The sequence below is a fragment of the Zingiber officinale genome, chromosome 2A (genome assembly GCF_018446385.1).
Source record: "Zingiber officinale cultivar Zhangliang chromosome 2A, Zo_v1.1, whole genome shotgun sequence".
In the NCBI taxonomy this organism is placed as follows: Eukaryota; Viridiplantae; Streptophyta; class Magnoliopsida; order Zingiberales; family Zingiberaceae; genus Zingiber; species Zingiber officinale.
This window is the reverse complement of record NC_055988.1, coordinates 159,388,758-159,532,936: the sequence shown is the minus strand read 5'-3', so window position 1 is coordinate 159,532,936 and position 144,179 is coordinate 159,388,758. Positions and strand designations below refer to the sequence as shown.

The 144,179-nt window shown below is 36.5% G+C and overlaps 2 protein-coding genes across 4 annotated transcripts; both read left to right on the top strand.

The window, feature by feature from the left end:
- The first annotated feature begins 9,855 nt into the window (after nucleotides 1–9,855).
- Nucleotides 9,856–28,588, top strand: LOC122042903 (2-methoxy-6-polyprenyl-1,4-benzoquinol methylase, mitochondrial-like). Of its 2 annotated transcripts, XM_042603294.1 has the most exons (10): nucleotides 9,856–9,950; nucleotides 12,530–13,050; nucleotides 13,850–13,973; nucleotides 16,006–16,132; nucleotides 16,226–16,287; nucleotides 16,680–16,835; nucleotides 16,923–17,067; nucleotides 17,328–17,399; nucleotides 27,666–27,774; nucleotides 28,383–28,588. In XM_042603294.1, exons 3-10 carry the CDS (start codon nucleotides 13,877–13,879, stop codon nucleotides 28,482–28,484), a joined length of 870 nt encoding a protein of 289 aa, XP_042459228.1. In that variant the 5' UTR covers nucleotides 9,856–9,950; nucleotides 12,530–13,050; nucleotides 13,850–13,876; the 3' UTR covers nucleotides 28,485–28,588. The 2 variants fall into 2 exon arrangements, with proteins under 2 accessions (XP_042459228.1, XP_042459229.1); XM_042603295.1 differs by lacking the exon at nucleotides 17,328–17,399.
- Nucleotides 28,589–85,184: 56,596 nt separating this feature from the next.
- Nucleotides 85,185–134,039, top strand: LOC122042902 (poly [ADP-ribose] polymerase 1-like). 2 transcript variants are annotated; one of them, XM_042603292.1, is made up of 20 exons: nucleotides 85,185–85,413; nucleotides 87,407–87,456; nucleotides 87,640–87,844; nucleotides 105,819–106,005; nucleotides 106,119–106,419; nucleotides 112,966–113,161; nucleotides 113,234–113,392; nucleotides 113,576–113,636; nucleotides 113,736–113,799; nucleotides 113,903–114,160; nucleotides 114,451–114,688; nucleotides 114,787–114,896; nucleotides 114,969–115,045; nucleotides 115,146–115,306; nucleotides 130,737–130,928; nucleotides 131,027–131,132; nucleotides 132,240–132,322; nucleotides 133,157–133,294; nucleotides 133,444–133,626; nucleotides 133,740–134,039. In XM_042603292.1, the coding sequence occupies exons 1-20, from the start codon at nucleotides 85,270–85,272 to the stop codon at nucleotides 133,785–133,787; spliced, it is 2,961 nt and encodes a 986-aa protein (XP_042459226.1). In that variant the 5' UTR covers nucleotides 85,185–85,269; the 3' UTR covers nucleotides 133,788–134,039. The 2 variants fall into 2 exon arrangements, with proteins under 2 accessions (XP_042459226.1, XP_042459225.1); XM_042603291.1 differs by having other exon boundaries at nucleotides 85,186–85,413; nucleotides 105,819–106,008.
- Nucleotides 134,040–144,179: the final 10,140 nt, after the last annotated feature.

Genomic DNA, 144,179 nt, shown 5'->3' with positions numbered 1-144,179 from the left:
GTAGTGTCGAGGGAGTTATAATGAATAAATTGACCTTTCTCGAGGTTTATGCTCACTAAATGGCAATGGTCATCTTGATTATTAAGAGGACAAAAGATATATCTAATGGTTTTATATTCGTCAATTTTCAGAATTTGTTGAAATTAGATGTGTAAACGAATCGAATCGAGCTGAATATGCAGAAAAATGTAAGGCTTGAATTCATCTCGAAATAGGTATATTCGAGTTCGAGCTCGATTCAAAGCTCGAAAAATTCAAAATGTTTGGTTTGAGTTCGGTTCGAATTAGGGCTCGGATTCGAGTTCGGCTCGAAATATTCAAACATGTTCGCAAACTATTCGAATTATTGCTCGAAAATAATTTCGAAAGACTCGAAATTTATTTATTTAATATATATATTTAACTTATATTAATAAATATTAAGGCTCGCGAGCGGCTCAAACAATATAATTTGGGCTCGAGTTCGACTCGAAAATAAGTTCTAACATGTTCGAGTTCGGCTCGAATTCGATAAATTCGAATACGAATCAAATATTTTTCAAGACGACTTGAAAAGCTCGCGAGCCGACCCTAGTTGAAATGCTTGAGCATGTATTATTGGAAACATATTCTATGTAAAAAAGAACCATTATTAATGGAATATATGCAAGAAAAATTAACATTAGTTCAATTAATCAAATACTTACAGTAACTTAACCCCACAAAATATAGATGGGCATGTGTCCTAGGTTTTGACTTCATTTGTTATAATTATAAAATATACATTTATACAATCGATGCTATCATGAAGGATCGCATATCTAATGCAAAAGAAGAGTTGGACCATACTCAAAGCACCATAACCCTACATAAACAAACAAAAATATTATGACAAATTATAAAATAAAGAAGAAAACTATTACTATTATTATTGAATAATATTCACAAGTGTTACACTTGTAGCCATTATGAAAAGTATGTGTGATATAACAAGTTCTAAACATGTAGATGGTTTCATTATTGCTAATCTAACTTTACAAATGAACCCTATGTGTTAACCTTGAGGAAATTGATTTTTTTCAAACAAAAAGTAAACTTTAAACTCAGTTTTTACACAAAACTATGTTTATGTATATTGTGCTCTCGATATTAAGTATAGGATTGAAACTTAATACCAAATTAAAATTTCATTGAAAAATAAGTTAGACTTTTTTTATAGAGGATGTTTCATTCAGGCATTTATTAGGAAAAGAGTTTTTCCAAGGGCAGTTTCTCTTCGCTTAATATCAAATTTTCAGCATGTCATTTAATGATATCGACTGTCATTTCCTTATAGTATTTGCTTTATTATTGTGTCTACTTAGCATTTTCTTATAACATATTTAGTTGTCATCATGTAAAGAGGGACAAGAAAAATAAAAGATGACATTATGATAGTATTAAAATAGCAACTTGAATCATTATGAGAAAAAGAAAAGTAATGGTTTGATAGAGATGAAACGCCATTTCATTAGGCATTATATGACAAAGGGAGATATAATGCTTAACTATGTTATATCCAAGTTAAACTTTTCTAAGCCTCTTCATGAACCTGAAGTTAGTACACTTCAAAGAGAGCTTTACATGTGCATTATAGATTAGTAAATTTCTATCGTGATACTAGATGTGTACCTTCACATAGATAGAGTTATACCTAAATCGTGGAACATAGAAATCAATTGAGATGTTAGAATGATAAATTCGGTTCAAGATATTGGTTATGATACATCTAGTTAAGCCAAATGATATCAAGATATGTGAATCATGAAAATAACCAATCTTAGAGAAGGCTTTAATTACAAGTCATGCATGTGCATATAATCCAATAATCACGATTGAAATTTTCACGTAAATCTTGTTAGAATGTTTTTAAAAAGACTAGGAATACATATTTTTTTTTGATGAAAACATAGTTGATACAAAGTTGGTTTAGAACACTAAGGTTTTCAATCCATTCCAACTTTGTGTTAATTTTTGAAAATATGATGGATTTCTATGAAAACTTTTTTATATAGATATTATTATTAAAAGTGTGTTTGTGTGTTTGTCAATGTTTTGATTTTCAAACACTTATAAAATTATTAGGGAATTTTTAAATTTGAGTTGATACACACTCACAAGACACACACCAACTGTTAGATACTAATCACCGAATCATCATGGAGTCTACTAATTTGGAATCATCATGATTTGTTTCATGTTGGATATTAATAAACAAATCATTATGAATAATTGTGACGGTGCAATTTTTTGAAAACTGGTTGAAACTCTAATGCATGAGTTTCAATCGACGGGCTCACTAGACTAATGTGCTTGAACCGTGCATAGTAGGTTTTCCAGTCGACTAATGCACACGACTGATGTGCACGAACCATGCACAGTAGATTTTCCAATCAATTGACGCACTCAATTGATGTGCACAAACCGTGGATAGGTTTACCAATCGACTGACCCGCTCAACCAATGTGCACAAACTGTGCATGATAGGTTTTTTTTGTCAAATGATTCACTCGCCTATTGTGGAGGAACTACGCACAGTAGGTTCAACAATCGACTGCTGATCAAGGTGCAGTCAAGTGTCCACATATCAATCAACTATGAATAATTTGGTTAATTGAAGAAAATTCTGATATAATTTTAAATTTGAATATTGGTGTGTTTATATATATTTTAAGATAACTTAATTGAAGCAACATAATACCAAAGTGGTCCCTATGTGGGAATTAATTTATTTTAAATTATAAAAAGTTGTGGACTTACAACTTATGTGAGTATTTAATCAGCCTAAAGAAAGGTTAATACTTAATAAAATTGAAAATACACTTGTGGTGATAAATATGTGACAATTATTCGGTTTTACATGTGAGCAATAAATCAGTACAAAGGAAGATTTATTGTTTGATATGTTCTTATTATTAATATTTGATTGCTACACTAAGATATCACTTAGTAGTTAATATTTTATCCAAAGATGAAATATTAATGGGCTATTCAGTATCCTGAGATGGGTTATATTTGAATTTACTATTATTATTCTTATTTAAAGACTTATGAGAATATGTTTACTTGTTTGTTGTTCTTTTTTAACTAGCAATAATCCTGTTAATATAACTGTCAACATCAATTCCATTCCTATGTTAAATGACACTAACTTCAAATCAAAGTAAGAGAACCTCTTAATAGTTTTTGTCATGGATCTTGACCTTGCATTAATGACTGATTCTCCTCCACCTCTTTCAGATGAGGGTACCTCTGATGAAAAGAGAGATGGAAAAGTGGGAGAGATCAAATTGTATGTGCCTGAAAATCATGAAGAAAGTCATTTTAGGGGCATTCAAGAGCACAATAACTGATAGGATAACTAAGCCTAAGGAGTTCCTTGTTGAAATTGAAAAGAGGTTTGTCATGAATAAAAAGCCTAAAACAAGTACACTTTTGACAAACCTAATTTCAATGAAGTATAAGGGTAAGGGTAATATTAGGAAATACATCATGGATGATATGTCTCATCTTGCTCCTAAGTTAAAAAATACTTAAGCTAGAACTCACAGAGGACTGGCTAGTGCATCCAATTTTGATATATCTTTCCGCACACTTAGTCAATTTAAGGCGAGCTATAATTATCAGAAAGAGACTTGGTCTCTAAATGAGCTCATCTCACACTATGTCTAGTAAGAGAAAAGGTTAACGTAAGATACGATTGAAACTGCTCCCCTAACCTTAACCCTTAAGAATAGGAAAAAAATAAAAAGGATATAAAAGTCATAGATACAATGCCTTAGAAGAAACAAGCAAAGAGGTCGAATGCACCGAAAGGTAAGGGTTGTCATTTCCGTTGAGCTGAGGGGCATTTTAAAAGCAATGCTCCAACTATCATTCTTGGCATGCCAACAAAGGTGTGCCTCTTAATTTAGTTTGTTCTAAGGTTAATTTAACTTTGGTGTCTACACACACTTGGTGGATAAATTCTAGAACAACAACTCATATTAATATGTCTATGCAGGGTTGTCTCCATTGTCGTAAGCTAAGTGTTGGTGAAATTAAAGATAGATATATATGAACAATGACAAGATAGTTCATGTTGAAGCAATTGGTTTGTCATCATGAGGTATGGGGTTCGAATCTCGATAAAGTCGAGGTAAATGTCTCCCTTATGTGATAGTCACTATTTCAAAAGATAGTAGCTGCCCGTGATTTACCTCCTCCATGTTGGCCCTCTGACGGGTTGGCGGGGGCGCTGAGGGTGAGCATATTCACCTTTTGCCACCATGTTGAAGCAATTGATTGCCTTCATTTCCTTTCCATTTGCACAAAATTAACTTTGCCCCTATGGCATAGTCGAGTTGGTTATCACATGGTAGTTGTGTAGAATTGAGCAAATGTCAATTATTATGTGGGGCAGTTGTGAGGGACCACTAGGGTGACAGATTTCATTTTTTTTTTTTTTTTTTTTTTGCAGACTTGTAAAAGTTGAAGCAATTGGGAAATTTAGATTATTATTGAAGATTATTTTTTTATTTGGATCTTGATGAAACTTTTATTGTATCATTTCTCATATAGAATTTGATTTATTTTTCTAGTTTGAACAAATTTAGTTATTCTTATTCATTTGGGAAAGAAAATTTAGTTTATTTCAAGATTCAAAATTGTTTGAAATTGATTCTTATTTGTTTATAATAATATTTACTTGTTTGATGCCATTGTGATATTTAATGAATCATTGCAATTAAGTACATGAGGTATAAAGAGAAAATTAACTAATGAAAATTCGACTACATTATGACATGAGATTATGTCATATCTCCATATGAAAAATAGAGATATTTGTTTTGGATAAATTTAGACCTCTTGGATTTTGTAGATTTAGATGATTGTGTTAACTATATAAAGAGAAAATAAACAAATAAAAAGAGATTTAAAGTTATATTGACGATAGATGTCTTAGAACTTATACATATAGATATTTGTAGGTCATTCTCTATAACTATTTAGAATGGTCAATACTATTTTATAACTTTCATAGATGATTTTTCACGATATGACCATCTATATGTCATTCACGATAAGTCGAAATCATTGGACATGTTCAAAAATTAATGACTGAAGTTGAGAATCAACTCAACAAAAGGATAAAAAGAATATCAGATGAGATTATGGTGGAGAATACTATGATAGATATGATGATTCTAGTGAATAACATCTAGAACCTTTTGCTAATTTCTTAAGGAATATGGTATCATCTCACACTAGGTTCACCCACTATGAATGATGTTATTGAAAGACAAAATAGAAGGTTTAAAGACATGATGAGGAATATAATTTATTACTCTACCTTATGAAAATTACTATGGGAAGAAGCACTTAAGACTACAACATATATCCTTAATAGAGTTCCATCAAAGCAACTAGCAAAACTCCTTATGAACTTTGGATGGGTAAGAAGCCTAGTTTAAAGCACTTACACATTTGGGGATGCCTAACTAAAGCACGAGCTTATCGGTACCTTTTTAACCATAGAAATTCTTTATGGAGCAGTATAATGTAGGTAGGTAACTTGTACCAATTACATCAAATGTAACTCTTGTATAATTAGGTGAACAAGACTATTTGTTAATTTGCCCATCTCATGAAATCCATATTATAACTCATCTTGAATTAGCTTTGGTTAATCACCCAAGACTAGTATAATTTAAATTACATATGTCTCTCTAAGTTCTCAATCCAATTGAGAAAACTTAGTTAACTCACACCCAAAGTCCAATAGTCAGACAATACCTGTCGCACTATAGCAAGATAAATCGAGTCACTTTCCTTTGGCAAAACCTGACTACAATTGAACGAGCTAGTAGTGAGTATCGAACTTTGATAGGCATATTAAAAGGGCCTAATTATGATTAAACTACACATGCGTCGCATACAATCATGGCATATATCAATATATATGCTAAATAAAACGCGACATGGTTATAGCCCCATCAACTATAATCTTCTCAAGCCAATGAGAAGATTGGAAGGTCAACCTAGGTAAAAGCATTTTCTTCAAGTGCTTCCTTAGTTGTCGTGTGTTGTTGTCCTTCTCCCTTTTTCACCATCGTCCAGTAGATTAGTTTTTTTTTTATAATTTGTACATTACAAAATCTAAAGAAATCTTGAGTTACATTCGAGGGGAGTCTAAATTGACAATAAGAATGAAAAAGAAGAAAGACATGACACGCGGACCGTATTATGAATTATAACATACACACACATCCAATCACATCGAGGTTAAGGTCATAACCATGCACCATGTCATATAACATTCACAATATCTTTATGACATAAAATCTACTATGATTTCAACAAAGAATTATTAGCCACAACGCCACGGCGGTTCGAGACCCTACTGCCCACAAAAACTAAGACCTTACTGTTCACAACAGTTTTGGCTGAGACCTTGGGAGTATATTTCTATCAAACAAAATCGGATATAGCACACGTTCATAACATGCATGAAGATGCTATATCCTTTAGATTGTTTAACACAAACTATTTCATTCCCAATAGAAACAAAGACTCATAATCATGCAAATCATAGTAAACATCTCATGCAATTTCTATATCACATATAAAAATTTAACTATAACTTAGTATACACCTTCACAAGTGGTTCTGATACCACTGTAAGAATCTAGAGCACTAAACACGCAGAAAGCACAACATAAAAATTAACTAGATCCTTTCAAAAGATTCATGCGAAGAAGAAAACCATATACTAAGTTTGTTAAAAGGGAGTTATACCTTTGTTGCATAAACACGAACTCCCGACAGCAACTTTCTCCTCATTGGATCTCAGAACAATCAAGTGTTCGCACCTCTTTTGGTATCCACATAAACACATTCCGTCAGTCTCATGAACTCACAAATTTGGAGAATAAAAACCACCTAAGATTGTGTTGGACCGTGATGCACGTGAGAGGGGGGATGAATCACGTGGTTTTCAAAACACTTCTTTTTCAGTTTTAAAAACTTGAGTACACAACGGAAAGTAAAAGAAAAGTAACAAGAAGAACACAAATAATTTTTTACTTGGTTCGGAGCCTTCGGCGACTCCTACTCCAAGACTCAGGTCCCGCGGACCTATCGATGGGTAATCCACTAAAAATTTCTTCTGATACCTCCAGAAGACATAATCGAGTACAAAAGGTTAGGTCAAGTGCAACCCACTACACTTGCCCTTTTATAGAAATTAAGTACAGAAAACAAATGTTACCAACACTCTTTAGGTATCAAAATGAGGCACTTCGTGTTGATGTCTGTCTATCGAGCGCGATCAGAACTCCTCGGAGTAGTCATCGGGCTCAACAGCTTTGTAGTAGAGTAGCAGCAGGAACCGGGAGTAGTCGGAGGCTCAAATGTGCGCAGTAGCTCGTATGTGGTTGTTGTTCCAATACCTCCTCGAAACTGCCTTATATAAGGTTTGGAAGGCCCCTTACATAAGCATGGAAGACACCTCCAATGAGGCAAAATCAATCCATCGCTGCGCCTTATCTGCGAACTGGTCAAATTTTATCCATGGAAGGCGCCTTCCATAGCCATGGAAAGCGCCTTCCATGAATAGTATTGAGGTACCTTCCACAGCCATGGAAGGCGCCTTCGGGTACTGTTCACCCCGTAGGCATCTTTGCTTCTTGCTTGTTTTAATGCCCTGCAACAAATGTGTTAGTCCAAAATACCCTGCAAGACAAGTGTTATCACAATATAAAAAATATAGTAATTAGTTATGGTCCTCTCAGGACCAGGAACTAATCAATGTCTCAGCTTAAGAATCTCAAATGAACCTAAATTGGATCGACGTCTATTATCCCTCAACTGGAACGCGTCCTTACAGTCACTCTCCTCTAGTGACTTACCTTTACTTATCTTTTGTCAGACATCTAGTCAGCTCGTCGACTAGTCTGGACTTCGTGTAAGCTATCTGGTCGGTCCATTGACCTAACTGAACTTTCTTGCAACACTGAGTTAGCACAATAGATAAAATGGTAAGGTAAAATAGTGTTAACAGAATTCAAGATTCGCTAGTCTGGTCGCCCGTGTCGATTACATATAACCTAGGGTTATCTCCCCCTAGGGTTACCTAGCTTCACTCACTAGGACTTCCATTGTCTGGTTTCACTCACCAGGACTTCCTCTACCTAGTTTCACTTACTAGAGCTCGACTTCACTCACTAGGACTTCCACCATCTAGCTTCATTCACTAGGGCCTGACTTCACTCACCAGGACCTCCACCACCTAGCTTCACTCACTAGGGCCCGACTTCACTCACCAGGACTTCCACCACCTAGCTTCACTCACTAGGGCCCGACTTCACTCACCAGGACTTCCACTACCTAGCTTCACTCACTAGAGCCTGACTTCACTCACTAGGACTTCCATCCATTACCTAGCTTCACTCACTAGGGCCTAGCTTCACTCACCAGGACTTCCACTTTGCCTAATGTCCAATTAGGACTTCTTTTTGCTAGTCATCTAGTCTTGACTAGACTACTCTCTTCCAAATATCAAGTCTTGTTTGGATTAACCCTTAGTCAAACTGACCAGACTTGGGTACATTGTCAAATATCGAAATCCTAGAGGTTAATTGCACCAACAATCTCCCCCTTTTTGATGTTTGACAATTTTCTTAAGTTAGGTTTGGGTCTTTAAGGGTGAATATAATTCTCAAAATTAAAGAGATTAGTTACTTTCCCCCTTCTAACTTAGGATTACTCTCCCCCTATGACACATATCAAAAAAATATGAACTTAAGATCACTCTTGATTAGATTTTGCACCAAAAATAACATTTGAAAGTCATAATTAAGTATTTCAAATATATATATATATATATATATAAAAGTGGTGTTGCAGATTATATATATATATATATATATATATATATATATATATATATATATATATATATATATATATATATACATATATATAAAAGTGGTGTTGCAGATTGATTTTGCAAAGTTGGTTGTCAAGGTAACTTTTGAATGTTTAAATAATTTTTTGATAGTGAATTTTCAAAATAATTTTCAAGGTATTTTCATAAAAATTTGTAAAGCAAAGTGTATTTCATAAAAAAATTAATAAAATAATTTTTCAAACTCAATTTTAAAGATTTACAAAACTAATTTTTAAATAAATTTTTTAAAAAGTACTTTTAATCTTTCAATCAAGACTCCCCTTAACTTGACACATTCTTAGAAGTTCTTGTTAACCATAAGTAAAACTTCCTATGTGTCTAAAGGGTTGAACCAAATTAAAAAACCCCAAAATTTGAATGTAAATTTTTAAAATATTTTCCAATACACCAAAAAAAAAAAACATATATATTTGGTAAGAAGCAGAAATAACTTTTTTTACTAAGGGTAAAAGTTTTATTTATGGTAGGAGATTTTAGGGCAATTTTCCAATTTTTTAATTTAGATCATTATTTTATTCTTGGTTGTTGTTGTATTCTATTCTGTTGAATTTATTCATATTATTTCTCTTCAAAATTTAAATATCTAATGATAATATTTTTAAAGTATAACCATTTTAAATACACTTGTCAATATTTTTCTTTTGTCGAATGAAATGATTATGTGAATATTAAGAGTGTAATTATAAAAGTTTTGAAAAGATTAGTGATTGTTTGGTGGGTGTGAAACTGAGAGCATTTTAAATAATGTAAACTTCAGGGGCCAAAGTGAGACGCAGGGACTCATCTTGACCGTTGGATTACGTCCACACACTGTGTACGTCTGTTGTGTCCGTTCGCGTGTTGCCCTTATTTAGCCGTCATCTCCATCCTCTCGCCTTACCTATTAACACACTTCGCTCCGTCCTCCACACACTTCGCTCAAGAGCAGAAACCAACCTGCAGTTTCGGCGGCGCAAAAATCTTCGGCTTCGAGATTACCGTGGTAATGCTATTCTCTACTCTTATTCTCGTCTTATTTCTTCGCGTCGATGGTGTTTCATGGAGGACGTGATGCGGTTTTATGAGATTATTATTTTACAGTATGTCGATGCGTGATCGGTATGTTCTTCTGAAAGAGATGATAGCTTGGTGTGTTGATCTGATTCCAGGCAATTTTTTTTTTCTTCTGTTTTTGATGCTAGGATACTTAGGTTTATTTGATTTTTTTTTTTTTTTGTTTATGATCTTTTATGTAAGATTACTTTAATGGAATAGAATTAAGTTAAGGGAAAATACGAATGCGCTTACGGACGGTCAGATGCTGATCCGACCTTGCACATCCGCACATAACACAATCATAAGCTAAAGAAACCATTTGCCACTCGCAATCTCTCCTTGAAAGCAATCAATTTCAAGGAGATTACACTTGGTGACATTCATTTTAACTTCATTCTATGGCTCTTGTTTTTAAACTGTTTTTTGTAATGTGAGTATAATTTAGCTGATCCTGGTTCGTTAATTTTTCTAATTTTTTGGTAGATGTTTATGTAACCTTTTATTAAAAAAAAAAATTGATGTACTCACTAAAAGATTTTGGGAAATCTAAAACAAGCACATCAAAAATGTAACAATACCATTAACTAAAGAAATCATTTGCCACTCAAAATCCTTTTTGAAACAAATCAATTTCTAAGGGTCCACCCGAAATCATGGTTATTGGGAAATATTACTTAACTTAGGTTTTATCTCTGCCATTATTTTCCTCTCAAAGATACTTAAGTTCATATTTAATGTTTTATTTTTTAATCATTATGTTCATGTTAATGTTCTATGTATTTTTTGGGGGATATTCCAGATACTTATTCTTTGGGAAGTAAGGGAGTGTGCTTATGGAAGGTCAAGTGTTGATCTGAAACAGGCACATCAGCACACCACAATATCATAAGCTAAAGAAACCATCTGCCACTTCTAATTCCTCCTTGAAAGCAATCATTTCATGTGGCAAAAGGCGATTCGCTCGCCCCCAGCGCCCCCGCCAACCCGTCCCTAGGCCAACACGGAGGAGGTAAATCACGGGTGACTACTAGCCATTAGTGCAAATGGCCAAGACATGGGGGAGGTTATGCTCGGTCAAGCCGAGTTTCGACCCCAAGACCTCATGTGGCAACACCCCATGTCTTAACCATCGCACCGCCCAATCATTTCAAGAAGATACACTTGGTGGTGCCCTTTTACCTTATTATTGTGACATTTTCTCGCCAAATTTTGTGACAAAATAATGTATATTTGTTGTAAAATTTGCGACAAATTTATTTTTCGTCGTAAAATTCATTGCAAATTTGTGATGAAAAATAATTCGTTGCAAAATTTCAAAATCTTAGATACACAGAGAATTTACGATATATTTGCGATAAAATTTTTTGTCACAAAATTCGTCACAAAAGGCTTATTTTTTCACCAGCACTTGCCCTATTTTTTTTACATTTTATTGCGTATACAAATCATATGAAACCTATTTTTGTATAAACACAACAATAAACATTCCAACATATCCTACACAACAATTAAACTTTCAAACACATCCTATACAATAATTAAACAATCAATACATGCTACACAATAATTAAATAATCAAACACATCCTACAAAACAATCAAACAATCCAACACATCTTATACAACAAATAGAGAGACCAACACATCCTACACAATTAATTCAAATAAGTCATATTCATACAAGTACAAATATCCAAAATAAAATTATACAAAAACAAATAAAACAAACATATTCATACAAGTCATATGCATAAAACAACCCACCATACACAAAAATCATAGTTCAAAGAGTTCATATTAGGTAACAAAAGGACGGAAAGTTACAAACATAAATCATCGTCCTCTTCTGCCTCGACAGACACTTTATTTCTCCGTCTTCCAATCTTCTTCTTTTCCTGTGTTTTAAAACAAACAAATTAAAATTAACATTTATGTCTAAGTTATCAATTATATCGATCTATGTGTCAACAAATAAAATTTAATTCATTATATTTTTGGGTATCATGTATATATTTTTGGACAACATCACACACACACACACAAATTTCATGTTTTCTTCTCTTTTGTCTTATGGTTATTATTTTTGGACCGTATGTATATATTTACAAGTAAAGCAGACGAGACCCAACATGCTAATCCTACTAATATACTCAAATGAAATAATGTACGTTAAACTTTCCTACCTAGAGAAGGAAAATCCATAAAATTGTCTATCACATAGCATAACTAAATTAGTTGTCGTACAATTTTTACATAAGTACTATATCTGTAAATAATTGAGAAGTTCAGACTATTAAATTTATGATCATTCAATCAAGTAAATATCAACTTGCGATAGGAGTCAGACGCGTAATTTTTTGGTCTACACGACTTACCTAACACGAATGACAGATAATTGTCATGAAAACGAAGTAAGGGCATTGAAAATTGGTTATTCAATCAACACATGCGTGTTATAAAAAATAGTGGCAAAATCAGATGTCATTCGAAATTATTCTTTTAATATCAGTCTTTTGAGTGATTGAAGGAATATGGAGAGAAAGAAGAGCATTTAACAGAAAGAGAATCAAGAGAAGACACATCAAATGATCGAGAAGAAAAATACTGGATGAAGAATACGAAAACAAGAAAGAGTGCCCTACCTGGGCTGCAGGCGCGAACTTGCTCGATACAGTATTCGATCGACGACAGAGGTACAAGATCGACTTAGGTAAAGGAAAGAATAGAATATTTTTATAAAAATGCACCTAATATTAATTTATTTTTTGAAAAAAATCATAATTTTTACTTTTCTACTTAGAACACCTTACACAGATTTATCGAAAAGTAAGGGTGTTACAGAATTATATATAAGGGTGTTCTAAGTAGAAAAATAAAAATTAGAATTTTTTCAAAAAGTAAAATAATATTGGGTGTCTTTTTATAAACATACTATATTCTTTCCTTACCTAGGTCAATCCTGTAATCCCATCAGCTATCTCTCCAAGATCACGGTCGCCATCGTCGTCGATAGGATACTATATCGAGGAAGTTCACGTCATAGCCCAGGTGGGGCTCTCTTTGTTGTTTTTGTTTTCTTCTCGGTCATTTGATGCGCCTTCTCCTGATTCTCCTTTTGTTAAAAGCTCTTCTTTCTCTCCATGTTCCTTCAGCACTCAAATGACTGATATTAAAAGAATATTTTTGAATGACATTTGATTTTGTCACCATTTTTTACAACGCATGTGTGTGTTGCGTGAATAACCGATTTTCAATGCTCTTACTTTATTTTTATGACAATTATCTATCATTTGTGTTAGGTAAGTCGTGTAGACTTAAAAAATACATCGTCTAACTCTTATCGCAAGTTGATATTTACTTGGTTGAATGATCATAAATTTAATATTGTCTGACAACTTCTCAATTATTTACAGATTCTGTGCTTAAATTGTATGACAACTAATTGAGGATGTTGTGTGATAGACAATTTTATGGATTTCCTTCTCTAGGTAGGAAAGTTTAACATACATTAGTTCATTTGAGTATATTGGCAAGATTGACATGCTGAGTCTCGTACGCTTTACTTGTAAATATATACATGTTCAAAAATTGTAACCCTGAGACAAACGAGAACAAAACATCAACACACCCCATGCGTTATGTGTGAGTATGAGAGAGGAGATTGCTGTCTTAGAATTGAGTTGTTTTAACCTTGTCCGAAGCAAAGAAAATATATTGTTGTTTTGGTAGTTTTATCTTTTCCATACAATAGAGCACATTCCTATCGTTTATGTACTTCTTTCTTTACATATCTATTGTTTTTGGAGAGAATAATTATCTCATTGTTTTCTTGTTTCATCATTTGAAGAGGGATAATAGCGTGGAAAATCATATCATGGCATTGCAAAGGTCCATCAGAAAATTAATCAATGGTCAAAATCACCTCCTTCCTCGAGGGGCTGCATTTCTCCATTCACATGCAACCAGCTTTGGTATCATGCAAACATGCTTTTATTATTCTTCTCTATTTCCATGCCTAATTTCAATTTATGTGCTTAAATTTTATGTTCAATTCTGCAATTTCAATTAGCATGAAATATAAAATTTTACAAAGATATCTCGGTATTTTTGATTTGTTATTTTTTTTGAGGCACATTTTTCTTAATTTTTACCGCATGACATCTTTTCTTTGGGTATTGTCTGATAGGATTGTGGCTAAGTTAATGTGTGACCATATAGTTCTGAACCCTAGACTCTGCACAACTATAGGATATGTAATCTTCACTCACGTTGTACGTTAAAAGAGATTAATTTGAGAATAGTGTTTATGGAAAATGATGGTTGTGGGTATAACAACCAAAGTCTAAAACTTTAGATGCTTGTCATCCAGTTGCTGAATGCTTGATGTGCTTGAGAGTTTAGTATTTTCTCGCGTTCATTAAAAATTCTCTCCACTCAACTTTGTTGAGGACCTTGAGGTTATGGTGAGTAGGTTGCCTCTTTGTAATTAGCTCATAATTTTAGTAAAAAGTACCAATGTTTAGTATGGAGATAGCTTAGCCAATGTTGCTAATAAAAACAATAAGAAAGGTTCTCATTACCGAAAAGCCAAATCTGTAAGAGCTAACTAAATAAGGGTCAAAATCAAATGACAAAGCATTGGGAAGATTTTTTTGAAGCAAATTGTTCTAATTTATCAATTAGAAGTAGCATGTTCACTCAAAAGAGATTGTCTATGAAACACCTTTATGGATAATTTTGGGACACTAACAATTTAAAAAGACACTTGTCTTGATCTTACTTTCACACATGCCTTCTGAGGCCGATGAATTTTACAATGTCCATTGTGACTCTTTGCTGGACAAACATGTGAAATTTTCTTATGAGATTGCTCTCCTTCCATGGTAATTAAAAAGTAAGTTGGAATTATGAAACACTTGAATTATTCTGTTCTTATTTGCTTCGTGCTGATCTACACTCTTATGATGCTTGGTGTGATACAGACACAGTAAATCAATGAGATGTGTTACTTTACATGCTATAAATTTAAAAAAGATCAAGTTTGTGAAGATTTTAACAAATCATGTCTTGGTCAATTAGAACTTGTAGATCTTCTGAAACATATTCGATATGCTGTGTATTTCGGAAGAATGATACAAGACACTGTAGAATGTGTATTGTTAATCCAACGATCTGACGTTATATTGCTGGAATGGTATAACTTATAATACAGTCAAACTGAATTGATTTTTCAGTACACTTATGTCTTCCCTATTGACTAAGCCTGATGCATCACAGTTTGTCTAGAATTATGCATATATATTTTGGGAGATGAATTGATTTTATCTGCTTTTCCACTTGTCTTCATGATTGATTAAACATGATCTGCTGTAATGTTAATCAGTTGAGAGACCAATGTTTTCATGACATGTAATGAAGTATGTTTATATTGGCAGCAACTATTTCCTTATGACCCTTATCCATATTCTGATTTTAGTACTGTGTCATAACTGCAAAAGAAATGCATCACTATCTTATCAAACTAACACAATCAAGTTCATGTGATTTTTAAGGTGACATTTTATCTACAATTATAGGAAACAAACTGAAAGAATGCATCTTAGTATTAATATCTACATTGATGGTAGTGAGCATTTTCCATCATTTACTTCATTTTTCAGACTTGAAGGCATTAAAACTTCCTCTAATATCCACCTCTTCATGTATAGGATTTGATTGAGATTTTAGCCTCACAAAGTCTGAATTCATCCAACTTGCATGAATTTATTCTTTCAAGATGGAAGGAATAAATGAATAGTTCATGCATTCTCTTTGTTTCTTGAAAAGCTCAAAAATTACCAAGGTACAATTCCATGGAAACATGAAGAAATCATTTCAAAAGTATCATATTTCAAAGATGCATAAATTTGTAATTTCCCCATTAACACAAATAACTCTTTTTTCCTATGAATCCGACCATATGAATTTTTTGTTCTTTTGTTAATAATGTGGTATCTAATGCAGGATTTACAAAAGTCAGCGAAGAAGAAAAAAGAAAATTGGTCGGCAATGTCTTTAGTAGCGTGGCTTCTAAGTATGATTTGATGAATGATTTGATGAGTGTGGGATTGCACAGATTGTGGAAAGATAGGTTGGGGTCCTTTTTACAACTTTTCATTTGATTTATGATCCTGCAATTAGATTCTTCTTAATTGAGCAATGCATTCTTTTGAGGAAAATTAAGATTGATTTCAAAGCTAGGTCCTTTTCCTGGGATGAAGCATCTTGATGTAGCTGGTGGCACAGGTAATTGTTGATGTTATCAACATAAATGCATTCAACTAGAGCAGAGATTAAGGAACTATTCTTTATGACTAACAAACACTACCACCATGAGCTCCTCAGCCTTTCCCACCACTGAGGCAATGACAGTACTAAAGCAAAGATTGTTCTCGAACAATGACTGTAATTGTTTATATGGATTTATATAATATATATTGTATTTTACATTACTAGCATTTGTCTTCATTTTAGAATATGCATAATTAGGTTTTTTTTTTCCTTTTCCTTCAGTTATTTCACATTGTCATTTCTTCATCTTAACTAATGTATGTTGATCTAGGAACTCTATATCTCAACTCTTCTTTAGTTGACATGAAGAATTGTAGGCCTTAGTGTGCTTATTGCATCTTACGCAGGGGATATAGCTTTCTGCGTGTTGGAAAGTATTAGAGGTGTTAGTCATAAAGTCATGCATGACAGTTTTGTTGAAACAGAAGGACAAACACAAATCTTTATATGTGACATTAACCCAAATATGTTGAATATTGGCAAGAAGCGTGCTATTGAGAGAGGTATGTATACCATATTATTGGAGCTTAATTTATAAATTGTTTTGTGACTGTCTCTTTTTTTACTACATACTTATTTTCATTATGTAGGATATACAAACAGCAGCTATCTGCATTTTGTGGAAGGAGATGTAGAAGCATTGAGTTTTGAGGGTGGGTCAATGGATGGTTACACGATTGGATTTGGTATTAGAAATGTAACACACATTGAGAAAGCTCTTGCAGAAGCCTATAGGTGCGCTTTTTGAAGCAACATGTATTACTCAAAATTAGCATTTCTTTTAAATCATCCAAGTTTTTTGGTGGAGACAGACATTTGTTGAGAAATGGATATGTTCTGTAGTTATTAAAAGTCAATATTTAGTGGAATAATGAAATGATCGTTTATATGAAAATATTGTATCTATGATGATATTCAAAATGGATTGTTTGCTCGCGATAGAAGTATTCCTCTGATGACATTTTTCTAATAATATCATTTTCTATGCTCTCCAGGGTACTGAAAAAAGGAGGCAGGTTCTTATGCCTAGAATTAAGTCATTTTGAGTTTCCTATCTTCAAAGAGCTGTAAGTAAAAACGGTTGAATTACTTTTTGCAAATTTCCCCATAAGTTGTAGATTTCTTTTTGATCCTGTCCGAACCGGGATCAATGGACGCTGGGGATGTGGCGCTCCTTGCTGTATCCTCGAGTGCTCCGGCGAACCTGCAACAAAACCGAGCCGGGGGGGGTGCCCCGGCGACGGCCCTCCGACGCTCAAGTTAGGCGAAGGAATAAGACAGTGGCTTAGAAAATGTAGACTCGTGTACCTCCGGTTGAAGAAGTGGAGGCCTTATATAGACCTCTCGAAGGAGCCTAGGCACACCAATCGAAGCAATCACCTGCTTTCGACCATACCTAGGTGTGGGCCTGTCAAAAGGGCATCCATAAGACCATACTGCTATTGTATCAACCTTTCTGTGACGTGATGGTGGGGCCTTTAATAGTGTCATCTTGCGTACAGTCTAATCATCATGCCTTTGCTGACATACCATATCCCGAGCCGAGCGAATAGGCCGCTCGGCTAACCACTATTCCCTCGCCACGATTCCGGCCGAGCGGACACCTCCGCTCGATCACTCTGTCCTCGGCCGAGCGGACACCTCCGCTCGGCCACTCGGCTCCGGTTCTCCTGCTTTGGCGTCAGAAACCCAAACCTTTGGCTGGGTAATCTCTGGTTCTGCTCGGACGGGACCCCATCTGTGGGTCCCCCATTCTTACCGCCGGATCACTTGCCTCCCCTTCAAGTCTAGTCGAAGGAGGCAATGAGTCCGACTGACTGGACTGTGTGTCCGAGCGGGCGGTCGTCGCCTTATCGCTGCTGCTGATATCCCTTGAGTCGTTCGGCCCTAATGCCAAATTTAGCCTCTCGGCTCTTCGCTTTGTATGCCTTGGCACCCAACGTGGATGTTTGCTTGTCTAAATCCTCTTGAAAATCGCGCAAGTCTTTTTCATTTAGCCGAAGCGTGCGCGGTATGGGCGCATTAATTGCGCTCGGTGACAGAGCACCACGTGGCTCGTCTCTAGTGGCGGTGACGCTCCGTACGATGGGACGCCCTTTGTTTTGAAATGAACGGCTAGATGATGACCTCGCCTCTTGTGCCCTGCTTCCGACGGACGAGGCTGAGCGGTCTCGTTTGTATAAGGCCCTCGTTCTGGCCTTCACGCCGCACTCTCTGTTTCATCACGCGTCCTCTGTCGAAGCTGCCTGCTGCTAGCTTACTCCGGCGACTCCCAGTGCTTGCTTTCCGACGGTTTTCGAGTTCCTGGGGATTCTTTCCTTTGATCTTCCCTCAGTAAGCTTCTTCTCTTCTCTCGTCCCCTTGTTTCCGAGTATTGCTAGGCTTCCTTCCCTTCTTTAGTCATGGCGAGCACTTCTGCACCCGCTACCGAGGTTCACGGTCCGTGGTATATGAGTATGGAGAGTAGGTTTGATGAGGAGCGCGCCCGGCGCGTTGTTAGGACCTACGGGATCCCGAACGACCATGAAATAGTTGTAGCCGACCCGACCGACCGGCCCCATAACCCGCCGATCGGTACTATTTGTTTTTTTCTGGACCAATTCCAGGGCGGCCTTAGATTTATTTTGGAAGTTTGTAATTATTTCCGCATCCCGCTCGGCCAACTTGTGCCGAATTCCTTTAGGCTACTGAGCGGGGTGGTCGTCCTCTTTAGGCTGCACAGTATCCCACTTGACCCCAAAATATTCCACTACTTCTTCTACCCCAAACAATCCGAGTTGGGTACTTTTATTTTCCAAAGTAGAATAGGCTTCAAATTTTTTGAGAACATGCCGACCTCCAACAAGCACTGGAGGGAGTTCTTCTTCTATATACAACTTCCCGAGCGGCCAGCATTCCGAACCAAATGGCAGACCGCTGTGCCGACCCAGCCGCAATCCGGCCTACCTTCATGCGGCGAACCGGCTGTCCAGTCAGTGGTACAAAATCGACCAGTTGCTTCTTAAGGGGTGTTGTACATTTTGGATTATCTCCGTTCGGGCCAATCTCCCTACCGCATGGGTAAGGACTCTTTACTCCCTTCGCCTTTTTGTCTAACTGATTTTAATTTCTTCCACCGCAGTGAAGTCATGTGGCGCCAAGGCTACCGTCAATCTTAAGAGGCCGTGGAAATTGAGGCGGCTACCAAAAAGAACTCGCCGAGCGGTCTTATCCCACCGCCCGGCAGATGCAGGAGCGCCCCTGAAACAGAAGTTGCCCAATCCGGCTCAGCGGAGGTTGAGGCGGATCCTGTTTCCTCCGCTCCGAGCCGGAGTCCCCAGTAGGGATTCACTGCTCGAAGTTCGGCGGAAGCGTCGAAGAGACTCCACCTTCCACCGACCCAAGAGGGCGAACCACGGGCGCCGATCGACATCGCCCGATCGCACGCCGTCGCAGATCAGACCCCGTGGCCTCGCCCACCGCACCCTCTGGCTCTCCTCCACGGACTCGTCGTCACTTACGACGGTTACTTCAACCATAGGGAGTCCTCGGGACAGGTGACCGCGGCTGGCTGGCCACCCGACCATCAAGACTACCCTTCGATTCCCATCGGAGGAATATTTATTGTCGCCGATCAGCCATCAAGCCCGTTCATGAAATAACCTTGACGGGTCCGCTCGCCAAACTTTCGAGGACGCCCAGTTGGTTGGCCCTCACGACGCCTCGGCGATAACCACACGCAGCAGCCACCGGTAGGTTCAAATTTCTTCTGCGCCATGCTACCGCTTGGTTCCCGATTTTATTATTTCACTTACGGATTGGTCGAGCAAATTGCCACTAGCCATCTACGGCCGAGGAGGATCTCATGGAAAACTCCAAGTCTCGGGGTCTATCTACGAGGAGAAACAAGCTCATGAGGCCGAGAAGGCCGACCGCTACGTATGGCTCGACTTGAAGGCTTGGTGAAGAAACGCGACGCAGACGTGAAGCGCGCCAGTAGCCGGAAGAAGCGGGCGATCGCTGATCTGGACAAGATGAAAGTTGAAGTCCGAGCTCTAGATCAGCGATCTAAGGAGCTGGAAGCCCAATTAACTGCCGAACGGGATGGGCGCTCAGCTGAACGCACTAAAGCGGAGGTTGACCAGAAAGTTCTCCAAGATTCACTAATTACCTCCCGGGCGGCGCTCAGAAAGTACAAGGAAGAGGAGCCGAGTCGTCTGGCTACTGCACGTCAGGTTCGGCGAAAGGTTTGGCGGCAGCGTCTCTTCAACCTTTGCCGAGGCCGTTAAGGTCACTATGGCCTACTTGAAGAAGGGTGGCCATCTCCCTGCGGGAATGCACATTCCCGCCTCCGATCTGGCGGCCATGATAGACGACATTCCGGACGGTTTCTTCAACTTCGAAGACCCTGAGTGAAGAGTGTTCCTCGTCTCTATCTTGTTTTTGCGTTTCTTACGCCCAGCGCAACCTTTTGTACTTGCCGTTCGGCATGCTTTCCCTTTAATGCAATTATGTCTCTGCTTGCGTCTTCCTGATCATTATCCATAATATTCTTCTGTTTGCTTAACGCTTATGCTTAGAGTCAGTCATGCTCTAAGTGTTCTCCGTCACGCGGCCGATCAGCTTAACCCATTAAACAAAGTCCGAGCGGGAGGGCCTACTCGCTCTGCACGTATCTAACCTGTGTGAAGTCAACAAACGCCAAGTATCGAAGGACCAACGCCCGAGCGGGCCTAAATGTTTTAATACTTAATTCTCTGATATTCGTTCGTCCGCCCGGGGTATTTATAGTCGCCGGACCGACTCGATTTTTAACGATGGTGATCGTCGGTTTTCCGCTCGGTTTTTATAGACGCCGGCTCGTCTCTACGGTTTAACGTCTGGGCTAAACGGTCTTCCGCTCGGAGGGTTTATAGATGCCGGACCGTCTCGATTTTTAACGACGGGGCTCGTCGGCACGGATATTTATAGCCGGTCGGCGAGGCTCTCGATCTTTAACGACGGAGCTCGTCGGTCTTCTGCTCGGGGATTTATAGACGCCGGCTCGTCTCTACGGTTTAACGTCTGGGCTAGATGGTCTTCCGCTCGGAGGGTTTATAGACGCCGGACCGTCTCTCGATCTTTAACGACGGGGCTCGTCGGCGCGGCTCTCGATTTTTAACGACGGAGCTCGTCGACGCGGATATTTGGCCCGGCTCTCGATCTTTAACGACCGAGCTCGTCGGTCTTATAGCCGGCGCGGCTCTCGATCTTTACGGAGCTCGTCGGGCTTTTAAGCCTAATTTGGACAACGCTTCGGCCGAACCACGGTCTTGAATCGAGCCTTTGGCTCGATAATATACCTCCTACCGAGGGCCTTCGTCGAGCGCTGGTCTGAGCACTTACCTCCACGAGCGGCACGGGCCTTCGGATAACCAACCGTTCGGTATGAACAGGATGCCTTGGGAACAATTTGTTTCCTGCGATAAAAGGAGTACAGCTATTTTGAATTTACACAAAATAGAGCAAAAGCGCACCTCTCACCCAGCTCTATATGGCTGAAGGTGATTTGCACTCCATGGCCGATCCAGCATCCGACCTTCCGCATCCTTGAGGTAATAAGCGCCCGAACGGAGCTTCTCGACCACTTCAAAGGGTCCTGCCCAGGGAGCTTCCAACTTGCCGACATCTCCGACCGGCTTGACTTTCTTCCAAACTAGGTCGCCTACTTGAAAGGCTCTGGGGATCACGCACCGGTTGTAGTTCTGTTTCATACGTTGCCGGTACGCCATCAGCCGGACGGACGCTTTAGCTCTTTCCTCTTCGACCAAGTCTAGCTCCATGCTCCTCCGTTCGGCGTTATCTTCATCATAATTTTGTACCCGAACGGACTCCACCCCAACTTCAATCGGGATGACTGCTTCGCCTCCATATACCAAGTGAAATGGAGTGACGCCCGTTCCCTCCTTTGGTGTCGTGCGGAGAGCCCATAGGACGCCCGGCAGCTCGTCTACCCAGCTGCCTCCTTCATGGTCGAGCCGAGCCCGTAAAATTTTGAGAATCTCTCGGTTGGTTACCTCGGCTTGACCGTTACTCTGGGGGTATGCCACCGATGTGAAGTGCTGCTCGATGCCATAACTTTCGCACCACTTCCTGAGCAGCTTCCCAGTGAATTGACGTCCGTTGTCGGAGACGAGTCATCTTGGGATGCCAAAGCGACAAATGATATTTTGCCATATGAACTTTTTAACCATCTGCTCGGATATTTTTGCAAGTGGCTCAGCTTCTACCCATTTTGAGAAGTAGTCGACCGCCACCAATAAGAACTTCCGCTGCCATGGGGAAGGGTCCCATGATGTCCATCCCCGTTGGTCGAACGGCAGCCACGCTGATGCTTTCATCTCATCGCCGGTGGGACATGTGTGATATTTCGACAGATAGACAATTTGCAACGGTCCGAGCAGCATCCTTTCGAAGTGTTGGCCAAAAATACCCGGCTAGCGAATCTTCCTGGTTAACGACCGTCCACCTGGATGTCCACCGCACGAACCTGGTGCACTTCTCAAGGATGTACTCAGATCTTCCGTGACGATTTTAGGAGCGAACGGAGAAGGCCTTCTTAGAGTTGATCTCCTACGAGGGTGAACCGACTAGCCCTTCTCTTCAGTAAATGAGCTCCTTCCCGGTCGGAGGGGGTAGCTCCCGAGCGCAAAAACTCCACAATAGTTGTCCTCCAGTCGCTCGGGTATGTGATGCCCTCCATCTGATCGACATGTGCTACTAAAGATACTTGCTCGATCGGCTTCTGAGAGCCGACCGGGTATAACGCGCTTGCCAGCTTGGCCAATTCATCCGCCACTTGATTCTCCGCCCGGGGGATCTTCTGAATAATCATCTCCCTAAAGTTGAGCTTAAGTTTTTCAATAGCCTCCACGTAGAGCTTGAGCCTTGTACTATTTATCTCGAAAATCCCCGAGATTTGCTGAGTAGCCAACTGGGAATCTGAATAGAGGATGACCCGGACGGCTCCAACGTGCCGAGCGGCCTGCAATCTAGCAATAAGGGCTTCATATTCTGCTTCGTTGTTGGTCGCTCGGTAATCTAGCCGGACGGAGAGCTGCATCCGCTCTCCTTGTGGGGACAGCAAAATTATGCCAATTCCGCTCCCGTGTCTAGTGGACGATCCATCCACGAACACTTTCCACACAGCTTCGGGTTCCGGGTCCTGCACCTCTGTCACAAAATCGGCTAAGGCTTGTGCGTTGATAGTCGAGCGGGGTTGATATTGGATATCAAATTCGCTTAGATCGGTTGTCCATTTGATGAGCCGTCCGGAAGCTTCTGGATTTAAAAGCACTTGTCCCAACGGGCTATTGGTCTTGACGATAATCGTGTGCGCCAGGAAATAAGGACGAAGTCTCCGAGCGGCCAGGATCAGAGCAAAGGCCAACTTCTCGAGTCCGGTGTAGCGGGTTTCAACATCTTTCAAGATATGACTAAGGAAATATACAGGTTGCTCCTCACCTCCCGACCGGACTAACGCTGATCCCACAGTTCGTCGACAGCTGGCTTGGCCAGCACAGGTAGGGAGTTTAAGTACGTCTTCAGTTCTTCAAAGGACCGATCGCAGTTTTCATTCCATTGGAACTTTGTAGCTTTGCGGAGGACTTTGAAGAACGGAAGGCTCCGGTCGGCAGTCTTGGAGATGAAACGTGATAGCACTGTAATCCGACCGGTCAGCCTCTGTACTTCCCTCATGTTTCTGGGCGGTGGCATGTCCTGAAGAGCCTTCACCTTGCTAGGATTAGCTTCAATACCCCGTTCGGTCACAATATAGCCCAAGAAACGTCCTCCTTTGGCGCCGAACAAACACTTGTGAGGATTTAGCTTGACCCCATATTTTCTGAGTGTACGGAAGGTTTCTTCCATATCTTTGCATAAAGTGGCCGCTCGGAAGGATTTGATGAGGATGTCATCTACATAGACCTCCAGGTTGTGTCCGATTTGCTCGTGGAAGACCCTATTCATCAATCTTTGATATGTTGCTCCAAGATTCTTCATCCGGCATCACCGATAGCAATACGTCCGTCCGGTAAGCTAACTTTTTCCGATCCTCCGGGCGAGCGGCATTGATGATAGCCTTGTAGGCGTCCAAAGATACATATAAGCTCGATCCGATCGTAGAATCTACGAGCTGGTCGATTCGGGGTAGAAATCCTTCGGGCAAGCTTTGTTCGGATCTCTGAAGTCGATGCACACCCATTTGTTGCCGGCTTGAGACGAGCACCACATTTGCTAACCACTTGGGAATTGAACCTCCAGATGTGGCCTCTAAGAGCCTTTCTACCTCCGCCGAATGATAATATTCTGCCGACATCAAATCTCTTCTCCTTTGTTTTATTGGCCGAGCGTCCGGCCGGACGTGAAGCTTATGTTGGGCTATGCTAGGGGAGACACCGGGCAGCTCATGCGTCGACCAAGCGTCATGATTCATCCGGAGGCATTTGACCACTTCTTCTTTCTGTTCGTCCTCCGGTCGGTGGCAATAAAGGTTGTAGCCTCCGATTGGCTCGGATGGATCTGAACCTCCTCCTTTTCATCATAAATTAAAGCAGGAGGTTTCTCGGTTATGGCGTGTACCTCGATCCGTGGAGCCTTTCGCGCGTTATGACTCGACCATTTCCACATAGCATTTCCGAGCGGCCAACCGATCTCCTCGTACTTCACCGATTTTGTCCTCGACCGAATTTGATCTTCGATAGAACATCGACACGCACTCGAAATTTAACGCCGGCCGCCCCAAGATCACGTCAGAGGATGAAGGGAGTCGACCACCACAAAGTTTGTTGTCCTCGCTCTCCGAGCGGTTCTTCCCTAAGGATATAGCTACCCACCGTCCGACCGAAGAACCTCATTGCCAGAAACCCGTAGGGGGGTCACATGGGCAGCTCGGCTTGATCGATTGGTAGTTGACCTTCTTCAAGATGATGTTGACCGAGCTGCCAGTGTCAATGAAGATACGGTGGATGGTATAGTTGGCTATCACCGCTTTGATGATAAGGGCATCCTCACGCGCACTTCAACTCCTCAAGATCCTTGGGCCCAAACCGATCTCGGTCCGCCGCTTTTCTTGGCCGCAACCCACCTCATGGATTCTCGAGGCCGGCGATGCCTTCTCGCCTGTGAATCTCTCCCCGTCCCACCCGCATAATATTGATTTCTCCCGGAGGTGTTGTTTCTCCTCTTCCCGAGCGGACCGCCTAGGTCGCTCATTGGACCTTCGAGAGCGATCTTCATGCCTTGGAGGAAGCTGTTGGGAGATCTTCTATATGTTCGCCGACCGGACTCTTGATGCCGCTGCCATCGGCCGGGTGAAGGCGATCGACGAGGGCCACCCCGTCGTACGGGATGGGTGATTGAAGGCAGGCCCCGACAGTCGCGGGTGTTGTGGGAGTCAGTATTATGGAAAGAGCAAAACATTGGGGTCCATACCCTCTTTTTCTTCATCTTTGACCGCTCGGCCGCTACCTCTTGGACCACCGGGGACTTCGCATGATGTGCCCGGGATTTCTCAACTCTTGGTCCCCTTGGTGGCTGATGGGCAGCGGGCTGCTTCCATTCGGCATGGGCCGGACGTTCGGCATGAGTTCCCTTCCGTCGGGCAGCCTCCGCCTCTTCCACATTTATATACTCATTTGCCCGGTGTAGCATGTGGTCGTAGTCTCTGGGCGGTTTGCGAATGAGCGCGCGGAAGAAGTCCCCTTCCGCGAGGCCTTGCGTGAAGGCGTTTACCATTGTCTCCGAGGTGGCTATGGGGATGTCCATCGCTACCTGATTAAATCGCTGTATATACGCCCGGAGAGATTCTCTTGGTTCTTGTTTGATGGTGAACAGGTTGACGCTTGTCCTTTGATAACGTCGGCTGCTCGCAAAGTGATGAAGAAATGCCGTTCGGAACTCCTGGAAACTAGTGATAGAGCCGTCCGGCAACCTCCGAAACCACCTATGTGTAGATTCCGATAGAGTGGTGAGAAATACCCGGCACTTTACGCCATCGGAGTACTGATGCAAGGTGGCGATGCTGTCGAACTTCCCCAAATGATTGTCGGGGTCGGTCGTCCCTTTGTAAGCTCCGATCGGCGGTGGTGTATAGTATTTTGGTAACGGATCCCGATGTATGGCTTCAGAGAACTGTCGGTGAACCTGCTCGGGCGGTGCGTTCGCTCGGGGAGCTTTGCCCTTCCTATGATCCCGAACGGGAGGCTCATCGGATGAAGATCCTTGCTCCCCGTGAGCGGGCGCGATTTCTGGGGGAGTACGGAAGAGTGTCTGAGGGAACCCTCCTGTTGAAACATATTCCGGGCGGTCTGCTTGCGCCGCCCGGCCTGCTGAAGCCGAGGTTGTTTGCTGTTGCGCTCGCTCAGCCTGTGCTTTCTCCTTTTGCTGCGCCACTATCTTGGCTGCCCTCGCCTCGACTATAGCGTCCAACTCTTCTTGTGAGAGTGTCACGGTATGTAGTCTTCCAGCCTCGTCCATTGCCTCTACTCGGATGCAGGTGTGTTCCCACAGACGGCGCCAAATTGATCCTGTCCGAACCGGGATCAATGGACGCTGGGGATGTGGCGCTCCCTGCTGTATCCTCGAGTGCTCCGGCGAACCTGCAACAAAACCGAGCCGGGGGGAGTGGTGTCCCGGCGACGGCCCTCCGACGCTCAAGTTAGGCGAAGGAATAAGAGAGTGGCTTAGAAAATGTAGACTCGTGTACCTCCGGTTGAAGAAGTGGAGGCCTTATATAGACCTCTCGAAGGAGCCTGGGCACACCAATCGAAGCAATCACCTGCTTTCGACCATACCTAGGTGTGAGCCTGTCAAAAGGGCATCCATAAGACCATACTGCTACTGTATCAACCTTTCCGTGACGTGATGGTGGGGCCTTTAATAGTGACATCTTGCGTACAGTCTAATCATCATGCCTTTGCTGACATACCATATCTCGAGCCGAGCGAATAGGCCGCTCGGCTAACCACTGTTCCCTCGCCACGATTCCGGCCGAGCGGACACCTCCGCTCGGTCACTCTGTCCTCGGCCGAGCGGACACCTCCGCTCGGCCACTCGGCTCCGGTTCTCCTGCTTTGGCGTCAGAAACCCAAACCTTTGGCTGGGTAATCTCTGGTTCTGCTCGGACGAGACCCCATCTGTGGGTCCCCCATTCTTACCGCCGGATCACTTTTGAAATGCAATCTACTTTTGTTCATCAAGTTAATGACTACCAAAATGTATGCTGCCTTCTTTGTTAAAGTGAAGATAAAACTTTTTTTTTTTTTTTTTTTCATGTTCTAGTCTATTTGCTTGACTCAAAGAAGCCCTTTTTGCAGATATGATTATCATTCTTTTTCGATAATTCCTGTTATGGGGGGACTTGTAGCTGGAGACAAAGAGTCTTACCAATACTTAGTTGAGAGCATCCGACAGTTTCCGAAACTGGTGATTTTTTTGTTTTTCCTAAGCTGTTCATATTCACAAATGCCTTGTGTATTTGTTGTCTCATTTTACAACACCTCTGAGTAACTAGTTATGTAGTGTTGACTTGAATCCTCGGAACTATATTGAATTTATGTCGAGAATGATTTTAGATCAGTTCTAGGCCCCTCGATTATGTCATCAATCCTTATGAAAGCACTTCTTATTTGGTACAACATTTAATTTTTCCCCCTTGCCTGCTGAACCCTTGAGGTCCATGCTAGGCATACTGAAATTAGGTATGCCATAGTTCTTTTGGTTTATCAACATTAGGTGATGAATAATCTCACCATTTAAACAGCAATCAAAACTAACCTTCCTCAGCAAGAAGGATTGAAAAAGAGTTTGGCACGATAAGTTTTAAGTTCAACTCTAGGCATTGCATGATTAAGAGGCAATCCCCTCAATTCAATAGGCTATCCTATTGTCAGAGTGTGTGCTTGCGTGTGCTTCATAATGCTAAAATAAACGTAGGTTGCGTTTTGAGAGGAAAAGAAGAGTTCAAAAACAAAATGAATAACCAAAGACGTCTTGTTTGATGCATGATATTTACCAAAGTTCTGTTTGTGCAGGATGTATTTGCTCAGATGATCGTCGATGCCGGCTTTCAGTCAGTGGAGTATGAGAATCTAGTTGGTGGTGTGGTGGCCATTCATTCTGGTTTGAAGTTGTAAACCATATATGACAACAACTTGCGCTTGTTAATACCAACATTTTAGTAAGATTTACTGATCCAGTTGAAAACAAGTAAACCATCAAATAATAATACATTCTTCCATATTTGCTTTGATAAAAACATTCTTCCGCTTGTATTAATCTTGTTAATTATTTTTCTGTATTAATCTGTCCTCATTTTGTTTTGCATCAATCAAATTGTGACATTCTTACAAGAATTTTTTTTTATGATATGTATGTTGAGCTATGACTTGAGCACATGAACAGGAAATAAAAGTTGGAGAGATGAGGATGTTAAGGTGGTTGTGTGGACATATGAGGATGAACATAATTAGAAATAAAAATATTGGAAAGCCTAAATTGTATCTATTGAGGAAAATTTCGAGAGACATTTAAGACTATATGTATTTGGATGGTTAATAAATGTTTTAGTTAGGCGATGTGAAATTATAATAAATACACCTCAAATAAAGAAGAAAATAAAAAAACTTAGTTAAGAATTATAAGGTATGTTAAAATTTATTTAAATATAGATGATGATATAATATGAGATAGAGTTCAATAATTTAGAAAGATTTATATAATTAATTTTATTTAGTGAGATAAGACTTGATTGTTATTGTTTATGATGTATGATATGTTGGTGACCATGATGATATTTTTTTTTTACTGTGCTGAAAATGTTTTTAATTATTATTTTCTTTTTTTTTCAAAAAAATCTTGAATTTCTATATGTTTTTGACAAATAAATTTATAAAATCTGAATTTCTGGAGGATTTTTGTTATTTTTTTATTGATTTTGTTTGGTTACTTTTCAGAGACCTTGAAATTGAGAAATTTTCATCCTCCAACCGTGATTTTATTTTTAAAATAATATTTTCAAAGTTTTATAACTGAACATCTTTCAGAAATTGATACATTGAAGTCTTGTACCATTCTGGAGGACGTACTGTTTAATATTAAAATTATATCAAAGTTCTGCAATTTTATTTTGCTATAATTCATACAATTTAAACAACATTCTCTAAAGAAAACGCTTTATCACTCGATTATTACGATTATTGAAGAAAGAAATATATGATCCACCATGTAATTTGATTCCATAGCTATTTCTTGCAGGGTTCTTGTGATTTCAGAAAAATTTCATGCAGTGAGTAAAAGAAACTTTGAACCTAAATCTAAGATTGACAATAATAGTTCAGAAGACTGGGTTGCTGATATCAGTACATCACATTGGAATATTATGCTAAAAGAATGTATATATCAAAAAACGAGTTGCAAAAAGAAAATTAAAAGTTGCATTATCTGAAAAAATCACAAGAAACTAAAAAGCAGCAGCATGTGATAATAAGACTAGCCACTCGCTGGAGAAAATATTCAATGGTCGATTTCAAGACAATTAAATTTGAGAACAAACAACAATTACCAAGACCCCAAAAAATACATGATGTTAGATTGTGGAAGACTGAGAAAAAAATTGTTGTGATCAAATTCAGCATATTAGTATGTAATCATCGATATATGATAATAGAACTTGCATAAAATTATATGATAAACCATCGAACAAGACGAATTGAATTTGTATGATGATTTATACTTCACAATTATATATGAATAATTTTTTTTAATAAAAGATAATTACGTTTATCCTAAACATCTCTAATAATTTATCCCTAAATTATATAAAGGAAGGTAAATCATGATGTCAACTTATAACCGACTGTCAAGTGACTATAGGATGAAAAAGATTTTTTTTCCAATGATATATACCGTCAAGAATTAACTTCTAGCTCAATTAAAGTAAATCGGTCACTTTCTAAGAACTATATGAATAGAACCTTGATACATACAAAATTAAAGAAATATAGTAGGATGTGAGACATATTTAAAAGAGGAAGATGAAGATGGAAATGAATATCATCTACGGTACCCTCCATGAAATTGATTGCTTTCAAAGAGGGACAGTGAGTGACAATGGTTTCTTTAGCTTATGTTATTGTTGTGTGCTGATTCGATCAACACTTGACCGTCCATAAGCACATTCCTTTTTAAATTATCCAAAAAATTAAGAAAAACCATTAAATTGTTTTTTGCACAAAAAATACAACAGAAAAAAACACTACAAAAATACTGTCACTTAGGGATGAATTTTGCAACAAATTTTTTTAAAAAAAAATTCGTTGGAAATTGGAATTGCGACGAAAAAAATTCGTTGCAAATACGCCGTCCCAAAAAATTGTGATGAAAAATTGAAACTTCATTGGAAATTTTGCGACGAAAACAATATTCGCTGCAAAATTCGTTGGAAATTTTGCAACGAAAATAAATATTCGTTGGAAATGTCGGTAGAAAAATCTGCAACGAACCCCAAATTTGTTGCAAATAGCAACAAAAAAACATATTCGTTGCAAACAGATTTGCGACAAATGATTATTTGTTGCAAAAATTATAAAATACAATTTCCACAACGAAAATACATATTCGTTGGGAATTTCCAACGAATCATTTTTTTCGTTGGAAATTTTCAACCAAAAGAAGAATTCGGTGGAAATTTCCAACGAAAATCAAATTTTGTTGGAAATTTTCAACGAAAAAATGATTCATTGGAAATTTTTAACGAATTTATATTTTTATTGAAAATTTCCAACGAATTTTTATTTTTGTTGGAAATTTCCAACGAAAAAATGATTCGTTGGAAATTTCCAATGAATTTATATTTCCATTGGAAATTTCCAACAAAAATATAAATTCGTTGATAAAATATGATATTTCCAACGAATCTAATTTCGTTGCAAAATTAGTCCCAAAAGTAAACAAAAAAAATCCATACTCATTCAATTTCAATATTTTTTTTCTATTACAATTTTTTTCCCAAACAGATTCAATATATATTGAATACACAACTAAACACAATAATACAAATATAAACAAAATATCAACTAACATATTAGTATACAACAAAATTCCAATCTCATACCAAAACATGAAAAAGATAGAGTAGAAGATAATCTCAAGGAGATCCTTCTCAATCCAATTCCTTCTTCTACCTACATCAAAACATAAACAAACAAAAAGGAAATCTTATAAACCAACATAAAAATAAATAGGTAAAGACTTACATATTTTTACATCAATACCACCATCATCTTCACCTACCAACTCGGTTTGAAACAAAAATAACAATACTAATCAAAATACAAAAAATAAAGAATTTATAAAATCAATAAAATAAAAGAATTCAAAAATTCTAATTACAAACACTCATGCATCATCATCAACATCATTGGCGACATCATCATCATCGTTCATATCATCAACAATACCAAGAGGAATATAACTTGGACCCGATCTAAATTGTTGAAATTGTTGCAAAAGAAAGGCTTGTTGTTTGCGCATTTCAATCATATCCAGATCTCTTTGTGAATTTTGTTGTTGAATTTCTAAAATTTGCTGATCCTTTTGAGATATTATGTCTTTCAAATTGTCAACCTCTTCAGTTAAGCTATGAATCTGTGTCGTAACTGCGGGTGGGATAGAAGAAGATAAAGATCTTCACAGAATATTATGGATTCTTCTCATAGAACTCATACCTATTATCCTTCCCCCTTTGACTCCCCCAATGGTCTCCAACCATAAATCTAAATTATTAGTGACAGATGGCTCAGATCCCTCAATATTATCGCCATAAACTAAACTTCTCTGTGATAACGATAACTCATCATATCTCTCCTATGAAAAATTAAAACCTTAATTAGAGAAAATAGATAAGTAATAAAATCTAAGTTAAAAATTAAGATTAAAGATTAAATCAAACCTTAATTATTCTAGCTCTATCTCCGCTCCAAGTCTTGTCTTTTTTGTGAAAAGTGCGGAAATCGAGCTCTTTTCCCAAATCCTTAGACTAAAAATAATATGGTTAGAAATAATATAATAACATGAAATATATTAAAAATCTAATTATAGAGTTGAAAATTTACCAATCTACATGAATGCTCCTCAATATTTATAGATCCTCCTACATATATTGCATGTGAGTCTCCAGGATTATAAGCTTGATTTATTTTATTTTGTAAACTCCACTCATCAGTTTGCCAAAAATTGCATATCTTAACCCAATTATTCGACGTGATAAAGGCAGGTTTTTTTCCACAACTTTTGGCATGGTTTAATACATGTCGAATGTGATCACCACATTTCTTTATGAAAATTCTTTTAATTTCCATCTCATAATAAGGGTCCCAAGTAAATAACCACTGAAATGAAAAAAATAATAGATTATACATTAACTTAATTGTTGTATATATAAAATAAATTAGTTATACCTTAAACTCACACCACCAGAGCTCTTTTGTGGGTGTTGGAGTGCTTGAATATGACATTGAGTCTTCTCTCCAAAATTTATTCACAATTTGATTGATCTCGCGAACAACAGTTACTGAATTTTCAAATCTATCATAAAATTACTGTCACGCCCCGGAAGAGTCCCTGTCCGAAGAAATTTCGACAACATCTCCCCTGTACGGCGGATAATCTGAAACTTTCTACATATCCATATACCTCAGCCACATGCGGCTGGAATAATAACAGTAAATAAACAATCACCCACGCAGTTTATATAATAAGTAAACAGAATAATAATACCCTAACTCGAAATCAACCCACTCAACTACACTCGTAAAGCTCAAATCCGACGATAAGATCAACTTACCTCTTCTGCCGTTTAGGCAGGCATGTAGTAGAACAAATTTAAACTATACGAAAATCCATCGATCATAAGAATCCATACAATATTCAAATCCACAAACAGAAAAAGTCTAACACAGTCTAAATAACAAACTAAAAGATAAAAAACAGCTTGTGGTCTGCAGGGGACTAACAACAGGAACTCTCTCCTGGCAGCATCAACCTGAAAAATATCAACAATGGAGGCAGGGTGAGTCCAACGCTCAGCAGGTACAACTGATATACATAGTAAGGAAATAACACCTAGCACTAATCATGCGTACAGTCTCCTGATATAAGAAAGATAAAAATGCATCTGAAATAAACAGGAGAGAAACTGTACTAACTAGGACCTAGGTATAAGGACAAACAGTTCGAGTGATATGGAAATCCTGTATGCATGTCAAACATAGGTATCCAAACAATATGCAGCATATAAATGCAGCAAACACAAACACAAGTAATAAATGCATCATGTATATGGTGCCAATGTCATGGTCACCCCTGACGCCAGTCAGCCAACTCACAACAAAAGTGGGACCGAGTGGGTAGGGCTGTGACAACCGTGCACTCCGCATCACTACTCCTGATGAGTGACCGAGTGGACGGGATGCTGTCGGAGTACACACATACTCCTACCCCAAATCATAAATGGAGGAGCGCAATGCTCTCATCTCCCGGTACACGATGACGGGGAGGGGTCCCTAACGTGCTACACGCTGCGTCACACTACCCATGAGCGGACCAACGGAGCACCGGAAGAGCAAACTGACGTGCTACCACGCTGCGTCACGCTACCCATGAGCGTCAACAACGGAGCACCGAACAGTGATGAAACTGGCGATGTGCTCGACAATAATGGAGCAATCTATCACACAGCATGCAATCATGCGAATGGTGCATGTCACTAAGCATGGTAATATACTAAACCAATCTATGGACATATAATGATGTGCACCATAGTGAACAAATCATATCAAAGTACACTAATCAAATAAGGTATCAAACCTAGGTCCTGAACATGGTGAAACATGGTTATATCACTACCCCTATGAGCATGTGTAATCAGGTACATAACAACACGAAATGTAAAACAAACAATCAATCAAGCAGGTAACAGGTAATCGGGTAGTGATTAACCGAAACAAATGAGGAACATAATTAATGCAACTTGTTAATTTCATTACTATGCATATCAAAGACAATAAGTCAAAAGTACCCGCCTCCAATAGAAAGGTCCAATCCGAAATAGATCCCTCGTCGAGACACCGTCTCGAATCAAAGTCCAGCAGATAACGTGATATACAATTTAGCTAATTTTATAAACAACAACTAGCTAAATCCAACCCAACTTAATTAGGAAAAAAAAACCTAATCGATCCATCATTAATTAATCCTAATTAATGATTAACTTGAATTAATCTCCTTAATCAAAAATCCTCAATAAACCCAATCATTTCCTTTCGCTGATCTACTTACGATTAGCAATATGATTATCTCTAATAAATCCAAGGATGAACTCTAATCCAACATAAATCAACTGTACTTAATTCATCACAACTACAATAGATTAAGCCTTCCATAATCACATTAGGTTAAGCTAAACATGAATCTATCATAACTTACCTAAATCCACGGCCCAAAAAGGTTGCTGTCGGACAGGAGATGCTGCTGGAAAAATGTGCCGAAGTAAACCAGTGTGCCCGTTGATTCCTAAAATAAATCCAACACTCGATAATTTGCAATAATTAGGATTATTTGCTTTAACCCTAACCATCCCCTTAGATTAATCTAAACAAATAAATTTAAGCGCAATCAACTATATAAAGAAACAAACCTATCTAACTCAATTTAGTATCTTACCTCAATCTCACAGCCTCTAATACTGATCCACAGCCAGGTAGGGTATTGCAGGATAGTGTAACTGCTGCTGGGAAACCAAGAAAACACCTCAGCTGGTGACCAAACAACCGGATACCCCACTAATCCAAAACCACAAGGCACAACCTCACCTGCCGGAAATCACCACACTCTTCCTCTTCAATTACAGGTGCTGATCCCAAATCTAGCGATGTAAAAGTCCAACCCACAGTGTTGTGGTCGCTAAAATCAAACAGCCCTTCTCCAAGACTACTGCTACCATCATCAACCAAAGAGAGAAAAGATGAATCAGCACTAGGGTTAGGCACCAAGTCGAAGAAAATCAAGAGAAGGAGGTTTGGTCGAAGCTAGCTTACCCCCTGAGCCTTAAATGTCCACCCTCGCCGGCGATCGGTTGGTAGCCGCGGAACCAGGTCAACGCTAGGGCCGAGGAAATCATGGTCGGTGAACAGGTGCTTCGGATCTAGGTCTTCCTCGTGGCCGGCAATACTCTGTGTGGGAAGAAGGTGACACCTAGGCACCGACGCTCGGCCTCATAGCCGAAATCACGGCTCGAGCAGGGAGAATGGCGGCGGATCAAGTGAAAACGGAGAAGAATAAAAGAAAAGAGAAAACAAAAGAAAATAAAAACATTTCCTCGCCTAAACAGGGTTGCCTAAACAGGCTTTCCCAGCCCCCGTTTTCATCCCCGTTAACTCGTCCGTACGAGCTCCGAAAATTTCTCAAAAAATTTCCAAAAATTCCAGAAAATTCTCATATTATTATTCTCTATTTTCCGGTATTGTACATTCTCCCCCACTAATAAAAATTTGGTCCCCAAATTTCGTTATCTACCATCAGCAAGTACTAACAACATATATAGAGTATAAATGCTGAACAGTAAATTAAATCACATACCTCAAATGAAAAGATGGAGATATCGAGCTCGGATAATATTCTCGAGCTCCCAAGTAGCCTCCTCATATGAATGATGCTGCCATCCGACTTTAACCAGCCGGATAGTCTTGTTCCGCAACTGACGCTCTTTCCGGTCCAGAATCCGTACCGGAACCTCCTCATAAGTAGCATCAGACTGAACTGGAACTGAGATATCTGTCAGCACATGTGTCGGATCAGGTATGTATCTTCTCAGCATAGATACGTGGAATACATCATGGACGCCTGCCAAGGAAGGTGGTAGTGCTAGCCGGTAAGCTACCACTCCGATCCTCTCCAAGATCTCGAAAGGACTAATGTACCGCGGAGCTAGCTTACCTCTAAGGCCAAATCTCTTCACCCCTTTCGTGGGTGAAACTCGCAGAAATACATGGTCGCTAACAGAGAACTCTAGTGGTCTGCGTCTCCAATCAACATAACTCTTCTAACGGTCCTGCGCCTCTGACATCCTCCGTCTGATAGTACGGACCAACTCTGCATCCTGCTGAGCTCTATGAGGTCCCAACATCTGGGCCTCTCCAACCTCATCCCAGAGGACGGGTGTCCGACAAGGTCTACCATACAACGCCTCAAATCTCGATACATACGGGTCCCGCCTGGATGGATCGCAAATTGAGAGCGGTGAGCCTCCTGAAGTAGCTCCTGTAAGACCGGATGAGACTGAGGTACGCATAATCTGTCTCGGAAGTATATAATACCCTCTTCATCACGTGTAAACTCGGTCTGCTGCCCAGAAGCTATCTGACTGCTAATGAACTGCAAATGCTGATCACCAACCTGGGCCTCTCGGATCCTCGTCCTGATCGACGACTGAGCAACCATAGTAACAAGGATACCCTGCTCTATCGGTCCCTGCTCCTCAAGGTCTAACTCGGAGAAACCCTGAATCAAATCTGTGACTGAAGTCCGGTGGCAAGCCAAAGTCCCTCTGGACTTCCTGCTGAGTGCATCTGCAACCACATTAGCTTTCCCCGGGTGGTAGCTAATGGTACAATCATAATCCTTCAGGAACTCCATCCATCTCCTCTGTCGGAGATTAAGTTCCTTCTAAGTAAACAGATCTTTGAGACTCTTATGGTCAGTGAGAATCTCAAATATAACGCCATATAAATAATGTTGCCAAATCTTCATGGCAAAAATAATGGCGACTTGCCCAGATCATGTACAGGGTAGATCTTCTCATGATCCTTCAACTGACGAGAAGCATAGGAGACTACCATATCGTGTTGTATCAAAACAGCGCTCAAACCCTGAATAGATGCGTCGGTGCAGAGGACATATCCATCCTCTCCAGAAGGTAAAAATTCAAAATTAGAGCGGACACTAGTCTCCGCTTCAGCTCCTAGAAGCTGGTCTTGCAATCCTCAGTCCAAGTAAACTTCACGCCTTTCATGGTCAAGCGTGTAAGTAGCATAGCAATCCGTGAAAAACCCTTAACGTATCTCCGAAAATATCGAGCCAAACAAAGGAAGTTGCAAGCCTCTTCTATAGACTCCGTCTACTCCCAACGGTAACAACCTCGATCTCCTGTGGAACCACGGTATACTTCTACTAGTGACCATGTGTCTCAAACATCTCACAGAAGACAACCAAAATACACACTACTGATCTTCGCATATAGATGTTCCCATCGAAACAATCTTTAGAACTATGCAAAGATGATGTGCGTGACTCACCGCGGATCTGAAATACATCACATCATCGACAACAAATACAATGGAATCCGATCTAAACATCCTGGGAAATACCAAAATCATCAAGTATCTAAAAATATCTAAGGCTCTGTAAGCCCTAATGATAAAACCAAGACACATAATGCTCGTATCACAGACATTCCTAACCATAACATCCCTGACTATAAATCTGAAATATAATCATCAACAATACAAATCATCAAGAATAGATCCACCCGTGTGAGAACAACACTCCATCACAGAAAACACCACATATGTGGGAGCAACGCTCTACCACAAGAAATCCTCAATATGTGAGAGCAACGCTCCACCACAAATAATCCGAAATATGTATCCACAATAAATATGGGAGCAATGCTCCGTTACCATCAATCCGCAATATGTGGGAGAACAAACCTAAGTGCCCAAGGCACCTAACTATCTAACTAGAGACTACATGGGGTCGCTCTACCACAGATCACTGTGGGCAGCCAAAGGTATAATAACCTAGTAAGCAAATCAAATCCATAGTCAACTCTATCATCATTCTAGTGGGTCGGTCACCCACTAATAGGAGAATTAGTTGACAGGGTAATTCAACCAATAATATAATGTACACACTTAACATTCTATATTTGACATAGGTAAAATCATAATGATGTTACCAACCATACCCCTGACACACATGCACACACAACATAGGTATGATCAACATAATCCTCCAATTATTATACACCAACACACACACAAATCAGGTATATTCAGTATGATACCTCCAATAACACATACCGAACACGTGTGCAAAATCAACATAGGTAAAATCAACAATACACCTCAAACAACACTCACATGACATATATACACCTATGCCAAGTGTATAACCAACATATACTTCCAATAGAGCATACTAAACCCAGGTGCACTCAAAATCAAACATAATCAAAAATAGATACCACACCAAACCCATATGTTCATATCACAACACCGATGTAATCGACAAGATACTTCCAATTAAGACACTCAAACACATGCGCACATACTACGACACAGATTAAATCGACAAGATACATCAATAAAAATACCTAAACTCATGTGCACATCCCACAACATAAATTAAATCGACAAGATACTTTCAATAATACAATCAAATACATACACCGAACTATACTACTTGCAAATGGACAGTCTACCACAGGACTCCTACAACACATAGCAATCATAATATGCATGCAACATAGACATGCATAATCAGCATACTAGCTCAATCAAAGAGACCAACCCTATGCTACCAACACTCATGGGTTACGGGTATACCTAAACAAAATCATGCATAGGTATCAAGCAGGAATACATCAATCATAGACACCCTAAAATAATGCAGCCTAATCATCCAGTAACAACCCTGCTCTAGTTCAAAGGAAATCACCAAATTGGCAAATAACTAATTTAGTTCATGGGTCAATTCTACACTAAATACATCAACTCAAACTAGAAAATACCAACCCACATAATATCATATGTATTAATGTGTACGACCCAAAAGAAAAAGTCAGAATTCAAGAACATCAGACACTCTCATTTTTATCCTCAAAAATATCAATCCGCATACTATCAGATGAATAAATCTCTACTCCCCATGAGAGCTAGTTAGCATTCAAAACATCAAATCATTATTTATCCACATAATTCAATATCAGAGGAAGCAAATATTAATTTTTATTATCCTGTTAACTAACCACAACTTACTAGATTTATTAAAATCTCATAGGCATACTCAACCGTAAACTCTCTAGCACCCGATTATAATCTGATCACCGACTATAATCATCCAACCTGTGAATATCATACATAACACTTACTATGTCCCCATCAACGACAACCCAAATAATAGATCATCAAAATAGTTATCCACTAATAGATCATCAAAACAAATATCTAGTAATAGATTATTAGACAACCACATAACATTTACTCTCATAAATCATTAGAAATCAACATATCACAATATCTGATCTCACAATATCCCGCAACCTCAAATCATTCTCAACCATGATCAAACATGATAACTCCCCAAATGATCAATTTTCATTGTATCGGGTACCCTAATATCCAAAAGATATGAGTATAAAAACTCTACTGGCTAAGTCAACAAGAATATGTAGGTATCATCCACTACCCAGCTAACAATAGCAGAGGCTGGTATGTGCCTCCATCTCCTGCTAGTAGTAACAGAAGCTAAAACTACCGATGGTATGATATGAAAAAAAAAAAATCACCCGAGACCTATAATCCTTGATCTCTATTAAGGTCAACCATGCTCAATGGCTAACGCATCACATGTACTATGTGCTACAACAACCAAACAGGTACTACATAAAGAATGCTAATACCTATCATAAACTATAAAATTAAACATCATACCTATATGCCGTCTGGAGATATTCCATCGCTGTCCAATCCCCAACTTCTGACCTCAAAATTCCGAACATGAAAATCACCGGAAATCCATATAAATCCGAAACAGAAGTCCAAAATATATACATAATGGAAAATCCGTGCAATCCAAATAACTACCCAGTTTGCCTCGCAAACTTGGGCTAATCCAAAAATTCAGAATACCAAAAGCAGGTATCATAACCCACTCTGATACCAATAAATTGGTATCAACCAAATCTCGAAAATTTGTAACACGAAAATCAAACAAGTATCGCCAAACTTTGGCGCTCTGATACCAATAAATTGGTATCAGGTTATCCCCAATATCCAAAATATAAAAATAAACGATCGTAAAACTTAAGCTCTGATACCACTAAATTGTCACGCCCCGGAGGAGTCCCTGTCCGAAGAAATTTCGACAGCATCTCTCATGTACGGCGGACAATCTGAAACTTTCTACATATCCATATACCTCAGCCACATGCGGCTGGAATAATAACAGTAAATAAACAATCACCCACGCAGTTTATATAATAAGTAAACAGAATAATAATACCCTGACTCGAAATCAACCCTACTCAACTACACTCGTAAAGCTCAAATCCGACGATAAGATCAACTTACCTCTTCTGCCGTCTAGGTAGGCATGTAGTAGAACAAATTTAAACCATACGAAAATCCATCGATCATAAGAATCCATACAATATTCAAATCCTCAAACAGAATAAGTCTAACACAGTCTAAATAACAAACCAAAAGATAAAAAACAGCTTGTGGTCTGCAGGGGACTAGCAACAGGAACTCTCTCCTGACAGCATCAACCTGAAAAATATCAACAATGGAGGCGGGGTGAGTCCAACGCTCAGCAGGTACAACTGATATACATAGTAAGGAAATAACACCTAGCACTAATCATGCGTACAGTCTCCTGATATAAGAAAGATAAAAATGCATCTGAAATAAACAGGAGAGAAACTATACTAACCAGGACCTAGGTATAAGGACAAACAGTTCGAGTGATATGGAAATCCTGTATGCATGTCAAACATAGGTATCCAAACAATATGCAGCATATAAATGCATCATGCATATGGTGCCAATGTCATGGTCACCCCTGACGCCAGTCAGCCAACTCACAACAAAAGTGGGACCGAATGGGTAGGGCTGTGACAACCGTGCACTCCACATCACTACTCCTGATGAGTGACCGAGTGGACGGGATGCTGTCGGAGTACACACATACTCCTACCCCAAATCATAAATGGGGGAGCGCAATGCTCTCATCTCCCGGTACACGATGACGGGGAGGGGTCCCTAACGTGCTACACGCTACATCACACTACCCATGAGCGGACCAACGGAGCACCGGAAGAGCAAACTGACGTGCTACCACGCTGCGTCACGCTACCCATGAGCGTCAACAACGGAGCACCGAACAGTGATGAAACTGGCGATGTGCTCGACAATAATGGAGCAATCTATCACACAGCATGCAATCATGCGAATGGTGCATGTCACTAAGCATGGTAATATACTAAACCAATCTATGGACATATAACGATGTGCACCATAGTGAACAAATCATATCAAAGTACACTAATCAAATAAGGTATCAAACCTAGGTCCTGAACATGGTGAAACATGGTTATATCACTACCCCTATGAGCATGTGTAATCAGGTACATAACAACACGAAATGCAAAACAAACAATCAATCAAGCAGGTAACAGGTAATCGGGTAGTGATTAACCGAAACAAATGAGGAACATAATTAATGCAACTTGTTAATTTCATTACTATGCATATCAAAGACAATAAGTCAAAAGTACCCGCCTCCAATAGAAAGGTCCAATCCGAAATAGATCCCTCATCGAGACACCGTCTCGAATCAAAGTCCAGCAGATAACGTGATATACAATTTAGCTAATTTTATAAACAACAACTAGCTAAATCCAACCCAACTTAATTAGGAAAAAAAACCTAATCGATCCATCATTAATTAATCCTAATTAATGATTAACTTGAATTAATCTCCTTAATCAAAAATCCTCAATCAACCCAATCATTTCCTTTCGCTGATCTACTTACGATTAGCAATATGATCATCTCTAATAAATTCAAGGATGAACTCTAATCCAACATAAATCAACTGTACTTAATTCATCACAACTACAATAGATTAAGCCTTCCATAATCACATTAGGTTAAGCTAAACATGAATCTATCATAACTTACCTAAATCCACGGCCCAAAAAGGTTGCTACCGGATAGGAGATGCTGCTGGAAAAATGTGCCGAAGTAAACCAGTGTGCCCGTTGATTCCTAAAATAAATAATTTGCAATAATTAGGGTTATTTGCTTTAACCCTAACCATCCCCTTAGATTAATCTAAACAAATAAATTTAAGCGCAATCAACTATATAAAGAATCAAACCTATCTAACTCAATTTAGTATCTTACCTCAATCTCACAGCCTCTAATACTGATCCATAGCCAGGTAGGGTATTACAGGATAGTGTAACTGCTGCTGGGAAACCAAGAAAACACCTCAGCTGGTGATCAAACAACCGGATACCCCACTAATCCAAAACCACAAGGCACAACCTCACCTACCAGAAATCACTACACTCTTCCTCTTCAATTACAGGTGCTGATCCCAAATTTAGCGATGTAAAAGTCCAACCCACAGTGTTGTGGTCGCTGAAATCAAACAGCCCTTCTCCAAGACTACTGCTACCATCATCAACCAAAGAGAGAAAAGATGAATCAGCACTAGGGTTAGGCACCAAGTCGAAGAAAATCAAGAGAAGGAGGTTTGGTCGAAGCTAGCTTACCCCCTGAGCCTTAAATGTCCACCCTCGCCGGCGATCGGTTGGTAGCCGCGGAACCAGGTCAACGCTAGGGCAGAGGAAATCATGGTCGGTGAACAGGTGCTTCGGATCTAGGTCTTCCTCGTGGCCGGCGATACTCTGTGTGGGAAGAAGGTGACACCTAGGCACCGACGCTCGGCCTCGTAGCCGAAATCACGGCTCGAGTAGGGAGAATGGCGGCGGATCAAGTGCTAGGGCACCGCTGGAATGAAGCTCGCGTGCCGGTGCTCCGAAGAGGGGAAGGCCGGCGCTAGGGCACAAACAACGGCGGCACTGGGTCAAACCTGGTGGCTGGCGGAGGTGCGGTGCAGAGGAAGAAGATGAAGAGAAGGTGGAACCGTCGTGTGAGAGGAGAAGGATGGGCAACGATCGGGGAACGGCTTGGCACGCGGGAGAAAAAAGAAAACGGAGAAGAATAAAAGAAAAGAGAAAACAAAAGAAAATAAAAACATTTCCTCGCCTAAACGGGGTTGCCTAAACAGGCTTTCCCGGCCCCCGTTTTCATCCCCGTTAACTCGTCCGTACGAACTCCGAAAATTTTTCAAAAAATTTCTAAAAATTTCAAAAAATTCCCATATTATTATTCTCTATTTTCCGGTATTTTACAATTACAAATAAACAAATATTAAATAATATAGGTAGGTTAAAATGTAATAATTTTAATTCTTACGAGTCTCCAAAAGGGACTATATGCAGTCGAGCGTCGGTAATATCAACGGATGAGTGTCTGGTAGGTATCAGTGACTCAAGTGGGGAAGGTGAATGGGAAAATCCTGCCGGCAACTAGTCATGTGAAGTTCCTGCCGGCAACTGGACACGTGAAGGTCCTGCCGGCGACGGTCTATGTGGAGGTCCTGCCAACGACTGACCATGTGAAGGTCCTACCGGTGATTGGCCACGTGAAGGTCCTGCCGAGGACTAGCCATGTGAAGGTCCTGACTGAGGGGAGGGCGTAGGTACTATCCTGCCAGATGGTGAATCAATTTGTCCAATGCTTGAACGTTGTCATCTATGGCGTGCCCGTTAAAACTGCCAACCAAAAATCAAAATTAGAATAAAAGAAATGAAAACTTGATGCTTGATGAACAAATATGAAAAAACTTACAATATCCATAATAAAAATCTCAGAGAGCGAGAATCTGCAGCGATAATGTCTCACCTCTAATGGCCTATAGAAAAAAAATAACATACACATATAACATATATAAATTTAACAATGAAATAGTAGATAGTCAACTAATGGAGCTACAAATTTTATAAATTAATAGGTTAAAATTAAATAGAAAAAAACTTATCATGCATGTTAAAAATCAAAGTTCTCGTCCTCCTCATCCTCGTCCTCCTCCTCGTCCTCGTCCTCCTCCTCGTCGTCGTCCTCCTCCTCATCATCATCATCCTCATGAAATTCACTGGCATCCACATTTATCACTACTCCGCTGGGATCTCGTAATGTTGGAATAATATATTCCTCGGCCTGAAATGTATTTGCAACCTCCTCTTGTTGATATGCAATGTCTTCCCAATGTTCCTCTATTTTTTTCCGTGCTTTCGTTTTACAAGCATCCCACCAATCAATTTTGTCACGTTTCAAACTAGGATATGAAGCATAGAAAACTTGAATCGCTTGTTGTGCCGAAACAAAAGGTTCATATCTCTTATATAATCTTTTATGATTTATTTCAACCAAATTATAACGTGGATGCACCTTCATTCCTCAGATAGAGTCAAACCAGCGGCACATAAATAAGATAACTCGCATTTCTGGACCAGGGTATTCTATCTCTATAATTTCATCTAGTAAACCATAAAAATCATTGGTTACACCTCCATCATTGGATGACTGAACACATACCCCACTATTCATTGTAGTCTTCCCTTTTTCATATTCTTGAGTATGAAAATTATATCCATTTATGAAATATGCTGACCAAGTGCATACCATTGCTTTAGGACCCCAAGACAGATGAAATAACATTTGATGTTCAAGGTGATCTTGATTATCATACACCTAAACTCAAATGAATATGTTATTCATTTAAAAGTTAAAATATACTATACCAATACGGTAAATCAGAATACAAGGTAAAAATTACTTACATATGATTTGAACCAAGGTGCAAATTCTTGATCGTAGAAACGATCAAACTCTAGTGTTGGCATATCAGAATACAAGTTTTGGAAAATCCTATCATAAAAAATTGAATTATAACACTAAAATTTATGACATAAGAAAAAAATAGGAGATATATACTAACTCAAAATATGATGATACTTCTGGACAATTAAGTAAAACATATGTCTGGGTTGCTCGTCATTCTTGATCAGTTAAATATCTTTGCTTATATTATCCACTTGGTCGACCAAGATAATTAAAAATTGAGAATATGTTCGTATTGGGATCAATAGGACCTTCATCATTTCTTCCCAGTCTCCGTCTTTTGGTCTGAATGTGAGGCTCAAGATAATATGATGCAAAAGTTGTTACTTTCTCCATAATGTATGCATTAACAATAGAGGCTTCAACTTGTGCCTTATTTTTTACTTTTTTTCTTCAAATGATATAAAAATCTGATTGTAATATGACAATTTGTATTAGATTAATATATATAAAAAAGTTATAAATTTACAATGCATTAATAACGAAGTATATAAGATAAAAAAAATATATCTTTCAAATGGATACATCCATCGAAAATGGACTGGTCCTCCAACTTTGGCCTCGTATGACAAGTGAACAAAAGATGTTCCATTGAATCAAAAAATGAAGGTGGAAAGATTCTTTCTAAATTACACAAAATAATTGGAATGTCTCTCTCTAACTTCTCCATTTGTGAATATCTCAAAACTGTTGAGCAAATATCATGAAGGAAAATGCTTAACTCCGTAATTGTACCCCATACAAAATTTGGTAAGAGTTCCTTAAAAGCAATTGGAATAAGTCTTTTCATAAATATATGACAATCGTGACTTTTCAAACCAATCAATTTGGATTTCTTCATATCGACACATCTCCCAAGATTAGAGACATACCCATCAGGAAATCTCAATGATTTCAACCATTCACAAACAACACGTCTCTGTTGTTTATTTAATGTATAAATTGCCTTTGGGTTTGGTCCCCTACTACTTTCATCCACATTAAGAGTGAGTCGTTTACAAATTAGTCGTATATCTTTTCTTGCATTCAAATTATCTTTTGTTTTTCCACCAATATCCATCACTGTATTTATGAGATTATCAAAAACATTTTTCTCAATATGTATTACATCCAGATTATGATGAATTAAATTACTATACCAATACGGTAAATCCCAAAATATACTCTGTTTAGTCCATTTATGTGTGCTTCCATATTCAATGTTGTACCATGTGATTTTTCAATAACAGATGGAAAGTGAAACACTCTATACCAAATATCTTGACCTATCAATCTCAATGGCGAAGGTGTTCTTTCAATTCTATTCCTAGTGAACTCATCTTTATTTCTTCTGAAATTATGATTTAATGGTAAAAATTGTCTATGACAATCAAAATAACTCGGCTTTTTCCCATATTTCGATCTGATCGACTTTGATCTCTCCATACATATTGGACAACCTAAGATTCCCGCAATACTCCAACCAGATAGCATACCATAAGATGGAAAGTCATTAATAGTCCAAAGAAGAGCAACCTTCATTACAAACATCATATTAGTACGAGCGTCATATGTAGGAAACCCTTCATCCCATAGTTGTTTTAGCTCTGCAATCAGTGGTTGCATATAAACATCTATTAACTTCTTTGGGTTTTGCGGGCCAAGCACAACTAATGTTAAAAACATATACGATGTTTTCATGCACCTCCCAGGCTGAAGATTATATGAAGTTAATATAACTGGCCAACAAGAATAATATCTTCCTGATTTACCAAATGGAGCAAATCCGTCAGCACAAAGACCTAACCTAATGTTTCGAGTCTCCTTCGCAAATTCAAGATATGTTCTATTAAAATTTTTCCATGCCTCTGCATCTGATGGATGACACATTAACCCCTCCTCTGTTCGATGATTTGCATGCCAAGTCATGTGTTCAGCAGTGATCTTGATGCATAAAGTCTTTGTAACATAGGAGTTAAAGGCAAATAAAACAACTGACTGTATGATTTACGTCGTTATTGACTCCTTCTATTGCTCTTGTACCTATCTTGATTACAGAATCTACAAACATTTGCATCTGCATCATCTCCCTAATATAGCATACAACCATCTCTGTAAACATCAATTCTTTCCACCGGAAGACCTAATTCTTTGGTAAATTTTTTCATACTGTAAAATCATTAGGCAGTATATTATCACAGGGCAATGCCTCTTCAAAAGCTTGAACAAACTTATTAAAACTATCTTCCGACACATTACACTCTACCTTGATATTCAATAGTCTTGCGGTGAATGATAATTTAGTATGATTGTCACAACCAGCCCATAATGGTTCATCTGCAGCACTCAACACTTCCTGAAATTTAAGATATGCTTCATTATTCACAATTTCATCGACACCTGGTATACCTCTTCTAATGGTGATGCATATGTAGTAAACATTTGCTCAACTGTCGGAGGGAAGCTAGAACTAGCACCATGTGGTTCAGGAATTAAATTCGGACCCGCTGCATCAAATATCATTCTCTGATATGAATTTAATTGATTATAATAACTTTGATCCCTAGAGACTTGTATGTTGTGTCCATAATAAACCTCATCAGATATGAATGGTTCACTATGACATGCCCAATTATAGTAATCCGGAGTAAAACCAAATCTATAAAGATGCTCTGAAACTTTATTAGATGGTAAAAATTTACCATTATAACACTTTCTGCATGGACACCGTATCTGATTACCATCCATAAACTCAACATTACTAAATGCAAAATTTAAAAATTGTCTTAACCCAGTGATAAAATCATCAGTTAAACCCCCGCGGTCAAGTAAATTTTTATTATACATCCAACTTCTTTCATTCTGCATTTTACCTGTTTCAAATAAATTATAGTAATAAAAACTCCTAGAATGTAAATACTAATGGTCAATATTATTTAGTTCAAATACAACTGCAAATGAAATATAATATAGGAAAATAAAAACATGTAATCATTATTAAAATAACATGTGTAAATAAATATACCTAACAAAGGTAAATAAAACGAAATGTCTCTCCCAGCCACGTCAAATCCAAACCTGCACAAACAATAATATCAAGTTTACAATAAAATAAAAAAGTCCACAAATTATCAAATATAGTCTTGGCCCCCGCGATAAGGCACTGACCCCCGGCCAGCCGTGGGGTGGTAAGGCACTGACACCCCACTGCAAACCAAGGTCAACAACGACCAGCCGACCCCAAGCAGTGACCTGCCGATTTACAAATAGAGGTCACCCAATGCTGTCGGCAGTGGCTAGCTTAAGCCACCAGTGGCCAGCGTACGCCGCCAGCGACCAACCTACGCCACCAGTGGGAGCCAATGCTAAACAGCAGCCAGGCGAGGTCGCCAGCAGCCAGCCTGTGCTGACAGTGGCCAGGTGAGTCTACTAGTGGCCAACTTCGGCGCCAATGGCCAGCCGCGACCGTTTGCGGAAGTCATCGCCACCAGCGGCCAAGCACGGGCGTGAGTAGCCAGGCGCGGGCGCGAGTAGGCGTGAGTGGCCAGGTGTGGGAGAGAGGGGCCAAGAGCGGGCGCGAGCTGCTAAGCGCGGCCGCGAGCAGCCAGGCACGGCCGCCCGCGGTAGGGAGCGACCACCTGTGGGATGCCTTGGCTAGGCTTACCAGGGACTTAGATCGTCGGAGATAGGCATCAAGAGAGCTTACCGGTCCGGAGATTGGCAGAAAAATCATCGCAGCTATCGTCGCAAGGAAAAAATTAGGTCAAGACGTGAAGAGGAGAGATTGGGTCGGGTAGAGCAATTATTAGGGTTCTTGCCAATGAATCATTAAATTTGTTGGAAATATTTCCAACGAATCATTGAATTCGTTGGAAATTTCAACGAATTAATTATTTGTTGGAACTTTCCAACGAATTCGAGATTCGTTGGAAAGTTTGCAATTTCCTAAAACCCGGTTGATGGACCTAAACACTTCAGAATTGGATGAAACTAGTTCTTATGTGCTCCTCTATTTATCCGAATTTTATATATGTCCTCAAATATTTTTTGTACCTAATATATTTTTCATAGTAATTTTTCAAATATCAATGTGTCTGAAAAATTTAATTCAGGTTTAAAAATTCAAAAATCAAAATATATTAGTTCTAAAATTATTTTTAATTCATGGATATAATCATGAAAACTTTATGAAGCATACAATCTGACTTCGTCTCATTCTGAGCACTCACACATTATTTTGTAAATCTAAAAACTTAAACTAGATTAATTTGTTTTAAAACCCTAACACTTTCAACGAACATTAAAATTCATCTAATTGACCTAAATGTGAAAAAATCATCCTATGTCAAAAAAAATATTTGAACTCATTTATAGAATCAGGAGACCAAGAGAAGCACATAGGAACTTATTTCATCTGATTCTGAGGTCTCTAGGCCCATCAACCGAGTTTTTAAGAAATTACATATTGTCCAACAAATCACGAATTCATTGGAAATCCCCAAAAAATTCACAGATTCGTTGGAAATATTTCCAACAAATTCGCAGATTCGTTGGAACTTTCCAATGAATTCGAGATTCGTTGGAAAGTTTGCAATTTCCTAAAATCCGGTTGATGGACCTAAAGACTTCGGAATTAGATGAAACCAATTCTTATATGCTCCTCTATTTATCCTGATTTTATATATGTCCTCAAATATTTTTTGTACCTAATATATTTTTATTAGTAATTTTTCAAATACTAATGTGTCCGAAAAATTTAATTCAGGTTTAAAAATTCAAAAATCAAAATATATTAGTTCTAAAATTATTTTTAATTCATGGATATAATTATGAGAACTTTATGAAGCATACAATCTGATTTTGTCTCATTCTGAGCACTCACACATTATTTTGTAAATCTAACAACTTCAACTAGATCAATTTGTTTTAAAACTCTAACACTTTCAACGAACATTAAAATTCCTCTAATTGACCTAGATGTGAAAAAAATCATCATATGTCAAAAGAAATATTTGAACTCATTTATAGAATCAGGAGACCAAGAGGAGTACATAGGAACTTGTTTCATCCGATTCCGAAGTCTCTAGGCCCATCAACCGAGTTTTTAAGAAATTACATACTTTCCAACGAATCACGAATTCGTTGGAAATTCCCATCGAATTCACAGATTCGTTGGAAATATTTCCAACAAATTTGCAGATTCGTTGGAAATTTCCAATGAATTTGTAGATTCGTTGGAAATATCCAACGAATTCGAGATTCGTTGGAAAGTTTACAATTTCCAAAAAACCCAGTTAATGAACTTAAAGACTTCTGAATTGGATTAAATTAGTTCCTATGTGCTCCTCTATTTATCTTGATTTTATGTATACCCTCAAATATTTTTTTGTACCTAATATTGGTTTAAAAATTCAAAAATCAAAATATATTAGTTCTAAAATTATTTTTAATTCATGGATATAATCATGAGAACTTTACGAATGCATATAATCTGATTTTGTCATGTTCTGAGTACTCAAAAATTATTTTGTAAATCTTACAAGTTCAACTAGATCAATTTGATTAACAACTCTAACACTTTCAATGAATATTAAAATTCATCTAATTGACCTAGATGTGAAAAAAAATAATCCTATGTCAAAAAAAATATTTAAGCTCATTTATAGAATCAGGAGATGAAGAGGAGAACACAGGAACTAGTGTCATCCAATTCCGAGATCTATAGGCCCATCAATCGAGTTTTTAAGAAATTACATACTTTCCAACGAATCACGAATTCATTGGAAATTCCCAATGAATTTGTCAATTTGTTAGAAATATTTCCAACGAATTCTCATATTCGTTGGAAATTCCAACGAATTTGAGATTCGTTGGAAAGTTTGCAATTTCCTAAAAACTTGGTTGATGGACTTAGATATCTGAGAATTGGATGAAACCATTTCCTATGTGTTCATCTATTTATCTTGATTTTATATATGTCCTCAAATATTTTTTCTTCCTAATATATTTTTCTCAGTAAATTTTCAAAAACCAATGTGTCTGAAAATTTTAATTTGGGTTTACAAATTCACAAATCAAAATACATTGCCTCTAATATTATTTTTAATTCATGGATATAATCATGAGAACTTTACGAATGAATACAATCTAATTTCGTCTCGTTCTGAGCACTCAAAAATTATTTTGTAAATCTTACAAGTTCAACTAGATCAATTTGATTTAAAACTCTAACACTTTCAACAAACATTAAAATTCATCTAATTGACCTAGATGTGAACAAAATCATCCTATGTCAAAAAAAATATATTTAATTTGAACTCATTTATAGAATCAGGAGATTAAGAGGAGCACATAGGAACTTGTTTCATCCTATTCCGAGGTTTCTAGTCCCATCAATCGAGTTTTTAAGAAATTATATACTTTCTAATGAATCATGAATTCATTGGAAATTCCCAACAAATTGACAGATTCGTTGGAAATATTTCCAACGAATTCACATATTCGTTGGAAAGTTTACAATTTCCTAAAAACCTGGTTGATGGACTTAAAGACTTCAGAATTGGATGAAACCAGTTCCTATGTGCTCCTCTATTTATCTTGAATTTAATATATCCTCAAATATTTTTTGTACCTAATATATATTTTTCAGTAATTTTTCAAATACCAATGTGTCTGAAAAATTTAATTCAGGTTTAAAAATTCTAAAATCAAAATATATTGGCTCTAAAATTATTTTTAATTCATGGATATAATCATGAGAACTTTATGAAGCATACAATCTGATTTCGTATAGTTCTAAGCACTCAAACATTATTTTGTAAATCTAACAAGTTCAACTAGATCAATTTGTTTTAAAACTCTAACACTTTCAACGAACATTAAAATTCATCTAATTGACCAAGATGTGAAAAAATCATCCTATGTCCAAAAAATATTTGAGCTCATTTATAGAATTAAGAGATCAAGAGGAGCACATAGGAACTTGTTTCATCCAATTCCAAGGTCTCTATGTCCATCAATCGAGTTTTTAAGAAATTGAATACTTTCCAACGAATCACAAATTCGTTGGAAATTCGCAACAAATCTGCAAATTCGTTGCAAATTTCCAATGAATTCATGGATTCGTTGCAAATTCTTACATGCAAAAACACTCTGGAACGAATTTATTTTTTGTTGTAAAATTGCGACAAATTATGGATTCATTGGGAAATTCCAACGAATAATATTTTCGTTGCAATATTTGAAACGAAAATATTATTCGTTGCAAAATTTGCGACGAAAATATTATTCGTTGTAAAATTTGCAACAAATTTTATTTCTTGTCGCTAACTTGTAACAAAATTAGCGACAAAAAATGTTTTGTTGCTAATTTGCAACGAATTATTTTCGTTGCTAATTTGTAACAATTTATTATTTTGTCGTAAATTTTGTTGGAAAGTTTAGGACGAAAAATAAATTTGTCACAAACATTCGTCCCTAAAAGACTGTTTTTTTTGTAGTGAAATATAGAAAACGTCAAAAATTAGACACTGAGAGGGAAAAAGAAGAAGCAGGGATCAAAATCAACTTAGCATTGTTGATCAAAATCGCCCCTCAGTTCCCGTTGGGTCCCACTTTAGTGAAAAAGTTGGGGCCCGCTTCCTCGTCCTTTTCTTCTCCCTCCGTCTTTCGAGTTATCCACTTCGATTGCGTTACGGCTGATGCCATTCCGTTCCTTGTTCGCTTGATCGGTTTCTTCCTTCCGTCGACTCTCGTCGGATGGGGCAATGGATTTGGGCTGCCTGCGTGGAGACATGGAGGTGGGGTCATGTCTCAGGTAATAAGAGCAAGTCAACTCACACGTGGTATGGTTCAGAAAAATTAAGGTGTCGTTTAGCTCTCTCCTAGGAATAGAAATTGGAATGAGTATTATAGTATTATGGAATGGAAATGAGTATGAACTTAGGTATCATTCTTAAAAATAATGTTTGGTTAGTTGAATATTTTCAATCAGAATAAATCTAAATTTTCTTTTTTACCCTTAGAGGAAAATAAGAGAAAAAATTAGATAAGAGAAAGTCGAATGTGAGAGAAACATATGATGAGAGAGAGAGAATGATGAGAAAAAATGAAGAGAGAGAAAGTGTGATGAGAGAAAATGAGGAAAGAGAACGTGATAGGAGAGATTGAGAAGAGAAAAAGTATGATAAGAGAGGAAGAGTGATGGGAAAGAAATGAAGAAAGAGAAAGTGTGATGAGAGAAAATGAGAGATTGAGGAGAGAAAGTATGATGAGAAAATGTGATGAGAGAGAAAGTGTGATGAGAAAAAATGAGGAGAGAGAGTGTGATGGAAGAGAATGAAGAGAGAGAAAGTGTGATGAGAGAAAATGCAGAGAGAGTATGGTAAGAGAGATTGAGGAGAGAGAAAGTATGATGAAAAAATAATGAAAGAATTAAGAGAGAGAAAATGATGAGAGAGTGTGTGATGAGTCCATTCTCATCAACCAAACACAAGATTTGGAAATGAATTCATTCCCTCATTCTCAAACCTTTAAACCAAATGTTACCTAAGACATTTTACCAAAAAGCACCATCAGTAATTCGTTTTACCAAAAGGCCTGGCTCATGGATTATTTTTTTTTAGTAAATAATACACCTTTACAATTTTTTTTCAAGGTAAAAATTTTAATTAATACATTTCTCATTAATTAATCAAGAATCTAGAGTTTGAGATTCAACTACGGTATGTTATTGAGAATTTTTCTTATTAATTAATCAGGAGTCTAGAGTTCGAGATTCAACTCCAACGTATTATTAAAAATTTCCTCAATTTTCATAATCGTATCAGCTTTCTCTCTGCTCATCTTTGTTGAGGGCCTTGAGGTTATGGTGAGTAGATGTCCTCGTAATTTTAATAAAAAGTACAACTTTTTAGTCTGGAGATAGCTTAGCCAATGTTGCTAATAAAAACAATAAGAAAGGTTCTCATTACCGAAAAGCCAAAGATGTAAGATCTAACTAAACACTGGTCAAAATCAAATGGCACAACAATGGGAAGATTTTTGAAGCAAATTGTTCTAATTTATCAATTAGAAGTAGCATGTCGACTCTAAAGAGATTGTCTATGGAACACTTTATGGACAATTTTGGGACACCAACAACTTAAAAAGACACTTGTCATGATCGTACTTTCACACATGCTTTCTGAGACTGATGAATTTTACAATCTCCATTGTGATACTTTGCTGGATAGATTTGTGAAATTTTCCTATGAGATTGCTCTCCTTCCATGGTAATTAAAAATAAGTTGGAATTATGAAACGCTTGAATTATTTTGTTCTTATTTGCTTCTTGCTAATCTGCACTCTTATGATGCTCGATGTGTTACTTTATTTTACATGCTATAAATTTTAAAAAAAAAGAGAGATTAAGTTTTTGAAGATTTTAACAAATCATAGTCTTGGTCCATTAGAACTTGTAGACCTTCTGAAAACATAATCGGTATGCTGAGTATTTCGGAAGAATGATATAAGAAACTATAGGATATGCATTGTTAACCCAATGATCTGAAGCGTATATTGTTGGAATGGTGTAACCTATAATATAGTCAAACTGAGTTAATTTTTCAGTACATGTGTGGGCAAATTAATCTCAACCACCTTGGAATATACTAGTTGTTCATAGTTAATTGTTTATTAAATTTATTTTCATTTTTTATTTATGCTACTTGGTATTGTACTAATCGATATTTGTATCTCAAGGTTTGTGAATGAGCTTTAGTCTTAAAAGAAATTAAGATGATTCCATCAACTTTTTCCACCTCTATGTTTCTATGTAATTGTTGATGAATCAATATTACCGTCTTAAACTAGCTTGTGTTTTACAAGAATCCAAATAAACCTGTCATCTAATATCATGAATCTATGTGCTTATTGCCCCCACGAGTTGACATAGCTGGTTCATGTAAGAGTATTATTGCCAATAGGTCCGGGATCGATTTCCAGCAGATTCGGAATACCTCACTGGTTGCTCAACCCTTCCTTGCATGCACTGTTGTTACTGGGCGAAGCTCCACTTAATTTATGCCCCTTTCAAACAGTGGGAGAGCGCCCTAGAGGAGGAGCTGATGTGATAGTTTCGTACCTTTTTGCTGTTGGTCCCTTGGCAGCCAGCTAAAGAGAGGTGAATAACTTGAAATCAAAAAACAACCACCTTTCTCGAAGTTACAACTTTATTAAAACAATCACTTGTATAAAAAAAGACTTAAGTAAAGAAAGAAAGAGACGGATCGTTTGCTTGGTTACAACCGGGAAGGTTATTAATCCAAGACAAGTAAAGCTCACTAACAGTCTCCTTCAGGCAGAGAAATCTCTTACAGTAGTTTAAGCACTCAAACTACAAAGCTAAACAGAAAGAGAATTGATTACAAGTGTTCTATCTAGCTACTAGGATCAAGGCGCTTGGAGGAGGTTCAGGCGTTCGGACGTGGATAGAATTTGATCTTCTTCGCAATAGATCACGCCACGTCAAGTTTTAATAGGTTTTCTGGTTCGAGCGCCTAGACCAGCTCTGGGCGCTCGGATCTGGTTGAATTTCTATCAGCAACGCCGCTGAGTCGGGGAACCCTGGGGGTCCGGGCGCCGGGACCAAGTCCGGGTGCTTGAACCGGAAAGTCAATCTCCCATTGACTTTTTGGCCCGGGTCTTCTGCTCCGATTCCGCTCACATTGGTCCGAGTTCCACTCGCCTGGGTAATTTCGGCCATCCGGAATAGGGCTCACCCGAACTCAACTTCCGGCCTTCTTGAGCAAACTTCCGCTCCGGCTTCTCATCCCTCGGAAACGTTGCACGCCTCCTTCTCATCTGCCTGCGTACTCTTCTGCAGCACGTCGTCCCTCAGACACACCGAGCTTGTCGGCTCTCTCCCGTGTTGTCCTTCTCGCTAGCTGCGTCTTTCGCTCGACTTCCTGTGCTCCTAAGTTCCTGCACACTTAGACACAAGGGTTAAAAACCAATAGGACCTAACCTGACCTGGTTGATCACATCAAAACTATCTTGGGGGTATTTATAATTTTCTCCTTTTTGATGTGAGAAAACCCAAGTTAAGTTATGGTTAACCCAAAACAAGTAACAGTGAAAATAATAAGTATAAATTTTGCAAATATAAAATATGCAAAAATTAATGATACCCCTCCCCTTGGACTTAACCTCAACTTCTCCCCCTTTGATCATATAAAAAAATGGGGTATTTGAAATGACTTAAAAATAAATTTAAAACAAACTTAAGGGAAACTACTCTGTTCTAGAAAATTATGAAAGTTTAAATTTCGAAAAATCTGGATGAATTTAATAATTTATAAATCATTTTTGGAAAAACAAATTTGAAAATTGTTTTAAACATGGGAAAATTCTGAAAATTTTTATAAGGGTTGACTAAACATATATAAAGTAGATAGTAAATTTTCACAGAAATTTAAAATTATTTTAATCGTAAAAAATTTTTTTCTAAAAAAACATATTTTCAAAGGAAAAATACTCAAAAATAGTTATTAACCTCGAATATTTTTGAAATATTTTCTAAGAATATATTAGAGCAAGTAATATTTAAAAAAAAATTCAAAAATTAACCTTCTGATAATTTTTAATATTAAAAATTAATATTTGAATAAATAATTCATATTAAATTCATCAAAGAACAAAATATTTCGAAACAATTCTCTTAGATATATAAAATGATAAAGTTCCAAAAAAAATATATTTTTCAAAAATTATATTGTAAAATATTTTTTAAATTGAAAGATATGATTTTTGTTAAACAATTCATAAGAAATAAGTATGACAGTCGAGAAAAGTTGAAAATATTTTCTGTGATAAATAATATGATGAGTTTTCACATAAAAGTATATTTTGTAAAATTAGTTCTGTAAAATAATTTAGATTAAAAAATATGATTTTTTTTAAAAAATCATAGAAAAATAAAAAAAAAAATCTTGAATAGAGAATTTGATAATCTTTCACAAAAAAAATAATTTAAAAGAAAAACTCTACAAAATAATTTTAAATGGAAAAATATAATTTTTGTTAAAAAAATTCATTAAAAAATAATTTAACGGTAAGAAAATTTTAAAATTATTCGTATAGATAAGTGATGAAATTCTCTTTCTCAAAAAAAAATAATTTCTAATTAATTTCTATTAGAAATTTTGCAAAATAATTTACTCGAAAGCATTAGACAATTTTATGAAATTCTAAAAAAATAGGGCATGCATATAACAATTTAATTTAAACATGATTTTATAACCCAAAATAGATTCCTTCCTACTGAATTAATCAAAAATTTTCTTAGAAGATATTTCAATGATATTCTTCTAATTTGGTCATTATGATATCTAAAGTGTCATTTTAGTTCATTATAATTTTGAACTTGTTGGACATGTGAACATGCACAATTTTTTATTTCTTCTTTCAATTTTTTATTTTTAATTTTTCATTTTTATTTTGTCGAAATCCTCTAGTCGATAAGATATTTGCTAAGATTAATTTTAACTCTTCATTTTCTTTTAATAATTTTTTATTTTATAATTTGCAAGAACTCTTTGACAATATTTTTATAAATTTAAATAATTTGTCAGGAGGTAGGGATAGTACCTGACTTACCTTGTCAATTTCTGATGCTCCCCCCATAGTGCTGCTTTCCTTTGACGATGCTCCCCCTTCATCGATGCTCTCGATGCTCATTGAGGATGAGCTTGCTTCGTCTTCTTCCTCATGGTGACTTGTCATTAGTGCAAGTCCGGCGAGGGCTTCGATCTCAGATTCAGATGACGTCTTATCCCATGTTGCTTTTAGATTTCTACGCTTTATCTAGATTGTCTTCTTGTTCTTTTCCTTATTTTTCAACTTTGGACAATTGTCTTTGGCATGCTCTTCTTCGTCACAATGATAGCATCTCACATTTCTTTTCCTTCTTTTGCCCTACACTTGATTAAATTTATTATTTTTAAATATTTTTTTTTATTTCTTACCGTAAATGTCATCTCGTCGTTATCGAGAGAAGTTTCATATTCTGGTTCATCCACTTTTGTTTTTAAGGCAACGTTGTGCTTAGGCTCCTTCAGATCTACACATCTAGTTTCATGAACTTCAAATGTAGAAAATAACTCTTCTAAAGTACTTACCTCTAGATCCTTAGATATATAATAAGCATCTACTAATGATGCTCATTCAATAGTCCTAGGAAATGCATTAAGTGCGTACCTTAGCGAATCTCGATTACTTACATTTTTTTTCCAAGACTCGTGAATCTGGTGATGAGTTTCTTTATTCTTAAGTGAAGGTGCGCAACGGTTTCGCCTTCTTCTAATTTGAGGTTGTTGATCTGGTTCCTGAGTAGATCCTGTCTCGTAAGTTTTACCTCTGAGGTCTCTTCGTGAAGTTCCAGGAATTTCTCCTAGAGCTCCTTAGCTTGTTGAGACCGAAAAGTAGCTAGAGAGGGGGGGTGAATAGCTCGTCGCGTGCTCGTGTGCTTCGTTGCTTGTTTCTTCAAGGATGCGCAGCGGAAATACAAAGAAACAAAAACATACAACGCTAACAAATGGATTTTACTTGGTATCCACCTCACAAGAGGTGACTAGTCCAAGGATCCACGCACACACACACCCTCCACTATGAATAACACTACTTTATGGTAACTACCAAAGGCGGAGAAGCCCTATAACACTCTCAATACAAGAAGAAGGAAAGGGAAACAAAATACAAGCAAAAGCTTATAAGTTATGCAGTAAAAACCCTAACCCTAACTTCTTGTTGTTGCCCGCCTCTTGATCTTTGATCACTAGCAACCTTGCTCCAAGAACCCTTCAAGAACAGGTGGTGGAGTGGAGAAGAAGTGTGGAGAGCTGCTGGAGAGGATCGGAGATGAATCGTGAAAGTTCTGCCGAAGGAATCGAATGCCTGCGATTTTTATCGACGCTAACGGTCGGATCCTGATCGATTGGATTGCTCCCAATTGATCGAGGAGGCTTTGGATCGATCGGTTGATCGATCCAGAGCGCCTCTGTGCTCTCGGTAAATTGCCTGGATCGATCAGCCGATCGATCCAGGGCTTATCGTGTGAAATCGCAGCTCCCAATCGATCCATTGATCGATTGGGGTATCTGGATCGATCAACCGATCGATCCAGCGCTGTTCTATGTGATCGCGCACTTGTCTCAATCGATCCACTTATCGATTGAGAGGAGGTTGTCGCGAAGACTCGCCCAATCGATCGGTCGATCGATTGGGCAAGAGCCAATCGATCGACTGATCGATCTAGCTCATGATTTCTTCCTAAAATCAAGTCTAAAATCTCCTAAACCAACATCTGGTCAACCATGACCTGTTGGTTCATCGTGCCTAGCATCCGGTCACCCTTAACCTGCTAGAACTCGCTCACCAAGTGTCTGGTCAATCCCTTTGACCCACTTGGACTTTTCTCCTCTTGCCAAGTATCCGGTCAATCCCTTTGATCTACTTGGACTTTTCTCCTCGTGCCAAGTATCCGGTCAATCCCTTGACCTACTTGGACTTTCACCAGATGTCTGGTCAACCTTGACCCATCTGGATTTTCCCCGTGCCTGGCTTCACTCACCAGGACTTCTCATCTACCTGGCTTCACTCACCAGGACTTCCAACTGTCTGACTTCACTCACTAGGACTTTCACCTGGCTTCACTCACCAGGACTTTCCATCTGCCTGGCTTCACTCACCAGGGCTTTCACTTGGCTTCACTCACCAAGATTTTCATACTGCCTAGCTTCACTCACTAGGAATTTCATACTGCCTAGCTTCACTCACTAGGACTTTCACCTGGCTTCACTCACCAGGATTTTCTTTCTGCCTAACATTCCAGTTAGGACTTTCCTAGTCAAGTATCCGGTCAACCTTGACCTACTTGACTCTTCTACAACCAAAACTTATCAAGCCCTGATCAGTGGAGAATTGCACCAACAATCTCCCCACATGAACAACTGCACCTGCATTTCTCCATTTCATCGAAGTCTTATATTGTCAAACATCGAAACCCAAACCAAGACTCAAACTTGGTCAACCAGGTCAACCTTGACCTAAGGGATATTGCACCAATAATCTCCCTCTTTTTGATGTTTGACAATACCTCATTTAAGTTAAGCTAATTTCCATAGCCTCAACTTCCTTCATGCCACTAGGTAATGAAGGCTTGAGTTACAACCTACATTCTCCCTCTAAGAAGGCAAACTCTCTCTTAGATAATGAAGACTTAACTTAAATCCTACATTCTCCTCCTATTGGCACACATCAAACAAATTCACTTGTTGATGCCACTTCTTGTTGAAAACTCTCCCCTTTGAGAGTTGCTCATCGTTGGTCACAACTTTACTCGTTGTGATCAACACTATAATGAAGGTCCCATACCCTTCATTTATCTTTAACCCTACATTCTCCCCCAATATAGACAAATGTCCAACCTTGAGCATGTTCTTAAAAGAAGGTTAATCATCTTCCAAAGTTTATGAAAAAAATTTTCATGTCCTTAAAGAGTACCTTCCCCTAAAGACATGGTCGTACCTTCTGTCATTGCACCAACAATGACTTGGAATCCCTAAACCTTTAGGAAACCCCAAATTTAGAAGTTTAGAGGTTCAAATGTTCAAAATTTGAAGCAAACCTCACTTAAACTTCTACCTAGTCTACCTTAACCAATCCATCCTTGTTTTCAACATGAAAACACTCTTTTTATGTATACTAATGTATTTTGAGGGGTCAGGAATGGTTACCTAGACTAACATTGGTTCAAAATGCTGAAAATAAGCTTTCTCAGCTAAAATCAGCATCTTTGATCGATTGGAGTTGAGTTCCAATCAATTGAACCATCTTGAATCGATCCACTGATCGATTCAGAAGGTCTGGATCGATCGGTGGATCGATCTAGAAGGCTTCTGTTCGCGAGAAGCCTGCTCTCAATCGATCGCCCGATCGATTGAGACCCTTCAATCGATCGGGTGATCGATTGAAGTCTGATAGTTGCTGAAATTTCAGTTCAGTCAACTTCAGAAACCCCTAGAAAATTCTACAAAATTTCAAAAATCATGAAATTCATTGTAGACATTATTTAGGGTATATATTATCATTGAAAAATAGTTTTCTAAGAAAATACATTATATTTTCAAAGATTAACACAAACTTGAAAACTTACAAAAACTTTAGTGTTTTCTTCAAGTTTGTGTCTTACTATTCAATGTTGATTACTATCAAAAGATAGCCTTCACCAAGGTTTTCCAAAATCATTTTAAAAACATTTTCAAAACCAATCTCCCACCATGTTCCTTGGGCTTAATGCACATGACTTGTACATTAGCTTTCCCAATGATGAGAAACACATAACTATGTGTTTTGATGAACTTAAAACTCAAAAGAATGCACTAAATCAACATCTTGAGTTTTGTTCATCATCCTAACATCTCACTTGTATCTAATGTGCACTAAAATACATACAAGTCACCTTATGGGTCTTTATGAGATGTAAAATTTGGTTTTGCCCTAGTCTAGGGATCATGCATATCTGTCTAGGCATTTTGTGGATATTGAACATCCACCTAGGATGTCACTTATTGATAAATGTCATTTTTCCTTAATTTTAAGGGATTAAAAATAATGCATGATATGTTATGGCATACATCAAAATGAAATAGCTTTCAAAAGAAAGATTCCTATAATTACATGATGTATGTATGTCATGACATGGTATTTTTGTGTTTTTCATCATAAGGTATGAATGTAAAAATAATCATGATGTCATGGCATATAATGAGCAAATAATTATGGCAAGGTTTAGCATAAGTAAAATACTTAGATTACCTATCTAAGTGTCCTTAAGCCTTAGCTAAATTAAAAATTAAACCTAGATTGCCCTTTAAACGCTCCAAGAAAATGTCAAAACCTAAATTGACATTTCTAATTCTCTTGATTAACTTATGCCAATTGAAATTAAGCTTATTCCTCAAATGTTGGCATATTTCATTTTTCCTCAAGAGTAGCACTAAGAGAATACCAAAATCCCAACTTGGTATTTCTTATATTTTCCCAAATTTGTGTCATTTTAAAATAAAATCAATACTTCTCAAATTTGGCACATTTTACTCTTTCAAAGAGTAAATCATAAATCCATTTCATTTTCAAAGGTTAATAATAACCTTGAAAATGCTCCTTGAGTGTCAATTTCTTCAAAATTGGGTTAACTATCCTCCTTCTTAGAGTAGACACTCTCTAACTCATCTATGGGGTAGAGAAAATGCTCCTAGGAACCCAAAACCTATTGGTGCTCCTTGGATGCTCTAGGTATTCACTAGGGATAACTTCCCTAGATACCTTTCTAGTGACCTTGTTTGGCTTCTTAGAAGCCTTGGTCATATTTTCTAGGTCAACCCTAGGGATTGCTTCCATTGTGACCTTCTTTGTGACTTTCTTGGACTTCTTAGAAGTCTTAGTCACATTTGTTGCAAAAATACTCTTAGGGATGACCTCCCTAGTATTTTTGGCTTGCCCACCAGACCTAGGGTTTGTTCCATAACTATATGGAACTTTATGGTAAGAAATTACATCCTTCTTGGTTTTAGGTTTGTATCCCAAACCCTTATGACCATTGGATGACTTTGATACTTCTAGACCTAGGTTTTGACTCTTGGATCCTTGTGTCATATATGTGATTTTTCTAAGAGTCCTCTCTAATTTATCAAGTCTTGACCTCAAGACTTGATTTTCCTTCCATAATTCTTCAACCTTAGGTTTTTCACTAAAACCTTGATTCTTCTTCTTCTTAGGCAAATACCTAGAATCCTTAGGGTTCTTGCCTAAATTCCTATCTACCTTTCTAAACCTAGGTTGAGAGGTTTTAGCATGATAAGCTACATGATTTTCCTTAACTTTATCATGCCTCTTATTTTCATGGTAAATAGCATTGAAATGATATAAGTTGGAACTATCATACTTTTTACCATTATTTAAGGGGATAGGCTCAATGAATGATACCTTCCTTTTTACCTTGGAGGCTCCCCCTTGAATTGAGCTTCCTCCTTGAGCCTTGACCACCTTCTTCCCCTTAGGGCATTGACTTCGGTAATGCCCCTTTTGATTGCAAGAGAAGCACACAATGTGCTCCTTGCTCTTCTTTGTTGTGGGGATGGTCTCCTTGGCCTTGGGTGCCACTTGGCCGATCTTTTTGGCCAATTTAGGACACTTGCACTTGTAGTGTCATTCTCCCTACACTCAAAACATATAATATGATTTTTATTTTTAATTGAAATGTTTATACTTTGACATGTAGGGATGACACTTGGTCCTCCATGTGATGTATATGTAGAGGCTTCCTCTTGATCTGATAGTGATGCTCCTCCATTTGATTTAGCTTGACTTGTGGAGGTGGAAGCTTCTTCATCCTCTTCTTCTTTTGACCCGGATGTGGAGGTTTCTTCTTCTCCTTGATCTGGTGTCACCGAAATTTGCTCCCCCTCAATCCTAGAGGTGAAGGCTTCTTCTTCTTCTTCATCCTCTTGCACATTAAACAAGGAATATGCTCCTTCCTTGTTCTTTTGGTTGTACTCTTTTGAATGATGCTTCTTGGACTTCTTCTTCTTCAGAAGTTGAGCATCTCTCAACTTCGGAGTCCTCTTCCTCTTCCTTTTGATTTTGCTCCAATGAGTCACCCTCTTTGGATTCTTCTTGGATTGGTGCAGTGGAGGGGATCTCATGAATTTATGCCAATTTGCTCCATAGCTCCTTGGCATCCTTGAACTCTCCAATTTTGCATAGAATTGTGCTAGACAATAAATTAACAAATAATTTGGTTACCTTATCATTTGCTTCACACCTTTGGACTTGCTCCGGGCTCCATTTGCTCCTCTTGAGAACTTTTCCCTTTGAATTCGTTGGAGCTTCGAAGCCTTCCATAAGAGCAAACCATTGCTCTATCTCCACCATTAAGAAGTTTTTGATCCTTGATTTCCAAAGATCGAAGCTTGTAGATGTGTACGGTGGAGCCACCCTTGTGTCAAATCCAAGTCCATCTTGGAATTGCATCTTGAAGTTGAGCTTCATGAATTCTTTGACTTTGATGAATTTGCTCCAACTTCTTCACCCTCTCGCTTTTCTTGTTTTGTTTGCCCCTTCCGGCGATGATTCCGGTGAAGAGCGACCTCGCTCTGATACCACTTGTTGGGACCAAAAGTAGCTAGAGGGAGGGTGAATAGCTCGTCGCGTACTCGTGTGCTTCGTTGCTTGTTTCTTCAAGGATGTACAGCGGAAATACAAAGAAACAAAAACATACAACGCTAACAAATGGATTTTACTTGGTATCCACCTCACAAGAGGTGACTAGTACAAGGATCCACGTACACACACACCCTCCACTATGAATAACACTCCTTTATGGTAACTACCAAAGGCAGAGAAGTTATACAACACTCTCAATACAAGAAGGAGGAAAGGGAAACAAAATACAAGCAAAAGCTTACAAATTATGCAGTAAAAATCCTAACCCTAACTTCTTGTTGTTGCTCGCCTCTTGATCTTGGATCACTAGCAACCTTGCTCCAAGAACCCTTCAAGAACAGGCGGTGGAGTGGAGAAGAAGTGTGGAGAGTCGCTGGAGAGGATCGGAGATGAATCGTGAAAGTTCTGCCGAAGGAATCGAATGCCTGCGGTTTTTATCGACGCCAACGGTCGGATCCCGATCGATTGGATTGCTCCCAATTGATCGGGGAGGCTTTGGATCGATCGGTTGATCGATCCAGAGCGCCTCTGTGCTCTCGGTAAATTGCCTGGATCGATCAGCCGATCGATCCAGGGCTTATCGTGTGAAATCGCAGCTCCCAATCGATCCATTGATCGATTGGGGTATCTGGATCGATCGACCGATCGATCCAGCGTTGTTCTGTGTGTTCGCGCACTTGTCCCAATCGATCCACTGATCGATTGGGAGGAGGTTGTCGCGAAGACTCGCCCAATCGATCGGTCGATCGATTGGGCAAGAGCCAATCGATCGACTGATCGATCCAGCTCATGATTTCTCCCTAAAATCAAGTCTAAAACCTCCTAAACCAACATCTGGTCAACCATGACCTGTTGGTTCATCGTGCCTAGCATCCGGTCATCCTTAACCTGCTAGAACTCGCTCACCAAGTGTCTGGTCAATCCCTTTGACCCACTTGGACTTTTCTCCTCTTGTCAAGTATCCGGTCAATCCCTTTGACCTACTTTGACTTTTCTCCTCTTGCCAAGTATCCGGTCAATCCCTTGACCTACTTGGACTTTCACCAGATGTCTGGTCAACCTTGACCCATCTGAATTTTCCCAGTACCTGGCTTCACTCACCAGGACTTCCAACTGCCTAGCTTCACTCACTAGGACTTTCGCCTGGCTTCACTCATCAGGACTTTCCATCTACCTGGCTTCACTCACCAGGGCTTTCACTTGGCTTCACTCACCAAGATTTTCATACTGCCTAGCTTCACTCACTAGGACTTTCACCTGACTTCACTCACCAGGATTTTCCTTCTGCCTAACATTCCAGTTAGGACTTTCCCAGTCAAGTATCCAATCAACCTTGACCTACTTGACTCTTCTACAACCAAAACTGATCAAGCCCTCATCAGTGGAGAATTGCACCAACAATCTCCCCACATGAACAACTGCACCTACATTTGTCCATTTCATTAAAGTCTCGTATTGTCAAATATCGAAACTCAAACCAAGACTCAAACTTGGTCAACCAGGTCAACCTTGACCTGAGGGATATTACACCAACATAGCTAACTCCTAGGCTCTGATCTGGTTGACTTCTTGTGGTGGTAAAACACTAAGCAGATGAAATTCTGCTTTGTTGTTTGCCATGAAGTTGGCTTGCTCCTTCTTCGTCCATTGATATTCTTCTTTGCCCTTTGGTGCTACAAAACTAAATGTCATAATTAATAGTAAATCAAAATTTGTTTTAAAGATATCTCCATCTTTTTCTTTCAATTAGCGAATTCCCCCTCGAACTTCAATGGGTAGATGCTTGGTTCGGTCATCGTCTTTGCTTCGATCGACGGTTAGTCCTCCTGAAGCGGTTGGGCTCTAATACCACTTGTTGGTCCCTTAGCGGCCGACTAAAGGGGGATGAATAGCTTGAAATCAAAGAACAAACACCTTTCTCGAACTTACAGCTTTATTAAAACAATCACTTGTATAAAAAGAGACTTAAGTAAAGAAAGGTAAAGGCAGATCGCCTACTTGGTTACAATTAGGGAGATTGTTAATCCAAGGCAAATAAAGTTCACTAACAGTCTCCTTCGGGTGAAGAAGTCTCTTACAGCAGTTGAAGCACTCAAACTATAAAGCTAAACAAAAAGAGAATTGATTACAAGTGTTCTATCTAGCTACTAGGATCAGGACTATATTTATAGCCCTGATCGGGGCACCTAGAAGGGGTCCAGGCGCCTGTATGTGGATAGAATTTAATCCTCTTCGCAATGGATCGCACCACGCCAAGTTTCGATAGGTTTTCTGGTTCGGGTGCCCGGAACAGGTTGAACTTTTATCTGCGACACCGCCGAGCCAGGGTGCCCCCGGGCTATCCCGGGGGTCCGGGCGCCGGGACCAGAAAGCCAACCTCTTGTTGACTTTTTGGTCCCGATCTTCTGCTTCGGTTCTGCTCACATTGGTCCAGGTCTTCCGCTCCGGTTCCACTCGCTTGGGTGATTTCGACCATCCGGAATAGGGCTCAACTGAACCCAACTTCCGGCCTTCTCGAGCAAACTTCCGCTCCGGTTTCTCGTCCCTTAGAAACGTCATGTGCCTCCTTCTCATCCGTCCGCGTACTCTTCCATAGTACCTCATCCCTCAGACACACATATCTCGTCGGCTCTCTCTCATACTGTCTTTTTCGCCAGCTGCATCTTTCTCTTGACTTCCTGTGCTCTTAAGTTCCTGCACACTTAGACACAGGGGTTAAAAACCAACAAGAGCTAATCTGACTTATTTGATCACATCAAAACTACCTTGGGATATTTACATTTGCTACTAATCAATCTATGGGCTTATTCTTATGTGTTCCTTATTTGCTAAGCCTGATGCATCAAAGTTTGTCAAGAAGTATGCAGATTTATTTAGCGAGATGAATTAATTCTATCATCTATTCCACTTATCTTCATGATTGCTTAAACATTGGAGCAAAATGTGAAGTTGTCATCTTTGTGGCCCCTCTAGGGCGACCCCACACTCTCTGGAAAGAAGGAAGGGGGGGGGGGGGGGGGGGGAATTCACAGGGGGCATTTGTCCTAGTGCAGCGACCCTTTGCAAAAGGAAAGTCACATGACTGCTTAAACATTGTGACAAAAGGCGAATACACTCGCCCCCAGCTCCCCCGCCAACCCATCCCAAGACCATCATGGAGGAGGTAAATCACGGGCGACTACTAGCCTTTGGAATAGTGACTAGCACATAAGGTGTTGGTTAGTCCTAGGAAGATCATACCGGTTCCACTGTACAAAAATTTTGTACAAATGTCGAACCTATCCTAATAACCTATTGTGTTCTTTAGAAATTAAATTCGGAGTCGTAAATGGAACTTAACATTATTGATTCCAAATTTAACTTATCTGTGCTTAATGGTTTATACTTGGATCGCAAACGATGCTTAACATTATTGATCCAAATCCACCTATGTTATAAATTCAATTAAATATTAATTTCAGAAATCGACTTCTAGGTTAAACATGGTGAGACACTAGGCCTTCTTGGATATGGGAGCAACCACCGCTTCCTAGACAAAGCCTTTCAATGAAATCTAATATTTAATTTCCTTATATAACCCTAAATTTAACCAAAAGGAACAATCGAATCACAAATTTGAAAACAAAAAAAACACAAACTCGAATCACAAATTCGACGCTTAGAATTATATGCCTCTTGTGTTTGGAATTCATACAAAGAAAAACTAGTATGATGTGAAAAACAATTACTAGTTATACCTTTCTTTGTATGCAATGACCTCTTGATCTTCTACCATATTCCTCTTCTTAACTCGGACGTTGTGTGGGCAACGATCTACCGAGATGAGAACTACCCAAACCCTTCTTCTTCCTCCTTGCAAGTTTCGGGCAAGCACTCCTCCTTGAGATGAAGAGTTTCAGCCACCACCACCAAGCTCTAAGGGATGCTAGAAACAAAGCCTTCTTTCTCTCCTTCTTCTCCAAGCTAGAACCGGCCATCAACAAGAGCTCCAAGAGAGGGATGAAACTGACCACTAAAGAAGAAGAGAAGAGGAGAGGAGCAAGGTCTAGGGCCGACCACCACCAAGGAAGAGAGGGAAGAAAAATAGAATAGAGATGTTACCCATGAAGGCACCCCTACCCCCTCTTTTATAATCCTTGGTCTTGGCAAATAAGGAAAATTTAAATAAAAAATTCCTTATTTTATTTGCCATGAAAAGAAAATTTTAATTGTTTAAAAAATAATTTCCTTTTCTTAAACACCATGGACGACCACCTCCTAGCTCCAAACAAGGAAAGTTTTAATAACACAAGAATTAAAACTTCCTAATTTGCTTCCGAAATTTTAATAAAAATTTCTCTAATAATTTTTCCCTTCATGGTTGGTTATAAATGGAAATTTTATAAATTAAAATCTCTCTATTAAAACATATGGATGATTTCCAAAAAGGAAAGTTTTCTCTAAAATTAAAATCATCCTTTCAATCTATAAATAAGGAAAAATATCAAATCTTTTCTTAATCTTTTGTAGAAACTTATAAAAAGAAATATTTAATTTTAAAACTCTTTTTTTTTAAATCATGAACATGATTACAAAAAATAAAAATTTTATCAAAAATTAAAATATTTCTTTTAACTACAAATAAGGAAAGATATTAAATCTTTCACTTAATTTTTTATAGAAAACTATAAAAGGAAAAAATTTAAATTTTAAATACTCTTTTAAAACCATGCTTCCACATAAGAAAAGATTTTAAAATAAAAATCATTTTAATTTGATTAGGGCCGGCCACACCATGCTTGGGCTCCAAGCATTGACCGGCCACCTACTTGAATCAACCTTTTGGTCTTGGCCGACCTAGCTTGGGCTCTAAGCTAACTTGGTCGGCCACCTAAGGGTGGGTAGGAAGGTGGGTATAGGTGAGTATAATTCTCTATATACAAGAGGCTACGATAGGGACCGAGAGGAGGAATTGGTTTTGGGCTCCCGATGAAATTAAGCTTCCCGTGTTCGTCCCGAACACCCAACTTAATTTCGTCAATTAAAATTCATACCACTAAAGAATTATCATTGAACTACCGCATCAATCTCAAATTATATTTTGGGCTCCTTCTTATTATGAGTGTGTTAGTATCTCTGTGTTTAAGATGTTGAATGTCCACTAATTAATTGAATTACTGACAACTTACTTTAATTAATATCTTAGTCCAAGAGTAGTACCACTCAACCTTATCGTTATGTCGAACTAAGTCCACCTGCAGGGTTTAACATGACAATCCTTATGAGTTCCTCTTGGGGACATTATCAACCTAGATTACTAGGGCACAGTTTCCTTCTATAATCAACAACACACACTATAAGTAATATCATTTCCCAACTTATCGGGCCTTTTGATTTATCGAGCTAAATCTCACTCTTTGATAAATTAAAGAATTAAATACTAAATATATGTGCTTGTTATTATATTAGGATTAAGAGCACACACTTCCATAATAACTAAGGTCTTATTCTTTTATTAAGTCAGTATAAAAAGAACTTACCTTAAATGATCCTGCTCAATACACTTAGAGTGTACTAGTGTAATTTATAAGTCAAGATAAACCAATACCTAATTACACTACGACTATTCCAATGGTTTGTTCCTTTCCATCTTAGTTGTGAGCTACTGTTTATAATTTATAAAGAACTGATAATATTATCTTCTGTGTGTGACATCACACACCATGTTATCTATAATATAAATTAATTAAGCAACTACACTTAGCATATAAATGTAGACATTTGACCAATGTGATTCTTATTTCTAAAATAAATATTTACAAAAGCTAGGTTTTTGGTATACACTGTAACATAAGGGAGGTATTTACCTCGGCTTTGCCGAGATTCGAACCTCAAACCTTATTGTGGCAACACCTCATGCGCTAGCCACTAGACCCATCCGAAGGGACCGTGACTGCTTAAACATGATCCATTGTAATGTTGATCAGTTGAGACATCAATGTTTTCATGTGCATATTAGCAACAACTATTGCCTTATCCATATTTTGTTTATAGTAGTTTTATGTCACAACTACAAATGAAATGCATCACCATCTTATCAAACTAACACAATCAAGTTCATGTGATATTTAAGGAGGCATTCTATCCATAACTATAGGAAACAAACTGAAAGAAATGCATCATAGTACTGATATCTACATTGATGTTAGTAAGCATTTTTCGATAATTTGCTTCATTTTTCATACTTAAAGGCATTAAAGCTTCTTCCAATATCCACCTCTTCGTGTATAGGATTTGTTCGAAATTTTAAGCATCACCAAGTCTAAATTCATCCAACTTGCAAGAATTTATTGCAATGCCTTTAATAGTATGGCTTCTAATTATTATGATATGATAAATGATTTGATGAGGGTGGGATTGTGGAAAGATAGGTTAGGGTCTTTGAATAACTTTTCATTGATTTATGATCCTGCAATTAGATTCTTCTTAACTATGCAATGCATTCTTTTGAGGAAAATTAAGATTGATTTCAAAGTTGGGTCCTTTTCCTCGGATGCATCATCTTGATGTAGCTGGTGGCATAGGTAATTGCTGATGTTACCAACATAAATACATTCAACTAGAGCAGAGAGTAAGGAACTATTATTTATGACTAACAAACATCACAACCTCCTTTTGCTGCAGTGAAACATCACTATCAATGTTTTGCCACGTAAATCTTTTGCTATTGTAATTCTACTTATGATTGTTGAGCAATAACTCAGTGTTCCGCAGAGCAATCATATAGATGATTGTCGAGCAATAACTTAGTGTTTCGCAGAGCAACCTATAGATGATTACCGAGCAATAAATCAGTGTTCTACAGAGCAATATGATTAAGCAAATACTTCATCATTAAGCCTTTGTGTAAAATACAACACCCAAATAAAAATAAAATAATAAAGTTATGTGAGGAGTAACCTTTACGAAATTTTTGGAAATTTTTAGAAATTTTTCGAGAATTAATTAGAACTCATATGATGAGTTTACAGGGATAAATAAGTAGACTTGGGAAAAGTCTGTTTAGAATATCCAATTAAAATAAGAGTTGATAAGGAAATAACTTAGACTTTAATAGAATTCAACTTAAGTTTTCCAATTTGATTAAAGTTTCCTTTTATTTCTTTCCCTTTTTCCCTATTTCTTTACCCATGCCCTACGTTCCCCCTTGCGCCTGATTCTTCTCCCCTCTCGTTGTGACGCCGAGCCATCGCCGAACCCGATTCCTCTCCTCCCTTCTCCTCTCGAGCGACGGCAAGCCACCGCTGTCGACTCATCCCTTCTTCCCCTCTTCACTTTCCCCTCGCGCGCTGCCTCTCGTGATTCCTCATCGAGCTTCAATGTCGATAAGTCCCGATCACCTTTCCTCTACCCTAGCACCGACGGTCCATTTCTTTCCACCTCCGGGCACTACAAGTGCTAGCCAACTGGCGGTGAGCCTTCCGCAACACCTGATTTACCACTGCTGCCCTGACCTCATTGCCCTCGACTGTGCCTTAACGTCGTTGTCCCTCCTCTGTCCCCGTGAGAAACCTGATTAAGGGTATTGATTTGGAGATGGTGAAGAAACAGTGAGCTCCGGCAGAAACAAGCAAGGTACGAGCAGGAGGAATTTGGAATTTGGGTTATTGAGCTTATGGTTAGTTTGGGTACTTGTTTTGGATGTGGGATTGCTAATTTAGGGTTTTTGGTTTGGCAGACAGCGGTTTCCTCTGGTTCCAGTAGCTACTCCTTTTCGACAGCAACACCCTAGTTGTGCAGAGGCTGTGAGTTGAGGTAAGTTACTTAATTTAGGTTGATTTAGGTTTTTGGTAGCTAAGTGAAGGACGACCACGCAAGAGGGCGTTGGAATCTCTGGTGACAGAGTCGCTAGAGAGGTCTGCTAGGATAGAGCCTGTCGGTCAGGGACAGACTCCTCATCGTACTGCGGGGTGCGTCGAGCTCTTGGATGCCGACGGTCCCTTCTCCAAAGTTACCCACCCCTACAGTATTCACTGTACCTCCAGCCGCGTCTACTGTGTACCCGACACCACCGCCACCTGTGCCTGCAGTTCAGAGCTGGAGGCAACACAAGTCATGTAGATCTACACGGGCGTGTGAGATGGACAGTGGCAGAACATGTCATGGTCGTGTGCACCACACGGCCGTGTAAGATGGGCAGTGAAGAGAATGAGCTAGGCTGTGTGAGCTTCACACGGCCGTGTCTCGGGGCCGTGTGGCGCCCAAAGCCCTGCTCTATATAAGGGTCTCTTCCATCATTTGAAGGGGGGCTCTCCCTTTTGGGGGGAGGGGGACAAGATTTGAGCGATTCCTCACCTTCTTGGAGGAATTTTCCAGCGATCTAAGGGCATATCTTCAACGAATCGACTCCGAGATCGAGGATTGGATCCGAAGACCTTTCATCATCGTAGATAAGCTTTTCTTCCCTTTCTCTTCTTGGATTTTGGGATCAAGATGCTTATGATCTTCTTTTCTTTGGGTTTCTTTTCTTGTTCTATGGATTATATCTCCTTATTCTAGGATGGAGGGAGTATTTGTAATATGATTTGATGTAAACTCTTATGGATTTGCCAATTTCATATTTCTATGATTTTATCTTGTTTGTATCTATTTGATCTTGTGTGGATTGTTGTGATTGGACTTAATTACCATACTTGATTGAATGTTTGAGTATCTTGTGGATCTTATAGAGGTAATTCTTCATTCGATTATTCGAGAGGCGTACGTGATAGACAAGTCCGTATAAGGACGATTGAGGGATAATCTTGAAGGTGAAATAAGGTCATTCAAGGGGGCAGGATAGATTGTATGCATTAATATTTTATATCTTGATATGAGTTGAGAAGTAATGAATTTCTATGTTGATTATCCGAAGGGCGCATGTGACAGGCAAGCCCGTGTAAGGACATCATAGGAATCATTCCTAATTGATCACATTTAGATATAGATTTTAGTCCTAAGCTGGTTGTCTATTGCAAGAGAGAATCGACAACCTTCTACAAATGATGGACAATTGAGGAATAAGATTTGATAGATCATTTACATTGAATAACATTACAAAGAAACCAAAACTCCTAGAACATCCTTTTATCATAGCCCTTATTCCTGTTTCTATGCTTTACTTTTCATAGTTGCACTTAGTTTTTATAAATCAATTGATTAGTTGTTTAGCTAATTCGTGTTGAGATATCTTTAGTGGTTATAACCAGTTTCTGTGGATATGATATCTTTCTTTATTACTGACGGCGTATCCGTACACTTGCGGAACGTTAACAGTAACCTTTAATTTGGTATTTTATCTTTTTAAAAGTGCATGCTTTGTTTTTAATTTGTACCAACTTCTAGAAAGTATTTTTATGAACTCGTACAATTTTTTGAGATGTAAGGAACGTACCTCTCTTACCATTTTGTTATTGCAGTCTGGTGCTTACCCTTTTCCGTTGTTTTCTTCTGACGTATGCCCCCCTTCATTGATGCTCATTTCGGACGAGCTTTCAATGTCTTCTTGGTGATCCACCTTCAGTGCTAATCCAACATATTCTTCTAGCTCAGACTCGAATGAGGACTTGTTCCATATTGCTTTTTGATTCTTGTGCTTGGATCTGCTTGGACCTTTGTCCTTTCCTTTGCTTTTCTGCTTCGAGCAGTTATCTTTGACATGTCCTTCTTAGCAGCTATAGCACCGAACCTTCCTTTTACTCCGAAAAGATTTTATTGCGTGTCTCTTGTAAAAATTGTTAGATTTTAAAATTTTTGAAAAGTTTCTTCATTTTCGTCAAGAGAAGCTCCGGAGTCCGGTTCGTCCCTTTTTACTTTTAGAGCAACATTTTAACTCGACTCCTTTCTTAGTCCTACACATCTAGATTCATGAAGTTTTAATGTAGAAAATAAGTTTTCTAAAATACTTACCTTTAGATCCTTAGAGATGTAGTAGGAGTCAATTATCAATGTCCAATCTGGGATCCTCGGGAAAGCATTAAAAGCATACCTTAAGGAGTGTTTGTTCATTTCCATTTCTCTAAGATTTGTGAGTCCGATGCTCAATTTCTTCAATTTGGCATGCAGTTGAGTGATCAATTCTCCTTCTTTTAGAGGAAGGTTCGTCAGCTGATTTTTGAGCAAGTTCCGTCTTGCTAGCTTAGCATTCGAGGTCCCTTCGTGAAGCTCCAAGAATTTCTCCCAGAGCTCTTTGGCGAAGTTGTAAGCATTAATCTGGTTAATTTCTTGCGGTGGTAATATGGTTAGCTAGACCTAACCATGGTTCGAAACTGACAGTTTGACGATTCAGAACCACTAGTTCAATGGTTCCAGGCAGGTCAACCCTTAACCTTAACTGCTCAAGGCGGTTACGGTTCATGGTTCGTTACGGTTCAAGATTATTATATTAAAAAAATTACAAATTACAAATTACAAATTAAAATTATTGGAAAAAGGGCTTGCACTTATTTAAGTTGCCTACGTATCCCCTTAGGAGAATCAAAGCCCACATAGTTCTTTTACATTTGTATTCTTTTACATTGTCACTCACTTCCATTTCCCGTTCCTGTCGTATTTATTCCTTCAGTATCAAAATCTTCAACTTCGTCATCTGAAAGTTGCATTCCTTGAATTCTTTTCTCTGCTCTAGTCCAATCGTCCAATAATGCTTGGGCTTACAATGAGTCGGGAGATAAAGTTTATCGTCATTCATCTAATATGTTACCGCTGACACTATAACAATCCAAATTTCCTCATTTTGAGTCCCAAAAGTAATTTAAAAATATTTAAAAATGTTATAGAAATATTCAAGAGATTTTTAGAAATTTTTAGAATATTTTTATGTAATTTTTGGAGGTCATTTGGTATTTTTACTAAACGAAAGAAGTTTCGACAAAAAAGTATCCAAGCCGAGATTCGAACCCGCGACCTCCGGCCGAGCCAACTCCTAAGCGGATCTGGCTGACCAAGTGTGCAAGCGGTCGATGCTGATCAGATAGGCAGCGACAAATATTTAAGGTATAACATTTAATAAACACCCTAGTTATAAGAAAAGAACTTAGGTATTAACCGAGACCCGAATTCTTTCTCACCTTTCCCCCTCACGTGCGTCGGCGCTTCTCGTCTCGGGCGAAATCGCAGCTAGAGGCTAGGGCTTCTCCGGCGGTCGGCCAAGGGAGATTTCCGGGAGTTTTTCACACCTTCTCGGTCGTCTCATCGAGGGGAGCATGCGGACACAGAGGAATCGCCGAGATTTAGAGCTCACCCGAAACCCTAGAACCTTCCTTTCTTCGGTTGTAAGTCCAAGAACATCTCGGTAAGTTGCTACTCACCTGTAGTAGGATAGCTCCGAATTTCTTTGGTTCCTCACTTTGCTTCCGAAGCACACATGAACCCTAGAATTGTTTCTTCACTGCACAGTAAGTTTTTCTTTCACCGTGAACCCTAGTTTTCAGTTGGTATGCACATTAAGGTGCTTTAGTGCTTAAAACTTAGTATTAGGAAGTTGTGGTGATGAATGTAGTTTTATTGGTTACTGTCATGAACTCAATTCCGAATTTAAAGTGTTGTTTGTGTTTTCCTTGCTGCCATGACTATTATATCAATTCAAAGTTCATAAAAGTTGTCTTACCATCCATGTACATGATCAGTAAATGGCTGAAGCTTGTGGCACATATTCTATTTGGTTATTCTAGTTTGATTCTTGCCTATCTGCATGACCTGAAGTTGTTTTATAGTATTGCAATTAATTTTAGCATTTTAGATTTTAGATCCCTGTTGCATATCAGTTATAGACCTTTTGTTGAATTATTAGAGCATGAAACGCTGTAGATTTATAGCTCTTGCTGTTTTTCTCCTTGCTGCAATGAAAAGATCAGCCTTAAAGTTAGCATATCAAACTTAGATCTCTTTGTTACCTTAATTAGCATCTCAGTTTTAGCATCCCAGTTTTATTTGCATTTCTGCAAGCACAAACAACTCTGTTTAGAGCTTAGAACAACTTTTCTTTAATTGCATATTTGCAAGCAAAAACAATTTCATATAGGACTTAGAACAACCTTTCTTTATTTGCATTTCTGTTTGTGTAGCAATAGATGTACATGAGCAGATTTTCTAGTTGTCATTTGCTATTATTAAGCACGTGCAGCTTTTATTTGCCATGAGTTGAGCATGACCAGTTTTCTTTACTACTAGATATACATGAGCAGATTTATCTTTAGTTTTCATTTGCTATTTTAACAAACATGAGCAACCATGTATTTTAGTGGAATAATTATGTGTTCTATTAAACCTTTTTGAGGATTATGAGTAGCTATAAGTAAGAAAAGACCAAGGTCTTGATAGGATCCCTAAATTTTAAGAATTGGGATCAACAGCACACCAAGTGCTCAAAGAAATGCCAAGGTATTTTATTGTAAGAATATTAAAAGATAACAAGTATTTTATTTTAAAGAGAGGCTAGTACCCGACTTCCAAGGTTGTCGTTAAACAAATCCAGGTGACCAATTCCAAGGTCTTAGCCCTGGTAAGACCAAGGTCTTTACCCTCATAGGACTTGTGACTAGCTATCACAGTCTCTATTAGGGAGAGCGCATTGGTACTAAGTCTGGGCCCAAGAGAAGTTAATTATTATTTTGAAGTATTAAAGTATAAGTTTTGAAACAAATGAAACAAGCTTCACTTATGTTTAGAGTCAGCAAGTTTAGTTTCTTTTAATTTGAAGCATGCAATATTAGTTTTATTTGTTTCCTGATTAGTTTATTGAGCATGATTAGTCTTATCTTCCAGCATGCAGTTTTATCCTTGTACATCATGTGTATGCAGATTTTAAGTGCTTGCTATTGAATATGCATGAGTAGATTTATTCCCTAGTTTCAGTACTTTTAATATGAGCAGCTATATAGGTTTTCTTTTAAAGCATATAGTTTATAGTTCTTCTTGCATACATGCATATTCGAGTTTTTGTGAGTTAGACAGCGCTTACTAAGCATTCGCTTATAGTTTGCATTTCCTCTTACTGCAGATAAAGATAAAGGGAAGCTATAGCCAGAAGGAAGGCGACAAGGAGGTGTGTGGTGGATGTGCGATGCCTTGGACTATGGAGGTCTTGGGGCTAGAAAGAAGTTCTTTTAGTTTTCATTCCTTATTGCTATGTTAGAAGTATTTGGGATCGTGTATGTTATCTTGCTGTTATTAGGACATGGTAGATGGATAGTTCTCTTCTGTTTTTGGATTATTTTTGATGTGGGTGGTGTTTGACACTTATTTAATTGCGTGAGTGTTTGATATATGTTCCAGCCACCTGTGGCTGATGTATACTATGTATGTATCTCAGTTTATAGTCACCGGTACAGGGGAGATGCTGCTGAAATTTTTCGGTAGAGACTCCTCGTGGTTCTGATCATACCGGTTAAGTAGAGTTAGTAGTTAAGTAGCGTTTACCTTTAGTGAGTAGTAGGGAGGTTTGGTCGTTTACTATACTAGTTAAGTAAGAATTTTATAGTAGTTAAGTAATGGTCACCCTTAGAGAGTAGTAGTAAGAAGGTGTGGTCGTTACAGACACTGAACATCTGCTCTACAACAAGAGTTGACACTGGACAAGCTAAAATTTCTTTGGCGATCATAGAGAGGACGGAAAAGTTTTGAGCCTTCTGTGACCACCACTTTAAGATATCAAAATTTTCGCTATCTGCTTTATTAAAATCAATAGAAGTCGTAAAATAATTCTCAAGTTCCTGTGTGAAACTTGAGGATCCTCGTGAACGTTTTGTCTGTTCTTTTAATAAAAGTTATGTTTTTTTAAGTTTTAAATTACTACTAGTAGTTTGTTGTATTTCAGAAATATTAATTTATATTCCATATTTTGCATAATATTGATTATAAATATCATATAAATAAATTCTAACACTATATATAATATTAACTTGATCAGGAGAAGAAGAATTTTTAATTGAAATTAAAGTGTCATAATATAAAGTTAACATTTCTTGTAAAACTTCTAATTTAAATCTAGGATCTAAAGCAAATGCAATGAAATAAATTTCAAAAATAAAATAAAAATATTTTTCTCATTTAGTTTGTATAGCTAAGATGCAAGGAGATAAAAATTTATTATTAATATGTTCATTTAAAATTAATACTATATTAGAATTTTTTTAAACTAATTGAGCAGTGAGATAATAAACACCGGAAAATTGTTCAGTTGCATTATTAAATACTTTTAAAATTTCACAAATACTACTACAAATATTCCGTTATTGTGAAAATAAATATATATTAGTATTAGTATTTTGTGCAAAAAATGAACATAATAATTCTTTATATTCAAATGAATTTTGTAATAATTGGTATGTTGAATTCCAACATGTTAGTACATCATGTGAAAATTTTTTAGGTCTCATTCCATTAGTTTTACAAAACCTACCATATTGTTTCATTATAAATGGATGAGACCATAAATAAGAAATTGTAATTCTAATTGGTTTAATATAACTTTCTAAAATTTTTAATCTATCTTGAACACATAAATTTAAAACATAGCATATATAACGAATATGAAAAAATAAACCGCCAATGATAGGTTGACAAACAAATTTTAGATTATCTATACAAGCGGTATTAGAACTAGCATTATCTAATGATATTGAAAATATTTTATGAATTAAGTCATATTCTTCTTAAATTAAACATAATAATTGTGTGATGTTAAAAGCATTATGTGATTCATCAAAAACTCTATAAGCTAATAATCTTTTTTGGAGGTTCCAAGAGTTATCGATCCAATGGCAAGTCACACCCATATACGAATGTGTTCGTCAATGATTACTCCAAATATCATAACATAATTTATTACTTGATCTTGTATTTTGATTTATTTTAATATCTATACAGTCTTCTTTATTCTTGTGCATGTATTGTTTGAGTTTGTATGATATTACTATACCATAGTATAACTACCGATTGATACTCGTGTATTTACATCACATCCTAGTTATATACTTAGGCTTGTACCTATAAGTTTACTCATGTATACTTATGCGAGCGTATATATGCCAACAAGACTGCACCTGCCCATACATAATAGATATCCTCTTAGCAGAGGGGTAGAGTATTCCATTATATTATCTCCTTTGGACCAACTCCCATGACTACTTGATTTTGAACCTGCTGATTTACAGTATTCATGATGATACAAGGGAGTTAGATGAGATATCATGACTAGATGACTAGTATTCCCTTAATTGAGATTGTTACTATTGTCGTTGTGGTACTTAGACACATGTTATTAGAGTTGTTACTTATTGCATGTCTATGCATTTGAACTGCCCATTAGATCAGATTGTGATATTGAGCTATCGCATATAGACTGCAGTGGTTGTTTGAACTTGTGACTATATGACAGTGAGACCATAACATAGTATAGCTAGTAAAGTTTACTCTTGGAGATGATTGTCACTGCTTACTTATCATTTTTAGTTTGTACACTTATACATCCTAGTTACTTATGAGACCATCTGGGATAGAGTATTTTCCTATAGACAGTGACTGTTTAAATACCTTGACTGCCCAGGGACCATCCGTGGTAGAACGTTCTCTCTATACAATGACTGTTTATATACTCTGACTGCCCACAAGACCATCTATGGCAGATCATTCTTCCACAATCAATGGCAGGAGAGCTAGATAGCTACCTCATCCTGTCCGTTCATGGGACCATTCATGGCAGAGTGTTCTCCTGCGGACAGTGACTAGTTATATATCTTGACTATCCACGAAACCCATTCATGGTAGTATATTGTTGCGCTAGATAGGACTTATGTTTGCTATTTCCTGCAACACTGAGTTAGCACAATAAATATAAAATAGTAAAGTAAAGCAGTGTTAGCAACATTCAAGATTCGCTGGTCCGTTCGACTGTGCGTGGTCGACCGAAAACTATTTGATCACACTTGTTTGAAGTTTACTCCTCAAAGACTTCTCATCTATCTAACTTTTAGTTAAGACTAGTCATTCGATAAACTTCTTACCACTACCAAGTCTTGAGTCATCTTGACCACTTGGACTTGCTAATCACTCAATAGAGCCTTCAGTTACCTTGGCCACTTAGACTTGCTAGTCACTTTGGTAGATTACTCACCACTGTCTATCTCTAGTTAGGACTTCTTCTTGGTTAGGTCAACCTTGACGAAACTTTATTAAACATATTGACAAATAGATATCAAAACTCTAGAGGTCGATTGCACCAACAAAATTGATTGCAGGCTTTGGAGTAGTAGTCACGACGCTACGAATCAAGTAAAACTACCTTGTCTTTTTTCTACTTTGTCCTTGTTTTTTCCGCTGCATGAATTTGTCTTTTTGAATGATTTTTGAATGTGTACGAAGCGTGATATATACCCCTTATAGCACTTTCTTGATACAATAATTGGTATTAGAGCAGGGTGCTCGAAATTGGTGCAACCACCAATTGAGCTTGTTTATTTTTTCTTCATTTGTTTTTAAGTTATCATTCTTAGTCAAAATTAGTGTAAACACCTCTTTTGATAAATTTTTTAATTTTTCATAATTGCTCTAAATTGATGCACCACTACTCGAGCGACTTTTTTTTTTCCTCCGAGTACTTTATTCTTCTCGCACTACAAAATTCAAGACCGAGTCTAGGAACATTTATATTTTTTTATTGTGTGTGAGATTCTAAATCTCACACCAAGAGGATTACAGCACAACTCATCCCTTGCTTTTCATCGGAGATAACTTCGATTATTGGAAGAGTCGTATGAATTCCACCTGAAGACTCAGGTGAGCATGTAGATTTTGATCCAGACCAAGTTCACTCTACCTACCAAATCAAATGGAAGTCAAATGGATTGCGAGGACTAGGATCCAAACCTATAGAAGCAAATAGAAGCCGATGCCAAAGTAACTCGGGCTCTCTTGTGTGGCTTAACCAAGGAGGAGGTTAGTCTCGTCAACCCTTCATCAGTGCAAAAGATCTATAGAACAAGTTAATCAAACTCCATGAAGGAACATTCGACACTAAGGTAAGCAAAAGAGATTTACTTTAAATAATCTGTACAACATAACCATATAGGAAGGAGAGTTCGCTAATCAACTCCACACTCAGACTCCAAAACATTCTCAATGGACTACTCGCAATCAAACAAATAGTGGAGAATTTGAATATCATAAGGTATGCGCTGAGAGCTTTCCTGAGAAACACCTTGTTGGCATCAATCGTCGATGCTTACAAAGTTTCTCGGGATCTCTCAAAAATTAAATTAGATCAACTATTTCTTAAACTTGAACTCCAGGAGCAAACTAATACAAGCCAAGTCTAGAAGGGTATGCCTCTTTTTACAGGATAACTAAAGGAGAACAAGCCAAAAGGCGTAGAGGCATCTAAATCCGATGATAACAAGACCACCACCGAATTAGTCAACCTTGTATGGAGATTGGTAAAGAAGAAAAAAGGGTTCAACACACATAAAATTAAGAAGGTAGTATAGAGTAAGACGGATGGATCAAATTGAATCTCTATTCGAAAATCTGAGTCCACCTACTACGAGTTCAATCAAAAGGGACACTTCAAGACTAATTGCCCCAAGTTGAAAAAGAAGTACCATCGAACGAAGAGGACACTCAAAGCAGTGTGAGATGAGTCTTCATCCTTCGAAGGAGAAGAGCACCACATTCTCCTTGCAATGATGGCTAAAACCAACACTGAAACTGAGATCAAGTATGAATCTGAGTTCGAGAGAAGCCATGTATCCATTTCTGAATGGCTAAATCTGTCACGCCTCAGAGGTGTACTTGTCCAACAAAATAGACAGTATCCCCTTTGACAATGTTTTATACAACATGATATAAGTTCACAAATCATAAATAAATACACTGTAGAAGATATATCCCAACCAACTACACAATAGAGGAATTTACTCAATTTACTCAAAAGCACGGAAAAACATAAGATGATTGCATATCGGTATGACTTAACACAACAAGTGCCATAATCGAATAAAAGTACACCATAAGATTAAAATCTACACTCAAGTTAATTATTACATGAATGAGTTCAGAAAAGAAACAAAAATGCAAGTAAAAACAATAGCAAGAAAAACTCTCAATGCGACATTGGACTAGTGGATAGGGTTTTCAAGTGACTCTATATATCCTCTATTTGTAACTTGGGGAAAGAAAGCATACATGAGATGGTGAGTCCAAATGACTTAATGGAAAATAGATAGTGCATGATCAAATGTGTAAGGAAATCAAAGTATACAATTTCTCAGATAGTATCATTATACATAACCGTAAACAAAATAATAAAATACACATATAAGAATTGTTCTAATAAGTAAGGTATAAGACTATATAGACAATAAATAGATCATCTCCAAAATTAAGCACGTAAGTATCAAATTCAGCCACATGTGAATAAAGTCAAGATATGTAATCTAATTCATCATCTAAACCCATGCACTAAGATCAATAATCTATAGAGGTCAAGGAAAAAAATGAAAAAATACGCATCTTTATCTGTAGATCATTTTAGTCATCTTCTAATCTGAGTCTTGTCTCAAGCTTGAATCTAACAAATATAAGAAACAAGACCAATCTAAGTACCAACATAATCCTAATAATCATAAATAGTCTACATAATTAATAATTTATTTTCCCTTTTGTAATCATCTTAATTTCCATATCATCACTTAATCTTACATGAACTCTCTATGTGTGCATACTTAAACATATATACCAAATCAGAGAAAGTCAAATTTTTTTAATCAAATATTAAATTTTAATATCGCACTAGATTATTTGGAGCGTTATTACATTAAGAGTGCACTTGATAACTTGAAACTAGTCTGACAATCTTTTTTTATTTACTTTTATTTGATTTATCAAGGCTGAGTTAGACATGCCATCCTATGTATCCAATCAATTTTTTTCTTCATAATGTCATGCCACGATGGCTAAGGGGTGTCCCTTCACTTGTATGGGACGACTCACTTTGGTTGACTCTTGCATTTTGGTCTCCCTCTCTCCGTCAATCCTTTGTTTCTCTTTCTCACCCAAATTTTCTCTCTATAAAAGGCTATGTTTGCATTTCTCTTGCAAATTAATACAAGAAGAATTCTGCAAATTAACACCATAAAAGGTAAATTAACAGGTACATGCATTAAAAGGTTCCTGCCATTTAATTAATAAGGATATCAGAAAAGTTCAGTCGACAACAATCTAAAGAAATTTAGATATTACAATTAAGTTATATGAATAGCTGCAAATGGCTTTACTAGCCATGATATAAGTCTCCAAGAAGAGAAGAGCTATGTCATTATGGTGTATAAATAATTATTCGAATTTTATTTTTATAAGAATGAATATTTTTAAAATCAACTTGTATAAATTATGCTCTAAATTTATTCAATAGGCGAATCAAAATACCTCTAAGATTAGTTGGGCGAAAATTATACACCACAAATAATTACAAAAATAAGTAAATCAGCAAAAGAGAAATCACAACGGCCATCCAACTTATCTTCAACTATTCTATTTTAGATTTTCAGGTCACTAAATATGGTTAAATTTATCTTCAACTCAGGTGATGATGATGAACTAAATGGTCTATTAAATTATACAAACAGATAAAGATGATTTAGATGATTATTTTATTCCCTAACTCCTCTTCGTGTAAGAATGCAACACTTTCTACGAGCTCAATGACAATACTACTAATGTGCTTAAATTCCCACCATCAAAACCATTAGCGTAGAAAGAAATGTCGTTCTAGAGAAAAAAAAAATCTTTTAAATACGCTGATGATTCTCAAATCTTTAAGGTTTTGAAAAAATAAGGAAGGAAACTTTTAGGGCTATTGGAATATTTAGTTACCTTTAAAATGAGTTGAAGCAGAGTAAATTACCTTTAATCCTCTGTATCTAGTAGTATTTTGTCTCTTTATATTTAAAAAATAACATTTAATTTCGTTTTACAAAAAGATCTTATAAAGTTAAATGTGCCATTGTCATTTTTTTAATCATTTTTTAATAATAAGTTCAAAAGAGAAAAATATATTGAGTTGATCATTGTATTCTCAGAATTTTTTTTTACAAAATTTAAACATATATCAACATAAATAATAGAAAAATAATAATTCTGAAATAGATAAACCGCTAAAGACTCATTCTATTATCCTCATCAAATCAACAAAGAGTTTAAACTCCAGCATAAATAATAGAAAAATAATAACTCTGAAATAGATAAATAGCTAAAGACTCATTCTATCATCCTCATCAAATCAATAAAAAGTTTAAATTCTAAATTGATGAACTAAAATCAAATTAAGATGAAATAAAATTCATCATTAAAAATTTTCTTCTCGTTAAATGTGCCTGACAATGAATCAAAGACAATGATGCATTTTTCATTTTTATCATTTTTCAATAATAACCTTAAGAAAAAAACATATGACATTAATCATTATATCTTTTAGTAATATCTTCACAAAATTTATTCATGTACCTACATAAACAATCAGTAACTCTAAAAAGGGATAACCAATAACTCATTCCACTACCCACACCAAATTTAAAAATACTGGAATTCTAAATTTATGTCAATTTAATATACTTTTCCTTTTTATTATTATTAAATAATAATAATAATAATAATAATAATAAGAATATAATTATCTTTTATAAAATTTTTCACATCAAAATTTTGCTAAGGGATCAAATGTTATTTTTTAATACTACTACACAGAAAATACAATGGTCAGGTATTTTAGCCGCTGAAAATCCGTAAACTCTCAAGCCGTTCTCAGTTTTCTCTAGGTCCGGGAAGAGCTCCTCGATCGTCACGATCGCCAGCGATGGCAAATCCTCCGAAGCCATGGAAAGCCGAATATGCCAAGTCCGGACGGTCTTCGTGCAAGACCTGCAAGTCCCCCATCGACAAAGAACAACTACGCCTTGGCAAGATGGTCACTGCCACCCAGTTCGACGGATTCATGCCCGTAAAATCGAAACCCTACTTTCTCCTCCCTTTCCCCTTTATCCTTTTTCCCTCCCTCTCCCCATCTTGTAGACTCACGTAGAGATGAATTTCCATGCCTTGGCCAATGGCTAGTAGATTTACCTCCTCCGTGTTGCCTAGGGACTGGGTGACGGGGGCGCTGGGTGAGCGAATTGCCTTTTGCCACACGTAGAGATGAATTTCTTCCTAACCCTTGTCTGCTCTTCTCTTGTTTTTCCATATTGGGGACAATGTGCTTTTGATTGTCAAATCTAAAATATTATCTTTACAATTTTCATATGCGAAGCCATCAATATCTTCTCGTTCAGTCTTTTTATTGCGAGATCATATTAGTTACTTTGACTCGTAGCACATTATTATATGTCATTCTTTTGTGCAGCTTTTCTTAATCAAGAGGTTTCCGGACATGAATTTCCTCTAAAGAGATTTTAGTGGGTTTCGGATTGGCAGCTGATAGTTCAGAATATATTGAGCTGATGTGCTTTAGACACCTAAAACTTTGAGAAATCCAGAATCAATACACGGACAAAAAAAATCAGCTGCACTTCAATATACCACTGAGATGAACTTCTGTTATTTTTTCTCCATTTCTTCTATCTACTGCATTCATTAAATTTAGAAAATTTAGTTTAAGATTAAGTAATGGGAATTTTTTTAAATATATATAGTCTCATAGGACAACTAATGACATTTCCCTACTATTTAGGCTAGATTATGTGGTTCTTATCTTTCTATCAAATTGTGTGCAAATTCTTGTGGATCTTAACCGTTGACAATTGATGAAATTTAGGGTTTAGGTCTTCTTACCCTTTTCAAATATGTGGAGTAAAGTCTTCTTACCCATCTTTAATTGCTTTGGTTGTCACACTAGAGAATTTATATGTTATGATCATGCCCATAGCTTCTTAGTTCCTAACTTATTTCCTGTTCTTTTATAGTCAATCTTTTGAGGTCTTTGTAGGTCCCTTTGGAGGTCGGCAAGAGGGGAGGGGTGAATTGCCTTGGTTTGCAATCAGAGGATTGCTAATCCAAGGCAAAGAAGGCACACTAATTGATTCTCCTCTGGGCGGAGTAGCCTCTTACAGCGTTGAAAGCACAGAAAGAAATAACACAAATGAAAGCACTGAATTACAAGTAGTTTTTCTTGATTGATTTCTTGCTTCTGGACCAAGGCTATATTTATAGCCTTGGTCGGGGCGCCTGGAAGGGTTCCGGGCGCCCTGGGGGGATAAATTTTCCGGGCGCCCCAGGCTGCTCCGGGCGCCCCGGACTGTTCCGGGCGCCCCGGAGCCCAAAGTCAACACAGTTGACTTTTGGCCCGGGCTCTTTGCTCCGGTTCAGTTCTCCTCGGTCCAGGTCTTGTTCGCTCCGGTCTCGCTAGCTTGGGTGATCTCGGCGATCCGGAATAGGGCTCACCCGAACCCAAGTTCCGGCCTTCTCCTCGAGCAGCCTTCCTTCCCGGTTTCTCGTCCCTCGAACGCCGCGCACGTTTTTCTCGTCCACCGGTGTACTCTTCCGCGGACACCTCGTCCCTCGGACGCACCGAGCCCGTCGGCTCTCTCCCGTGTCGTCCTTCTCGCTAGCCGCGTCTTCCGCTCGACTTCCTGTGTTCCTAAGTTCCTGCACACTTAGACACAAGGGTTAAACTACGCAGGACCTAGCTTAACTTGTTTGATCACATCAAAACACCTCGGGGTTCCAACAGTCTTAACTGATGGATATTGGCAAAAATTTATTTTATATTCTGTTCTAGCATTCCCAACTATTGCTTGAGTAGTTTATTTGTTCTGGTAGTTCAGAAACTATACATATGGTTGTGCTAAATGAGTGGCTAGATCAAGTGATTTGTGCTCGTAATTGATCAAATTTAGAATGTCTTTGGTCGTGATGCAATTAATTCATAAGATATGCTTCTTTCATATACGTAGAAAGTTTACACAATATCCTTTAAATAGTTATGTTTGCTTCTTCAGATGTGGAATCATGCTGGTTGCGTCTTCAAGAAACAAAACCAGATAAAATCGTACGCTTCTTGTTGTTGAATTTATTGGCAATATTGTTTCACATGTAGTAGTTGTTAAATCATTGTTTTGTAGAGTCTTGGTCAACACATGAGTTTCTCGTCACTTTCACACAACTCTTATTCATGCTTGTTTGATGTCTCTCTTACTACCTTTTTGTTCACTATGGCTTTCTTCATTGCCAGCCTTGATGATGTCGAAGGCATAGACTCATTGCGTTGGGATGATCAAAAAAGGATAAAGAGTTATGTTGAGGGTGGAGCCTCAAGTGGTAGTACAGTTGCCACTGCAGTTGCAACTACAATTGCTGATAATGAGTGTTCCATTGAAGTTTCCCAAACTTCTCGTGCTACCTGCAGACATTGTAGTCAGAAGATTCTGAAAGGAACGGTTGGTATTTTTCTATGTATTTTAAAATTATGTGAAACACTGTTTCTTTTAAGCATATTTTTTCATTATAGTAATTCTTAACATATCAAATGTGGGATAATTTTTCACTTATGTGGCTGGTAATGCTAAAAAAGGTTGAAGCTACTAATCGATATAGTTTTAGTTTTCTTGATAAAGATCCATTAATTGGTTACAAATGGGTGGTTGGAATCATGGGGAGCTTCTAGTGTCTTATGCGAACACCAAGTGTCTCTTATGCTAAAGGAAAAGTTTTATAGATTGTGAATTTATCTACCATACTTTATGAATGAGTGTTAGACAATTTGGAAGCAACATATGTAAAAAGTTAATATAGCATAGATGATTACACAAAAAGTTAATATAGTATAATGAAAATGCTAGGATGGATGTGGGAATCTTATTAAGGTAAAAAAACATTAATATTTGAAAGCAACTAGGTGTAGCTCTAATAAATGATAATGAGAGAAAATAGGTGATGATATGACCATATATAAAGACAACAAATAGATTTTATCATTAGAAGAGTTGAATACATAAGAGTGAAAAAGGTCTTTAGAGGTAGAGACCAAAAAAATATTCTTGAATATAATAAAAAATAATTTAATTGATGTGAATATTATAACCATCATGGAGCTCAATTCAGGGGATAAGATGCATGAAGCCAATACCAAATACTTGGGACAAATATGGCTTCATGATGATGATTTATTGAGGATTATACAAAGTGCCTTAATTAAGGTTATGGACGGATTCAAATTACAATGACTAAAGAGATAGAAAAATAGCCTTTTCGGAATCCAATGTTAGTGGTTGCAAATTGATCCAGACCAACTGAAGCATCTGTCAACTTGCTGCCAACTGATTAAGAGGCAGTCTACTGCCTATTAGCCACCAGCCGATTTTAACAATTTTTTTGGGGACATTTAACAGCTTCCAACTATGATTTGCAGTTGTTTGGTACTTCTTTATAGAGAGACACAACTTGAGGTCTGGACGAGTAATAAAGCTGGTGTAAACAGTGAAATCCTGACTGAGTCTAGTTGTTAACCCTTGGACCTGTTTAAGTTAATTTTGGTTCCAGAACTTATCAAAATCCTGAAGCATCAAACTATTTTCATGGCTCAATTGGAGAAACATTAACATAAGAACTTAGCTATGAGGTATTTAAACAATTATCGACTTGGACTTGTTTGCATTACATCATTTGAACATAGAGCAAGAGCGAGCTAGACTTGTTATCTTAAAGTATCTTAGCTTAATGCTTGCGTTAATGTCAGCTTGATCATGATTTAGGTGGATTAAATGCTCAATATTGAGTGGCACATTATATACGGCTACTGACTTTAGGCTCTCCATTGAAAATTCAAGGGATTTAAGAAGCTACTACTGGTTGTGATCATAGAGACCTTACACATTATATCACATGAAGGGTATGAAATCCTGGCACCTAGATGGAAGTTAAGAGGTAAAATTTACAGGTGCATTGTCACTATGAAGAGTGCACACATGCACATAATATTGAGTTAGATGACAGTGTATTTCAGGAAAATAATGTCATTTGATCATAATCAACATCAGTGAATATTATGAAACAATAGACCAAGTTTAGAATTAATAAGATTAGTAGCCAAATATTTTTCTCATTAATTAGTGCATCTATTGTCTTTGCTAGATTAGCATTCAACAATTATTTTCCTAGTTGGTATGTCCAATTCAATATAACTCTGGCTAGGAAGATAGGGAACCATCTTATAAAAACTTGAGCCACATAAAAACCTCACTTTCCTGACTATGTTTCAATTTCAAGTGGAAATCTAACAATACATGTGAAAGTAGGGAAGTTGATAGGGAATAGGGATATATAATAAAGGCCTTTATAGTTTAGAAAGAACTGCCACAATTTATCCTTTTTGTCATCAAATCATGGGCACAAACTTTAGCATAGTTGTATATAGATTGTTGGATTGAATGTAGATGAATGAGACTAGATGCTGCTGGTGGGGGTGCGGCTGGGCGAATAGACTTTGACCTCACAATATCTTTCTTAAAGAAAAGATAGATAAGTGTAGCGGATATTAAAGCAAAATGAGAAAGGAAGAAATGCTAACAAAAGCTATTTATATGGTTTGGAACCCTTGGTTTCTACTCCACAGTTTATATACTCTTAAGGTGAGTCACCTCTCGAAATATTCACTATAATTTCTTCTTCTCAAATCTTTCTGAAGGTTCAGAAACCTCATCAAATCATGGGCACAAACTTTAGCATAGTTGTATATAGATTGTTGGATTGAATGTAGATGAATGAGACCAGATGCTGCTGGTGGGGGTGGGGCTGGGCGAATAGACTTTGACCTCACAATATCTTTCTTAAAGAAAAGATAGATAAGTGTAGCGGATATTAAAGCAAAATGAGAAAGGAAAAAATGCTAACAAAAGCTATTTATATGGCTTGGAACCCTTGGTTTCTACTCCATGGTTTATATACTCTTAAGGTGAGTCACCTCTCGAAATATTCACTATAATTTCTTCTTCTCAAATCTTTCTGAAGGTTCAGAAATCTCATAGAAACCAACAAAGGTGTGAACTTAAAGATAGGGACCTTAAATTTTAAGCAAGAAAACTATAAATGAATGACAGAATTGAGTTTTGAAATCCATGAGAATAATAGCTTGTTTTTGTCCATTGAGCTCCCCCTTGCCGTTCCTTTTATAGCCCTTCAAATGGCCATGGATAAGCTCCGATAACTATTCCACATTAATGTTGGTCGATTCATTTAAGTCTCCAGTCAACTGAAACTACTTGAATCTTGAGATCAATATCTGCCAGCTAGTTGTTGAATCTAGTCAACTCATTGGCAATCTAGTCCAATCAATGTGCCATCAATCAAATACTTTAGATATTCTTTTTAAATGGTCTTCTTTTTTAAATTCAAGTAGAAAATTAGTCAACTGACCAGTCGAATAAAGCATATCCATCTGCTCAGTCAATTGAGCCCGATCAGATATCAAATAGAACCAGTCTCAGCAAATTAAAGCCACACTCAATTTCCTAGTCTATTAAGCTTATTGAAGTCAACTTCCACTTGATTGAAACCTTTTTTAATCTCCACGAACCTCCAAGCCACTATGTGTGTTGCCTTGGTGCGTCAAGTCATCATCAACATCACTCGACCTTAGCATAGTCACAAGCTCTCCTACACACATTTTAATAACACATGCAAACCTAACTTGAACCCTTTACCAAATATATCAAAACAAGATGGTCTAAGATGACCACTTAGGCCATGATTGCTCTAACATAGAACACGTGTAATATTTGCTTAGTTTACTTATGGAAATATGATTGTATGAAAAAAACATAGGCTGGAAAAGTGTTTGCAATGATAAAAATATGAGTCGCATTCCTAATCTTTACAAGGTGACGCTAGAAGGAGATTGAGATTTGATATTAATGTAGCAGGACAAGTTGTCTACTTGTGAGAAGTCTTCTAGTTTGAGGGCTCATGAAGTTGTAGTGGATGACTGTGATAATTTAGTAGAAGGTCCAAACTGAACTAAAGCAGAAATGGGCCTTCAAACTATGTAGTCAAGTTGTAAAAGTTGGTATACTCTTTTGAAAGAATAAAAAACTAAGGGTTATCTCAAGCAATACCTTATTGTTCTGTCTTTGAGTGGACACAAACGGATTTCTTTTCCCAAAAGAATAATAGCTATTTCTCGCTTTAAACAATTGCAAAGGTTGCACTTGGATGACCTCCATGGCTTTCCTCCATGATTTCTTCTTACCTCCAAATCTTTCTTACCAATTGTTGGTAAATAGTGGTAGATCAGCAGGGACAATTTATAGAATAAATTTACTGAACATTTGAGCAAATGGAAGATTCTTTGACGCACTTAAACTTTGCATCGTCTTTATTGGCTTAACTACATGCTTAGAATTTTAATTTTGTTATTTTGTTTTATTTTTGAAATAATCATTTAGATTATTTGGAAGTTTGTATAGCATTTAGGTAACCAAGCCATACTTTTGCAGAGAACTATACCAGATCTGATTGCTCGACCTATGAAAGAGCTTAGGATTGCTTGTATTGAATCATCTTTTTTTTTTTTTTTATAATGTTCCCTTTTGACAAATTTAGTCGTTTTCAGTGCTATATCAATTGGTATTAGAGCAAAAATTTCTATGACATCAATCTTCTTGAGGTGAGTTCTTGATGCTCGTGAACTCCTGTGTCCCATCCAACAATGCAACTCTATCCTTCAATGGTTTACTTAGCGACAATCTCACTGCTTCTCTATCATGACTTAAACATCACTACAATGCCTGAGCCTCAAGAACCTTTTGCCCAAATAAGCCGAAGATCTTTGTCTCAGGCTCTAATAGAGCTCCACCATCTTCCACCTTAGATATTGCAGCGCAAGAAACGTGTTCTTGTGCCTTTGTTGTCTTCGTCTTCAGTAGAGGATGCCAAAAGTTCCCTCAACACTCCTCGCTTCCTTCCACTATTGCGTCATGGTAGCTAGCAATGCTATGGCCATCCTAGCATCGATATAGAGCATTATATCAAGGCCGACCTACCTCTCTTCTCTCCTTCCACCCTATGTTAGTCTCCAATGCTCTAGAGTACCACTGGCTCCAAGATTCCCTAGCCACCATCCCCACTGCCTATGCCACTTCAGTTTGTTTAAATCCATCAGAGTCCTTGTATTCTCTTTAGATTTGGTCATTGCCTCCTTCAACAATGACGGCTAGAGGAAGCCACATTGTACCCTGCTTCTCTCCTTCGGCTACCCATGTGCCTAATAGTCAATTTCATCACAGGCTTCTCATATCTAAATTTTGTTATTTTATAGATCCATCCACTTTGTAAAATTGTAACATGGAGATTTTCACACGTTTGAGGAAGGCATCATTTCTTATCATCAAGTCACATGCGTGACCAACTTCTACAACATAATAAGATTATGCAACCCTAGTAGATGTATGTTTTGTTTGAAAATTACTTTTGTTTAATTAATTGGTTATCAAATTTTCTGCATTTACCCCTAGTCTTTCTTATAAAATGATAATTTGTTCCTCACCGAAAAAGTCTTTTTGGCTTTTATTTTCTTATCATACGATGGCTTTGTAGGATAATTTATCCTTGGAAAAAAATCTTCATAGCCCTTTAGGTGCACTCTTGGTTTTCTAGTGTTATAAAATTTATAAATCTTGAGAGATATAGATAATAGGAATGAGATTTTTAAAACAAGATATAATGGTTTGGAAAACAAGCTTAAAATCCTAAGAACTTAGGGAAAATTTGTAAACAAACTATTAGAAAAATAGGTGATATGAATTTTGATTTTTTTTCTTAAATATCATTTCAAAAGCATACATCCATATATTTTTCTTAGATGTAATTTACATTGTGACCCTTGACCTATAATTGGAGATAAGGAAGACTATTTTTCAAGTATAGATCAGGATTTGAAGTGCCGAGCTGTGCTGCCTGAAATCGTCGGAATTTATCGTTTCGGTGGCGCTGGAAGCGTCGCGGGATGCCGCCGCCGCCGCCGCCGCCGAAAGCGTCGCACGAGTGTTGCTTGCGGGAATCGCGGGATCGCGCGTGGTGCGCGTACTATTGCAAAAGAAAAAAAGATTTAATTAATTTAGACAATTCCCAACTGGAGATGTGATATTTTGAATAGATTTTTATAAACCCTAATTAAATTATCCCTATAAAATATATAAAAATTTAATTTTTTTTTAAAAAAGTATTAATTGATATTATAAAAAAATTCTTTTTATTGTTTTAAATTTATTTTAAAATTATAAAAAATTCTAATAAATCATATTTATATTTTGATAATTTATTATTATTATTTTATATTTTTTTGTTGTTTAATTGATATTTTGATTTTTTTTACTATTTTAAATATATAAGATTTAAACTAATAATTAATTAAATGAATAAACAATTAATTTATATAATTATGATGTATCAATTTTAATGAGTAATTAATATATCTTTAAAGAAAATTATATTTAATTTTTTTTTCAAACCATATTAAGTTGTTCAAATAACTTGTATAAAATCAATATATAACTTATTTTTAAATTATACACAATAAATATATTTATTTAATAATTACTATATATAAATAAAAAAATACCGAAACTGTATTGGCACGATACGATATTGAACCGTATCGTTCCGGTCTGGGACCAAAATCTCGGCATGGGTCGAAATTTTAAACCTTGCTATAGACACCATGTTCAGGAAAGAGGAAAGAGGAAAGAGGAAAGAGAGATACTAGACATGTTAAGGTGGATGCCCATTTTGTTGTAAGGTAGACCTAAATGCATTTCTTGACTCTTGTCTATATTAAGGATTATTTTGAATACATAGCCCTCATTGAACTGAACAAGCTTAATTTGCTAAAAGAAAGCTCATAAAAGTTACTAAGAAATTTTGGCTAAACATGTAGACTTATCAAGATCAACGCAAACTAGAACCTCAAAATGAAATGAAACAAGAGGAAGACTAATTAATGTGCCGACATAGAGACCAATTGTATAGTAAGTGGATAAATTTAAAATAACCATTGTAAGTATATTGGAGTGCCAAGAAACTCTATATACTCAATGTGGCTAGTGAAAGCCTTAGAGCTGCACTCTTCACTTAGGCCCAAAATGTAGAGATTGGATTTTTTCTAACTCATTAAAAAAAATCTCTTAAGGAACTGGAGTGGATCAATAAAATCTCTATGTTCCTAGAACTTACCCCTTTCTCTAGAATTGCACCTTCCTATATGACATTTCAATTAGGAAAACCTGTCAACTTGATTTGTTCTAGAACTATCATCCAATGGAGAAGTTAGAGAGATCTAACTTTAATCTTAACTTGAACTAAAATGTATAGGGATCACATGGCATTGAAATGCCTCTATATTGTTTATAACATAGTTTAAAATCTCATGCCGTATCAATCGACACTTCCGCCTATTGATCGGCATAACACCGACAATTGACATGATAGCACGAGGCCCCACGGTTGAGCTAGGCTTCGTGCGAGACCCCACGCCCACGTGGGCCTTGCACTAGACCTCGCTTGAGGCCTTGCGATGGCTGTGCGAGACTGTGATGACTGTTTTTTTTCTTTTCAATTTCTCTTTATTTTTCTAATGGTTAATTTTTCCCCTCTTTAATTTTTTTACTCTTTCCTCCCATATTTTAATTTCTTTTTTTATTCCTTTCTCCTTAAACACATGGAAAAAATCCCTGTGTTAATTTTTTTTATTCCTTTCCTCCTTAATTGATTAAAATAAATTTAATTTAAACCTGTTTGATTCTAATCATCATGTTTAGACTTTTGTTAATTCTAAATTGACTTTTACTCAATTCTAATTTTTAAAATATTAGTTTAACCTAATAATAAATATTTATAGTAATCAAATATTATTATAATATTTTTTAATTAATATATTTTATATTTAAAAAAGTACCAAAATAGTACCAGCATAGTATGATACGATATTATTGTTCCGGTCATAAATTGAAACTTTGACATGACTTGAAATTTTAAACCATGGTCTATAGAGCCTAATCACTATCCTAAACATAAAATTACATTCTCATTAACTCCAAAAAGTTATGATAAAAATAGAACCTAAAGACGAAATCCTAAAAAAATGAAGGTGAGGGAGAAGCTGTAGAACACCCACGATTGATAACACATGAAAACATACTATTTTTCATACTTATGTAAAACATGTAAATAAACTAGCTTTACATCCAATTCATAACTCACTCTAAGAGAAAAAACACCTATGTCTAAAAATACAATAGGTAAAATGTTCAACTTATCACTAACCTAGCCTAATCCCATTGCACCAAGACCTAGGTCTATCCAACGTTTAAGGTAATTCTTGAGAAAGAAGGATTCAAGAGTGATAGCAGCCTAGTAGCTAAGACTTTAAGGATGATTGGAGTACCTTACTGACCTTACTAGTAGTGGCCTCACTAGTAAGATTATCTTCTTGCCCTTTGATGTTAAGATCTTAGATGAGTATTAAAATATAAGTCTTATGGAGGTAACTAAAGAAGTATCACTTCTATGCATAATTGAACATGCAATAGACTATTCCTAGATGATAGTTGCCCAAATTTTCACACCTATTGCATGAATCCCTTGGGATGAGATAAATTAAATAGGAATATTGAAGGACTTATATAGAAAAGTTTTATTAGAGAAAACATTAGTCCTTGTGCTACTAAAGATCGTTTGGGATCATCATAGCAGAAGGTATCCAACTAACGCAACAGAAGCATGTTATTTTTATTTTGTTGCAAGATCAAAGTATATACAAAATAATAAATGAAACAATTTCATTAATACTTTTATGAGAGACTCAAAAGATACATGCCATCGACATTGTCCACTTGATGAACTCTTGTTGTAATACAAAGGTGCTATATTTCATTGAGAATGAGGCAAGACATGGTGTTAAAACTTGGCTAGGGTGTTGGTGTTGGCGGCATGGTGTTAATGTATGTGTGAGAGAGAGAGAGAGAGAGAGAGAGAGAGAGAGAGGGAGAGAGCTCAGTCTAACTAATGGAAATTAATTAGGACAAAATGCTAATTTTCTCAACTAATTAATTATTTGATTTTAAAAAATTAAAAGGCTTTCAAACTTTGAAAATTTTACAATTCTTTTAGTTATAGTATTATTCTTTAGATCAAGGTTTGAAGTGCCGTTCCGTGCCGCCCGTCACGGACGGTTTTTACCGTTCCGCCGGGCGGCCGAAACCGGCATGGGAGGCGTCCCCGTCTCGGCGGCGCCGGAGGAGACGCGGGACGCCTCCTTCGGTGCTGGAGGAGACGCAGGACGCCTCCTTCGGTGCTGGAGGAGACGCGGGACGCCTCCTTCGGTGCTGGAGGAGACGCGGGACGCCTCCGGCGGCGTCCCGCGGCACATTCGGCAGCGAAGGCGTCGCGCGCGACGCCTTCTGCGGCGCCGAAATCGTCCGGCAGGGTCGCCGGACGCTTCCGGGGCCGCCGGAGGCGTCCGGCGACGCTTCCAGCGTCGCCGGACGCCCCCCGCGAGATCGCGATAATCGATCGCGGGCGGGCGCGATCTCGCGTACGTGTTTTTTTTTTTTCTTCTATTTTTAATAATTTTATTTTATTTTATTAATTTAAACAATTCCTAAGGATGGGTAGAGGATGTGTGATATTTAGAAGAGGCTTTTATAAACCTAGTTAAATTATCCTAATAAAATATATAAAAAATATATTTAAAATTAAAATAAATTAAATAAATTTTATTAATTAATATACTGAAAAAATAATATTTTAAATTTCATTTAAAAATTTTAAAAAATATATAATAATTCTTATTTATATTCTAATATATTTTTATTATTTTAAATTTCATTTAAATTTTTTAAAAAATGTAAAAAAATTCTAAAAAAAATTAAAAAAATTCTAATAAATTATATTTATATTCTGATTTTTTTAATTTTTTACTTGATATTTTTTACTATTTAAAATATATATTATTTAATTAATAATTAATTAAATGAATAAATAGTTAATTTATATAATTATTATTAATATAAAATAATATCTTGTATTATTATTATTATTATTATTATTATAGATACTTCCATTTTAATTTGAATTATTGATATATCAATTCTATTTAAATAAAATTATTTTTAATTATTTTTTCTAACAATATTAAATTATTCAATAATTGAGAACTTATAATAAATCAATATACAACTTATTTTTATATACACAATAAACATATTTATCTTATCATTATTATAGATAAATAAAAAATACCGAAACTATATCGGCACGATACGATACCGAAACCGTATCGTTCCGGCCTGAGACCGAAACCTCGGCACGGGTCGAAATTTTAAACCATGCTTTAGATTAAGATTAGGATAGGTAACTAGTGGAAAACCGCTTTTAAAACATAAAATGAACTATACAAATGGTTAATTATGCCCTTTGCACTTTCAAACACTCCAAACATATTTATGAAAATAATGTATTAAGTCTTAAAGCCCTAAAAATATGAAAATTTTTAGTAATCCATTTTGATGGCATCCTTATCTATGTCAAAGAATGGGAGACCCACTTAGAACACATCGGCTTAGTCCCTAAGACCCTTTGAACTGAAAAAGTTGTTTGTCAACTTAAATAATGTTAAACTCAAGTACTCCTTATGCCCTCTTGTTCTCTTCCCTAGGGTTATTATCTCTTCGCTAAGTTTATTATCATTGCAGAGGGAATTTCAACAGATCTAACAAAATTAAGCCAATCAAGGATTGGCTTGAACCCTATACTCTTTAGGAAGCCTGAAAATTTTCAAAGCTTTATGATCTTTTATAGACATTTTATTAGGAACTTTAGTATTATTGTGACACCCATCGTAATTGTTGTTAACAATGGAAGTTTCACTTAGAAAATCGAAGAAAGGATGATTAAAGCTTGCCCTCTTAATTGAAGGTACCCTAAGCCAAGAAATATACTTTATACCTTCTTTAGCAAGAAATTGGACATTACTACTCCGCATATAATGAGGATTACACTATTATCTAAGCTATAAAAAAACAACAATGCTATTTATTACCAAACAAATTTATATTGCACTCATATCATAAGATATCTTGTTACATCCAATCACAAATGAAGTTGAGTGCTAAGAACACACTTGATGGGTTGAGTTCCTCCATAAATTTACATCCTAAAACACTGACCAGGGAAGGATAAACACCCACAAATGCATTGAGTTTAGTTATAGCTATCCTACATAAAATGACAACTAAAGGATTTGAATGCCTAACGGATGAGTACTTTACATGCTCTACTTTGGGGCAATTTTTCAAGGCATCCAAGATAGAAACATCACAATGTGGTTACTTTATAATTAAAAATTACAATTTTTACGGGCACACATTTACATATTCAGTAATTGTCTTTTTAGGTAATGACTAGACTATATCCCTTGTTCCAGACAAGTTGTATTGGGCATCTTTAAAATGAGACATAGCAAGGGTTGCATCACAGTGTCAACCATATCAAATAACTAAAGCAACCAAGCAAAACATGAGTCTCTACACTCCCTTACTAATTCCTCATGGTCATTGAAAGACATTAATATAGATTTTGTTTTAGAACTCCCTTGGACTAATAATCAAAGTCATGACAACATCTTAGTTGTCACAGATGGGTTTTATAAAATGGCTTATCTCATTCTTTGCAATTAGAGAAATGATGCATTTTCATGAATTTAAGTTGTGTTTTAAGGATACTTTTAGATAGGATGTCAAATTTGTTAGCTATTTTAAAAATATTTTATGAAAATTGTTTTGGAAGCAACTCAAAATTACATCCGTATTCTTTCATATGAAAGAGGAAAATAGAAATAAAGTAGGTATTGTTGTAAATAATTATTTAATGGATGAAGTAGTGGTAGTAGTAGTTAGGAAGGGAGATAAAGTTATAACTCTCAAGATAATTGTAATAAAAGAAACTATTAATATAATTAACATATATACACTTAAAGTAGGATTAGAAGAAGACATTAAATAGTAGGATTAGAAGAAGACATTAAATATAGCTTCTGGAAAACTAGATGAGATAATACAAAGTTTTTTGAAAAATGAGATGATTTTAATAGAAGGAGATCTAAATAGGCACATTGAAATAAGAAAAGAGGAATACGATAGGGTACGCTATAATTTTGGAATAAAAAAAATAAGAAAAAGCTATATTAGATTTTACGATAGTATATGAACTTGTAATAGCTAATATATTTTTCGAGAAAAGAGAAGAACACTTGGTTGCATATAAAAGTGGAAATAACATCGTAAATTGATTTTCTTATGGGTTAGTGATTTTAGATATACACTTCAATCATAATATCAAAAAGAAAAATGTACATGGCTCTTAGGATCAAGTGGTCGAAGTTAAAGGATGAGAAGTAAAGGATCTTTAAAGAGAGAGTAGGAGCATAAGTATTCAGAGAAATACATGACTTTAAAATGAATCTAAAAGAGTACTTGTGAAGATGAGGAAATAAAGGAACGATGAAATATTTTTATAAACTTTTTAATAAAGATTTATGTGACTAATTTAGCTTAGGAATTTAAGTAGGTTAGAGGAGTATAGAAATTTAAATTTTTATTGAATAATTCAAAATTCAGAGATCTAATAGGTGTTAAATGGGATGCAAAATAAAAAAAGTGGTGGATTAGATAATATTCTAATAGAGGTATGTAAGTGCTTAGGGAAAGGTATTAAATACACAGTTGTTTGACCTAATGTTGAAAATAATGAAAATGCTTGATTAGTGGAGAGTAAATACTTAGTCCTCTTGGATAAAAATAAAGGAGAAGTACAAAATTATGAAAATTATAGAAGCATTTAGCTAATGAGTTATATTATGAAACTTTATGAAAGAATGATACAAAAAAGATTAAGGGAGGAGGCCAAGGTGATTGAAAATTAACTTCGATTCATATTTGAAAGGTCAATGATAGAAGCTATATCTCTCTTTGATAAGTTTCTTAAAAAATATTAGGAAAAGAAGATTAATACATTGTATTCATTGACCTAAAAAAGCGGAAATTTATGTGGAGAATTTTAGAAAAATAAAGGTGTCAACATACTAACATAGTATATATTGCAACAATTGGGATATGTATGAGAATGTAATAATAATAAGAGTGAAGACTCCAGATGAATACAAACCTTCCTATAAAGATAAGATTATATTAAGGATTAGCTCTAAGTTCATATTTTTTTAGACTAGTCATGGACAAACTCATTGTATACATCTAAGAAGTTACCATGGTGTTGTTTTGGCCGATTAGATACATGAAAAGTAAATCCTGGTGGAAGACATTGGAAGTAAAAGCTTTTAGATTTAGTAGAGTAAAAATATATGAAATTTAAGTTTAGTAGTAGTTGACGTAGTAAGATAATTGTTAAGATAGAAGATTACGTGTTATCTGTAATTAAGAACTTTAAATGTCTAGGATTCTTTTTGCAAAAGGATAAAGGGGTTGATGGAGATATTTTACATGGGATACAAATAAGGTACTTAAAATGGAGGAGAGCAATATGTGTTCTTTGTCATTGTAAGGTACCTCTAAAGTTCGAAACGATGGTTTGAATTGATATGTTATATAGAGTTTCTATGGAGCTGAATGTTGGATTATGAATTAAGCACACAAATAGAAGATGAAACTTGCAATGATGAGGATATTAAAGTGGATGTGTGGACATACGAGGGATAGGATACGAAATGAGAGAATTAGAGGGATAGTTTCTGTTGCATAGGGAAAATTCCCAGTAATGCGTATAAGATGATAGAGACATATACTTATATGATCAATAAATGCCTTATAATATCCTAGTTAGGCGATGTGAGATTATGATAAATACACACATTAATCAAGAAAGAGGGAGACGAAAAAAAGATTTGATAAACAACGATAAAATAATATAAAATTTATTTAATTATAAATGAGAATATAATTTACATATAGATAAGAATATAGTAGGAGATAGAGCTCAATAGTGTAGAAGGATTGCTAACCCACTTTGTGGGATGAAGGCTTTATTGTTGTTGTATTCTTCACAAAACAATATTTAAACTAAATTGGTGTTAGTTTATGGAATATGCTTAAGTGTCTACTATAGAAAAACCATGTATTTGAATTCTATGTTACTAATTGTTGAATTTGCTTATAAATTTCAAGATCCGTTTATAGGTCTAAAGTTTATCATCTAATTGATTAGTTTCATTACTAGTAGCTCCCCTACCATCTTCCATACTTCTAAATTAGCTGAGAGCTTCTCTGAATGATTTCAAGAGACTCACGCTAATCTTAAGAAAAAATTGAGTAAAGAATTTTATAAAATTTATATACATGTATATTGAAGGACAAAAAAATACAATATAGATTATGTCGTTATTATTTGCATTTGTCTTGATCACATTTGCTGCACTAAGCACATGCCCTTAGCAAATTTCTAAAATTACCATAAGAAACTGAGTGAGCAAATTTCTAAAATTACCATAAGAAACTTCGTGCTCACTCAGTTCTCATTGTGAGAGAAATAAGCCTGTGTATATCGTTGACTTATTATTCAATCAAACATCACTTTAAATTTCAATCTAGAGGATCTAATAAGATAAGGGACATTTGGGTCCTTTTTCTTGTGTTGATTTGCCTATATGTTGTACTCTTGCCATTCCCGCTCTAGCTCTTCTTCCCTAGTCATAATTGACTCGTATGATTGAGAGGTCATTGATACATAATTAGTGCTAGCTCCCTATAGAAGCACTAAAAGGTACCTACTCTACTAGAAAAATCTCCCAGATATAGAAAATGCATATATCACAGAAGAATATGCAACACATTACATAATCCAACAAGAGGCACTAAAATCGACTTCTAGAGATGCACTCCTAATTGTATAATCTATAGTCACGTGAATAATTGTAAGCCTTGATCAAACATTGTAGTCCCTGCTTAACACTCTCCCTACTTACAAAGTTAAATTTTTCTTATTGGGGGAGAATGACTTAACTAGAGTTTTAATCAAGTTTCAAAATCTCGAGCCATGTTGAGTGTCAACATTTAACTAGAATGATACTAATTCGGTATCATGTTGATGTTCCAATGGTTGGTGCCGGTGATGGAGTGAATATGTTGATAGAGGAAAGAGATGAAAAAAGTTTTGATAATTTTACTAGAATGATATGTTTCAATTGTTTCGCCCATAGTATGAGATTTCAAACCATGATTTTAATTTTGTCATTTTAAATGCTTTTAAAAAATTGTTTTGATGGTTGTTTAGATTTGTTTGACTCTTTGTGTGAGAGATTAAGTAACCAAGATATGATTTTATAAAGTTAAGTACAATTGACACCCTGTAAAAAGAGTTAAGATCCCTTCCATTGAATCATCTGTCAATTAATATTATTTCCCCCTTCCGATAAGTGTGTTCTCATTGCTACATTATTGAAGCGTTCTAGGTATCACATCGAGATACATGGCTCAAGGATTAAAATGTCAAACTATACCCGGCAACATAAGTGAAATTTACCATTTTGCACATCCGCTGACATGTGAGATAACTTAGGCATCAGCATGGGGGTGCACAATGGAAATGACTTTGGTATTGAATTCAGATTTGAAGCAACGCTGCATGATGGAAACAAATCAGGAGAGAAGATAGAATGAGGGAGACAAGGGGGAGAGGGGAAAAATAGAGGAGTACGTTGGAGAGAGAGTGGGATAGGCATTAGGCCTGCAATATCGGGTAAGCAAGTGACAGGCTGTGGGTGAGCCAAGAACCAGAGAAATTGGGAAAGGGAGAGAAGTGTACAAAGAAAAAAATGGAAGAGAATTAAATAATTCTTAGTCTTTTAAAAGTACCACTAGCCTAATTAAATATAAATGAATAGAACTATTTTATACGTATATAAACTTGGCTCGGAGTTTAAATCACTTGATCCACTTGATAGGTTCCATATAATGATTCTACTTATTTTACTTTGTCATATAAAAAATTTTAAAATATAAAATGTAAAATATTTAAATAGGATAAATTTTAGTATTTAATATTGGTTAACGTTTTTTTTTCAGTCTGACTTTTTTATGTTGGAAGATTATGTGAGCAAGCAATAGAAAACTTTGGTTTCAATGAGATCCTATCGACCTTCTCCTCTCTCAACTTTACTTTCAGTGTCAAGGAATAGCTACAGTTTGACACAACATTTTAATTAAATATAAATTGGTTTAAGCAAAGAAAGTAGTTCATTTCACTCTTAGACATGTGAGGAAGAATCACTCTCTTTTCTCCTTGGCTTGCTAACGAAAGAGGTCAACAAAGGTCTACTTTCCATCTCTTTTCCTTCGCGTAGGACTACTCTATTCGGTGACTTCTCGAACAAAGAGAATTTGGGTCTACTTGAGTGCTTAAAGCATGGGAAGAATGAATTGATGGGTGGATGGAGTGCGCTCATCCTATTTGATCCACTCATTCTTATCGAACTTATATTAGAAAGAAATTTAGTGGCATCCTCATCTCTTTTCTAGATTCAAGACCATCCTGTTCTCTTAGGACGACCTAGTGGCTAGTGCATGAGGTGTTGCCAACTTAAGGTCTGAGTTCGAATTCAGCATAGCCAAGGTAAATGCTTCCCTCATATGCTAGTCACTATTCCAAGGGCTAGTAGTCACTCATGATTTACCTCCTCCGTGTTGGTCTTGGGACGAGTTGGCGGGGGAGCTAGGGGCGAGCGCAGTTGCCTTTTGCCAACTAGCTTCAAGACCACCCTATTTCATTTTTTCTCTATTTTTAATTTATTTTATTGGAATTGATACACACAAAATGGATTAGATTCAATTTTTTTAGAATAACTTTATAAACTTCAATTTAAGGTATGAAAAATTTTCAAATTTGAATATGGTTTTATTGAAAAAATTTTAAATTTGATTGAGTTGAAATTAAACTGAAATTTGTATTTTTTTTATTTTAGATTAAACCTTTTATTTTAAAAGAACACTATTAAGTTCAATTTGAAGGCATAATTTTTTTTTTCAAATTTGAATTTGGTTTTATTGAAAAAATTATAGATTTGAAAGTTTTAAATTTGATTGAGTTATAATCCGAATTGAAATTTATATTTTTGTATTTGTACACCTATACAATTAAATGCATTAATTATAAAATTTAAAATCTAATTTAAACCTAGAATGAATTATTTTAGATCTCAAAATTTGAATCTTATATCTCTTTATTTCTCATCCACTTTAATAATTATTGTTATGTGAAAGAAATAAAGTCAAATTTAAACCAAATGACAAAATTTTGAATTATTTCATTGTATACAACAATTTTATTAAAATTTTATAAAAAATAATACAAGAAATAAAAGATATATTTAGTGCCTAAATTTCTTATCATATGCTAATGAACAAATTTCAAATATAATATGTAACCTATAAAAGAATGTACATTCATTTCGAATGAGATTATGTCCTTGGATTCAAAAGCAAAATATGCCCACTTTATTGCTTAGTCCAGTATTCTATTTGTAAAAGTTAAATAATTATAATTGTAAATGATTATGAAACAAAAGAAGTATATTTTTAAGAGTAAAGACTGAAGTAATAAATATCAATAGAAAACCAAAATATATTATTTTATATTAACTATCTTATTAATTATTATATAAATAATTAATTATAATAAAATGTTAATTAAAAGTCATAATTTATGAATCATATTATCATTAATTATTTAATTAAATAATTACTGAAACAGGCTACCATCACACAACATTAGCGAAATCGAATTGTTCCGGCCAAAGTTGGGCTCTGTCACTGTGTCATAGGTTGTAAATTTTAAATCTTGGTTAAGTGGTTTTCTATAACATAAGGAGACGAAAAGACAGACTCAAACCAGATTCTTCTTAGTAGCTGTGGCTTTATTGAAACCCATTTTCCTGCTGTATTGTTCTCTGCATTTGTAGTCTAGTTTTAGTAGTATGCTTCTTGGCATCAACCTCGAGAAGCCAAACCCCTTCTGGTCATCTATGTTGATGCTCATGCAACTGAACTAGCAAACAGATGAATGGACAAAAGGAATAATTCCAGATCTAATGAAGTTTTAGAATTTTGTTGTTTCTGTAAAGCTCAATTTCCACACTAACAAGTCCCCATGAAATCTTCTGAAATTGTAATTTATTTATTCACTAGAGGATGAAACATTTTTGTTTTGAAGTGTTTTTTAAAGTTTAAAACTTTAAATTGAAATTGGCAGATTACCAATGCGTTTCTTCACTTAATTGCAGTTATTGGCTTAGCTGATATCTCTTTTATATCCAACTGTTTCTTGTTTAGTCTTTTCAATGAAATAATATGACTGCAGGTTCGTGTCTCAACTAATGCTGAGGGAAAAGGTGCTCGAGGTCTCTTATGGCATCATGTCAGCTGTTTCATCACTATGTCTCCATCAAGCAGTATAGAAAAAGTTTTAGGGTGGGACAGCCTTTCCCCTCAAGATAAAGAAGCTGTTTCTGCACTTTATAAAAGGGAGAAATCTAAACATATAGAAGGCAGTAAGATATTATCAATTCGTAATTCTAGTACAATTTGTCAAATAACTGTTAGTTTACTCTTAATTTTTCCTCCTTTTAGTATTATTTGATTATGTCCTATAATTCATCAGATCAAGCAACTTCACAAGGTGCGAAGAGGAAGACTGCCGGGTCAAACAATCAGAAACCAAAAGTTCTCAAGGTTGATCTAAACAATTCATCAGACAGAAGACCAAGCAAAGGAAACAAAGTGCCTGATTATGATAATTCTGACACCATGGAACTGGACAATAGATTGGAAATGCAGAGCAAGCTGTTGTGGGATATAAAAGATGAGCTTAAAAAGGAGGTGAGTGTGGCTGAGCTGCGGGAGATGCTTGAAGCAAATGAACAGGATTCAAAAGGATCTGAACATGATCTCCGAGATTGTTGGTTAGTTTTCATTATTTTCTGTAATTGTTTGCAAGTTTTTCTTGACATGGTACTTCTTGATTCATTAAATTTGAAAATGAGATCAAAGTTTTCTCACAATTATGTTTTAATTGTATATTTAAAGTATATAACTAACTGAATTAGTGACACTTTCTGAGTAGCTAAATTGTGGATAGTTTTCTTTGCTTCTTGCTTTTCTTTAAGAAAGTTCTTGGGGGTTGATTTCTTGTATGTGCTCATCAGTTTTCTCTTAAGTTAACAATAATTCAGTTACTTCACCGTTTTCTTTTGATCTTGTTTCTGGGAACGTTGAGCCTTGATTATTTTACACAAAGGCTACCTGCATCAGTCTATTCTAGTAATATAGTAAACCTGGTGTCCCTCTATAATTAAGTAAAGATGATTATTTTAAAGTCATTTCCTTCATTATTTGTCTACAAGTGGGTTTGCTTACAATTTAATCACCGAGTCTTGAATGTTCTTCACATGCCTGTTGTCCCTGGTCTTATTCTTTTCTGTGATTGAATGAAATGATTTTTATATCTAATTATTTTATTTTTGATGATTTACCTTGCAAATTCTGTTATTAACATGGAAAAAATGCCACACTACCAACCTGACATTATGCATTATTGACCTTGGAGAATTATGTTGCATTCTGTTTTGGTTTGCATCCTGATCTTCCTGTCCCTGCTTCCTTGATTCTCTCAAGCTATAAAGTTTTTGATTGTTTTGTGTTGACACTTGACATGACTTAAAGCATATGCTGAGAGGATTTGAGATGGTTTTAAATATCTCATACGTCAGTGTAACTATAAAGGTTTATTATGGACTATAAAGTATATAGTAGTACTTTAAAAAATATTTACAAATATTATTAATTAAGTAATACTAATTAACAATGAATTAATTAACTTTAAAACATATAGTTACAATTTACTTAAGTTGAACGCTAAACTGAATTAACCTAGAAAATATAAATTAGTAAAGTTTGTTATATATCAAGGTCCATTGTGAAAAACTATAATTTAGATAGATAACTTTAGGTTTAAAGTATTATTACTTTTTATTATGAGTATTATAAGTATTATATATATGATTAAATTTTTTTTTAATAATCTAAATTACTTTGTTACTTTATGATTTTTTTAGTTTGGTCAAATTATATGTACGAATTTGTTAATACATGATGTTGTGTAAGTTGATAAGCTATTTAGTCATGTATAGTCACAAATTAAAATCTTGCATTGTGGTGGTCAACATGATAGATTTTTCATTCTGCTCCCATACTAAGACGTGGAAAGATTGTTAGTGACACATATTTATTGAATAAGAAGTGGGAGAGGGAGAGAGAGCGAGATCAAGATTGAAAGACAGTGTCACGCCCCATATAGTCCCTGCCAGAAGAAATTTTGGCAGCATCTCCCTGTACAGGTGACAATATGAAATTATACTACATGCCCTCAGGGCCACATATACCTCGGCCAACACGGCCGGAATAATAATATAAAATACAACAACAAACTACGTAGTTTATATCAAAACAGCCTCCGACTGTCATCACAATACAAAAGGAATCGAAAACAACATCAAAACTTATCTCTTCTGCCGATCGGCAGGTGCGTAGCAAAACATAACAAATACAAATCCACTAAACAAGCAAAAACCCAACTAGTACAATACTTAAAGACAAACCACATAAAATTCAGAGTGCAAAACCAATACAAGTATGAAACATGGCTCTAAGCAAATAAACGGAAACCAAAAGACTCAAGCGAAAATTCTTAAGGCACAGGGACTAGCAACTGGAACCTTCTAACGACTTCAACCTGAAATAAGAATAATCAACGGGGTGACTTCAAGAACTCAGCGGATACCGGATAGATATGCATAATAAGATATAACTAACAGTAATAATTATACGGTACAGTTTCCTAAACAATAAAAGGAAATGCAAACTGGAAAGAGCTGAAGAAAACTGTACTCACCATGACCTCCTATTTGAATATAAAGGGTCGTCAGACCAGATACAAAATGTCACCTGTATGCATGTCAAACATATGCAACCCAAACAAATGCAGCATCCACAATGCAACAAACACAAACAATAAATGCAATCTATGCATATGGTGCAAAAATGACATGTGTCACCCCTGACGCTAGTCAGCCATCTCACACGCGATGGTGAGATCGAGTGGGTAGGGCTATGACAACTGTGCACTCTGCCATCATTGCTACTGAGTGATCGAGTGGACATGATACTGTCCGAGTACACCTATTCTCCTACCCCAAACATAGTGGGGGAGCCTAAGTTCTCATCTCCCTGTATCATAGGGGAGGGATCCCTGCCCGCTACACGCTGCAGTTATCGCTACTCAAGAGCGGACCAACGGAGCCCGGACAGAGCAAACTGCACACACCTGCCTGATGTACCACTAACTCATGAGTAGTTGGGTGTGCAGATCATGTAACTGGCGATGCGCTCAACAATAATGGAGCCGACTATCGCTAGCATGCAATCATGCAAGATGGTGCATGACACTAAACATGTGGATCTAGATAGTATATACCTCCATATAACAGGTACCCAAAAAAGAAATAAAACCATGCAATGATCTAGGAATCATAACCCTAAGTACAAGATCAGATATGACAAATAACAAGTCTACTACAAAGTAGGTCAATGTATGTCACTATTTCTACGAGCAAGAGTACACATGGCAGCAATCATGAGAATATAAGTAGCAATGGATAACAGATAGGAATATAGGTAGACAACAAGAGCAAGATAGTGACATATTAAGCAGACACAAACATAATCATTACTACTAGCAATAAACTACTATGCATATCTAAAAATGACTATATCAAGGAGATAAGTCAGAGGTACCCGTCTCAAATAGAAGACCGAATCAAACCAAATCCGACGTCGAGACGCTCGTCTCAAATCAGAATCCTGCATTAATCTATATATATATATATATTATTTAGCTAATTTCATATGAATTTAAATAGCTAAATAAAATCCTCAAAACTAATTTAGGGAAAACCCTAATCGACATAAACCTCAATTTACCTAAATTAAATCCAACGGTTAATTAGGGTTAGTTACCTTAACCCTAATTATTCCATTAAATTAAAATCTAAACCTAATTAATCTAGTATAATTCATTCCTAACATATCTACTAAATAACCTAACCACACATGAGCAACTAACCATATTCATATCAATCCATGTTCTACAGTAAGATCAAAAGCCCTACACCTTACCTTAATTCAGAACTGCAGCTGCTCAGTGAAGAAAAAGAATGCTATCATAAGGTTGCTGCCGAAAACAAAGTTGGAGCTGCTACTGAAACCAGAAACAGTTAGCACATACAATCCTATCTGAAATTGAATCAAGATTTCCACCATCAAAGACTAACATATCTTACCCTAAGCTTGTGCAGGCAGATTTCTCTCTAACGGAAACTTCAATGTTGCTGTGGTGGGGTGCTACGGCAAAGGACATCAACCACACTAGGGCACCAACACAAAGGGAATTGGAAGGAAAAGCAGGATCAGTGGTGACACCTGGTTGGGATCGTGGCTTGCTCCAGAGAAGAGGGGATCGGCTAAATGCTAGGGCAAAAAGGAATTCGCTCGTGAGATGGGCTGGTGACGATCCCTGACGATCCCTCACAGCAGATGGCTGGATCAGGGCAAGAGAACTGGAGAGGTGGCGCTCGGGTGGAAAATAAATATGAGAGTTTTAAAATAAATAAATTAGGATTTTATCCTAGAACTTTTTTTAATTGAAATGGAAAATACGATTAAACGAGGTCTAAATCATAAGTTTAGTTCGATCCTAATTTGATTAAATCGAGACCAAATTAAACCTACTCAAACTAGATGATTAGCCTATCCAAATAACTCAACCACGCCCCAATTCCACTCTGATTGAGTTCTCTAAAACCTATTAATTAGTTTGGTCAACCTAAATAACTTGCCTAAATAACTAATAAAATTTGAAATTAAATAGCAATGAAAATTTTAGTTGAAAGAAAAACACAATGTAATAATAGTTCTTATTGTTTTAAAATGATAAACACTTAATTTCAATATTTTTAATTAGCTCATAGTGGAATCACATTTTCATGTATCTTTTTGGGTGTTGTCAATCATATATTATGCTAAATGAAAAAAATAAAAATTATGCTATCTTACCAATACGTGGATTAGGCACTACAAACAATAAATGTAAATTGTATAAATTGTGTTTTGGGACGGTCTTTTATGTTTTGAAACTATTTATGTTGAAGAGCATAATTTCAAATTTTGAGCCGTTCCAGTCTACACAGGTGGAATTTATCATTCTGCATTGACATCACTGGTAAAGGGTGGAGCCTCTCATGGCAGCCTCGTTGAGGCCTCGCCTCGGTGTAAGGTCTTGTGCGAGGTTTGCAGCAGAGGCCTCGTGGAAGCCGCCTCGCGGAAGCCGCCTCACGCAGCCTCTACGTGAGACCTCGAGCTTGGCGAGGCCTCCATGCGACCTTCGCATGAGACCTCGCGTCTAGGTGAGGCCTTCGTGCCGCCTCGCTGCATCACACGAGGCCACTAGCAGATTAATTTTTGTCGGCATTTTTTCCCCTTTCTTATTTCAATTTATTTTTAACTATTAAAATTTTTTAATTATTAATTCTTTTCTTTTCTTTTTATTATTAAATTCAATGATTGAAATTTCCTTCTTTATGAATTTCGTCCTCTCCATCCGTCCACAAAGATAAATATAGAAATTAAGAGCAGACAAAAAATACTTTTTTTAAATATAGAAAAACATTAAATATAATATATATTTTAAATACTACAATTAATTTAAATTTAATTTAAAGCAAATTAAATTAAATTTAATTTAAACCTATTTAATCCTAATTATCATATCTACTTGGGTGGATTCCAATTAACCCTAAATTGACTTTTACTCAATTTTAATTTTTCAAATATTAACATAATTAATTATTTATTTTTAAAAATTATTTAAGATATAAAATTTTAAATAAGATAAAATTTGGTATTTATTTATTTTTTATATGTTGTAACTTTTATAATGTCAATAGAGATCGAGGATTAAAGTCACCCTTCAAGAATTATAATATATATAAAGAAATGTTATGCTACGCACCGCACGCTGCGCATTTGTGCATGACTGTGCGGTGCACAACATTTTTTTTTAAATTTTTGTTTATTTTTTTAAGCTCCCAGTAATACTATAAAACAAAAGAGAAAAAATAAATTAATATTAATATTTGTATCTTTTTAAATGAAAACAACAATTAGACTAATAGTCAACCATGTTTAATAGAATGATGGACAATATATTTTTCGGCGGAACCCGCCTTTTGCAGCATGGACAATATATTTTTAACTAATTTTCAAAAGAAAAAAAAAGAGACAGAATCATGTTGCTGTTTTTTTCTGTTTTGATCTCATTTTGCAAAAGTAATATTTTTGTTAATACAAGTATTAATTTTGATGAATTCAAATTTGGCACACGTCTAATTTTGAATGTAGAATAACATCTTATGCATGACAATGCATTTTCTTTAGTAAGATGGTGAGTTTCAATTCCCTACAAAGGAAACAAATAGAATCAATTATCCACTTTCATCTGAATAAAGAAAGCAAGTAAAATAATATTTTTAAAAAAATTATATTGGTTATTGAAATCTAAAGATAATATGAGATATAATGTGCACACTTGACGTTGATAAAAGTAAATAAGTACCGAAATTGTATCAATACTATGATATGGAACCAAAATTGTATTTTTCTGATCAAAGATCGAAACTTTAGCACGGTTTGAGATTTTAACTATACATATAAAATATTTTATTCAATAACAGAAGCAGAGATGCCACCTCCCCTTTGTTGAAGATTTTCTGCTTCTGTACCTACTTTTTCACTATTGATGTGTGGATCTTCATTAGGTATGTCTTATCTTCTCTTTCTAGATTTAGTCAATTCCACTTATGCCGGTTGACAAGACAAACTCATTGGGTATATCGTCATGGGCTATTTTGTGTTGGCACATGTGGCACAACTGCAAGAAAGTCCGTGCTGGTACAATATTGGTTTCATCCAGAGGTCTCAACACTTTAAACCATGTAATTGTTGCATGCTACATTCAATTGTTTGGAAATTTCAATGTGTTGTGATATAAGAAAACAAACTGTTCTCATCAAAGAATGAGGATTGTACCGACTTAATTACTTAGTATATGCTGGATAGACCAAGATATCAGTAATTAGAAACTTAGGATTTAGTCCTGTACATTGCCATTCTAGTAAAATTCTTTCACCAGCTTGTTATTCAGGTTTCAGTACTTAGTAGGCACATGGAAATCTGCCTATAATTTCTTTCACTGTTTTCTGACATAAAAGTGCGAACAATTTAATTCCATCTATCTATTGGATGACTAGGCTATTTAGTTGTTTCATATTGGTGTGCTGTTTCCTCAATTTTTGAGTCCTTAACAGGTGTGTTTGTTTTTTTTAAAATATTTCTAGTGCTGATGGGATGCTATTTGGTGCATTGGATAAATGCCCACTCTGCTCTGGTTCTTTGCGTTACTCTGGAGGCCGGTATCATTGTCATGGTTATTTGTCAGCATGGAGCAAGTGTTCATACTCAACAAACGAACCAGTACGCCTTATGGAAAAATGGAAAATTCCTAAAGAAACGACTAACAAGTATCTTATAAAAGTATGCATATTTGTTGCATGAAAAATCATCAGCTGTCATCAATGCTGACTCAACTTTGTTCTACCTCTGAAGTGGTACAGGTCTCAAAAGACCAAGAAACCCGAAAGACTTCTTCCTCCCTCCACTAGTAAGTCTGTCATTGGGCATACATCTGATTCATCTCAGCCATCCAATGATGACAAGTTGGAGAAATTAAAAGTTGCTATTGCTGGGAAATCCAGTGCAGATTTCGTAAGCTATTATTTTGTTTTATTAGTATGTCCACTTGTTGATTTCTTCTCTTGGCAAATATATACTTTTTAATGGACATTAGAGGTTGTATTTAGGTGGTCTTGTTGCCCAAGTGAACTTTGTTAACTGTTTATCACATAATGATTTTGCACTTGTTAAAGTAATTTGTATTTTTACATGTAGGAAGAACTGAAACCAAAACTTGAGGCAGCTGGAGTAAAATTTCATATGAAAATCATGAAAGGTTATTTTCCCAAGTTTTATTAAAACTATCTGCATGCCACTCTTGTTATCGAATGTGTTCATACTTTGAACGATCAGTGACTTTTTTTCATCAATGTAGATACTAGCTGTTTGATATGGAGTGGTGAGGTGAACAATGATGATCCTCAAATAAAAAAAGCAAGGTTATCCTAGACTGTATCTCTCACTTTTTCTGTCTCTCTCTACTCTTAATCATTATGGGTCTATCCAATCAAAGGTTTGACAAGGCTTTATCCTACTTTACAGGAGGATGAAATTGCCCATTGTTAGGGAAGATTACCTTCATGGATGCATTAGAAAGCAGAAGAAGCTTCCTTTTGACTCGTACAAGATTGGGGTTGCTTCAGAAACCTCAAGAAGCGGTGTTGTCACTGTAAAAGTGAAAGGAAGAAGTGCTGTGCATGAGGCTTCTAATTTGCAGGAAACTGGTCATATTTTAGAAGTTGGACAAAGCATCTATAACACTACTTTAAATATGTCTGATCTTTCTACTGGTATAAACAGGTAGTTTCATTTGTTTTTTAAAAAACATGTTAATTAGTGTTATCCTGCTTAGCTTCTATTTTTTTCTCCAAACAAGGATCTTTCTGTCATGATTGGTATGATAAGTTGAATGTGTATCATCATTTTATGGTGATCTCTGCTATTAAATTCCTTTCCTTAATTACCCTCTCCTACTTGTTTCTTTATTTCCTTCCAATTTAGATCCATCATAGAAATTGTTATTATTATTTTTCTTTGACTTGTAAATTAACTCTTACTGTATTTTTTATTTTTATTTTTTGTTTGTGAAGTTACTACATCCTTCAGATAATCCAACAAGATAATGGTTCAGACTGCTGTGTTTTCCGGAAGTGGGGACGAGTTGGCAATGATAAAATTGGAGGAATGAAATTCGAATGGATGTCAAAATCAGATGCAATTCAGCAATTTAAACATGTTTTTCTTGAGAAGACAGGGAATCCGTGGGAAGCATGGGAACAGAAGATTAACTTCCAGAAGCAACCTGGAAGATTTTACCCACTAGATATTGTATGTATTTAGTGGATGATGACTTGTTTGTCAATTCCTTTATGAAGCTAGTCCTGTATTTGCCTGTTTAGTGGGCTTATAAGCTTTTTCATTTTTAGGATTATGGTGTCAAACAAGCTCCAAAAAAGAATCCATCTAACCTGAAAAGCCAGCTTGAACCTCGGTTGTTCGAATTAATGAAAATGCTTTTTAATGTTGAAACCTATAGGTAAGTGCTGTTCATTCAGATTGCCCATATTATGGGTTGAGTGCCTATAATTTTTCTCCATAAACCTTTTAGGTCTGCAATGTTAGAATTTGAGATCAATTTGTCTGAAATGCCACTCGGAAAGCTAAGCAAGGAGAATATTCAAAAAGGTGAGCCTTTTTGCTAGTGTACCATAACAGTGTAACCAATATTGTTGTACGAAAATGCTGATAACATTTCTAGTCTGCTAAGTTCCCTTTTGCCTTTCAGGATTTGCAGCATTAACAGAGATACAGAACTTGATTTGCAACACTACATATGCTCCAGCTGTTAAAGAAAGCTTGATTGTTGATGCTAGCAATCGATTTTTTACCTTTATCCCCTCCGTCCATCCTCATCTGATACAACATGAAGATGACATCAAGGCAAAGGTGGGGTTTTAAGCATATAAATGCTACTATCATTTCTTCATACTTTATCATAACTGCATTTGAGTATGTTTTTTTTTTTTGACGTGCATATATATTTTCTGGTTGGCACTCATTACGGATTTTCTTTTCTTTATTTTTTTGGAGGTTTAGATTTTTGTCATTTTTGCTAATAATGTAAAGTTTATTCTGATCCAGGTTATGGGTTGGCTTGATGCTAATTTCTTTTGTAGGCCAGACCAGTACTGACTTGGTGTTGGTCCATGCTGACAGGCATCGATTGACATCAGTTGATTGACATCAGTTGACACTGATCATGCTAAACCTTGATTTGGGAAAACCCAAATCCTTCAGTCCCCAAAAGGAGAAATATACAAGTTTCAATTTATTGCAGATAGATTTCAATTGTATAATGGTATTGAGTATCTTGTTAGCCGGAGACTATTAAAAATTCATTAGTTGAACCCTTGCTAATACCAAAATCATCCATCTCCTAACATATGGGTGGTCGCATGTAAACTAGGAAATTAATCCTAAAAGTCTTAGATTTTTGAAAAGTTTAGTTTGGTAAGATCTCTTTAGGAGAAGTCTATTTTAATAAGTGTTTAAGGTGATAATTGTTTAGTTTGAGGGTGTTAAATAGATTTGGTAAGTATTTAAAAGAAATACTTTTGGTAAGAGTTTAATCTGGATTTATTTATTTCATAATGTACAATTTGTTTATTTCCTAGTTTCTTTTAGGTTCGGGTCTATAAAAGAGATCTAGTTCTTTAATGCTTGACATTTTCAATTTTTCCTCTTAATATTTGTGAGTTCTTTGTGTGAATAATTCTCTGACATGCCACATCAATTTCATCTCAAGTCTCTAAATGAGTTTCAGGTTTTATTTTGGTGCTGCATCAAGTTGGTATCATTTCAAATTCCTTTATGTTTGTTGAATCTGCTGATGGCCGTATCCTTATTTGCACCTACACTCACCTATTTCTCTACTTGCTAGAAACCATGCGAGGTCACTGACAAGTGATGAAACTTGCTATAGTGTTAATTGACCCCCCCCAACAAACCCCCCTTGCTCATAGCCTACTAATTTCAACTTGGTCTACTATCTGCTTGAAGAGCGCTTTCTGCCTCATCTCAATGTTGTGGTCGACCAAGAAAGGACTCACTCATCCATTCCGCAGCTAAATCTCCTACCCAATTGTCATGCCAATCATATCCTCTTTGTCACCACCTGTCTTGCAACTTCTAGCCATTGTGAATCACACTTGAAACGATCCTCACTTAGCCCTTTGTTTCTCCTATGTAGATCCCTTTTTGTCTCTATCAATTAGTGTTGTAAAAGGCGGTAAGGGGTGGTGAGGCAGTAAGTGATCGCCTATCGTCTAGACAGTGCTTAGGCGGTTGAATTTTTTTTAGAGTTCCTACAATACAAAAATCTTTCTACATGGCCATTTTTTATGATGTTTATGCATAAATAAGTTCCTACAATATAATACAATTTATATAAGGTATAAATAAATATATAAATGCAACTAACAAGATAATTAATAAAAATTTATCACTATATTAATAATAAAAAAGTAATATCATTACTTATACCAAAAGTTTAAGATTAAAATTTAAAATTTCAATCCAACATGGTAACAAGTCAACAAGGACTAGACTAAACATAACTAATCTTCTAAATCATCTACACATACACCATCAACTATATCCATAATCCTCTCATCATCAGACTTAAAAGTCAACATCTTCTTCATTCTCCTCCTCCGATGTATCTAAATCCGCATCAAGTTCTCTAATGGGGATGTTCCTTGCGCTCCTCCTTGGTTGTAGCATTTCATCTGCTCCCAAGGCCTCCACTACCATTCTCTAAGTCCCAAACCTGCTGACCCCATCTTCATCACCACCATCAACAAGCCAACCTTGAGCTTCACTAGCTTGAGAGGATAGAAACAAATCTCCACCCATTTCTTTTTTGCTCTTCATGAGATTTGCGTTGAATTTGATATATACAAGATCATTTAATCTTGATGTCTCGAGCCTATTCCTCTTCTTAGTATGCATCTAAACAATTAGAAAATTATTAAAATTAAAGAATAGATAACAGAATTTATGAATTGCTACTTACCTCTTCAAATTGACTCCAATTTCTTTCACACCCGGATGAACTATTTGTCAAAGAGAGAAATCACATTGCTATTTTTTTTGTAAGTTTGGAGTGTCACTACCATAATTGGACCACCATCCAACTTAAAAAAGTAAAGAAGCAAAAAAATAATAAATTCAAAAATAAGTAAAAGAGACATGCATGTTAGTGAATAGAAATAAAAGAAGAGATTTACCTGGATCAAAGTCATGGTACACATTCACTTTCTCATATGCCGTGACTGCCATTTTTCTTCCAAAGTTTTTGGATTTACTCTTATACTTCAACAATTCATCATTAAAAATGGTAGATTGTATGCTCTCGTTGGACACAATTCATGAACTTATTCACATTTTATATTCTTGGATCTTTGAAGTAAAATATTGGATTCAACAAGTAAGCGACATAATATAAAGGATTATCAAGTCTACCCTTAAACTTCTTATCATTAATCTTCAAAATAGGGATGTCATTTTATTCTTTTTTGAAAGTCTTTCTAATATCTTTCTTAGCTTGTTTAAGTGCATCCAAGGGCTTTTTGCCACTATCAGTAAGGCATAAAACTTTCACTAAAGGAGTAAAAACATTCAAAGCCAAAGAAACACCATTTCAAAAAGGGGTACTTGTTACCGTCGTCTCCACCGCTTTCCCCTTCACACTAAATTTTGTGTTACTCCACTCCTCAGATATAAACATAAGTCTCAATTGATCTTTCATGCTTTTGAGACTTTCCAATGTCAAAAATGAAGTAACAAATCTAGTCACCCCGGCCTCACAATATCTCTCTTTTTGGTATATTTTCTCATAACAGCCAAAGTTCTATGATATGCATAGATGAATATTGTGAACCTTTGCTTTTTCAAGTATTCCGCTAAACTTCAGTAGCTTTTCAATTGCTTCAAGTATGAGGTTGATTGTATAAGTCACACAAGATGTCAAAAAAAAATTTGAGGTCGTGTAACCTTCTATAACTTCGCAACTGTCATATTGTTTATTGCATTGCCCGTTACTACTTGAACCACATGTTGAGAATTTCATTGATGTATTTTAACACAAACTCAAAGATGCAAGTCCCAGTTGTAAGGATCTAGAGCGTTAAACATGCAGAAAGCGCAACAGAAAAACTAACTAGATCCTTTTCAGAAGATCCATGCGAAGGAAAACCATATACTAAGTTTGTTAAAGGGCATTATACTTTTGTTGCGTGAACACGAACTCCGGACGACAACTTTATCCTCGGTGTATCTCAGCATGATCAAGTGGTCACGCTTCTATGGTATCCACATGAATCATCCGTCGTACGAACACGACTTCGGAGAAGAACCACCTTCTTGCGGTAGCAAGCAAGAGTGGTTCGGCCAAGCATGAAGGAGGAAGGAGAAGCTCAAGAGTCACATTTTTCATCTCATGAAAAATTTAATCAAACAAAAACTATTTATATTCATCCAATGAATATCAAGGGATTTGCTCTTTGTCTTCCTCTTAATGGGTTAGATTATTATATTGGATTAACCATTAATCTAATAAGTTATTAACCGAATTAGTCTAATCATCTCATAATTGATTCTTAGGGCTAATGCTAACAATCTCTCACTAGCACTAGTGCCAATCATTACAAAGATGACCCTAACACTTTGGATTAACCCATTATACTTAAGATCCTTAGTATTTTAGTCAAACTAAAATATACATCTCCAAACGAACATGTTCTTTGTGTGTGACCCAATAGATTCCCGTAACGTTGGCAATGTATCTAAAACCACTTTAGATACATAAACAATGAGTGACATCTAGCAAGGCATCATTGCTACCTAAGTGACGAGAATGTCGAGATCCGACATAATCTTTCCGTGTCTATTATCTTGTATGACTCAATCATTCTATCGTTGATATCTAGATTGATCAATGAAACATAGATCGTGTCATCCTCTTATCAATCTGTGTTTCTTGATCTCTAAGTAGACACATTCAAATAAATAAGCTCAGTATCTCATATTGACTCATTTGAGCATGACCATATATTCTTATGTTTACTAATTAAGGGGCCTACAAATATCGCTTCCGTTATATAGAAGGAATATATTTCATCTACAGCACTCACATCCTTTCGCATAACTTATTACATACCTAGTAATTGACTATATAGTCTATCTTGTTACAGATGCCGTTTGCTGATACCAAAGTACATAGCTCCTTATGTAGGGAACCGTAGTGACTTTAGGTCTAAGAAGTATTCATACCAATAGTCACTATAAGAATGTTTGTGATACTCATATAACGATCCATGAAACATCTCATGGCGGGTCAATTCAGTACATATTCTCTAATATATACCAATGTGTCAACGTGATATCTCATATCTATGACTTGTGAGATTAAGTCATCAATTGTCTTACATGCTAATCTCAATGCATTAATATTGTCCTTGCATATTAATGCTTGACCAACAATAGTTACGAGTAATGTCTATGTATATCTACAGACTTTCACTATCAATTCAACCAATTGATATGCTGTATACTAGAACCTACTACCCTAGGACATTATTATACTTCTTCATCTGCCACATATTTGAAGTAAAGATAATAACCATAACCTTTGTCCTTTTTATTAATGAAATATAATACAAAATCTCCTAAGTCATTCAACTCTTGATTGACTTTTAGGACTTGCACTAACAATCTCCTTATGTAATACCCATTGACCTAGTGTGACCATCATGCTTTCTCTGTGCCAAAGCTTTGGTCAAAGGATCCGCAATGTTAGCATTAGTCGGTACTCTGCATATCGTCTTATCTCATCTATCGATGATCTCTCAAATGAGATGGAACTATCGTAATATCTAATACCTAGCACCACCATTTAAGTAAAATACATACCCTAACTACGATCTGGAATCATCCTTGTCAGTTTGGAAACTAGCATCGGTGTAACCCTTTGCAGTAAGCTTTTCATTGTCTCCAAAGATCAAGAAATAATCTTGAGCTTTTATCAAGTACTTAAGAATATTCTTGACTGCTATCTAGTGACTTTCATTTGGATCTGATTGGTATCTGCTCGTTATGCTTAACGCATACGAAATATCAGGATGAGTACATGATATATCCTATAGCAGACGCATAAGGAATGTGATCCATGCGGTTCCTCTTTTCCTTAAAAGAGGGGTATTGTGTCTTTAAAAGACTCACACCATGTGACATCGACAAAAGCCCTTACTTGGAATTTTGCATGGCAAAACGATTAAGTACTTTGTCAATATATGTACTTTGACTTAGATCAAGCAATCTCTTAGATCTATCTCTATAGATTTTGATGCCTAAAATGTAGGCTGCTTCACTTAAGTCTTTCATTAAAAAACAATTCCCAAGCCATGTCTTACTGCAGTGTAGGGATATCATCTCTAACGAGAAGTATGTCATCTACATATAAAATGAGAAAGATGAATATGCTCCTACTAACCCTCTTGTAGACACAAGGTGACACAAGGTTCATTTTCATTCTTGATGAAACCAAACACTTTGATTGCATCATCGAATCGAAGATTCCAGCTACTAGAAGCTTGTTTTAATCCATAAATGGATCTATGCAATTTACATACCTTTTCAACATGCTTTGGATTTACAAAATCCTCAGGTTGTGTCATGTACTCATCCTCGAGTAGATTTTCATTAAGAAATGCAATTTTGATATCCATTTGCCAGATCTCATAATCATAGTAAGCTGCAGTAGCAAGCATGATCTGAATAGACTTGAGCATTGCAATTGGTGAAAATGTTTCATCATAGTCTATACCATAAATCTGCTTGAATCATTTAGCCACTAATCTACCTTTATAGGTATGCATAAGAACATCCATGTCAACCTTCACTTTGAAGACCCACTTTGGTTTGATTCCTTCAGGCGGATCAACTAAAATTCATACTTGATTAGTGTACATGGATTCTATTTTAGATCTCATAGCTTCTAGCCATTTCTCAGAATCTGGTCCTGTATAGCTTCCTGATAAAATGTAGGCTCATTGAGACCAATAAACTCTATATCATCGTGGTTAGACAAAAAAGAATATCTGGTCGACGACGAGGTTGACGATGGGTCTTATTGGATCTGCATAGAGGTTTTTCTACTTGAATAGGTTGTTGCTCCACAACTTTTTACAGTGTAATAAAATCATGATCCACAATATCTCGTGGTACCTGTTCAATTTTCATCAAGACTTCGGTGCTAGTTTGTATATCTTGAATTTCTTCAAGATCGACTTTACTTCCACAAGTTTTTCTAGAAATAAATTCCTGTTCTAGAAATACACCATTTCTTGCAACAAACACTTGCCTTGTGTGGAATTATAAAAATAATATCCCTTTGTTTCTTGGGATATCCTATAAAATAACACTTATCCGATTTGGGTAAGCCTCACAACCTCAAATCTTCATGAAAGATATCTTGGGACTCTTCCCAGTCCATATCGTATATGATGTCTTTATGACAGCCTTGGATGGAACACGGTTAAGTGTGAAAACAGCCGTTTTTAGAGCATGTCCCAAAAGGAAGTAGGAAGATTTGTTTGACTCATCATTAATCGTACCATATAATAAAGTATGATTTCTCCTTTCTGATACACCATTCTATTGTGGTGTTCCAGGTGGAGTAAGTTGTGATATGATCCCACACTCAACAAGATGGTCATAAAACTCTTGGCTAAGATATTCTCTACCTCAATCTGATCGAAACATCTTAATACGCTTACCAAGTTGGTTTTGTACTTCATTCTTGAATTCTTTGAACTTTTTTAAAGGATTCTGACTTATATTTCATTAGATACACAGTCGTATCTACTAACATCAGTGAAAGTAATGAAATACTGATAGGTTTTTCTAGTTGCTATTTTGAAATGACCACAAACATCAGTATGTATGACTCCTAACAAATCATTAGCTATTTCGTTGTGTCCACTAAATGGAGTCTTAGTCATCTTGCCTTGAAGATAAGATTTGCATGCCTCATATAATTCAAAATCAAATGAGTCCAAAAGTCCATTCTTATGTAGTTGGGATATACGACTCTTATTTATGTGACCTAAGTGACAATGCCAGAGATATGTTTGGTTTAAATTATTAGATTTGAACCGTTTTGTATTTATGTTATGGATTGAGTTTTCAAAGTCTAGAACATAGAGTTCATTCAGAAGATGTACACTATAATAGAACATTTTATTTAAATAAACGGAACAACATTTATCCTTTATTATCATTGAGAATCATTTCTTGTCTAAACAAGAAACAGAGAGAAATAATGTTCTTAGTTAAGGCAGACACATAACAACACTCTTCTAGTTCTAAAATAAGTCTAGTGGGCAAAGATAAGAAATATGTTCCTACAGCTATAGTCAAGGTTCTAAATCTCGACCCGTGCCGAAGTTTCGGTCTCAGACCGGAACGATACGGTTTCGGTATCGTATCGTGCCGTGCCGATATGATTTCGGTATATATATATAGTAATTATTAGATAAATATGTTTATTGTGTATAATTCAAAAATAAATTGTATATTGATTTTGTATAAATTCTCAACATGATATTGTTAAAAAAAATAATTAGGGGGAATATTATTAAAATAAAAAAATTTCTATGTAAAAAATAATATCATAATATAATTTAGAACTCTCAATTATTTAAATAATATATATTTAAAAAATAATTTAAATAATTATGTAAAACAGTAAAAAAGTACAAAATATTTTTTTTAATTATCAGAATATAAATATGATTTTTTAGATTTTTTATAGAATTTTTAAATAAAATTTAAATCAATAAAACTAATTTTCAAAATATTAATTAATATTTTTTAATTTTATTAAATAATTTAATCTGAGTTTAGAAAAGAAATATCACAAAATTTTTAATTACTTGAAATGCTGGATTTTTTTTTCTCACGAGCGTTGTGAAGAAAGAAACGCGACTTGCGGACGCGAGGCATCGGGTGGCGCGGGAGGCGCGGGCGAGGCGTGGGGCGGTGTCGAAGGCGGCGGGCGAGGCGTCCACCGGCGTCAGAGGCGTTCGACGACGCTTCCGGTGGCGCCGGAAGCGTCCCGCGACTCCTCCAACCTCGCTTGTGATCCTCCAAATCTTCTACAGTTCTGCGAAGAGGATTGGAGGTCCTGCGATTCATCCGGAGGCACCGGAGGCGTCGCACGATGCCTCCGGTGAGCCTCCCTCGCCTCCGGTGAGCCTCGCTCGTGTCCTCCAGCGATTCTTGGCTGGTGACGCAAGCGACACGATTCCTCCTGTCGCCGCTGTGACGAACGTAGTGATGCACGAAACAAATTGGCTCACGGTGCCGGTTTTGTGCGTCAAGCGGAACGACAAATTTTGTCCGTGCCACCCGGCACAGAACGAAATTTTGTTCCCTGGCTATAGTAGCAATTATTGTGCCATTGCCTACTCGTAGGTCCACTTCGCCCTTTGTCAATGATCTACTATTTCTCAACCCCTGCATATAGTACAAATGCGAGATGCACACTCGGTATCTAATATCCATGAAGAAGGAATAGATAGATTGATTTCTATAACATATATATCTGAGACAGAAGTCTAACTTCTCTTCCTTTCACTTCCCCTAGGTACAACTCGCAGTTCTTCTTCCAGTGTCCGGCTTCACCACAGTGAAAGTAAGTTCCTTCCTTAGCAACCCCACTTTTGGGTTTCAATGCATGACTCTTGTCCTTGCTTTTGGCTTGGGTCTTACCCTTATCTTTGGGTTTCCATTTGCCTTTTCCCTTTGACACCATCAAAATGGTACTAGGCTTTGCCTTTTAAGGTTGAGTTCAACTGTTCTCAACATGCTCAACATCTTAGGCAACAATTTGTAAATTTCATTCATGTTATAATTCATGATAAATTGATTGCAACTCTCAGACAATGACTTCAGAATAAGGTCAGTGGCCAATTTGGCCCAGTGAAAATCTCAATTTTTGTAGGTTCTCCACATACCCAATCATTTTGAGCACCTAAAGCCTTACAGGACTTCTTTCTTGCATCTTGCATTGATATAGTGCCTTATAGATCTCAAATCTTTTATACCTTGCCTGCCTTGGATATAGTTGTCTAAGATATTCAACCATAAGCATCCATGTTCTTATGTTGCTTCTGAAGCTCAGAATTCATGGTGACAAACATAAGACATGATACATCTAATGCATCATCTTGATGCTTCTTATAAGCATCCTTATCAGCTCCAGTGGCAGTAGTGGGGTGTTTCAGGAATGAGGTGCTCTAGGACATACAGTTTTCTTTCTTGTTTGAGAATTATTCTCAAGTTTCTGTATTTGTCTAGGAAATTAGCTCTATTGAGCTTGTCCTTATCAAGGACAGATCGCAGAGAAAGAGTATTTGATGTACTAGACGACATGGTGATCTATAACAATAAAATGCAAAAATAAGTATCATATTAAGATCATTTAATTTGGCCTTTAATTAAATGATTCTCCCATTGAATTGTAAAACTTAGTAGGAGCAAGTCATGGATGTGGTTTTACCCACACTACTAGTTTCAACCCCCAAAACAATGACATTCAAGTGGGGCAAGATCCATATTATACCTCATCTTGAGTTAGCTTTGGCTAATCGCCCAAGACTTATATAAGTTAGGTAGGTAATGTGTACCAATTGGACAAGATCGATATTATACCTCATCTTGAGTTAGCTTTGGCTAATCGCTCAAGACTTGTATATTTTAGGTAGGCAACTTTTGCCAATTACATCATATGTAACTCTTGTATAGTTAGGTGAACAAGACTATTTGTTTGTTTTCCCATCTTATAAAATCCATATTATAACTCATCATGAGTTAGTTTTGGCTAATCACCCAAGACTAGTATAATTGAATTATATTGTATGGGATATGCCTCTAAATTCTCAATCCAATTAAGGTATCTTAGTTATGTCGCATCTAAAGTTCAATAGCCGAGCATCACAATTGTCCTGTCGCATTCTACCAAGATAAAATGAGTCATTTTGCTTTGGCAAACCTGACTACAAATGATCAAGGTAGTAGTGAGTGCCAAACTTTGGTAGGTATATTAAAAGAACCTAATTACAATTAAACTACACATGTATCGCATACAATTATGGCATATCATGACATACATCAACATATATGCTAAATAATGCGTGACATGGTTATGGCCCTGTCAACTACGATCTTCTCAAAGCCAATGAGAAGATCGAAAGGTCAACCTAGGTCAAAGCATCTTCTGTAAGTACTTCCTTGGTCGTCGTGTGTTGTTGTCCTTCTTTCTTTTTTTACTATCGTTCAGCAGACTAGTTCTTTTCTAATTTGTACATTATAAAATCTAAAGAAACCTTAAGTTACATTTGAGGGTAGTCTAAATTTACAACAAAAATACAAAAGAAGAGAGGTATGACACGCAGACCATATTATGAATTACAACATATATATCCAATCATATCCGGGTTAACATTCACAATATCTTTATGATATAAAATCTACTATGATTTCAACAAATAATTATGAGCCGCAATGCCACGACGGTCCCTGTTGCCCACAAAAATTGAGACCTTGCTGTTCACAATAGTTTGGCCGAAACCTTGTTGTTCACAACAGTTTTTGGTCGAGACTTTGATTTTTTTACAAACAAAATCGACTATTGCACGCATTCATAACATGTATGAAGATGCTATATCCTTTAGTTTGTTCAACACAAACTATTTCATTCCCAATAAAAACAAAGACTCATAATCATGCAAATCATAGTAAATATCTCATGCAATATCTATATCACATATAAAAATCTAACTACAACTTAGTATACGTCTTCGTAAGTGACTCTGATACCACTGTAAGGATCTAGAGCGCTAAACACGCAAAAAGTATAGCGGAAAAATTAACTAGATCCTTTCCAAAAAATTCATGCGAAGGAAAAACCATATACTAAGTTTGTTAAAGGGAGTTATACTTTTGTTGCGTGAACACGAACTCCCGATAGCAACTTTATCCTCGGTGGATCTCAGCACGATCAAGTGGCCGCGCCTCTACGGTATCCACACAAATTTGTTCCGTCCGTCGCACGAACACGACTTCGGAGAAGAACCACCTTCTTGTGCTAGCAAGCAAGTGTGGTTTGGCCAAGCATGAAGGAGGAAGAATGAGAAGCTCAAGAGTCACATTTTTCATTTCATAAAAAATTCAATCAAGCAAAAACTATTTATATTCATCTAATGAATACCAAGGGTTTTTGTCTTTTTGTCTTTCTCTTAATGGGTTGGATTATTATATTAGATTAACCATTAACCCAATAAGTCATTAACCCAATAAGCCTAATCATTTCATAATTGGTTTTTAGGGCTAGTACTAACACCGGTATGTGTTTTCATGGATTGTTCAATAGAACCAAAGAATGAAGTACCTAGTTTGCAATTAACACAAATTCATAATGCTTCTCCTCTTGCGATCCGTCCATGCATCAACCATAACTGAACATCTATTTTTTTATCTATTCTCTTTCTTGCTTTTTTAAAGATAATTTGGTTTAGTCAACTTCTTGTTTCAAAAGTAGCTCTCTTAGAAGATATTGACTTGGAGGTTTGTAGCCCGGACCAAATTATCCAACCGTCTCTACAAATTGTATAAAGCTTTGATTGCCAGTTGCATGAAAAGGAATCCCCACCTCATAAATCCATCTTGCAAGGTACTCATGTACATCAGTTGTGCTTTAATTAAGTTTATTTAAATTATTTCAATCATAGTTGGTTGATTAAAATTATTAATATAATGTATTTGATTAAACCCTAAGTTAAAAAAAAGAAAGAAAAAACCTAATTTTGATTTCTAACTTTCTGTTCCTTCGGAGGCTTATGCAACGGACGCTTCGCTGAACCCGTTGCATGGGCACGAATGCCTCGCTGGGTCCAGGCGACATCCGGATGTGTCATCGGGCCCGAATGTGTCGCGGGCCCTGACGTCTATGCTTGCATGAGCCTCCGAAGGAAGCAAAAAACTTTGAAATCGAAATTAGGTTTTTCAAAACCTTACCTAATGACGACATCAGCAGCGACGATAGTTTGAGGCGGATGGGGAAGGAGTTGAGTTTTTTGAGATCAAAGCAACAAAGGTTTTTTATTTTAACCTACGTGTTTTACCCTGCCTTAAAAGTCGTATATGACAAAAGCGGGGTAGGTGAGGTACGCTTCCTGCCTCAGCGCCGACTAGGTAGGCGTCTCCAGTGCCATTTAGAATACTACTATCGGTCCCGCAACTTCTTGCCATGGAAAGTTAGTTGTGAATCATACTTGAAACCATCTTTAGTTAGCCCTTTGTTTTCCCTACGTAGATCTATTGGGTGCACCACTATCTGGTGCAAAATCACCATCCTTGATCTCCTCTTGGCAGTCACACGCTCTAACAACATCTCCAAACTCGTTACCTACTCTCTTTCCCAATCACACAACTGTGGTTGGTTCTCTGCGAGACTGAGGTCTAGAACAAGAGAGGAAGTCTTTCTCATCTTGTGGCTTTAATAATAAATAAAAACATTTAGCATCAACCCAAAAATAAGTGATGAACCCTACCACCCATAGGGATTTGCTACGATATTTTGGATTCTACTTAAGGTAATCTAATCCAAGACAGATTACTGGAAGAAGAGTTTCAGAGCTAGTTCAAGACATTTTATAAGTATAATAGTGAAAAAGGAAAGGGAAAGACAAAGTCACCTTTCTATTCAATCAATTGACAAGACACGAGACATGGCAATTTCAACATCAAATAAGCTCAGTTTGTCTTTATGAATTCATTCTTGTGCTTATCTTGTCACATTTTATAACTATTGTAGAGATTAGCACATCATCCTTGCCCTATGATTAATCTATACATTTTCTTATGCATCAAAAAGGACTAAAAATAATGAGAATAAAGTCAAGTCTCAATTTTTCAAACAATAGGAGAAACAAAATAAAGTAATTTCTCGTGTGTTAGTTTGGACGACTAAGCAGGAAGATACTAAGACATTATGATCGAGACTAAAATGATGACATTGCTATTTGTTATTCATTGGAAATGACCCATGGACATAGAGCAATGATTTACTTTAATAGAGGGATTTAAAGGCCCAAAGAGCAACTCCAAAAATATGAGACAAACGACAAGGTAACCAAAATTTTAGTTTATTTGATTCCTAATGATATATTGTGCAGGTTAGGAAATTACAAAGATGCAAGTGAGTTATGGAGTAAGTTGGCTAAGCTCCATGAAGATTTAACCTCAACGCAAAGAGCGGAAATCCCAAGAGGGAGATTCATTGGATCAAGAGCTTGAGGATTCGGAGGTTGAGAGGTGTTCAACATTCGAGGATGAAATTGAAGAAGCATCTATCTCAAGGATTGATGGGGAAAGCTCATTGACTCCACCTCTAGAAAAGGTTAGATCCTACGTGGTAATCGATTGTGGTAAGACCAATCGATTGAGAGACATTTTTTAGCTCAAAAGAAACCTTAGAAAAAGGGTTTCGTGAAGAGTTTGCGACACCGATTCTTGGAGATTCTGAAATGAAGTGTTGCTGCATCTTCGAGTCAACAAGAGATCAAGCAAGCAAGGTGTTCATTGTATTTGCATTTACTTTCTTGTTTCTTGTTGTGTTCTTGTGAGAATGAGCTTGTATGCGACTTCTTCGCCTTCGGAAAGTTTTCGAGAAGGAGAGTGTTCATAGTGGAGCTGTGAACGAAGAGTGGATCCTTGGATTAGTCATCTTAAGGAGATGGATATCAAGTAAAATCCAAGTGTAGTGTATGTGGTGTCTAAGTTTGAATCAAAATTTCCGCTGTGTGTTCAAATAATGACGACGGGCTCAAGAGAAGTGATCGAAGCTATTCACCTCTAGCTCGCAAGTGTCCTAACGCATATGATGACAGATGATGTATGCAATTTGTATGTGTAGTTAAAAGAAAGTTGGATCATTTGAACCATTAAAAACTTAACCAATCTGGTAAAGATTCCAAGCTACCATGTAAAAATAGCTACTAGTAATTGTTAAATAGTTGTTTGTAAATGTTAAACACTTGATATATTAATTTATGCAATATTACACATATACAATCTATTTTACATTGTTGATGTATATTGATTATCATATGATTTATATATATTATTTTCTATGTGTTGAAATATGAGTTGGATATGCCAATAAATATACTTTATTTTCATATGTTAGGTATTTTTCTTATTATGAATGTTTTTAAATATTCTTTATGTTGACCACATATTCCTTCAAATTTTGGATATGCATTATGCAGTTGGTCTAACTATATATTGCCTATCATATGTTGTTTGGATCTGGAATTTTTTAAGGTACTCTCTTGGTTATTGTTTATAAGAATGCTAATGTTATTCTTAAACTATGCTACTCATACTCATATTGGCATAAATATTACAACAAGTGTTAAGAAATATAAATATTAATGCATATAATATGTAGTATATAATGTAAATAATAATATAATGGTATATAAATTTTGTAGATATAACGTATATAGTTTAATGTTTAGGGTGTATTTATAGGTTATTTTTATATGCTATAGTTTAAGGGAAATTTTAAAAAATTCTAAAAATTAAAGAGGTGAGGGTTTGAAATACTCCCAAATTTAACCTAATCAACTAATGCAATCCATTCCTTCTATACAAGCCTTCTCTCTTTCCTATCCCCTCGAAAGTGTGCCCTTGCCCTCTCTTGCTCACTCAACATGAGCAATTGTATCTTCTTGGTATTCCTTTCCCAACGATAAGAGCAAAATGCCTCCTTGTGTGATTGTTGAACTTTCCTTTCTCCTTATGGGTGATGTTGTTAAACTCCCTTACCTTCTCATGTGACATGGGCAACTTGTGAAGTCTTAGATGCGCTTCCTTGGTCTCTTTCTTCCTTTGCTCTCACAGGCAAATTCGGTGGTTCTAATTCTCGTTTAATACCCATACTCTTACGAAGTCAGTCAACACAAGAATAGGTGAATCTGTTGAATCCAAATAATAGAGTTCACAAAGCCATGCCTCTAGAATGGTAAACTTATTGTTCCAAAATTAGGGTTTGGTCTTTGGGACCATTGAGAATAATTGAATGGCTTAGCTTATATTGGATTTGGAGAGGATTGATGAAATATTTTTTCATTGTGTATAATAAATTTGTCTATGTATTTTAGTTCATTTTTCTCTTCAATAATGTTTCATGATGTTTGAAAAAGCAACCATGCAACTTGTACTAAATGATCCCAAAACAAATATTTAGGTGAAAATGCTTGAAGCTCTAAAAGACATTGAAATCGCTTCCCGACTGGTGGGTTTTGATAGAGATGATGATATGTCTCTTGATGAAAAATATGAGAAACTTCAGTGTGGTATTACTCCATTATCACATGATAGTGAAGACTATCAGCTGGTCAAGAAATATCTTCTTAATACCCATGCTCCAACTCACAAGGTGTGCGCGCTTTTTTTTAATTTTTTTTTATCAAAATGAACTTTTCTTTGTATGGACTTTTCACTGTTTTTGTTTGATATCTTTTCCTTGGTTGACAGGATTGGTCCCTTGAACTTGAAGAAGTTTTTGTACTTGAAAGAGAAGGAGAGTGTGATAAGTTTGCACCATTTAAAGATATGAAAAATAAGATGCTGCTGTGGCATGGTATGCTGTTTTTTTTTCAACTATCTAATTAATTCATGAGCAATGTTCTTGCCAGACAAGATATTACATTTAAAAATCTGGCTTTTGCCACTAACTCCAGCAAAGTTAGCTAATATTTGTGCAGTTGAGTTACAATCTCTCTTTACATAATGATAGTCAAAACAATCAATATAACAAATAGCTAAAGTTATAAGCAGTTACCAAATTAAATATAACTATTTGATAACTTTCTTCGATTTTTGATTCTTAATTTGTATCAGGCCATTTGGCAATGCTTAATTTATACATGTAAATAGCAATTGTCTTGAAATATAAATAGCTAGCAATAGGTATCTTAACATTTGAATCTTGCAATATAAATCAACCACCTGTATCTTTGTTGCTCGAAAGAAATGGTCCATTGTAAGATAGCTATAATTCATCATAATGAAAGGATGCCTGTAATTGGGAATATAATTAGAGATGATTAAAATTAACCATCTTTTCCACACATTCATAGGCTTTAGTAAAGGATAAAACTCTGCTCCGATTTCTTTAGGTGAAGAAGAAATACTTTAATCATCACGCATTCTATTTAACCATTGATGCCCAAAGGAGTCGACAAAGACAAGATAGTTTTAGATTATCTATTAATGTTGTTATCCTCTAACATTCACAAAACAGAAGCCCAAGTATTGAAAAAATTGAAACTTCACTGGTGAAGACCAATATGATAAAGCATATTGCATGTGACGAAGATAATGTTCTATAGAATCCCTCTCTGTGCCACATAATAACAAAGGCTATCATAATAGTGCAGAATATTGGAAATACATTCACTAGTAGGAAGTCTTTGTCTCAGCATTGTCCATAGGAAGAATTTTACCTTTTTCCTGCTGTTGGTAACTATCAAATCATTTCCCAACTCCTGCAAGCTTCAACATTTGAAGTAACACTATGTGGTCAATGCATGCATGGTCTTCTGTTAATATTTGTCAGAGTATCTTATATCTAGTTTTTACTCTACTTTTCATTAGTCTTGTGAGAAATTATGATCGACCTTTGCTTTCTTATGTTGTAGCATAAATTTTATCTTAACTATAACTGTATATGCTTATTTAATGACAGGTTCACGTTTGACAAACTTTGTGGGAATTCTTAGCCAAGGACTGAGAATTGCACCTCCAGAAGCTCCAACAACTGGCTACATGGTTCTCTTGTTTTTTCCCCTTATCTTTGTGTACATGTGGCGTGTGTGTTGGTTACGCCTATGCAGGTTTTTGTGCGTGCAACTATTCTAGTTTAGTATAGTTGGCCATGTTGGGTCTGCTTAAGTTTTACTATTTGAACAGTGAAAGAAAATTAAAAAGGGGCCTTTGACTTATATAATTGGAGTGAAAGGTGATATCACTCACCTCAAATGGCGAGTATACCCGGCCCCATGGTAAAATATATATAGGTAAATCACGTTTTTTTTTTTTGGGGGGGGCATTTTGTCCTAGCGTAGTGACTATTTACATGAAAGAAAGATGTCATGTCAGACACCCAACGAGGCATTTTACATCAGTTGGGAATATTGACCTAAAGACTTATTGGTGCAAACCCCATACCGGTATCAACTGCGCCAACCCATAGGGACCCCTTGACTTGTATAATTGGTTCCACATTGGCGAGTTTGCCTATGTAAGGGGAGGTTTGATTGAGCATAAACTATTTACCTATTCTCTATATGCAATTTGAACTTAGCTATGCCTCACTGCTGTCTATTAAATTGAGCATTTATATGGCTTGGGTGGTCTTTCTGATTGATGATTAGCAATAATATTTAGGGTAATGAATATGGATGGTTATTGTTTTATTGACTATTGGCTCTCTTTGAGATATAAATATGCTAGTATCAAGTTCTATTGTGTTTGCATTTACATTATGTTTGCCATCTTAGATTTGCAAGTACAACGACATTTATTTTGCGAGTATTTATTTTATGAGCACTGTGTAGTGATGCGTACTGCTATTTGTTGTAATAGTCTCTATGATTTTGGCAGTTTGGCAAAGGTATTTACTTTGCTGACCTAGTAAGTAAGAGTGCACAATATTGCTATGTGGACAAGAATGATCCTGTAGGTTTAATGCTTCTCAGTGAAGTTGCTTTGGGAGAGATCCACGAGCTCAAGAAGGCTACGGTGATTTCCACTCTTAATTCATAATATTTTCGTTACTGCATCAAAAAAAAAAAGTTACCATAGCGCATTAGGTTTTAGCCTCGACTGAATGATCTTTTTGATGATTTGAATTCCATTCCTGCTCTCACATGTATTATTTTTTCTTGTAGTATATGGATAAGCCACCAAAAGGGAAACATTCAACTAAAGGATTGGGAAAGACGGTGCCACTGCAGTCTGAGTTTGAGATGTGGAGGGATCAAGTAGTTGTGCCCTGTGGCAAGCCTGTTTCATCAACCATCCTAGCATCAGAGTTACTTTACAATGAGTACATCGTTTATAATATGGCTCAGGTTGGCTGCTGACACTTGTTTAGATCAGCGTATTGGTCGACCTCAGTTGTAGTCTATTCTGTATATCTTGTCAATTCATAGAAATAGCTTATCTGAATCAAGTATTATGACAGGTCAAGATGCAGTTTTTGTTGAAAGTTCGGTTTCATCACAAAAGGTGAGAAAGTTGGTCTGATGTCAAGAGACCTTACTTTTGGAGAACCCTGTGTGGTGTTCAAATTTTGGCCCTCGTATTTGGTGTTTCAACTTGTTACAAGCATCAAGATTTTGGCACAATTCGACAGTATTTGCTACTCAATGGACTTGGTTGTAAATAAGTTGCCTGTGTTGATACTACCACCTGTAAATATATGGTCACTTTTGTTGTAAAAATGGTCATTTACTAGTTTATTAGTATGCTCCTAGTTAACTTATCTTTTGTTCCAGCCTCTTCAATGATGATCTTTTAATTTCCTTTTTAAAATTTTGAACTTATTTGTTTCTCGAGTATGTGATTGCTGAGAGAAATTATATGCTGCTCACCTTTGGGCGTGCGCCCTCGTGGAAGGCAGAGAGCAGCAACCCACTCACTATAAAAAATAAATATGTTGATTTAGCGAAATTTTGTGATGAAAAAAGTCATTGCAAAATTATAACTTTAGAAGTCGTCGCTATTTAGCGACGAAGCTACAACAAATAATTGCTATCGTAAATTACCAACATAACTTTTGTTGTAAGTGGTAAATTTTGTGATGACTTTTTGTTTTATTGTCAATTTGTGATGAATCTCAGTTTTGTTGTAAAATTTGATAATGAATTTTGATTTTTGTTGTAAAATTTGTTGGTAAATTTTGGTTTTGTTCAATTTTTTTTTTCCATCATTGATTCTGATTTTTGATGGAAAATATTGATTTTTATGTTTTTGCGATAAATTCAGCATTTGTTGTAAAATTTGTGATGAAATTCAAAATTCGTTGTAAAATTATGATAAAATTCTAAATTTGTCTTTCGTTGCCAAATCTGCACGCACTGTCAAATTATTTTTTTTTTTAGCAGATTTGGCAACGAAAAGGTTTTCGTCGCTAAATCTGCACCGTGACAAGGAAAAAAAAAATCTAACTTTTCCACCGTCTTTTCGTTTCAAAATCTGCACCGTGGTAAAAAATAAAAATTAAATTCAATTAGTGTCTAGTTCTAGTTCACTGATCCACGTGATAACAATCTAATTCCTCTTACTCAACTTTTCCACCGTCAAATCAATTTCATCTCCCCCTTCATATTATATTTACCAATGAAAATATCCTATATTTTTTTAATTTTATAATCTTTTTTAAATCTTTTCAATGTGAGATTTTAATTGAATCCCAATAATCTTCCTCTCAAATGAAAAATCACAATTATTCTCATGGTCCGGACCTCCAGTGAGCATCTGATCATCCTGATCTGTTCCGGGTCTCCTCGAAAGTATCCACATCCGGTCATCTTGACCTACTCTAGGCCTCCCCACGAGCATTTGGTCACCTTGACATGCTTCGGACCTCTCTGTGAGCATCCGGTCACCTTAACCTACTCGCCTCTCCGCAAGTATCCGGTCACCCTGACTTGTTTCGGAGTCTTTCTCACAAGTATCAGGTCATCCTGACATGTTTCGGGCCTATCCGCGAGCATCCGCTCACCCTGACCTACTTACTTCCCCATAAGTATCTGATCACCCTGACCTACTCTGAGCCCACCCTCAACTTCGTTCAAGGCCGCCTCACATGAGGTCTGGTCTAGATCATGACTCTGATACCATTCGTTGTGCAAAATGATGTCCACATATCTCCACAATGGTATGATATTGTCTACTTTTGGCTTAGACCCTCATAGCTTTGCTCTAGGGCTCTCCTCAAAAGGCCTCATGCCAATGGAGATATCATGCATCCTTTTAATTCCATGATCTTTACCAAATCTTTTCAATGTGGGACTTTGATTGAATCCCAACAGTTAAGACTTATGCATTCAAGCAATTGTAGCTCATTTGTTAAAGTCGCCGTCGGCGTACGTCGAAGTCAGTGTCGTGCCGAAGTTGGCGTCAAAATCGACATCGGCATTGGCATAGATGATGTGCAAGCGTCGAGCGGTGCGAATATTTTTCGTCACGATGTAAAGAATACCTGAAACAATAATTTTTAAAATTAATATAATAAAAAGAGATAAAATTAGAATATAAATTTTTTAATTCCCTTTACATACACTACCTTACACTCTAAATTAGATATAAAAAATTCTTTCATTTTATAGATAACACAGATTAAAATTTACACTTTCAAATTGCCCTTCCCCTTCTTTACCTGCCTCACCTCCCGTCACCTCCTCAGTGCGTAAGAAAGAGTTCATATAAAAAGTAAGATCTGCGGCACCTATTCTGACCTTCCCTTGAAGCACTGTGCCATTCTGAAGCGCCACCTCCGTCGCCTCAAGAAGCACGACGTCCTTTTCATGGCCCGACACTCCTACAAGCTTGCCGATGCTGTGGCCGGCGAGATCCTGCCGGATGGGGAGAAACGGAGGCGGGCCCGCCCTCGCAAAGCTCTAGTCCATTCCTGACGGGCCATTATTCCTGACGACACCTACGTAGCTCCGAGATCGGGCCTCACATGGAAGAGCTCGATCGACGTGGGTGCTGGTGTGATCGATGCAGACTATCGGGGCCCGATTTGAGTCATCCTGTTCAGCCACTCGGATTTATACTTCGAGGTGAAAGCTGGTGCTCTAATTGCACAGATGACACTCGAGAGGATGGTGACGCCGTAGGTGATCGAAGTTGTGGATCTGGATGCGACTACCAGGGGAGAAGGTGGATTTGGATCCATAGGCATTTGATGCGTTATAAAGTTTTGCTCCAAGATTGAATTTTATTGTGGCTTGGGACTTCCTTGTTAAATCTTGTTATTGCATTAACTGGATTTTCAAGGCCAACTGATATTTTGTATGCGAACTAGCAGTGTGCACTCACTGCCTTCAGACGTGTTTCAGTTGCACATTCTGACATGGTCGAAATTTAAAATTTTGACCGGGGTGCAGATTCAAGTCGCCAAATCTGCGCAATAAATAATTTGACCACGGTGCAGTTTGGTGATGAAAATGTTTTTGTCGTCAAGAAATCTATGCTAAAAATAATTTGACTGTGGTGCAGATTTTGCGGGCGGGCGGGCGGGCGGGGGAATTATCTTAGATTTGTAATGAAAATTATTTTTGTTGTAGATTTTGTGATGAAATTTGTGACAAATTTCGTGACAAAATGATTACTGATTTGCAAAAATTATTTTCATAGTTAATTTGTGACGAATTTTGTGACCAAAGTTTATTTGTTGTAAATTTTGTGATGATTTTTTATTTTTTTCATCGTAAAATTTTAAGATGACCTATTTGCGATGTACATATTTTTGTTATAAAATTCATCAAAAAAATTTTGCAATGATTTTTTTTTTAATTCATCATAAATCTGTGAATTTTTTATAATGACAGTTGTCCACATGTCATACTATCATATATTGACTCGTTTCCTCCTCTTGTTCTTTAATCAACTTGGTGATTGACTATAAGTTGACATTGTGATTTATTTTTCTTTACATAACCTAGAGACTGTGAGAAGCGTTAGAGACGAGTGTAATCATTTTTTACTATAATATCTTGACACATCTTTTTGCATCACTAGGGATTGATGTTACCCAAGGGAACATCAGACCATTGATAGAATTTGACCTAATAGGACTTAGCTATATTTTAACTCTATTATGACAGTGAGTATGACTTCTATTTGTTTTGACTTAGCTATATATTAACTTTGCATGCTTACGTTATTTCACTATACTTGATTGAATTAATTTAACTAATTTTTATTTTCTCTGTGCTACTTTATTGATTCAATAATTTATGTTACTATTTTGCTAATAAAATTTGTACGCTATTCACCCATCCTCTCTAGTGTCGAGTGAGTTTTACAATTTGGTATCAGAATAGATTGAACTGATAATAATTAGGAAAGTTTGGTTGGGTGCATATCTAGGATAGGTAAGGAGTACCCTACTTGGTACATCTAGTCAAGTGGAACTAAGAAAGCTAACTTACCTCACTTTAAACTAGTTAGATCAAGACATTATATTAAAATTGATTTAGCACTAGATTTTTAAGTTAACTTTGTCTGAAGTGATTGTTATTCTGATTAAGAAGACTTTTGTATCTCGTAACTACCTAAAAGTTTATTTAGGAAATTCTTGCTCAATTAGTCTAAAGAAAAACTTTAATCTAACATAGGGTGAACTTTGTAATTTGAGACAGAATAAACAATTAAATTGATTAACACAATCCAAACCAGCCCGAACCCAATTCAAACCCAAATTATAACCATACAAAACCCAAACCAAATCCAAATCCTATCTCAGACCTTAATACAACTTGAATAAATTTGTGTGATATATTATAGTGGTACTAACCCAAGATTTGTGAGAATTTTAGAAAAATATCCATGTAGGAAGGATTCAGCACAACCCAGCCTCTTCTCTTCAATGGTGACAATTTTACTTATTGGAAGGGGAGAATGAAATATTATCTCATGAATGATGTTGAAAACTATCTAATAATAAAGATAGGCTTTGAGTTGCCTACAAATCCAAATAGCACCCCAGTTGAATTCAAAAATTGGTCAAATGACAATAACAGAAGGACTCAAGCCAATGATAGAGCCACAACTACACTATAAGTAAAATTGGATAGTTTAGTAGCGCTAAGCAACTTTGGGAAAAACTAATCAAGTTATAGGAAGGTTCAGTTGATTCTCAAACCGCTAAAACAAACTTGCTACTAAGTCAACTCCAAAACATCCAAATGAAGGAAAATTAATCAGTAAGCCAACTACACAGTCACTTCAAAGAAATCTTAAATAGTATCCACTCAATCGACAAATAAATTTAAAAAAAATCATGATTTTATCAATTATGCACTTAAAGCATTTCCAAGGACCACTTTTGGGCCTTAATGGTTGATGCTTACAAAGTATCCAAGAATCTGTCTATTATAAATTAGAAGAATTCTTTTATGATTTTGAACTCCATGAACAGACAAATCTTGATTATAAAAAAAAAGGGTATAACTTTGATTACACGTAAATCTAAGCCAAAATCTAAGCCTAAAGAAGAGTCGATTCAGAATCTAAGTTAGAGTCAACAACTGATGAAGATGATCTATTTTCAGAAGTCACATACCTAGTCAAGTGGATGATCTGATGAAAGAAGTTCACCTAGAGATTCATGAAAAAGAAAATCTCTAAGAAGAATCTGACGAATATTCGATGTTTCGAATGCAAGAAGAAAGGCCACTTCAAAATTGATTGTCATCTACTAGAAGAAAAGGAAAACGAATCTACAAAGAGGGAGAAAAAAAGAAAGCCCTAAAGGTGATTTGGGATGAATCATCATCGAAATCGAAATAAAACTCAAACCAAGTCAACCTATTGGCATTGACAGCAATTCAAGAGGCATCAAGTTCAGAGTTTGAGTCAGGCTACAACTCAACATTAGACTCAAGTCAGATTAACAACATAGATGAGTCAGCTGATGAGATAACATATCTATTAATTCAGAAATTGTAAGCTTCTATCTCTTATTCGACTAAGAACCTAGCTAAATACATGTCTAAGGTTAAGACTTTTCTTAAGGAGGTTAAAAGACCTTAAGGAAAGGATTAACTTGGATTTATTGACCAAGATTAGTCAAGTTAGAACTTCAACTCAAGTGTCAAATTTTGAGGAAGACAACACTAATTTGAAAAACCAAGTTAGTGTTAAAGTCTACATTGAGCAAGTTCATGTCTGGGTCTAAATATTTAAATATGATTCTTGGGACTAGACGGATTGCATACAATAGACTAAACTTGAGTTTAACTCCAGTCAAAATCATGTATGCTTATTTATCTTAGTCAAAAGAAATGTTAGAAGTAAGATTGTTTGGGTTGCCAAGTCATACTTAGTTAATTAAGTAGAAAATAAATGCTATTTAGTACCAAACAACATATACCTGTTATTAATGTTTGGGAATGCCCAATGTGGTTACGTGCTAAAACACGTTTTGTAAACATATATAGCGAAATACATAAATAATAATTCCTAATTATTATAACACACACCACATGCATACAAGATACATCTTATGCAGACATGATCACAATATAAAATTTTACGAAAAGTAAATTTACGTTAAGTGTACCTTGAAGGTTCATTAACGAACCATATAGAGAACGTTTGAACGAGCAAGAGGTCAATCGATGAGGAGTGGAATTGAATCAACCAAGCGACACTCGGAAGTCTCGCCTCTATTCATATCCACCCTGAACTTTCGCCAAGACAGCTTCCAAAGCTCGACTCGAGTCTCCGCTTCAGTACTAGCCAAAGTGGGGAGACAAAACGATTCGAGAGAGTGATCATGGTACGATTCGGTGGGCATTAGCAACTTGTTGTCAGCGGCAACAAAATCGTTGACACTGAATTCGTTGGCATAGAAATTGTCAGCATCTAATTCGTCGACACTGAATTCGTCGGCACTGAATTCGTCAGCACTAAATTTTGGTGATTGGAGATGGTGGGCGGTAACTCTTGGGTGGCAAGAGATTGGGTGGCAGCTAGAGAGAGGGAGAGGGAGAAGTGGATGAGAAGAAACGCTAATCAAATTAGAGTTTTCTCTTAGAGAATAAAATCCCTTATCTCTTCTTCTCATAGAGGGGTATTTATACACCTCTACATGACTTGGGGGAGCAAGTCATCTCCTAAACCCAATAAGCAAAACCAATATGATCTATTACCATCAAGACTAAACCACCTTGGTTCATAATTAAACCAAATCCTTTTGATTTATTATTAAACCAAATTATTTTATAACTAAACTAAACTCCTTTTGGTTTATTATCAAACTCTAATGAATTCATATCTCCTACAATAGTCATGGCCCATCCGCACTTCTGTTCCGACAAATATCTTTTCATATTTATCTTTTGTTTGGTCCAACCAAACTTCGCCTCTTACTCGATTTGAGAATCTAATTCTCAAACTTGGTTTAAGTCTCTAAGATAAACTCGTAGTACATGTAACCTTACAGTTATGTTAGTCATCCATAATTAACCATTAATTATAGATCGATCATGAGTGACACCTAGTAGTATATCATAATCCCCAATTGACTAGAAAATCATAGTTGATTTCAGAACCACTTTTGAACCCTTCAGCAGCTACAGCCAGTCGTGTATTGTTCCTTTCACTCGTCTTATACCCACTTGATTTAAGACATGGTTTATGTGTCAATCTCCACTAGGCTGACTACGTCACACCTAGCTCAAGTAATACTTTCTCATCTTATGGATTCAAGTTACTCGTACATTGTCCAAGAATACAATACTCTTAACATATGATGCTTTGGCCAAAGACTTTGAGTAACAATCCTGACAAGTGACCATAGGGCATATATCTCCTCGCAAGGAGCCGAATCCTCTGTGGGCTATCCAAGCACCTTTGGACACTTCGGCTTATACACAATCATCTCAGGTCCACATCTCCAAGGAGACGCTTTGCTTAAGATGTCAAAGTATAAGCCTTCATGACAAGGTGACTTGAATACCTCAAATCGAAGGAAACTTACACTCGAGTTATAGTAAGAACTTCACGGACATATCCATATATGCAGAGAACCATATGAAGCCGTACAACATGTCACTCTAATGAACTAGTTACCATAATTAACATCCATGTTTAACTCTCAGCATCCTAATATCTCCAACCACTGAAGAGCAACTGCTTGGATAAACTAAGGAGTATAACATGTACTAGTCTCACAAAATTGATGATGCCCAAACTCATCAATTCAACAACTTGGGACTATTTCAACACATTCATAATTACACATGTAGAGATGCTCACTAGTTGTGATCCAATTACAAGTTTAGACATGCTATAAATTATATTGCCGACATTCAATAAATGAGTTTGAGATCCAATCATACACAAAGAGAATGTGCACTCATATAGTGAATCTCTATTTATCCAATAAATAGGTACAAACAATAAGGTGATTACCTTAGGACACCTCTCAAAACTAACAATTAATGGCAATGCTTGCCATGCAAACTCAATTGTTAAATTGAAATATGTTAGAGCTTCAATTTAAAGAGAACTAACTCTTTTTAGACTAATATTGATTCAAATCATGATTATATATTCTCATTTTCAATCAAATATGGTTTCAAAATTAATTTTTATAAAATTATATATACACTACAGGTAACTATAGTTTTAGGTAGTTAGTATCTCATAAACACCCTAGGAATAACTTATTTATGTTTGAAAAATATAGAAAGACGTGAGATGATTAGTGTTAAACATTTGATTCCAGATATTTATATCAATGCATCGACATGAATAAAGGGCTAAAAACTTTACATTGATCAAGTGAGGTAATTTTCACATGTTAACAACTTAGTTTTCATAAGATTAAGCTAGAAGCTCTTACTTAACTTAACCAATCAATTAAAAGCTTCTATCCTATAGATAGTCAAGTCCAAAATTAAAGTTGGATATTTCAAAAATGGTTTGAAAATTTTATTTTGATAAAAAATTTAGATATTTTCATAAATATCATTTCTTTTCAATTGCATGTTAACTTATTTTCGAAGATTTGACATATGAACTTAAGGTAGGATGGAAAACTAAGCTAGCAATATCATTCACAAAAGTCAATATCATTGACTCTTCTGTCGCTCGGACGGTGTACATGCAACTAGTAACTAATTGGCAAAAATTCAAATCCCATTAACTAGGGTTGGTAAAAATTATGTATACAGTCAACCTTATCCCTGTGCGGTAGTCTGAATTTGAAAAGTCACATTTATTATGGCAGTAAAAATTAGGTATATGGTTGCCTGAGCAGTAAATATGGTCACCCGCGTCACCTCAAACGTGCGCCTTGATTAGATTCATGGGGTCGACTCGGTACCCACCCGGTCACCTGATCAGAATTTATATAGGCGATCACGAGTAGCTGTTGGTCCCCTGACGACCGGCTAGAGGGGGGGTGAATAACCTGAAATCAAAAGAAATGAACAACACCTTCCTCGAACTTTACAGCTTTATTAAAATAAACACTTACATAAAAGGAATTAAGAAACTAATTAAAGAAAGAAGAGGCATAGAGAGGTTTACTTGGTTTGCAATTAGAAGATTGCTAATTCAAGATGTTGAAAGCCCACTAAAGTCTCATGCTAGTGAAGAAGCCTCTTATAGTAGTCAAAGCACATAATTACAAAGCTAAACTCAAATGAAATTGTTTACAAGTGTTCTATCTACCTTTTGGGATCAGAGCTGTATTTATAGTCATGATCGGGGCGCCTGGAAGGGTTCCAGGCGCTTGGAGGGGGATAAAATTTTATCCTCATTGCAACGAATCGCGACGATTGACATTTTGTTAAAGTTTCTGGTTCGGGCGCCTAGACCCGCTCTGGGCGTCCAGACTGGGCTGAACTAGCTCGACCAGGGTGCAAGCTTGGGGGCCTTGGGTTCAGGCAGTCCGGGCGCCCAGATCCAGTCTGAGTGCCCCGAGCACAGTCAACCTTTGGTTGACTTTTCCTCCGAGTCTTCTGCTCTAATTCTGCTCGCTTGGGTGATTTCGGCCATCCAGAAAAGGGCTCACCCGAACCTATCTTCCGACCTTCTGGAGCAACCTTCCACTCCGCTCTACTCGCTTGGGTGATTTTGGCCATCTGGAATAGGGCTCATCTGAACCCATTTCCAGCCTTCTCCAGCAACTTTTTGCTTCGACTTCTCATCCCTCGAAATCGCTGTGTGCTTCCTTCTCATCCTCTAGCGTACTCTTCTACAATACCTCGTCCCTCGGACACACCGAGCCTGTTGACTCTCTCCCGTATCGTCCTTTTCGCTAGCTACGTTTTTTACTCGACTTCCTGTACTCTTAAGCTCCTACACACTTAGACACAAGGGCTAAACCACAACAGAACCTAACTTGACTTGTTTGATCACATCAAAACTACATCAGGATGCTTACAATCTCTCCCTTTCTGATGTGAGCAACCCAAGTTAAGTTAGGGTAAATCAAGAAACAAATAATATTAAGGTAATAAATTTTACAAGTACAAAATGTGCAAAAATTAGATAAATTGCTATCCCCTAGACTTAATCTCCACTCTCCCTCTGATCACATTGAAAATATGGGTTATCCATGAAAATAACTTGAAATAAATGTAAAATAGAGTCTAAGGATAAAAAAAAAAACTAACTATCATCCAGAAAAGATCAAGAAGTTTAAGTTTCGGAAATCTGGATAAACTATTTTTGGAAAAATTAATTAAACAAATTTTTAGACTTGGAAAAATTCTGAAAATTTTTATAATAGTTGAACATCCATATATAAAGCACATATAAAATTTAAAAATTTATATTATTTTAAGTAGAAATAAATTATTTTCTACATAAAGATTTATTTTCCCAAAAAATGCTTAAAAAATAATTATTAACGTTGAAAGATCTTGAAATATTT

Bases quoted from the DNA above. Each gene is read 5' to 3' on its own strand.
- LOC122042902 (XM_042603291.1), top strand. From the start codon at position 85,270: ATGGCAAATCCTCCGAAGCCATGGAAAGCCGAATATGCCAAGTCCGGA. The intron at 113,393-113,575 runs GTAAGCTATTAT...TTTTACATGTAG, and splicing joins GGAAATCCAGTGCAGATTTC to GAAGAACTGAAACCAAAACT. The intron at 132,323-133,156 runs GTTCTCTTGTTT...TGATTTTGGCAG, and splicing joins CTCCAACAACTGGCTACATG to TTTGGCAAAGGTATTTACTT.
- LOC122042903 (XM_042603294.1), top strand. From the start codon at position 13,877: ATGGCATTGCAAAGGTCCATCAGAAAATTAATCAATGGTCAAAATCAC. The intron at 13,974-16,005 runs GTATCATGCAAA...TATCTAATGCAG, and splicing joins TTCACATGCAACCAGCTTTG to GATTTACAAAAGTCAGCGAA. The intron at 16,288-16,679 runs GTAATTGTTGAT...CATCTTACGCAG, and splicing joins TGATGTAGCTGGTGGCACAG to GGGATATAGCTTTCTGCGTG.